This window comes from Anomaloglossus baeobatrachus, chromosome 3, assembly GCF_048569485.1.
Source record: "Anomaloglossus baeobatrachus isolate aAnoBae1 chromosome 3, aAnoBae1.hap1, whole genome shotgun sequence".
Taxonomy (NCBI): domain Eukaryota; kingdom Metazoa; phylum Chordata; class Amphibia; order Anura; family Aromobatidae; genus Anomaloglossus; species Anomaloglossus baeobatrachus.
The window spans coordinates 569,639,727-569,775,286 of record NC_134355.1 but is presented as its reverse complement, the minus strand read 5'-3'; the positions used below and the strand labels follow the sequence as shown (position 1 = coordinate 569,775,286).

The 135,560-nt window shown below is 49.6% G+C and overlaps 1 protein-coding gene across 1 annotated transcript; it reads right to left on the bottom strand.

Moving 5' to 3' along the window:
- Positions 1–42,599: 42,599 nt before the first annotated feature.
- Positions 42,600–113,444, bottom strand: RBP1 (retinol binding protein 1). Its single transcript, XM_075338677.1, has 4 exons — positions 113,269–113,444; positions 80,033–80,211; positions 60,228–60,329; positions 42,600–42,830 (listed from the first exon to the last, which is right to left on the bottom strand). The coding sequence occupies exons 1-4, from the start codon at positions 113,339–113,341 to the stop codon at positions 42,774–42,776; spliced, it is 411 nt and encodes a 136-aa protein (XP_075194792.1). The 5' UTR covers positions 113,342–113,444; the 3' UTR covers positions 42,600–42,773.
- Between the last annotated feature and the right edge of the window lie 22,116 nt (positions 113,445–135,560).

Sequence of the window (135,560 nt, the reverse complement as noted above, 5' to 3'; positions counted from 1 at the left end):
GTATTGGTATTAATCTGGCACCTGGTGCTAATTTCCTTTATGATCTGACAAACATTTTATAACTGGCAGCCTAACTTTCCAGTTTGCACTGACTTTGCAAAAATGGTGAGCCATTCTAAAGTGACTGAAACCCTCCGGCAGCAGGTTGTCCAGATGAAGGCCAAAGAGGTGAAGGTGACCCTATCAGCCATAGCAAGAGAAGTTGGTCCTTCCAAGATTGTGATTTTGAGATTTTTGCATCTTTACAACATCACAAACTGTTTCAAGTCACACAAGAAGGCTGGTTGCCCTCGAAAGACATATACAAAAGAGGACAGGATAATGTGGAGAATCTCTATGTGTAATCGTTTAAAAAACACTGCAGTTGGAATTGCTCTCCAGTTCAGCACTGAACAGGGTAAGGATTTGTCTTGTCATACAGTGTCATGACGTTTAAGAGCATTTGGACTGAAAGCCCACTCTGCAGTGACCAAACCTCTCATTAACACAAAGAATCAAAAGGCTAGACTCACCTTTGGTGAGGAGCATGTTGTGTGGACAGAGGAAAAGTGGTCCACAGTTTAATGATGACAGCAAGTTTAATTTATTTGGTTCTAATGGGAAACATTATGTCCGTTGACAAACTGGAAAAAGACTGAACCCAAAGTGTGTTAAAAAGTTAGTGCAAGTTGGTGAAGGAAGGGTCATGGTTTGGGGAATATTTTTGGCAGCAGGAGTTGGACCGGTCATACAACTACATGGCAAAGTGAGTGCAAGTGTGTATCAGAACCTTTTTCAACAACACGTGGCTCCTTATTTGCATTCATCACTCAATCAGCCAGCAATTTTCATGTAGGACAATGCTCCTGTCACACAGAAAAATTAGTAAAGCAGTTCTATGAAACAGAAAACATTGAAACAATGAAGTCGCCAGTAGAGTTGAGCGCGGTTCGTGGTTCGTGGTTCTCCAGTTCTAGGCTCGAGTGATTTTTGGGCTGTTCGAGATCGAACTAGAACTCGAGCTTTTTGCTAAAAGCTCGATAGTTCTAGATACGTTAGAGAACGGTTCTAGCAGCAAAAAGCAGGGCTTTTTACAGCTACAGTGTGCAGGAGCCATCGCTGGCAGCCTGCCACAAGCTGGTAACCAAGATAAACATCGGGTATCCAAGCAAAGCGCTTTGGTTAGTAACCCGATGTTTATCTTAGTTACGTGCAGGAAGCCCACACTTTCCCGCTCAGCTCGCTCCACCCCCTCCTGCCCGCGGCATGTACACATACATACACATACACAAACACACACACACACACACACATCCACCCCCCCCCCCCCCCGCCCGCCCGCCCGCCCGCCCGCTCGCTCGCTCGCTCGCTCGGCTTACCTGCGGTGATGAAGTCCCACCATCCCGACCTCAGCGCTGTCACTGTCCTCCATGGCCGCCGCTTGTCACATCACCTATCGCTTCCGACCCGAGACTGACACTGGCGGTGACGTCACGGACCTCTCGCGATACTTGATGTGAAGGCGCCGGTCATTGACCTCAGTGACAGGGGCTGTCAGTGTGCTGGAGATCAGCGCAGGTAATGTACCTCACTGACAGCAGCACTTGTCACCCCCCCTGCAGTGACCTGGGCTGACCCATTGATGTTAGCTCAGGTCACTGCACTGCTCTCCCAGCCAATGGGGAACATCCTGCTCTTCATTGACTGGGACAGTGTGCATCGTCATGGCAACCCCTTGGATTACACCAGACCTGGATTTGTTTTTCAATCTAATAAATTGGTTAAAGAGGGAATGTTTTGGGGAGTGTTTTTTCAAATAAAAATGTGTTTGTCGTCTATTTTTTTTTTATTACTGACTGGGTTGGTGATGTCGGGTATCTGATAGACGCCTGACCTCACCAACCCCAGGGCTTGATGCCAGGTGACATTACACATCTGGTATTAACCCCAAATATTACCCCGTTTGCCACCGCACCAGGGCGCGGGATGAGCTGGGGCGAAGCACCAGGATTGGCGCATCTAATGGAAGCGCCACTTCTGGGGCGGCTGCGGCCTGCTATTTTTAGGCTGGGGAGATTCCAATAACCATGGACCTCCCTAGTCTGAGAATATCAGGCCCCAGCTGTCTGCTTTACCTTGGCTGGTGATCCAATTTTGGGGGACCCCTACGTGTTTTTTTTTTAAATTATTTATTTAATTTAAAATAACAGCGTGGGGTGCCCTCAGTTTTGGATTACCAGCCAAGGTGAGGTTGCCAGCTGTGGTCTGCAGGCTGCAGCCGTCTGCTTTACCCTAGCTGGCTACAAAACTAGGGGGAACCCTATGTCATTTTTTTTTCATTTTTTTGGCTAAATACAAAGCTAAGCACCCCTTAGTGCCACATGAAAGGTACCAAAGGGTGTTCCACTTTTTCTCCATTTTTTTCTCCACTTTCTCTCCACTTTTTCTCCACTTTTTCTCCATTTTTTTCTCCACTTATTCTCCACTTTTTCTCCTCTTATTCTCCACTTTTTCTCCACTTTTTCTCCACTTTTTCTCCTCTTATTCTCCACTTTTTCTCCACTTTTTCTCCACTTTTTCTCCATTTTTTTCTCCACTTTCTCCACTTTTTCTCCACTTTTTTCTCCACTTTTTCTCCTCTTATGCTCCACTTTTTCTCCTCTTAATCTCCACTTTTTCTCCACTTTTTCTCCACTTTTTCTCCACTTTTTTCTCCACTTTTTCTCCTCTTATGCTCCACTTTTTCTCCACTTTTTCTCCACTTTTTCTCCACTTTTTCTCCACTTTTTCTCCTCTTAATCTCCACTTTTTCTCCTCTTATGCTCCACTTTTTCTCCACTTTTTCTCCACTTTTTCTCCACTTTTTTCTCCACTTTTTCTCCTCTTATGCTCCACTTTTTCTCCACTTTTTCTCCACTTTTTCTCCACTTTTTTCCACGTTTTCTCCACGTTTTCTCCACTTTTTTCTCCACTTTTTCTCCTCTTATGCTCCACTTTTTCTCCACTTTTTCTCCACTTTTTCTCCTCTTAATCTCCACTTTTTCTCCACTTTTTCTCCACTTTTTCTCCACTTTTTCTCCACTTTTTCTCCACTTTTTTCTCCACTTTTTCTCCACTTTTTCTCCTCTTATGCTCCACTTTTTCTCCACTTTTTCTCCACTTTTTCTCCTCTTATGCTCCACTTTTTCTCCACTTTTTCTCCACTTTTTCTCCTCTTATGCTCCACTTTTTCTCCACTTTTTCTCCACTTTTTTCTCCACTTTTTCTCCTCTTATGCTCCACTTTTTCTCCACTTTTTCTCCACTTTTTCTCCACTTTTTCTCCTCTTATGCTCCACTTTTTCTCCACTTTTTCTCCACTTTTTCTCCATTTTTTTCTCCACTTATTCTCCACTTTTTCTCCTCTTATTCTCCACTTTTTCTCCACTTTTTCTCCTCTTATTCTCCACTTTTTCTCCACTTTTTCTCCACTTTTTCTCCATTTTTTTCTCCACTTTCTCCACTTTTTCTCCACTTTTTTCTCCACTTTTTCTCCTCTTATGCTCCACTTTTTCTCCTCTTAATCTCCACTTTTTCTCCACTTTTTCTCCACTTTTTCTCCACTTTTTTTCTCCACTTTTTCTCCTCTTATGCTCCACTTTTTCTCCACTTTTTCTCCACTTTTTCTCCACTTTTTCTCCTCTTAATCTCCACTTTTTCTCCTCTTATGCTCCACTTTTTCTCCACTTTTTCTCCACGTTTTCTCCACTTTTTTCTCCACTTTTTCTCCTCTTATGCTCCACTTTTTCTCCACTTTTTCTCCACTTTTTCTCCACTTTTTCTCCACGTTTTCTCCACGTTTTCTCCACTTTTTTCTCCACTTTTTCTCCTCTTATGCTCCACTTTTTCTCCACTTTTTCTCCACTTTTTCTCCTCTTAATCTCCACTTTTTCTCCACTTTTTCTCCACTTTTTCTCCACTTTTTCTCCACTTTTTTCTCCACTTTTTCTCCACTTTTTCTCCTCTTATGCTCCACTTTTTCTCCACTTTTTCTCCACTTTTTCTCCACGTTTTCTCCACGTTTTCTCCACTTTTTTCTCCACTTTTTCTCCTCTTATGCTCCACTTTTTCTCCACTTTTTCTCCACTTTTTCTCCTCTTAATCTCCACTTTTTCTCCACTTTTTCTCCACTTTTTTCTCCACTTTTTCTCCACTTTTTCTCCTCTTATGCTCCACTTTTTCTCCACTTTTTCTCCACTTTTTCTCCACTTTTTCTCCTCTTATGCTCCACTTTTTCTCCACTTTTTCTCCTCTTATGCTCCACTTTTTCTCCACTTTTTCGCCACTTTTTTCTCCACTTTTTCTCCTCTTATGCTCCACTTTTTCTCCACTTTTTCTCCACTTTTTCTCCTCTTATGCTCCACTTTTTCTCCACTTTTTCTCCACTTTTTCTCCATTTTTTTCTCCACTTATTCTCCACTTTTTCTCCTCTTATTCTCCACTTTTTCTCCACTTTTTCTCCACTTTTTCTCCTCTTATTCTCCACTTTTTCTCCACTTTTTCTCCACTTTTTCTCCATTTTTTTCTCCACTTTCTCCACTTTTTCTCCACTTTTTTCTCCACTTTTTCTCCTCTTATGCTCCACTTTTTCTCCTCTTAATCTCCACTTTTTCTCCACTTTTTCTCCACTTTTTCTCCACTTTTTTCTCCACTTTTTCTCCTCTTATGCTCCACTTTTTCTCCACTTTTTCTCCACTTTTTCTCCACTTTTTCTCCTCTTAATCTCCACTTTTTCTCCACTTTTTCTCCACTTTTTCTCCACTTTTTCTCCACTTTTTCTCCTCTTATGCTCCACTTTTTCTCCACTTTTTCTCCTCTTAATCTCCACTTTTTCTCCACTTTTTTCTCCACTTTTTCTCCACTTTTTCTCCTCTTATGCTCCACTTTTTCTCCACTTTTTCTCCTCTTATGCTCCACTTTTTCTCCACTTTTTCTCCACTTTTTTCTCCACTTTTTCTCCTCTTATGCTCCACTTTTTCTCCACTTTTTCTCCACTTTTTCTCCACTTTTTCTCCACTTATGCTCCACTTTTTCTCCACTTTTTCTCCACTTTTTTCTCCACTTTTTCTCCTCTTAATCTCCACTTTTTCTCCACTTTTTCTCCACTTTTTCTCCACTTTTTCTCCACTTTTTTCTCCACTTTTTCTCCACTTTTTCTCCTCTTATGTTCCACTTATTCTCCACTTTTTCTCCACTTTTTCTCTACTTTTTCTATGGTCGGTCTACCCATTAGCTCTGCCATGCATAGTGTAGCTCTACACCTACTGCACATGTTACTTTATGATTGACATCTCTTTCGTACCAGAGCTGTCTAAGTCTACTCTGACCCCATATTTGTCATTACTATATTGTCCTTGTACTGTATTATGACATTTGTATCATGTGTTTCATTTCTTGCTGTGTTGCAATTTTTTTGCTGCATCCCAATTGTACCTCTACATTGTTCGAGTTTATGTTATTGTTCTCTCACTCTTATGTGATACTGATTATTGTCATTTTTCATGATTACATGCAGATAAGTCCAATCTGACGAAGGCTCAGGCCGAAACGTCATTTGTAACTTGTTTTGGACAAAAACATATATGCTTATGAAAAAAAAATTTTCTTAATACGGACCAATAAAGAGTGATTTTGCATTACTATCCGTTGTGACTTACTGACTTAGTCTGGGAGATATAGAGTGCCGAGGTTACTCACTAATTTTATCTATTATTACCTCTGAGCACCTATATACCAGTGAGCAGAGCTTCCTCTACAGTAGTTCTCCTGATTAGGCATGCCCTTACCTCATGAGCAGGGCATTGCAGCTTTGGTAGCAACCATTACGACATGGACTCTGCTGCTGTGGACCCGGGGAGAGTGAGTGCAGATTCATTGCACCCACACTCCTCACATGAAGGGTCCGCACTCCTAGAAAATGGGGGATACGTTCCCTGAGTGTCTCCCCCCCATATTCTAGACGGTCCAGAGTCGTCGTGGGACCCCTTTATTTTTTTTCTTACAATAAATTGGTGAAAGAGGAAATGTTTTGGGGACTGTTTTTTCAAATAAATTTCTTTTGTCGATTTTTTGTTTTTGTTAGTACTGACAGTTTATGATGTTGGGTATCTAATAGACGCCATGACATCACAAACTGCTGGGCTTGATCTCAGGTGACTTTACAGCTAGTATCAACCCGATTTATTACCCCGTTTGCCACTGCACCAGGGCACGGGATGAGCTGGGGTGAAGCGCCAGGATTGGCGCATCTAGTGGATGCGCCACGTCTGGGGTGCCTGCGGCCTGCTATTTTTAGGCTGTGAAGGCCCAATAACTATGGACCTTCCCACCCTGAGAATACCAGACCACAGCTGTCCGCTTTACCTTGGCTGGTGATCCAATTTGGGGGGTCCCCTACTTTTATTGTGTAATTATTAATATTTATAAAATAATTATAAAAAAGAACCTGAGGGGACCTCCACATTGGATCCCCAACCACGGTAAAGCTGCCAGCTGTGGTTTTCAGGCTACAGCCGTCTGCTTTACCCTAGCTGGCTATCAAAAATGGGGGGACCCAACGTAATTTTTTTTTTTTAACTATTTTTTAAATAGAAAAAATTAATGGGCTTCCCTGTATTTTGATTGCCAACCAAGGTAACGGCAGGCAGATGGGGGTGGCAACCCATAGCTGTCTGCTTTATCTGCGCTGAGAATCAAAAATACCGCGGAGCGCTACGTCATTTTTTTAAAGATTTATTTTTACAGCACTGTGATGTCCAGCAATCAAAATACAGGGAAGCCCATTTTATTTTTAGTTATTTAAATAAATAATTAAAAAAAATATATGTTAGCTCCCACTGCATTTTTTGTATTGCTAGCTAAGGGTAATCCAAGCAGCTACTGGCTGCTAACCCCCACTGCTTGGTGTTACCTTCACTGGCAATGGAAAATCCAGGGAAGCATTTTTTTTTTTTTTTGCCAAAAAGCTACAAAAAAAGGACGTGAGCTTCGCCATATTTTTGTATGCTAGCCAGGTATAGCAGGCAGGTGCTGGAAGAGTTGGATACAGCGCCAGAAGATGGCGCTTCTATGAAAATGCCATTTTCTGAGGTGGCTGCAGACTGCAATTCGCAGCAGTGGGGCCCAGAAAGCTCAGGCCAACCGGTGGTGCGGATTCCAATCCCAGCTGCCTAGTTGTACCTGGCTGGACACAAAAATGGGGCAAAGCCTACGTCATTTGTTTTCTAATTATTTCATGAAATTCATGAAATAATAAAAAAAGGGCTTCCCTTTATTTTTGGTTCCCAGCCGGGTACAAATAGGCAACTGGGGGTTGGGGGCAGCCGTACCTGCCTGCTGTACCTGGCTAGCATACAAAAATATGGCGAAGCCACATAATTTTTTCAGGGGGCAAAAAACTTCTGCATACAGTCCTGGATGGAGTATGCTGAGCCTTGTAGTTCTGCAGCTGCTGTCTGTCTGTATGGAGAAGAGCAGACAGCAGCTGCAGAACTACAAGGCTCAGCATACTCCATCCAGGACTGTATGCAGAAGTTTTTTGCCCACCAAAAAAATGACGTGGGCTTCGCCATATTTTTGTATGCTAGCCAGGTACAGCTGGCAGCCACGGGCTGCCTCCAACCCCCAGTTGCCTATTTGTACCCGGCTGGGAACCAAAAATATAGGGAAGCCCGTTTTTTTTAATTATTTCACTTATTTCATGAAATAATTAAAAAACAAATGACGTGGGCTTCGCCCTATTTTTGTGTCCAGCCGGGTACAACTAGGCAGCTGGGGATTGGAATCCGCAGCACAGGTTAGCCCGAGGTTTGTGGGCGCCTCTGCTGCGGATTTCAGTCCGCAGCCGTCCCAGAAAATGGCGCTCTCATAGAAGCGCCATCATCTGGCGCTGTATCCAACTCTTCCAACAGCCCTGGAGCCGGGTGGCTTGTTGGGTAATCATGAGTTAATACTGGCTTTGTTTTACCAGCCAGTATTAAGCCAGAGATTCTTAATGTCAGGCACGTTTGACCCGGCCATTAAGAATCTCCAATAAAGGGTTAAAAAAAGACACCACACAGAGAAAAAATACTTTAATAGAAATAAATACACAGACACATTAGAGACTCCATCTTTATTACCCCTGTCAGCCCTCCACGATCCTGCTCTTCTGTCTTCTTTCTTTCTAGTGTAGTAGTAGTGACGATTGTAGTGAGGGGCATCACTTGGGGCTGGGGAACCTCCATCCTAACTACAATGCTCACTACAATCGGGAAGCAGCGTGCAGCCTTCACTCCGTGAGTGATCACTGCTGGCTGCTAGCGGTAACGCTGACAGACGCGTTACCATAGCAACGGTGCTCCCGGAGCCGCGGTTAGCGGTGACGTCACCGCTAACTGCGTTGCTATGGCAACGGTGATCTCCGTTAATGACCGGCTGTGTCAGCCGGTCCCTAACGGAACGGGGAGTCGACCGTGTGCTAGAGCATGTCGCCGGTACACGGCGATACACATATGTGCACCGTGTACCGGAGAGATGCACTCGCAGGTCCTACATGACGTGTCATAGTCATGTGACCAGTCTGTAGCCAATGAGATAATAGCCACGTGACTGGTCACATGGCTATTTTGACGTCACGATAGGTCCTGCTTCTCTGCTGGCAGTGCAGGTCACCGGGAGGATTCAGCGATCATCGGATGGAATAGCGGCAGGAGACAGAGTGCAGAAGGGATCGCGAGGACCGGTAAGTGTTATGGCAATGTTTATTAACTGTTTGTGTACATTTATAATGCATTTTTATGTGTTTGTGATTGCCTCCCATTATAGCCTATACGTTCGAGTTCGGTTCGTCGAACGTTCGACGAACCGAACTCGAACGGGACCCCCGTTCGGCGAACCGGCCTCGAGCCGAACCGGGACCGGTTCGCTCATCTCTAGTCGCCAGTCAGAGTCCTGATCCAAAGTCAATAGAAAACTTCTGGAAAATCCTTGGTGACAAACTTATGGCCAAGAAAACCACAACAGTCAAAGAACTATGGAAGAGACTGGAAGAAGAGTGGACCAAATCACACCAGAGCAGTGTGAGAGACTAGTGATGTCCTGTGGCCATAGATTTGCTGAAGTCATTCAAAGCCAAGGCCTGTACATGTCCTGCTGATTGGTGACTGTTGTTACATTCAGAAAATTTACTTATAATCTTTCTCTGTGCTACAGTTATTGCTGTTCTCTAATTATGATCATCACATTTTAAAAATAAAGGTTTTATGTTGATAAACTTTGGATGTTTTGCAAAATACTGTGCCAGTACTAGTGCCATGGTGTACCCCTTACAAAAAAACCTTCAAATGTTGATCAATGTAGATTACATTATTTCTGAAAAAAGCAAGTGATCATACATTGTTCTCTAATTTTGATCTCCAGTGTATGTGTGTGTGTGTGTGTGTGTATATACACAGTATATATATCCAGTATATATATTCATATATGTACAGCTCTGGCAAAAAAATTCAGTTTTTCCGATTTTCTCTTTATAGGTATATTTTTGAGTGAAATGTAAATTGTTCTTTTATCCTACAAACTACTGACAACATGTCTCCGAATTTCCAAGCAATAAATTTTGTATTTATTTTCTGAACATGAGAAATGGTCAAAATAACAAAAAAATACATTGCTTTCAGACCTCAAATAATGCAAATAAAACAAATTCATAATCATTTAGAAACAACAATACTAATGTTCAGAAATCAATATTTTGTGGAATAACCATGATTTTTAATCACAGCTTTCATGCGTCTTGGCATGCTTTCCACCAGTCTGTCACACTGCTCTTGGGTGACCTTATGCCACTCCTGGTGCAAAAATTCAGGCAGTTCTTCTTTGTTTGATGACTTGTGACTATCCATCTTTCTCTTGATTACATTCCAGAGGTTTTCATTGAGGTTCAGGTCTGGAGATTTGGCTGGTCATGACAGGGTTTTGATGTGGTGGTCTTTCATCCACACATTGATTGACCTAGCTGTGTGGCATGGCGCATTGTCCTGCTGAAAAAAACAGCCCTCAGAGTTGGGGAACATTGCCTGAGCAGAAGGAAGCAACTGTTTTTCCAGGATAACCTTGTGTGCGGCTTGATTCATATGTCCTTCGCAAAGTTTAATCTGCCCAATTGCAGCCTTGCTGAAGCATCCCCAGATCATCACTGATCCTCCACCAAATTTCACAGTGGGTGCAAGACAATGTGGCTTGTATGCCTCTCCAGGTCTCCGTCTAACCATTAGATGACCAGGAGTTGGGCAAAGCTGAAAATTAGACTCATCAGAGAAATTACCTTGCTCCAGTCCTTTATGGTCCAATCCTTATGGTCTTTGGCAAACTTCAGCCTTGCTCTCCTTTGCATCTCATTGATGAAAGGCTTTTTTCTAGCTTTACATGACTTGAGCCCTGCCTCTAGGAGCCTGTTACTAATTGTTCTTGCCGTGCACTTCACCCCAGCTGCTATTTGTCATTCCTTTTGTAGGTCACTTGATGTCATCCTGCGGGTTCTGAATGACAATCGAATAAGATGATGGTCATCCCGGTCAGTGGAGAGTCACCTTCGCCCTCTGCCGGTCTGGCTGGAATTCAACTGACACTGGAATGGAATGGCTGTCAGACATGTAGAGAAGCTGAGTTTTATAAAAATGTGCAGTGGTCTCAATTTTTGCTAAAGCTGTATGTATGTATGTATGTATGTATGTATGTATGTATATATATATATATATATATATATATATATATATATACACACACAGCACAGACCAAAAGTTTGGACACACCTTCTCATCTCTAGAACAACTATTAAGAGGAGACTTTGTGCAGCAGGCCTTCATGGTAAAATAGCTGCTAGGAAACCACTGCTAAGGACAGGCAACAAGCAGAAGAGACTTGTTTGGGCTAAAGAACACAAGGAATGGACATTAGACCAGTGAAAATCTGTGCTTTGGTCTGATGAGTCCAAATTTGAGATCTTTGGATCCAACCACCGTGTCTTTGTAGAAAAGGTGAACGGATGGACTCTACATGCCTGGTTTCCACCGTGAAGCATGGAGGAGGAGGTGTGATGGTGTGGGGGTGCTTTGCTGGTGACACTGTTGGGGATTTATTTAAAATTGAAACCAGCATGCCTACCACAGCATCTTGCAGCGGCATGCTATTCCATCCGGTTTGCGTTTAGTTGGACCATCATTTATTTTTCAACAGGACAATGACCGCAAACACACCTCCAGGCTGTGTAAGGGCTATTTGACTTAACTCCTGTCACATTAAGCGACTTACCAGCGTTCCCGAAAACGATGTGACCTGATAAGGATCGCTGGTAAGTCACTGGGAGGTCGCTGGTGAGATGTCGCACAGTCAGATCTTACCAACGACTCAGTAACGATACAGGTCGCAGTAGCGACCTGTATAACGATCTCTGCTGTCATTGGGACCCTGTCACACAGTGTCAAACATAGCGATGCGTCCTGCCCAGCAGGACATTGCCTTTGAAGAAAATGGTCCAGGACATTCAGCAACGACTGGCGACCTCAGAGCAGGGGCCAGGTCATTGCTGGATGTCACACACAGCGACAGCGCTAGCAAGATCACTGTTGTGTCACCAAAACCGTGACTCAGCAGCGATGTCGCTAGCCCTGGTGCCAGGCTGGAAACTCCCTACATGGCTCTAAAGCGAGAGTTGCTCTATCGGGTTGATACAATCCGGGGGGAAATAGTGGAACAGTTGGTGGTCCCTCAGCCGTACCGCCGTCAGACCTTGGAATTGGCTCATAACCACCTAATGAGTGGGCACCTAGGTGAAGAGAAAACGCGGGAACGCATGTTTCAGCGGTTTTACTGGCCAGGGGTCGGCGCAGAAATTAAGAGGTTCTGTGAGTCCTGCCCAGTTTGTCAGTTGACCGCACCAACGCACCGTTTCCATAGTCCTCTGATACCTTTACCCATTATAGAGGTGCCTTTTGAGCGGATTGCTATGGATCTGATCGGACCCATTGTAAAATCAGCCCGTGGTCACCAGCACATCCTGGTAGTGATGGATTACGCGACACGTTATCCGGAGGCCATTCCACTACGTCACACCTCGGTGAGGCTTATTGCTCGGGAGTTGTTTGCCATGTTCTGTCGCGTGGGGTTACCCAAAGAAATCCTGACCGATCAGGGCACTCCCTTTATGTCTAAAATTACAAAGGAACTGTGCAAACTCCTCCAGATCAAGCAGCTACGCACGTCGGTGTACCATCCCCAGACTGATGGTCTAGTGGAACGTTTTAATAAAACTCTGAAGGCTATGTTAAAAAAGGTGGTCTCCAAAGAGGGGAAAGATTGGGACATGTTATTGCCCTATTTAATGTTCGCTATCCGCGAGGTCCCACAATCTTCTACCGGGTTCTCGCCATTTGAGTTACTGTATGGCAGACATCCGCGGGGACTGCTGGATATAGTTAAGGAAACTTGGGAACAGGAGCCCACCCCTCACAAAAGCACAGTGGAATACGTTATGGGTATGCAGGATCGTATCACGGCAATAATGCCCATTGTTAAAGAGCATTTGCTGGATGCTCAGGCAGCCCAAAGTACTCAGTATAATAGAAAGGCCTCCATCAGGTCTTTTAAACCGGGAGATCGTGTCTTAGTCCTAATACCTACTGCAGAAAGTAAGTTCTTAGCCAAATGGCAAGGTCCCTATGAGATCCGGGAGAAAGTGGGGGAAGTAAACTGTAAAGTGTATCAGCCAGGTAGAAGAAAACCAGAGCAAATCTACCATGTAAACCTGCTGAAGGCGTGGAAAGACAGGGAATGTATGGTGGCTGACATAACGTTGGACCTAACCTTTTCAAGTGCCTTGACAACAACAAAGGAGGAGTCCCCTGATGATGAATTGGGAGTAAGGATAGGGGATTCTCTCTCAAAACAGCAGAGACGGGAGTCTCGGAGGTTAGTGCAGCGGAATACGGATGTGTTCTCAAGCCTACCCGGCCGAACAACCGTAATCCACCATGATATTGTCACCGAGCCTCAAGTAAGGGTACGCCTGAGGCCATACCGGGTACCAGAGGCTCGTAGGCAAGCCATTGCGGAGGAGGTAAAAAAGATGCTCCAACTAGGGGTTATTGAAAAATCTACGAGCGAATGGGCCAGTCCCATTGTGCTGATCCCGAAACCAGACGGTTCTTTAAGATTCTGTAATGACTTCCGAAAGTTAAATGAGGTATCAAAGTTTGATATGTATCCCATGCCCAGGGTCGACGAGCTGATAGAGAGACTGGGACGGGCCCAGTACTTCACGACTCTCGATCTCACTAAAGGTTACTGGCAGGTGCCGCTGACAGAGACGGCAAAAGAAAAGACCGCTTTTGTCACGCCAGGGGGGCTCTATCACTATGTCGTCTTGCCATTTGGTTTACATGGGGCTCCGGCCACGTTTCAGAGATTAATGGACATAGTGTTAGAACCCCATCAACCATATGCCTCCGCATATTTGGATGACATCATCATCTATAGCAGTGACTGGAGCACCCACTTATCTCAGGTACAAGCGGTAGTGGATTCGCTCAGAGCGGCTGGTCTGACGGCGAATCCAAGCAAATGTGCTATGGGTCTCAAAGAAGCCCGTTACTTGGGGTATGTGATAGGCCAAGGGGTTATCAAGCCACAAGTAAACAAAATCGAAGCCATTCAAAACTGGCCTCGTTCCCTTACCACAAAACAGGTAAGAGCCTTTCTGGGTATAATGGGGTATTACCGACGATTCATACCCAATTTTGCTGGACGGTCGGCGCCTTTGTCCGATCTTTTAAAAGGGAAGAAGTCGGTCATGGTCCACTGGAATACACAAGCAGAGGAAGCCTTTCAGGTGCTAAAGGTAGTCCTCTGTGGTCAGCCTGTCCTTGTCAACCCTGACTTTCAAAAGGAGTTTATAGTACAGGCAGATGCCTCTGAGGTGGGTCTGGGTGCGGTTCTGTCCCAGGAGGTAGATGGAGAAGAGCACCCGGTCACCTATTTGAGTAGAAAACTCACCCTGGCAGAGAAGAACTATAGCATAGTGGAGAAGGAGTGCCTGGCCATAAAATGGGCTCTGGAATCCCTACGCTACTACCTGCTGGGGCGACACTTTCGCCTGGTGACAGACCACTCCCCTTTGGTCTGGATGAGGAATGCTAAGGAGAGAAATGCTAGAGTCACCAGGTGGTTTCTCTCCTTGCAGAACTTTCACTTTTCTGTGGAACACCGGGCTGGTAGGTTGCAGGGCAATGCGGATGCCCTGTCCAGAGGTCCCTGTATGTTGGCAAAAGTTCAACCCCGCCCGTTTGAACTGAGGGGGGAGATATGTGAGGCAGTGACAGGGGTAATATTTGAAGACCGCTATGTGTCCCCCAGAATGTGTCTGGAAACCCTCTGAGGTTGCTATAGCTATTACTGGGAGCATAGCACAAAGGGTAACAGGGAGACAGATCCCTCCTCCCAGTCCAGGTTTTGTAGCAATCCTCATGTCTGGCATTTTCATTTAAAATCATGCAGAGCACAGCAGGGGGTGTCTCAGTTGAGAGCCAGGCTTGGTGAAGCTAACACATGCGGTGTGAGCTGGGCTGGCTCTGTGTGGAGTGAACACAGGCCAAGAGTGTCAGCCTAGGAGAACCTTATACAGATCCCTGCGGTTATCGGGGTCCTAAGGTAACAAGACTTTTTGATGCAAAGAATTTGTCTATATGCACCGGCTATGATCCGGAAGAGACTTTGACAGTGGGAAACTGGATCTATTTATGCTGCAACAATAAATAGACTGTTGGTGTGAACACGCTGCTGCCTCACTGCCTCACGTTTTTGCCCAAACAACGCTGCTACCTCACAATATATATATATAACATAGTGCCATCTCTTGTTATGTACATTACTGTACTTTACGTATCGGACTCTCTTGTTATTTTTGCTATTTATTTTGTCCTGTCTTTCCTTCATAGTGTCCTCTCTTGTTAGATATAAAATGAAGTAACTGCTGATGGAACATAGTAAAGCTTCTTTTCTGATGGAGGAGCTGATGGACTGGTCTTCTAGACAGCAGTTATTTCATATCTAACAAGAGAAGATTATATAACAAAGATAGGGTGCTGTGAATAACAAAAATACCGAGAATATGCTTATAAGAGACGGTACTACACATAACAATTGAGGACACTATATAATAAAGGACAGCTCATAAGGGACAATATTATACGTAATAAAAGAGGAAACTATGTAATTAAAAACAGCGCTTTACATATTGAGAACAATAATACAGGACTGTGCTATACATGTTAAGGCTACATTCCCATATCCGTGTGCTGTGTCGATGTACTGCCTGATCTTTTTCTCGGACAACACACAGACCCATTGAGTATATCCTATTCCTCATAATTTGATCAGAACAGCACTAATATATTATATATATATATATATATATATATATATATATATATATATATATATAAATGTGGCGCCCCTGACCTGGTCAGGCACCACTGAGTACTGCACCCATGCTGGGGACAGTACAATACAGGTAATCCAGAAGGCTGACAGGGGTGTGGTACACAGGCGCATAGTAATCAGCTCTCACACATGTACCCATGAGAGGACCCCTGGGGATCCCAGGAGGGGGAAAAGCCTTGACCTTCACTGGAATAGTGGAGGGGGCCAAAAGCCTCCATCTCCTCTCAAGGGGTGTGGTAAGAGAATCTGGTTGCTAGGTGGCGTAGGCAAGAACAGGAGAGGAGGGGCAGTGAGTCAGTTAGAGCAGAACTCCATAGGGCTCAGTGAGGAGCAGACCTGTGGGGCTGTTGCTGTCTAACAGCGCCCGCGCAGTGGCTACTGACGGGGGAGAACGGTCAACTAGGAGTGCTACCCGAAATCCATCTTCAGCTAAAGAGAGGGCACGGAGTGGGAAGTAAGGAGACTGCTAGAGAGTACCAGGCCCAAACGGGCGGCAGATCCCGAAGCGGAGATAGATCCAGCTTTCTTTTGCTAAACCTGCCGGTGTGGGGCTCTCAAAGCCCACGCCACAACACCACAAAAGCCGCAGCCACGTAGCCACAGTTAGGGCCCATAGCTCACAGGAGGCAAGAAGCTGGAGTGATCTGGCCCAGGCGACAAGCAAACGGCAAACGAAGGGGAGTGAGGCTTCAGCAACTTCCCTGGGTGACCCCCATAGGGACTAAAAGTCGGGGTCACCCCAAACCACCAAGGGCTAAGGAAGGCGAGTTAGTAGTCACCCTCACAAGTCAGCCTGAAGGACACCTGGTTCCCGCCTGGTTCATCCCAGCTACGCCCGGGTTACTCACCCTGCCACCTGAAGTGAGTAAAAACCCTGAAAGACATTCTGCGTGTGTGGAGTTATTCTGCGCCTTGTGGTACTACGCACCTACATCGGGCCCTGGGGCTTGCCTCACTCTCAGGAGGCTATTCCAACTAACTGCACATACCATCAGCCCCAGGCGACCCTCAACCTGCAGTGGCGGTCCCTACTGGCCGCAATACTGAGAGTGGCGTCACGACAAGAAGAAGATCTCCTACCTGTGACCAGATCCAGCTACGTGGAGTCCCTGAAGGTAATGCACCGACACATCACTGGTGGGGCTTCACATCTGGCGTCACGAACAGGATAAGGACTAGACCTGTTCAGACAGGTGACCATGTGCCTGGGCGGTCCGCTTGAAAAATTGGAAGCGCCGCCATATTGCCACCATGAAAAGCGCGCTGAAAAACAACAGCAGCCCGCGCTGGGAGAAGTTACCGCCCACGAAGAGGTGTGGCTACCCAGAGATCCCCTGCAGAGTTCTGACCTTGCCAGCTATGAGAGTGGAAGCGTCCAGAGACGTCGGGACAGAAAGGGAGCCAGAAGCCTGCTGCTGGGAGAGGAGCTGCTGAAAGAGGCAGAGCGGAAACTGAACAGCTTGCTATTAGAGGCAACGGCGAGTCCACTGCTGGGAAATCGTGCAGAAGACGGCGCAGAAGAAATGGCGTCTGACCGCAGAAACCCAGAACCGGGCTCCGCTGCCTGGTGGTATCGGGAGCTGGCCCAGTTCTGCGACCGACTGGAGACCCGGGTCGTGGAGCAGATCCGAGAAGAACGCATGGAACTTCTGGAGATGGCTGCCGCGGTTCAGGCCTATGAGAGGGGAACCGCACGACGAGTGCCAGACCGGACGGCGACGACTCAGACCCCGATGCTGCCACCGATGGGTGAGTCCAGTATTACCCCTGCCGGCCCGGATGCCCCGACCCCTGCTGCCACGCTCGCGGTCCCTGAAGAGGCGCCCGGCGCGGCGACGCTGAGCCAGGCCGCAGCCACGCCAGGTGCGGCCCGCCAAGCCCCGGCCGCCGCAGCGATGCCCTGCTCGGCCCGCCAAGCCCCGGCCGCCGCAGCGATGCCCTGCTCGGCCCGCCAAGGCCCGGCCGCCGCAGCGATGCCCTGCTCGGCCCGCCAAGCCCCGGCCGCCGCAGCGATGCCCTGCTCGGCCCGCCAAGCCTCGGCCGCCGCAGCGATGCCCTGCTCGGCCCACCAAGACCCGGTCCCTGCAGCGACGCCCAGCCCAGCCTGCACCGATTCCATCGCGACAGCGACGCCGATCCAGGCCGCCGCCAAACAGGGCGCGGCCCGCCAAGACCAGGCCGCCGCCATGCCGGGCGCGGCCCGCCAAGACCAGGCCGCCGCCAAACAGGGCGCGGCCCGCCAAGACCAGGCCGCCGCCATGCCGGGCGCGGCCCGCCAAGACCAGGCCGCCGCCAAACAGGGCGCGGCCCGCCAAGACCAGGCCGCCGCCATGCCGAGCGCGGCCCGCCAAGACCAGGCCGACACCATGCCAGGCGCGGCCCGCCAAGAGATTGCATCACCATTTACCCCGGCCTGCAAGGCCAGAGCAGACACCGCTCCCCAGTCTAAGGAAGTCCCTGCTAGGAAGTCCCTGATAGGAGAGGACCCCGCATACTGGCAGCTGAAGGCTGACATGGAGGCCAAGTTTCCACAATGGTTGGTGGACCGGTACATGCTCCCTCCGCATACCCCCAAGAGGATTCCAGCAACCCCTGCAGCAACCACGCCAAAGAGTCCCCCGCCTGGGCCTGCTGAAGAAAGCCCATCCCCAGCACTGCCACCAAAGGAGTGCCAAGAAGAACTAAGGGGGAGAGGAGGCCAGGAAGCTGAGGAGCTGACTCCGGAGCCACCAGCAGTGGATCCATACTCAGAGCCGGAGATGTTGCCATATTCCCGTTGGGACGAGGAAGACGTAACACCATGTCCTACAGAAAAAGAAACAGATACAGAGAAAGAAACAGATACAGAAGATACAGAGGAAAGAAAAGAAAAGGAACCCATTGATGACCAAGATGGAGAAACCAACAGGTGCCGCAGCCCTACAGGCCCAAGCCCTGGTGAAGAGGAATCTGCCTAAGTTTAAGTAAAGTACAGCAAGTTTTGACCAGTTTGGAAAGTTTGTTTTGCAACGTTTTAAAGTTCAAGAATGTGCCCACAAAAACTATTGTGAGAAATAAACCTTAAGGCTATGAACTGGCTATAGCCACAAACTCTCGCAGTGTAAATAGTTACACCAGAGGGCACCACCACCACCAGAGTCAGCCTGTTTAGGGGCTTGGCTCGTCTGCAACCAGGAGGAGCCCGTCCGTATATAGGGCCTTGGCTCACCTGCGACCAGAGAGCATGCCTGTTTATGGGGCCTGGCTCTCCACCACAAAGAGGGTACCTGGTCAGCACCAACTGTGGAGGCCGCCTCTGCATCCTGCCAGAAGAGGCTGAAGGCGCGGATCCACCAGGCCAGGTATACCCTGAAACCACCAGCCCATGTAAGCCGCCTCTACATCCTGCCAGAAGTGGCTGAAGCCGCGGCCAACGTGAGAGGGTTTTGGGTGGGTTAACGGACTTGTGGGTGGAGGGTGGTGATGTATGGTACCTGGTGCTTTTAAAAATGTTTTACATGTTTTAATGTTTTATGCATTTTAAAATGTTGTCTTGCAGCCCGAGGACGTGCTGGTGATAACTAAGGGGGAATGTGGCGCCCCTGACCTGGTCAGGCACCACTGAGTACTGCACCCATGCTGGGGACAGTACAATACAGGTAATCCAGAAGGCTGACAGGGGTGTGGTACACAGGCGCATAGTAATCAGCTCTCACACATGTACCCATGAGAGGACCCCTGGGGATCCCAGGAGGGGGAAAAGCCTTGACCTTCACTGGAATAGTGGAGGGGGCCAAAAGCCTCCATCTCCTCTCAAGGGGTGTGGTAAGAGAATCTGGTTGCTAGGTGGCGTAGGCAAGAACAGGAGAGGAGGGGCAGTGAGTCAGTTAGAGCAGAACTCCATAGGGCTCAGTGAGGAGCAGACCTGTGGGGCTGTTGCTGTCTAACAGCGCCCGCGCAGTGGCTACTGACGGGGGAGAACGGTCAACTAGGAGTGCTACCCGAAATCCATCTTCAGCTAAAGAGAGGGCACGGAGTGGGAAGTAAGGAGACTGCTAGAGAGTACCAGGCCCAAACGGGCGGCAGATCCCGAAGCAGAGATAGATCCAGCTTTCTTTTGCTAAACCTGCCGGTGTGGGGCTCTCAAAGCCCACGCCACAACACCACAAAAGCCGCAGCCACGTAGCCACAGTTAGGGCCCATAGCTCACAGGAGGCAAGAAGCTGGAGTGATCTGGCCCAGGCGACAAGCAAACGGCAAACGAAGGGGAGTGAGGCTTCAGCAACTTCCCTGGGTGACCCCCATAGGGACTAAAAGTCGGGGTCACCCCAAACCACCAAGGGCTAAGGAAGGCGAGTTAGTAGTCACCCTCACAAGTCAGCCTGAAGGACACCTGGTTCCCGCCTGGTTCATCCCAGCTACGCCCGGGTTACTCACCCTGCCACCTGAAGTGAGTAAAAACCCTGAAAGACATTCTGCGTGTGTGGAGTTATTCTGCGCCTTGTGGTACTACGCACCTACATCGGGCCCTGGGGCTTGCCTCACTCTCAGGAGGCTATTCCAACTAACTGCACATACCATCAGCCCCAGGCGACCCTCAACCTGCAGTGGCGGTCCCTACTGGCCGCAATACTGAGAGTGGCGTCACGACAAGAAGAAGATCTCCTACCTGTGACCAGATCCAGCTACGTGGAGTCCCTGAAGGTAATGCACCGACACATCACTGGTGGGGCTTCACATATACAGTGCCTACAAGTAGTATTCAACCCCCTGCAGATTTAGCAGGTTTACACATTCGGAATGAACTTGGCATTGTGACATTTGGACTGTAGATCAGCCTGGAAGTGTGAAATGCACTGCAGCAAAAAAGAATGTTATTTATTTATTTATTTTTTTTTAAATTGTGAAAAGTTTATTCAGAGGGTCATTTATTATTCAACCCCTCAAACCACAAGAATTCTCTTTTTGGTTCCCCTAAAGTATTAAGAAGTATTTCAGGCACAAAGAACAATGAGCTTCACATGTTTGGATTAATTATCTCTTTTTCCAGCCTTTTCTGACTAATTAAGACCCTCCCCAAACTTGTGAACAGCACTCATACTTGGTCAACATGGGAAAGACAAAGGAGCATTCCAAGGCCATCAGAGACAAGATCGTGGAGGGTCACAAGGCTGGCAAGGGGTACAAAACCCTTTCCAAGGAGTTGGGCCTACCTGTCTCCACTGTTGGGAGCATCATCCGGAAGTGGAAGGCTTATGGAACTACTGTTAGCCTTCCACGGCCTGGACAGCCTTTGAACGTTTCCACCCGTGCCGAGGCCAGGCTTGTCCGAAGAGTCAAGGCTAACCCAAGGACAACAAGGAAGGAGCTCCGGGAAGATCTCATGGCAGTGGGGACATTGGTTTCAGTCAATACCATAAGTAACGTACTCCACCGCAATGGTCTCCGTTCCAGACGAGCCCGTAAGGTACCTTTACTTTCAAAGCGTCATGTCACGGCTCGTCTACAGTTTGCTCATGATCACATGGAGGACTCTGAGACAGACTGGTTCAAGGTTCTCTGGTCTGATGAGACCAAGATCGAGATCTTTGGTGCCAACCACACACGTAACGTTTGGAGACTGGATGGCACTGCATACGACCCCAAGAATACCATCCCTACAGTCAAGCATGGTGGTGGCAGCATCATGCTGTGGGGCTGTTTCTCAGCCAAGGGGCCTGGCCATCTGGTCCGCATCCATGGGAAGATGGATAGCACGGCCTATCTGGATATTTTGGCCAAGAACCTCCGCTCCTCCATCAAGGATCTTAAGATGGGTCGTCATGTCATCTTCCAACAAGAAAATGACCCAAAGCACACAGCCAAGAAAACCAAGGCCTGGTTCAAGAGGGAAAAAATCAAGGTGTTGCAGTGGCCTAGTCAGTCTCCTGACCTTAACCCAATTGAAAACTTGTGGAAGGAGCTCAAGATTAAAGTCCACATGAGACACCCAAAGAACCTAGATAACTTGGAGAAGATCTGCATGGAGGAGTGGGCCAAGATAACTCCAGAGACCTGTGCCGGCCTGATCAGGTCTTATAAATGACGATTATTAGCTGTAATTGCAAACAAGGGTTATTCCACAAAATATTAAACCTAGGGGTTGAATAATAATTGACCCACACTTTTATGTTGAAAATTTATTAAAATTTAACTGAGCAACATAACTTGTTGGTTTGTAAGATTTATGCATCTGTTAATAAATCCTGCTCTTGTTTGAAGTTTGCAGGCTCTAACTTATTTGCATCTTATCAAACCTGCTAAATCTGCAGGGGGTTGAATACTACTTGTAGGCACTGTATATACACACAGTATATTCCTGATCTAAGTCCCATCGTATTAACCTGCCTATACGTGGAGGTTAGCAACCTAGAGGTAAAGCTATGCAATAATGGCGCCCTCGTTCATTGTCGTCTACACCTAGGGATGCCCTAAACTAATCATAAATAATAATTTTTGTGTCTGTAGCATTGACATGTTCCACATCCCCTTACAATCCAGAGGGGACATATACAGACAATATAAGACATTCTAGTGTAACACATAATTTACCACATTGAGAGGGTCCTGCTCGCAAGCTTACAATTTATCAGGAAATTGGGGAGAGGTAAATAGTTGAAAGTGCTTATCATGTAAAGTCCAACCATCAATATAATAGAGTATTCGAATAATGTTGTATGATCCGGTCACCAACCAGTATGTGCACAAGTACTGATACCGAGTGCCATTATGTGTAAACAGAGGATATAAGTGACCAGATTCTGAGGAATATTTAGATAGGGCAAAAAGGGAATAGTTAGATTAGTGAGATGAGGTGATAGGCCAGTCTAAAGAAATTCATTTTTGGGGAACGCTTAAAACTGGGAATACTGGAAATTAAATGAATTGTCCTGGGTAGTGCATTCCAGTAAAGTGGCACAACACTAGTGAAGTCTTGTAGATGGGGGTGGGAGAGTTGGATTATTGAGGATGTTAGTCTTTGGTCGATCAATATCAAAAAACTGACCTGCACCGTCAAGAAAAAGACAAGTGTGGACAGGTGCAAGCCGAGACAACTAATCAATATAACCAAAAAATTAAACTGCGTCCTGAGATGCTATAATACAGTATGTAAACATTGAATATATGAAATTTGAATTGCATTACTGCTATAGAAGCTATGTTAAAAAAGTAGGTAATTAGGCCACGAATTAGCCAATTTATTTGAGCCCAACAGTCAGCTACAAGGCGTACCCCTTTGTTGGGACCCTAACCTTATATACCTCTCTTGGACTGAAAGGCTACAATTTTAATGACAAGCAGGATCCAGCTCTAATCAAAAACCCCCTAAGCTGATGGGAGGAGTGTTCAGTCACAAAAAGTATACTACAATTATCAAAAACGTCTTAGGTCATTAGTGAAATTGGGAGCATAGGTAGGGTGATAGAGAAGAAGGAGGAGATGTAGGGCGGCGCAGAACTTTAGAGAGCTTTGTGTGTGCAAAATGTAAGTTTATTTTGAAGTGTGTAGTGCATAGACAACCAGTGCAATGACTGGCACAGGGTGCAAGCATCAGTGTAGCAGCAGGACAGGAATATGATACTGGCTGATGCATTCAAGGTGGATTGGAGAAGGGAGCATTTAGAAAGAGGGAGACAGATTAGTAGAGAGTTGTAATAGTTTAGATGAGAATCAGAGTTTTTACAGAATCAAGGGTATGAAAATAATTCTAGAGATGTTTTTGAGTTGCAGGTGACATGGGCAAGTGATCTGATAGAGGGAGTGAAGGAAAAGTCTGAGTTAAATGTAAACTCAAGACAGCAGGAATGCTGTTTGGTGATTATGGTAGAACTGTAGAGGGGAGCCGGGTGATGGCCGGCAGGGCTCTACTCTACTTTATTACACTGAACTTATGTATGTTTTCTGCACCCAGCTGGGGGGTGTGATACTTACTTGGCTCTTCTGGGGTGTGTCTGACACCCCACTGCTGGAAACCCTTATCGTGAAACACAATAATACAGCACAATACTCAGTAGAGGTGGGGACAACTTGACCACTTCCTACAGAACCACACACAGAAATGGCAATATTTTCCGAAACACAAGGAGTTAAGTTTTTGTGAAGTCCAGTTTTTGATAGAGGGAGGACATGATGTTAGAGACAGTGGACAGATAATCCCTGGTATTTTGTAGTAAAGCAGGGGTGATGTCAGGAGAAGATGTGTAAAATTGGGTGTCATTATTATAGAGATGGTACTGCAACCAAAATCTTCAGATAACCTGTCCAAAAGAGGCAGTGTCTAAGGAGAAGAGGAGGGAGCCTATGACTGAACCTTGAGGAATATCGACAGTAAGAGGAAAAGGTGGAGAAGATGAGCTTGTCCAAAAGAGGCAGTGTCTAAGGAAAAGAGGGAGCCTAGGACTAAACCTTGAGGAACCTAGACAGTAAGAGGAAGAGGTGGGGAAGATGAGCCAGCAATTGATAAATTAAAGTAGTGGTTTGAAAGGTAGGAGGAGACTCACGAGAGAATGATGTCCTTGAGCTCGATAGAGCGGAGCATAGTGAGGGGCAGCTGGTGATCCACATTATCGAATGCTGCTGAGATTCAGGAAAATCAGCAGGGATCAGTGATCATTAGATTTAACTGTTAGTAGATTTTTAGAGACTTTATTAAGGGCAGTTTCAGTAGAGTGTAAGGAGCGGAAACCGGATTCTAAAGTTGGGGTCACACTAAACGACAGCGACAACGACGTCGCTGTTACGTCACCATTTTCTGTGACGTAGCAGCGACCTTGTAAGTCGCTGTTATGATCGCTGCTTAGCTGTCAAACATAGCAGCCGAAGCAGCGATCATAACGACACGCGTCGCTGTGCTGCAACATGTGCAGAGAGCAGGGAGCCGCGCACACTGAGCACTGGCTCCCTGCTCCCCTAGCTACAGTACACATCGGGTTAATTACACGATGTGTCCTGCAGCTACATGTGCACAGTGCAGAGAGCAGGGAGCTGCGCACACTGCTTAGCGCTGGCTCCTTGCTCTCCTAGCTACAGTACACATCGGGTTAATTACATGATGTGTACTGCAGCTACATGTGCAGAGAGCAGGAGCCGGCGCTGGCAGCGTGAGAGCGGCGGAGGCTGGTAACGAAGTTAAATATCGGGTAACCACCTTGGTTACCCGATGTTTACCTTGGTTACAGCTTACCGCAGCTGCCAGATGCCGGCTCCTGCTCCCTGCTCGCTTCATTTCGTCGCTCTCTCGCTGTCACACATAGCGATCTGTGCGTCACAGCGGGAGAGCGACGACCAAAAAACGAAGCTGGACATTTAACAACAAGCGGCGACCTCACAGCAGGGGCCAGCTCGTTGCTGGATGTCACACACAGCGACGGGACAGAAAATGGTGACGTAGCAGCGACGTCGTTGTCGTTGTCGCTGTGTGTGACACCACCTTTAGGGTCAAGGAGATAATTACCTCGGAGATAGAGGATTAGATTGGAGTGGACCAGGAGTTCCAGGAATTTAGACATAAGGAAGAGATTAGAGACAGGTTTGCAGACAGCAGCATAGTTCTGGTCAGAGATGTTTATTTAGTAATGGATTAATGAAGGAAAATAATGTTTGAAAAAGGAGGGAAAGATTATGGAAGAAAGACAGACGTTAGGTAGTGACAGCTGTGGTGAGTGACTGGAGGCAGTGAGAGGGAATAAGGTCACTGGAGATGGTAGTAGGGCAAGAGGAAACAAGGAGTCGGGTAACCTCTTCTTCTGTGGCTGGTTCATAGACAGAAAGTAAACCTGGTGATGTGCGGGAGGAAAGAGGATAACTAATATTGGGAGAAAATTTCCTGTTGGATATGGTCAATTATTTATTTAAAGCATCACTCCAGATCGTTAGCACGAAGGTTGGTGATAGGGGCCTGTACGTTAGGACTGGAGGGAGTGAAAAGTGTCATATAGTCATTCAGGATTTTGGATAGATATGTATAAAAGGGAATGTCAGCAAGTTTTTGGTATGTAACGGAGAGCAGCATAATGTGGCTGTTGAGACCCTGATTACAGGGATGTGTTACTTATTAGACTATGTGCTATAGTTTCAATACAATCAGGGTTTTATCAGCAGGACATTATCATTATATTACTAGGTCTTATGTGCCATGCCAGACCAGCTAATATATGTAACCCCACCTCATCACTGATTGGCAATTTGCTTACAATGTACAGTGTACAAAGAAAGCTGCCAGTCAGTGGTGTGAGCAAAGTTCATTCTGACCACTGCTACATCTTCAACACAGAAAACATGGATTCTAGCAAAACTGCACCACGCAGCCTAATAAGTGCTACACCCCTGGAATCAGGGTCTCTGTCTCCACATTATGCAACTATCAGATTCCTTAGCAAAAAACAGCTGATAGATTCCCTTTACTTCTTCACAACCTTGAATGTACCCATCCATCCTGGCTGGAAATAAGTTCCCAACCAAAGACGTATAGGTACGTCCTGGCGATCACAGTTGTCCAGGAGTTGTCTGATGTGATCGCCGCCGGGGACCCAGATTTCTCGACGGCCAAGCCCCGGCTCACAGCCAGGGACTGTCCCCACTCATATTTATCTGGTGCTCTTCACTGAGTGCTTACACCGGGGACTACATGTAAATTTTGGAAAAATGTGATTCAGACAAAATTCGCAATGAAAAAATTCACTGTCAGGAGGCAGAGAGAGTCACTTTGCACTCCTGTCTGGCCTGTGAGCCCGCGGTGTCATCTCTTTATGCCTTTTCTTTTGGCATGTACAAAAGTACGGTCATCAACAGCTTACATCACCTTTGATAAGACAGACACCGCTGAAAAGAGGCCAAACGGAGACTGGAGTAACTCTGCTGCCTCAGTAGTGAATTAATTCATCTGGGGATTCACCTAAATCACGTATATTGGAAATGTGGATGGAAACCCTGATGTAAGTTCCAAGCACAGAACACGGGATAAATGTGAACTGATCCAAAATGTTATGTACCCTAAATTACCACCGAATAGCATTTAACTCAACCCACAAAAAGAAAAGTATCCATTCAGGTTCATCATCTGTTAACAATAATGTAGGGGGCTTGCACGTTACTAGTAGCACAAAGGCTCTGAAAAAGCACTATGACTCCCCCTCTCAAAAAGAACACCAGCAGAACCTGCACTGCCGAATCCAAATGCTCCTTCCCTTCTGAGCCCCACAATGTGCCTAGACCACAGTTAACATCCATGTTTGGTATTATTGTAGTGAGGAGAGTCCACTTAACATAAGGAGTGCAGGTTTCTAGACGCACGAGTGGAGCAAAATGTTCGGGCACTACAATGTACTGGGCACAACAAGGGTTTATTTGAAATTTTCAGTTTTTCTGTTTCTGCAACATTCATTGCATTTGACTCCCTGGGTGTTTTCCAGAGGCTAAATCGTCACTACACATAGATGAATTCCCAGAGGGGTGTAATTTCCTAAATGTGGTCACTTGGCTTTCTGTTGTTCTGGCACTTAGGGAATCTACAAATGGAGTCCACAAACTGCTCTAGGAAAATCTGTGCTCCAAAAATCAAATGACGCACGCGCCTTCGCTCCCAAGCTCTGCGGTGCGGCCAAACTGTACTGTACAATCACATGTGAACTATTGCCACATTCAGGAGAAATTGGGTTACATATTATGGGATCTTTTTTACCTATTCCCCTTGTAAAAATTAGAGATCTGGGGTTAAAACAACATTCTAGTGGAAAAAGTTAATTAAGTTTTCTTCACCACCCAATAGTATAAAATTTTGTGACACACCTGTAATGTCAATCTGTTCACTGCACCCCTGGGTAAATTCATTGAGGGGTGCAGTTTTTAAAATGGGGTCACTTGTGAGGGGAGTTTCTGCTGTTATTGTACCTCAGGGGCTATGCCAATATGACATGGCACCCACAAACCATTCCTACTAAATCTGAACTCAAATATGGGTTCCTTTTGTTCTTCACTTTGTACTGTACCTCAAAAGTAGTTTTTGACCACATATGGGGTTTTGGTGTACTCAGGATAAATTGTACAACAAATTGTAAGGTCCAGTATCTCCTGTCACCCTAGTGAATTTTAAAAAATTGTGGTTAAAGCAGCATTGTTGTGGTTAAAACATGATTCCAGACAATATTGCGTTCAAAAACTCACTCCTTCCCTTCTGAGCGCTGCCGTGCGGCCAAACAGTTGATTTTTGCCACATATGAGGTATCGGCGAACTCATAAAAAATTGCACAACAATTTGTATGGTGCATTTTCTTCTTTTGTTACCCTTGTGAAAATAAAAGATTTGGGGCTAAAGCAAAACTTTTGTGGTAAATATACCGTATATTTTGTTATTTTCATGGCTCAAACTTATAAACTTTTGTGAAGCACCTGGGACCCCACATCTAGATAAATTCTTTGCGGGGTCTAATTTACAAAATGTGGTCATTTGTGGGGGAGCTCCACTGTTAGGCGCATTGGGCTCTCCAAACACAACATGGAGTTCGCTATCTATTCTATACAAATTTGCGCTCCAAAATACAAATGGCACTCCTTCCCTTCCGAGCCTTGCTGTGCTCCCAAACAGTACATTTCCACCACATATGAGGTATCAGAGAATTCAGTAAAATTGCTCAACAAAATTGTATGGTGCATTTTCTCTTGTTACACTTGCACAAATGCAAAATTTGGGGCTAAAATAACATTTTTGTGGGAAAAAGAAAAATTTTAATTTTTTTCTTCCATATTGCTTTAGTTCCTGGGAAACATCTAAAGGGTTAATTAATTCTTGGATGTGGTTTTGAGAAGTTTGACGGGCACAGTTTTTAGAATGGTGTATCTATTGGGTATTTTCTATCACCTAGACCTCTCAAAATAACTTCAAATGTGATGTGGTCTCTAAAAAAAGGTTTTGTAAATCTTCGTTGGAAAAATGAGAAATTTATAATAAACTTTGAACCCTTCTTACTTCTTAATAATGAAAAAAGATTTAAAAAATTGTGCTCATGAAAAGTAGACATGTGGAAATGTTATTTAATAACTATTTTGTGTGACATAACTCTCTAGATTAAGGGCATAAAAATTAAAAGTTTGAAAATTACGACATTTTCAAAATTTTTGCCAAAGAATATTTTGTGGTAAATTTACCACTAACATAAAGTTAATATGTCTCGAAAAACCGAAATCTCTAACTCATTGGGATCCGTAGAAACGTTTTAGAGTTATTACATCGTCATAAAGTGACACTGGTCAGAAATGGAAAAAATTGCCTGGTCATGAAGGTGAAAATGGGCTGGGAGGGGTGAAGGGGTTATTAAAAAATAACAATAATAAATAATAATAATAATAATAATAATAATAATAATAATAATCTTATTTAAATAGCATCAACATATTCCACTTTACAATTTAGCGGGTTCTTGTACAGACAGTAAAGAAACTACAAAGTAACACATACTGTAGATCAACAGTTACAGGAGGAGTGAGGTCTCTGCTCGTAAGTTTACAACTGTAAGGAATTAGGGGAGACACAATAGGTAAAAAGTACTGGTCAGGTGTGGTCCAGCCATTATTATAATAGGGGTTTTCATATAAATCTGTACGAACCGGTCATCAGCCAGGATCTGTCTATGTAGTTTCCAAATACTGTTGTGTGCATAAACCTATAATGGATGACATTTTCCACCAAAATGGATTTTCTCAAGAGACATTTTACCCATCTAGAGAACCACTGTAGAAAATGCGTTTTCAGTGTGTGCCAGGGCTACCGCTGTCTGTGCAGAGTTGTTCTATGTGCAGGAGGTGCAGCTTCATCTAGGGCACTTTCTAGTGTTTTATTATGATATTTCAGAGTTCAGGCGGAACATGACAGGGAGAAAATTGGGGCCAATAATGTCTGCAAATTCTTCACGAGTTTTTGCGTATTGATGGCACATATATTCCTATAGTGTGGTAAGTAGGGTGTCCCGAGTGGCAGAGAATGAAAGAAGGTTGTGGTCAGAGAGCAGGAGAGAGTAGTAGGATCATAGGATCATGAACTGAGCAGAGCCGGGAGAAGATCAGGTAGTGTGTATTCCCCTCTTCACGAGTAGTAAAGTTAGTAAACTGTTAAAGGGAAGAGGAGGTTAGAGACAGAAGATGAGTGCCAGATGGTGAGAGCTGATCATTATTGATGGGCGAGGACTAAGATGCTCGAATGCTCGTTACTTGATTCAAGCCAGTCGCAAGTAATTTGCATTATGGAAACTCAGTTGATTGGCCTGTTTGGGTCTGCGACCACATACAGTCAGCCATAAACAGAGCATTTCCAGTGGGAAGGAGGGTTTCTTTTGTCACACTACATCAGAGAAGGTTATTTTATCTCCAAGGAGAGCCATTCAGAGATTGTGAATGGCTCTTCCTGAGGTGCCTACTCCTGCAGTGAAGTAATCCAGTGCTTTGTGCTCATTGTATCACAGATGACACATCTGAGCCACCAGTGATACTCAGCCAAGCAACGCGCGTACCCTGATGCTCGACTGAGTACTAAGCAGTGTGGAGCATGTTTGTCTATCACTACTGATCTTCAATGGAAATGGTAAATATAGAGTTGAGCGGATCGGCTATAATCCGGGTCCGATGGATCCGAATCGGGTTGCCGGCGAATTCCGGATCCGATCCGGAATCCGCGGCTATGTAGAGAAAGAGAGAGAGAAAGAGAGAGAGAAAAAGAGAGAGAAAGAGAGAGAGATGGGAAAAAAAAACAAAAAAGCAACAAAAAAAAAAAAAAAAAACGGATCCGGATTGTGCACCCCGAATCCCGGGTGGTGGTCTGACTCGGATCGGAACCTCGAACCGTGCGGATTCGGATTTTTCAGATCCGGGTCCACTCAACACTAGTTAAATATCCTATAAGATGAAAATGGGAATAGCAGAGGCTAGAAAGTGTGTAAGCCAGGTGTGAAAGAGGTCCAGGAACTGGTGTTATTGGCCTGGAGGGTGCTACACAACGGTCATCCGCAGAGAGGAGGGCCGGAAAAGTGTGGACCTCAAAAGAAGGGAAGATGCGTGAGGGTGTTCCTTCAGGTGCATACACCGGTACATTGTGAACAAAAGACTAGATATAAGATACAGCATTCACCTCAATGTACTGTATATAAATCACCTGTAATTAAACAAAATTATATACATTGGAGATATGTCCTCTAGGCAGCCCATCAATGATACCAGACAATTGGTAATCAAATAAGTAAATGATAGTTATTTTCAGTGCTGCTCACACCCCCATAACAGTCTATAACCACCATATAATTCACTTTGGATTATAAAAATGTGTTCCCCATAATTACAGATACACATATGTTGCCTTAATGCGTTTTCCCTCCAGATGTCGCTTTGTCAGGAGGCTAAAGGAAGGAAGAGTCACATTCCAAGTGATTTCCAGGTGACAGCATGGAGGCTAATTTATACCCATCACCCGATTTCTGCAAAGATGACCTTAAAAGGTCTGTGGTGATGATGTCAGAGGAGTTTGATGGGTTATGCGAGAAACCTGGCATGGGCTAAGGCTCGTAAGGCAGCCATAGGAGAAGTGAGCCAGGCTAGACTCTTGTGCCGGGGCAGGTAACAGTATGCTGTAATATCTGAAATACTTTAGGAAAGTCGTTGACTTTTAGATGTTTGCTTTTCAAGCAGTCAATATGACTTCTGCAACCTGCGGCACACCAGCTTCAGAGACCCACGACCAGACCACCAAACTGATTTATCTTATCAAGTGTACAAGCAAGAAAATTTACTTATAAAATTACTGACATGCCCACGGGGTCTGGGGTCACCCGTTACCGGGCCGCAGTTCTTCTCCTGGGTCGCGGCGGTGGCCTTGCCTGGTTCCGTGACCCCGGCGGTGTCAATAAAGTTGGGGATGAGGATGATGGGAGTAGTTGTTCGTGACGTCACCAGTGGTGTGCGACCAATATTAGCCGACACTGCGGAATTCCTTCTCTGGGGCGGATGATAATGCAGCTCGGATGGTACAGCTCTCCACAGGCAGAGCTCAGGCCCCAGGGAGGATGATGGTGGTAGTGTACCGCCCCACGGGCTCGGCTGCGACCGCCAAGCAGCTCGGATCCGTGCTCGTATGGTGGGTGGCTCAAGCTCCTCACATCGCTCTGCAAGGGGGTTGGCGCTACACGCAGGGAATGCGGTGGGGAGTTCCACGGCCGGGCCGCAGGGGTTTGGAAGGGATGTAAGTTTGTGACGCCACCCACGGGTTGTGGTGAATGGATGGACACCACCGCTGCCGTTAACTAGGCCTCCCGGGGACGGTGTTGCGCAGCTTGGTGTTGACCCCTCCGTGGGTAGGGGAGTGATGGTCCCATGGGCCCGAGGGAGGTGCTGAGGCGTGGGGACAGGTGCGTGCTGGATGCTGGTGCGGTGCGCGACCTGAAGGCACTGGTGTACTCACTATGACACAATACACAGGAGTCTCTGGTAAACCAAACGGGATGATGAACGGGGCCCGCAGCCGGCTGCAGCTTCTCCCTTAACATGTTGGTGGTTTCCGCCTTTCTCCTGTACCTCTTTGTGTGAATGTTTGACTCCTATGCCTAAGCAACGGTAGTCCACTCCCTGGCTTGCTGGGTGTCGGAAGAGCCCTGTTTGCCCGCAGATGATGGCCCCTTAGGTCTCTATGCCTTTTTTGGTGGCGTTAACCTGTATAGTTGGGCTGTTGTCTTCTAACGGGTCTTGTGTGGGAAAGGTCCTTAAGTCCAGTCCTCAATCAGTTAATTTGACTCGGCCCTGTCAGTTCGGGGCTTCGTACTGGGTCTGAGTACCCCTCCTGGTGCTCCGGTTTCCAAATCTGTTCCCCGGTTCAGTACCGGCGGGCCACCTCCCGACCCCGGTCCCTACGGTTCCACCGGCTGTAATCCCAGCTCCTGCAGGCGGCCACCACCGTCTGCCTCCTTGCCACTGCTGCGCTGGCTAAACCCAGGACCTTTATCCTCAAGCGACTCTTGACTAAGACCCAGTCGGGGTCGAAACGTCGGAATGACTTCACAGTCGCCTCAATAAATTTGAAACATTTTTTGCATCACAATCTAGGAGTGCAGTGAATTTATTTATTATCCTTGCTAGAGGTGACTGGGCTCCAACCCAGACACCTGAGTAGACTATTGGCAGGCCTGGTCACAGGTCTGCCTTTGAACTCGATCTCTCTCCTTCACTGTCAAGACTAGACTACTACACACTGAACTAGTGTCTTTTTCCCACCTCCAGGCCTATGAACTCCTCGGTGGGAGGAGCCAACCGCATTGCTTCGCCCCCCCTGGTGTGGACATCAAACCTGGAGCGTGGTGACAAGGTTTTGAAGTTTGGCTACTGTCACCTTTTTAGGGAGGGGGTGTGTGTGCATGGGACTACCTGACTAGTCCAGGGCGTCACAGTAGTAGTCGCCTATGGCGGAAAGGCGCAAGATTGCAAGCGCCAGCAGAGATGGGACGACACAGAGGGTGCAGTTCAAGTTCTTTTACCCACTAGAAACACAGTGCCGTTGGAGTGCCGGGATATGCTGTGATGGGCCTCAGCCGATCCCGGATACTTCGGAGGCCAAGGCCGGTGTTTCCTTCTGTGCGTCACCTTTCAACTGTTTCCCTCCACCCCTGTGAGGTAAATCCGGAGATATGACGATAAATCATGACATTCAAGTCATGTCAGGAAGCCCCCTCCTGGTGTCACTACCCCCTTCCCTTCACACAACTGGTTTAGCAACAAATCCATGGCCATGTCCTGTGATATGGAAATTAGGTGGCTTTAGGACAATGGATACAGGATGACTCCCTGCCGTCACCCTGTAGTAGGAGCTGCTAGCTAGTTAGCAAGGCTATGGACATAGCCAGACAGAACGACTCCAGTAAAAAATGGTTCATATCTCGCAAGCCATATTTCCGATAAATATGGCAACCATAAAAATGGTGTCTCCGCATGTGGACGATGCCGGCACCCCCTTTTTATGGGAACAGGACATTGGGAAATGCCCCAGGCGTGATATCAGCCAATGGGGAACTGGCAGACAGGTCATGAGTCCCCTCGTTCTGTAGCTAAATTCATAACTGTCACAATGAGAGCATTGGCGTCTGCCTACGACGCTCCCAGGCAAAGTTATAGCCAAAATCCCCTTTGCTGGATAATTCTGATCCATGCAGGGGGAGTGGCAGTGCTTCCCTGTGAGGTCACTAAGGTAGGAGGGGACCTGGATCTGCCCAGGTTGATAACCCTACTTCGGCCATTTTCCAGCGTTCTTCTGCTCGGGGGCCTGGTTGGGACAGACCTGTGAGAGAGTTCCTGGAAACCTGGTCTACAGCGCCCCCCTGTGGCCAGACGCACAAGGTAACTGATTGAATTGCATACCTGTTGTAAACCATGCTTTATCTGTAACTGTACTCTGACATATGTATATTCTGTAGATTCCCTATTGTATATATTGTAGTTCTAGTGTGCTTTAGGCGATTAAATTATATAATTAATCTTGAGCTGTTCTGTTATCTCGATCTTGAATCCCACGTCTGTGTGTTCGGCTAATAGTTACCGTGAAGCGGTTGGTGGCAGCGAGTTGTGCCAAGGATTATTGTGGGGAGGCCAGTGAGATTCGGGGAGAGTTTATATATTCCGCCCGCGGAGGTCGGGGGAATATATACCCTTCTCTCGCCGGGGGCCCTTCAATAATCGGCATAAGTAGTATAGCGGCCTCCTTGCTTATTGTCGGGCAATTCCATAATTGGCCTGACTATAAGAGGGGCGCTAGAGAGCGCGTCACGTGCTCTGTCTGTCGGTCGGGAGGTATAAAGTAGGGGTGACCCCCACTTGTTACCCCCCGATTGTGACGTACTGGTAGCCAGCGCGGGGGATTTCTGAGTGACCCCCCGGTGGTTTGTGACATATTGGTGGCATAGCGGTGGGATCGAGATAATAGTGTGTGTGAGTGTGAGACCCATACTCCCAGACACTAAAGACTGCCTGCAGCAGCTGTGGCTGCTGGGGTCTTCAGACTAGCTCAACACTAGAGTGTCAGAGTGCAGATACTGTAAGGTGTGTGGAGGCATCAGGTGTCAGTTCTGTGTCAGTGACCAAAGTCTGCAACAATGGCTGATAGCACCAGGAGCAAAGCCAAAGGAATGGCCGATGCTCAGGCCAGAGACGATGAGGAGGTTGTCCACGAGCCCTCCAGGAGCTCGACGCCAGAAAACAGCTCTGCAGAGGACATTGCACAACCGGGCACTGCTGGACAAGATGAGGAGCAGCTCGCCCAAGGTTCCTCAACGAGCCAGATGCCAGCCCTCCGCTCTGCAATGGACAGTGAAGCACCAGGCTCCGCAGCGGGCCGCAGATCACCACGTGCCATTCCACCGAGCCTGGGAGGCTCGGATAGCCTTCTTCAAATGGCTATGGCCCTTCTCCAGGCTGGAGACCGGGATACCTACGAGATACTCATGGCAGAGCGCAGGGCAGAGCGGCAGGCAGCGCGTGAAGAGCGCCAGGCAGAGCGTGACTACCAGCTGCAGCTAGCTCAGCTCCGGCCCTCATCAGCCACACGTGACCTTCAAGACACCAAACTTCCAAAGGTCCGTGTTGAGGACTTCCCAGTGCTGGAGAAGGATGGAGACTTGGACTCTTTCTTGACTGCTTTTGAGCGGACTTGCTTGCAGCACCATCTGAACAAGGACCAGTGGGCCAAATACCTGACCCCCCGTTTAAGGGGTAAGGCCCTGGATATCCTTGGGGACTTGCCTGCTGAGGCAGATCAGGGCTACGACACCATCAAGCGGGCCCTGATCCAACAGTACAACCTCACCCCGGAGTCCTACCGCAAGAAGTTCCGGACGCTGCAGAAGGGACCAAAGGACTCCTGGGCTGACCACCGGCGGGCACTTGCCCGAGCTGCCGACCACTGGACCCAAGGCCTGCAGCTTTCCACCGGACCGGAGATCCTGGACTTGTTCATCACGGAGCAACTCTTGTGGAACTGCCCTGAGGATCTCCGCCAGTTCATCCGAGACCAGAAGCCAAAGGGATCCACGGCTACAGCTGCCCTGGCAGATGACTACACCAACAATCGGGCTCCTGAAGCCAGGAGAGCAGCCACCAGCAGCACCTGGAGAGGGGGTAAGATGAACTCTGCGACTGCCCCACCTGCCCCTAGACTGCAGGGGGTGTCCCCCTCAACTCCCCTCTCCAGGCCCGTGGCAGAACCAAGACGGTGCCACCAGTGCAACCTACCTGGACACTTCAAGGCCATGTGCCCTCAGCGTCCCAAGGCCCCGGCTCCGTCCCCGTCCCAAGGGCCGCCCAAGGTGTATTGTGTGGGTGGGGGTGGTGGTAGGTCCCTGGACAGCTTCCAACCTGTCACCGTCGGCCGGTCTGTGACCATAGGACTGCGAGACAGCGCCTCGGAGGTGACTCTGGTGCGGCCTGAGATGGTGTCCCCCCAAGACTTGATCCCTGGAAAAACCCTCGCTGTCTCCGGGATTGGAGGCATTGACCCGGCGCTGCCTGTTGCTGACATTTATGTGGACTGGGGCGCAGGGCGAGGGGTGAGGGAGGTGGGGGTAACTGATCGGATCCCTGCAAACGTGCTACTTGGGACAGATTTGGGGCAAATAACCTCCCAGTTTGGCCCCGCCCCAAAGGCTGAACCTTCAGCCAGTACTGACATGACTCCTGACAATGTTAATGTGTTATCTATGAATGATGTAAGGGAGGAGGGAGTGAACTCCGATATTTCTGCTTGCACAGACACCATAGACACACACGCAGCTGCAGCTGTGACAGGAGGGGAGGGGGTCAGAGACAGGTGTGACAATGCCTCTACAAGTAACCAGCCTGTGAGCTGGGATCTGTTGCCCTCTGCAGGGATAAGCAGAGAGCAGGGTGCTGCAGGGGGAGGACCAGTGTGTGGGGTGGGGGCTACCACAGCAAATGTGGGGTCCCCAGAGATTTCACAGCGGGGTTCTGTTGCTGCAGGGGGGGAACAGGCAGGTGAGATTGGGGCCGGTCCAGGAGCGGAAGTGCTCCCAGGTAAGATCTCGGTGCAGGGTTCCCCCACAACCGGGGTGTCAGGAAGCCAGGTAGGTCTGCCTGAACCGGCGACTTGGTCAGGAACGGAGGAGGAGCAGGCACGACCCACGGTCGCAGCGGCTGTGGCCGCTGTCACCCGCAGTGGGAGTGCTGGAAGCCAAGGGGCCTCCCGGAGGTCCGATAGCTCTTCCCCTTCTGACCAAGTGGCAGCCGAGTCAGGTGGAGGCCAGGACACAGGTCCCGGGGTACTGACCGAAGATGTGACAGTCTCGTCGATTCTGGCCACATCTGGTCAGGGGTTTCAGGCAGCGTTAGAAGCTGACGACAGCCTGAAAGCTCTAAAGGAGCAGGCGGCACAGCCTCCCTCGGACTCGGACCCGGAGCGAGTGGTCTGGGACCAAGGACGGCTGTACCGGGCCACGGTCCAGCAGGGTTCACCGGAGGCGTGGCCCAGGGACCGACAGTTGGTGGTACCCTATCCGTTCCGGACGGAGTTGTTGCGGATCGCACATGAGATTCCGATGGCCGGACACCTAGGGATCGCTAAGACCAAGGCCAGGTTAAACCAGCATTTCTACTGGCCAAAAATGGGGGCCGATGTGGCTGCCTACTGCCGTTCGTGTGAAACCTGTCAGAGAGTGGGGAAGGCGGGGCCACGCCCCAAAGCCCCACTGGTATCTCTGCCAATCATCGATGAGCCTTTCAGGAGGGTGGCTGTGGATCTGGTCGGCCCGCTGGCCATCCCCAGCAGCTCCGGGAAACGCTTCATACTGACGGTAGTGGACTATGCCACCCGGTACCCAGAAGCAGTGGCCTTGTCGTCCATTCGGGCTGACAAGGTGGCCACCGCATTGCTGGAGATTTTCTCCCGAGTGGGTTTTCCCCAGGAAATGCTCACCGACCGGGGGACCCAATTCATGTCCCAGCTGATGGAGACCCTCTGTAAGCAAGTCCAGGTGCGACATCTGGTGGCCAGCCCGTACCATCCACAGACTAATGGCCTGTGCGAGCGGTTCAATGGCACCTTAAAGCAGATGCTTAAGATGTTGGTCGACTCCCATGGGCGTGACTGGGAGCGGTATCTCCCACACCTGTTATTTGCTTACCGGGAGGTTCCACAGGCCTCAACAGGATTCTCACCGTTTGAGCTCCTGTACGGGCGACGTGTGCGGGGCCCCCTGGCTCTGGTGAAAGAGGCTTGGGAAGGGGATTTGGCCACCCCTGGAGTGTCGGTTATCGAGTATGTCATGCGCTTCCGGGACAAAATGCAGGCCTTGACGCAACTGGTACACGACAATATGGCTCAAGCCCAGGCCGATCAGAAGCGTTGGTACGACCAGAACGCTTGTGAGAGGACCTACCAAGTGGGTCAAGAGGTGTGGGTACTGGTCCCCGTACCACAGGACAAGCTTCAGGCAGCCTGGGAAGGCCCATACCTCGTGTACCAGCAGCTCAACCCTGTGACGTACCTGGTCACCCTGGACCCTGCCCGTGGAAGGCGGAAGCCCTTCCATGTGAACATGATGAAGGCACATCATGAGCGGGAGGCATGTGCGCTCCCCGTGTGCAACCTGCCCGAGGAGGGAGAAGCGGAAACCCTCTTGGATATGCTAGCCCAGGTTAGGGCAGGCGGATCCATTGAGGATGTGGAGGTTGGCCACCAGCTCTTGGAGGACCAACGGTCCCAGCTGTGGGCCACCCTACACCCCTTCCGGGGGTTGTTTACCAACCAGCCCGGAAGGACTGACTTGGCTGTCCATCACGTGGACACTGGGGATCATCCCCCGATCCGGCGTTCAGCATATCGGGTCTCCCTGGAGGTGCAGCAACACATGCGCCAGGAGATTGACGAGATGCTGGAGCTGGGGGTGATCCAGGCATCCAACAGCGCTTGGGCCTCGCCTGTAGTCCTCGTCCCTAAGAAGGACCGAACCACTCGGTTCTGCGTGGACTACAGGGGGCTCAATGCGGTCACGGTCGCCGATGCGTACCCAATGCCACGCATCGATGACCTGCTCGATCAGTTGGCCGGGGCTCAGTACCTGACCATCATGGATCTGAGCCGGGGATATTGGCAGATCCCCCTGACTCACAAGGCCAGGGAACGCTCTGCCTTTATTACCCCATTTGGACTGTACGAGTCCACGGTGATGCCATTCGGGATGAGGAATGCCCCTGCCACTTTCCAGCGGATGGTCAACACCCTGCTCAAGGGACTTGAAGGGTACGCGGCCGCGTACCTGGATGACATTGCCGTCTTCAGTCCCACCTGGGAGGACCACCTAGAGCATCTAGCACAGGTGCTCAGGCGGATCCACCGGGCAGGTTTGACCATCAAGCCGGGAAAGTGTCAGCTGGCCATGAGCGAGGTCCAGTACCTCGGTCACCGGGTAGGTGGGAGAACACTGAAGCCCGAGCCTGAGAAAGTGGAGGCCATCGCATCCTGGCCTACCCCCAGGACCAAGAAGCAGGTGATGTCCTTCTTGGGGACCGCTGGGTACTATAGGAGGTTTGTTCCATGCTATAGTAGCCTGGCAAAGCCCTTGACGGACCTCACCAAGAAGAAGCTGCCCTCTGCAGTCGATTGGACAATGGACTGCGAGACAGCCTTCCGGGCCCTAAAGGACGCCCTGTCCAGCCCGCCCGTGCTACAGGCAGCCGACTTCACGCGGCCGTTTGTAGTACAGACCGACGCCCGTGACTTCGGCCTCGGTGCGGTGCTCAGCCAGGTGGACTCTGCGAGCCAAGAGCACCCAGTCTTGTACCTGAGCAGGAAGCTGTTACCAAGGGAAGTTGCCTATTCCACGATGGAGAAGGAGTGCCTGGCCATAGTGTGGGCCCTGCAGCGTCTGCAACCCTATCTATACGGGCGCCCCTTCATCGTGGAGACGGACCACAATCCCCTCAGCTGGTTGCACACCGTCTCTGGGACGAATGGGCGATTGTTGCGATGGAGCCTTGCGCTCCAGCAATACAACTTCACCATTCGCCACAAAAGGGGCCGTGACCACGGTAACGCAGACGGGCTGTCCCGACAAGGAGAGGTCGCGGACGGGCGCACGGGGGAACACCGGAGTGTGCTGCCCCCTAGCGCCCTCAAAAGGGGGGAGGTGTGAGGTAAATCCGGAGATATGACGATAAATCATGACATTCAAGTCATGTCAGGAAGCCCCCTCCTGGTGTCACTACCCCCTTCCCTTCACACAACTGGTTTAGCAACAAATCCATGGCCATGTCCTGTGATATGGAAATTAGGTGGCTTTAGGACAATGGATACAGGATGACTCCCTGCCGTCACCCTGTAGTAGGAGCTGCTAGCTAGTTAGCAAGGCTATGGACATAGCCAGACAGAACGACTCCAGTAAAAAATGGTTCATATCTCGCAAGCCATATTTCCGATAAATATGGCAACCATAAAAATGGTGTCTCCGCATGTGGACGATGCCGGCACCCCCTTTTTATGGGAACAGGACATTGGGAAATGCCCCAGGCGTGATATCAGCCAATGGGGAACTGGCAGACAGGTCATGAGTCCCCTCGTTCTGTAGCTAAATTCATAACTGTCACAATGAGAGCATTGGCGTCTGCCTACGACGCTCCCAGGCAAAGTTATAGCCAAAATCCCCTTTGCTGGATAATTCTGATCCATGCAGGGGGAGTGGCAGTGCTTCCCTGTGAGGTCACTAAGGTAGGAGGGGACCTGGATCTGCCCAGGTTGATAACCCTACTTCGGCCATTTTCCAGCGTTCTTCTGCTCGGGGGCCTGGTTGGGACAGACCTGTGAGAGAGTTCCTGGAAACCTGGTCTACAGCGCCCCCCTGTGGCCAGACGCACAAGGTAACTGATTGAATTGCATACCTGTTGTAAACCATGCTTTATCTGTAACTGTACTCTGACATATGTATATTCTGTAGATTCCCTATTGTATATATTGTAGTTCTAGTGTGCTTTAGGCGATTAAATTATATAATTAATCTTGAGCTGTTCTGTTATCTCGATCTTGAATCCCACGTCTGTGTGTTCGGCTAATAGTTACCGTGAAGCGGTTGGTGGCAGCGAGTTGTGCCAAGGATTATTGTGGGGAGGCCAGTGAGATTCGGGGAGAGTTTATATATTCCGCCCGCGGAGGTCGGGGGAATATATACCCTTCTCTCGCCGGGGGCCCTTCAATAATCGGCATAAGTAGTATAGCGGCCTCCTTGCTTATTGTCGGGCAATTCCATAATTGGCCTGACTATAAGAGGGGCGCTAGAGAGCGCGTCACGTGCTCTGTCTGTCGGTCGGGAGGTATAAAGTAGGGGTGACCCCCACTTGTTACCCCCCGATTGTGACGTACTGGTAGCCAGCGCGGGGGATTTCTGAGTGACCCCCCCGGTGGTTTGTGACAACCCCCAGCTCCTGGGCAGTAGAACGGGTCACGGGTGCCACGGGTGAACATGAGAACTGGGGTCTGAGTCTGCATGGTATATGGAGCAATAATGTGCATAGGTGATGAATGCTACACAATTTTACAAAATGAAAGTAGTGGTATCGTACCATTTTTTATAGCGATATGATTTGACAGTCAAGCGAAATCCAGTGCCCATTAATTGCAAATGTCCCCTTTGCTTTTGTTTTGTCATATGTCCCCCAAAGCTTTTCATCCATTGTCACTCACCATGCAGAATGATGCAGATTGAGATTGGTGCTTACGTAGAAGACAAAGTGGATCGAAACAGATATGTGCCCAAACGCATGTAAATGGTTAAAACTTTGCGTTTTCCCAAACATTCCATGTAAATATAAATTTATCCATTCAGATACGTTGTAGTACAGTACAAACTATGTCAAGTAAACCCCAAAATGGGTGTGAAATAGCCCTTCAGCTGGTCACACTGCATTTCTGGTGTACATTTGCGGTGAGGGGGATGGGGGAGTTCCCCTATGAATCCCCCTGTAAACAAGATTCAAATGCAGCACTGAAAGGGCCATAGACTGCAATGAGTTAAAATGGCCTTTTCTTCCTGAAAAATGTATGTCTGTCCAAACAAGTACAAAGTAACAAATAGGAGATAGTTGCACTCAGTAGTGCTAACACATGTGGAACAATGAATATGGGATTATAGACATATTATTAATAATAATAATTTTATTCATTTATATAGCGCTATTAGTTCCACAGCGCTTTACATACATTGGCTACACTGTCCCCATTGGGGCTCACAATCTAGAGTCCCTATCTGTATGTCTGTGGAGTGTGGGAGAAAAGCGGAGAATCCGGAGGAAACCAACGCAAACACGGGGAGAACATACAAACTCCTTGCAGATGTTGTCCTGGGTGGGATTTGAACCCAGGACCTCAGCGCTGCAAGGCTGCAGTGCTAACCACTGAGCAACGGTGCCGCCCATGCATGCAATACTGCTATGAAAAACAAGCAAAAATTGACATGCTTAGCACACAAAATTGGCCAGATTTTATGTGAGCCCAATAGAGAGGTCACCTTACTGCTCGCTGTTGGGCTCACATAAATCTGGCCATTTTTGTGTGCTAATTATCTAAATTTTGACATGTTTTTCATAGCAGTAATGCATGTTTATATTCCTATATTTATTGTTCCACATATCTTAGCATTGCAAGTGCAACTGTCACCTTTTTGTTACTATGTTTCATTTTCAGTTTGCAGCTGTTCACATTAGAAATATAGGCTGTGCCATCAGTCTTTCTCAAACAAGAACAGGAGCATGGTAATCTAGGTTTCTGTGCTTGGCTAAACCAATACGCATTGCAGTCTATGGCTCCATCGAGCATTTGTCTGAAATTTACGGGGTATTCAAGTGGAACCCACAAACACTACGGAATACGGGTGAACACATCCCTAGGAATAAGCTCTACGAGGGTTGTCATTACCTTCCCTGGTTATCGCTGGTGGAAAGCGAGAGCTGCGTTGTGAGTTCAGTAGAAAGGAAGCTATTCAGCTTTAGAAGAGATATCATGGCGGAGATACTGTATTTTTAGGTTTTCCTATACATGTAGAAGACAAGTCATTTAATGACAGTGACAAAATCTAAAATCAGGTTAAGGTTTTATTAAAGTACCTAACATCACATTATAAAAGAAAATCACAGAAAATCTGAGCCTAAAATAATAACATGGTATAAAGGACCAGTATCGCTGGGGGGATGGTTAGAAGAAGCTTTCTAAGGTTTTTCTAGGATAGCGGCTGTTTCTCAGAGTCGGCATCACTGATGAACCTTCTTGAACACTTGTTTGCAGGCTATATCTCCAACACGCATCTCCTGGGAGAAAATAAATAAAAAAAACAGGTGTAAAAATCAGGACAAGAAATGAAATTAATCTGTTGCGCTCTGGACTAGCCAGGTCGTCACAGGTAACACTCACACACCCCCACTAGACAGTAACATTAGCCAAACACAAAATCCTTGTTGCCTCCCTCCAGGGTCTGATGTCCACACCAGGTGGGGCGGAGCCAAGCGGTTGGCCCCACCCACCGAGGAGTTCTCAGGCCTGGAGGCGGGAAAAGTGACAGTGGAGTTCAGGAGTTCAGTGGAGGAGGTTGAAGTGAAGAGTGTCTGGGTTTGGGGCCCAGGCACTGACAACAAGGTTGGCAGACGGTGGTGGCCGTCTGCAGGAGTGGTGAATCAACGCGGAACCGTAGGTCCGGGGATGGGCGACGGCCCGCCGGTACAGACCGGGGAGCGAAGTGAAGCCAGCACACACAGGCAGGGCCATCGGACCCCGACTAGGCTTGGAGTCGCCGTCAACAGTCAAATCCGAGTGTGACAGGAACCCCAGGGGTTTCCTAACAGCCAAAGACCCAATAGAAGGCAACCACCCACACCGTGAGGGTATACAGCTACCGCCTAAGGCTAGAGACCCAAGGGCCAGCGCCTGCGGGCAAACAGGCTCCTCCGGCATCCATACACCGGGGAACGGACTACCGTTGGGGATCCACCATAGTCAAACAAGTACACAAAAGGTGCAGGGAAAAACAGCCGCCATCACCTGTCCGGGGAGAGACACTGCAGCCGGCTGCGGGACCCGTCCTTCCAGCCGTTTGGTTTACCGAGGACTTTGTACCTTTCTTGCTGAGTGAGTACACCCGTGCCATCCGGCACCGCGCCGCGCTGTCCCTGCAACCCTGCTCCTCACAACCCTGCCTCCCTGTCACATCATCGTGCCCCGGGACCACCAACCCCTACCCACGGAGGGGGAAAACAACATCCCAGCTGCTCCTTACCATCGCTCCCGGGATCCCCGTCACCAGCAGCGGTTGTGCCCATCTTCACCACGACCTGTGGGTGGCGTCACGGACTAAATTTCCCAAATCAACCACCCCTTTCACTCACGGGCGAGGAGCGCCGCTTGAGTCCCCGGATCCGGCCCACCGCTCGAGCAGCCATCGCAGCAGCGCCGGACGCGAGCGTAGCGCAGGGGCGTCCTCCCCGCCCGCGACATAAGCGACATAGAAATATAGTATAGTTCTATAGTTAAGTGGAGGTATTTGCTAATATTCATATTATTACATCTACTACATATTAGGACAGGATCTTGGAGATGGGAATAACCCTTTAAGCAGATCTGTCACCACTCTACAGTTTTCTATTTAAGAGTTTTTAGAATAGGGGCACACCCATGGTCCTATTCGTTAAAATTGGCAAAAAATAAACATTGCAGTTGGCTAATCAGAGAATACCTATATTTTACGAGTCTGGTGTATTTTTTTTTTTTGGGGAGGCCGGGGTGCTGCCCTCTCCACTGCATGTTGATAGATGGTGATCTGCTGTATTTTTGCATGCAGAGCAATCCATCAATCGCTGTAGAGAGACATTCATGAAATGCTCTTGTGGCGCCCTGGACAAGCCAGGTCGTCACAGGTACTGCAACAACATACCCCACACCCCGAAATAGGCACACCAGTCACACACAAATCCTTGTTGCCTCCCTCCAGGGGCTGATGTCCACACCAGGTGGGGTGGAGCCAGGCAATTGGCCCCACCCACTGAGGAGTTCACAGTCCTGGAGGCGGGAAAGGAAGTCAGTGGAGTTAGGGAGAGTGAAGGAGTAGGAGTAAAGAAGCAAGTGAGGAGAGCAAACTGACCGTGTCCGGGTACGTGGCCCGGGCACCGAGAGCAAGGTTGGCAGACGGTGGTGGCCGTCTGCAGGAGAGGCCGATCGACGCGGAACCGTAGGACCGGGGACGGGCGGTGGCCCGCCGGTACCGAACCGGGGAGCGAAGAGAAGCCAGCACAAACCGGCAGGGCCTACGGACCCCGACCAGGCTTGGAGTCGCCGTTAAACCGGTCAAATCCGTTAGCGACCGGAACCTCCAGGGTTTCCTAGCAGCAAAGACCCGACTGAAGGCAACCGTCCAAACCGAGAAGGGGAAACACAACTACCGCCACAGTTAGAATTCCCAGGGCCAGAGCCTGTGGGCAAAATCCAAGCTGGGGAGCGGGTTACTGGTGGGAAGCCATCGGGACCGAAGATACACAACAGGTGCAGGGAAAGGCAGCCACCACCAACCTACCGGGAGTAACCACAGCAGCCGGCTGCGGGACCCGTCCATCCAGCCGTTTGTTTTACCGGAGACTCTGTATCCATCATTGGCTGAGTGAGTACCACCGTGCTGTCCGGCACCGCGCTGCCCCCGCACCATTCCAACCCTGCCTCCCCGTGCCACCTCACCAGGCCCCGGGACCACCAAACCCCCTACCCACGGAGGGGAGAGAAACATCTCGGCTGCTCCTTGTCATCACTCCCGGGATCCCCGTCCAGAGCAGCGGTGGTGTCCCAACCTCACCACAAACCGTGGGTGGCGTCATGGACCAACTCCCCAAACCCAAACCACCCCCTTTTCACTAATGGGCGAGGAGCGCCGCTCGAGTCCCCAGATCCGGCCCACCGCTTGAGCCACCGAGCAGCAGCAGCAGCAGCGCCGGACCCGAGCTCCAGCGAGAGCGCAGCGGCAACGGCTCCCTCCCTGCCTGCGACACTCTGCTCATGAATACAGCGTATTTTCTTGCCTATGATGACTCCTTAGCACCACTTCCTCCACCCTCACACCCTCTTATATGGATGCTCCTGGGAGCAGTGGTATGGATTTTACATCTTGGCCAAACTCTGCTGTATTTTTCCCACATTATAGAGAGAGTTTAAAGGTTTTTTTCCCACTAAATCTGTGTATATTGCATTGTGTGTGTTAATATACTCAGCCACTGAAACCTTCTTTGGGATCCAGCACTGCTTCGCTCCTCTTCTAAGTGACGTAACCGCTCTTCAGATTTTGCGGCCCACACTGCGCTCTGTGTGACCTGGAAGCGGCTTTTACAATGTAAGGGTCAAGGGTCTGTGTGCACTGGGAAAATGTGTTTCTTAAAAGTGAAATACGCACCCTCTGGGAGAATTCGTCACCTGCGGCAAAAAAAATTGCACCAAAAACGCACCCAAAATCCGCATGCAGATTTACCGCGGTTTGTTGCGGTTTTTCCGCGAGTTGGTCCCTGCGGTTTTTAACCATTATTTAATGGCAAAACCGCGGAAAAGAGGTGACATGCTACTTCTTTTTTTGCTGCAGAAATTTTGCACTTGTTTACACATAACCTGTGTGATCTTTCCTGCATGCAGCTCAGTCCAAACCATTTGTGTGTCTTGCCCAGTTTTTTCTTATGTGGAATTTCTCATTGTCCTGCATATATTATTTATTCTTTATATACTGTATCTGTACATGCACTTTTCAGGATGATTTGGGACATTTTCTTTTAATGCCATATCCCTCTTTTTCTTATCCTCATGCATGATTGCACTTTATGATATTGCTGAATAAAGAAGTGTTTATTGAGAATTAACTCTTTGTCCTCTTGTTTCTTTATCATTATCTGACTTGCTGGTAATCTGGTTGGGTGATATCCCCCATCCCTGTTACAAATGTATTATATTTTAATGGAATTTAGGTATATAAGATTACGGTATCTCAGCACAGGAACCTTTTTATTAAAACCCATTTAATTGTAGAAATTACTATTTCAAGATCTATTGATTAAAATCAACTATGAAATTAACTTTGTGCATTGAAAAACCCATTTAAGTGCGGTGATGTCACTGAGAAGTGGAATGGAACAGCTCTGGATCCTGGAGGAGACGGCGGTAGGTGATTATATCACACACACACACTGAGGGGCACGGCAGCCAAATTTGAGATGCTGCCCCCTGACTGCTGGCCCCCTATGATAGGTTTTTGGAGGCCCCTCCCCCTGGAAAGACACTGTTCAGCTGCTCCCGCTTCCTGTGGTATGAATGGCTCTTGGCCCCACCTTCTGGATATAGGTCACCGCGCTGCCCAGCTTCCGGTCTCTCTGTTCCAGGACCCGGACCTGTTTCCCGCCCTGCCTCCCATTTCCCAAAACCCCGTGGTGTTGGCCAGTAATGTCTAAGTTGAAAGCTGCGACCAAAATTTATGCCAAAAGGAAAAGAGGAGAGAGTGTTTTTTCCCCATGCCTCTCCAAAAATTGAATAAGTGAAATAAAGCAATTTAACTTATAAAGAACGGTGTGGTTTCTTTCTAGAGGGGGAAAGTGGTGTTTGGGTCCTGGCAGTCACACACACACACACACACACACACACACACACACACACACACACACACACACACACACACACACACACACACACACACACACACACACACACACACGTTTATGGAAAAAAAGGTCATGGGAGGCTTCTTTAACATAGTGCCTCTCATTAGGCACGACCTGTTTACCGCTGTTAGGGATCCTATGGCCAGTTCTCCACTTTTTTAGGCAAGGAGTCCAATCTCTCCATAACTTCCTTTGCTTCTGAAGCAACAGAAAATTTGACTTTACTGTCAGTAAATGACTTTCTCATTATCAAAGGCTGCTGCTTGCCTTCCTCCACATGAAACACAGATGACTTCCAGAATTTATTTTTAAATTTAAACTTTGTATTTTTTAAAAAGAATCTTTCAACTAAAAGAATGGACCGCCTGGACTGAAAGGAATGACTCATTCTACCACTTCTCCCTCTGAATACTCAGGCAAATACACACTTATTTTTGCTGCAGGGATCTATGTGGTTTTGTTCAAAAATTCAAAAGACGAGGGAAACATGAAAGAAGATAGCTTGGAATAGAAGCTGCATGGACGGTTCAGCGGAGAGGTGGGGAGAATAGCGTCTTTGTGTGTAAAGCGAGTTGGTTGAACATTGCTCATGTCCAATCAAATGCATTCATCTAGAGGGTTTAACTTTTGTCAAATGTGAAAAAGAGGACTTAAATCATTCCCAAATGGGTCATTTACTTCCATATAAGATATAAATAGAAGCAAAATAAAAAGTATTTATACACAAAGGATGACTAAATGGAACTATCTGCTGCAATCAGAAAAGAAATGTATGGGTGTTACACACAGCGACGACGACAACGACGTCGCTGCTACGTCACCATTTTCTGTGACGTTGCAGCGACGTCCCGTCGCTGTCGCTATGTGTGACATCCAGCAATGACCTGGCCCCTGCTGTGAGGTCGCCGGTCGTTGCTGAATGTCCAGCTTCATTTTTTGGTCGTCGCTCTCCCGCTGTGACGCACACATTGCTGTGTGTGACAGCGAGAGAGCGACGAAATGAAGCGAGCAGGGAGCAGGAGCCGGCGTCTGGCAGCTGCGGTAAGCTGTAACTACGGTAAACATCGGGTAACCAAGGGAAGACCTTTCCCTGGTTACCTGATATTTAACTTCGTTACCAACATCCGCCGCTCTCGCTGCCAGTGCCGGCTCCTGCTGTCTGCACATGTAGCTGCAGTACACATCGGGTAATTAACCCGATGTGTATTGTAGCCATTAGTGCAGGGAGCCAGCGCTAAGCAGTGTGCGCGGCTCCCTGCTCTCTGCACATGTAGCACAGCGACGCGTGTCGTTATGATCGCTGCTGCTTCTGCTGTGTTTGACAGCTAAGCAGCGATCATAACTGCGACTTACAAGATCGCTGTGTGGCACCCTGGACAAGCCAGGGGCCACAGAGAACACCAACACACCCCACACTCCCAGCAGGCACACCGAAGTCAAAACACAAAACCCTTGTTGCCTTCCTCCAGGGGCTGATGTCCACACCAGGGGGTGGGCCAGGCGGTTGGTCCTGCCCGCCGAGGAGTTCACAGTCCTGGAGGCGGGAAAACAGACAGATTAGTTCAGGAGTTACAGGAGTTAGGAAGTAAAGTAGCAGTCGAGCAATCTGAAGTGAGTCCGGGTGTGTGGTCCGGACGGAGCAGCAAGGTTGGCAGACGGTGGTGACCGTCTGCAGGAGTGATCGATTGCAGTCTACTGTAAGGACCGTGGATGGGCGGTGGCCCGGCGGTACCGGACCGGTACACAAAGAGAAGTCAGCACCATCTGGCAGGGGCTTACGGACCCCGGCAAGGCTAGGAGTCGCCGTGAATTTGCCAATTTCGTTAGTGAAGGGAACCTCCTGGGTTTCCCAACAGCCAAGTCCCGACAGAAGGCAACAGACCAACCAAGTGAGGGAGACACCGCCACTGCCAAGGCAACCGTTTCTCAGGGCCAGCGCCTGCGGGCAAAAGGGGCTCCTCTGGCCTATATCCAAGCCGGGGAGCGGGTTACCGGTGGGAACCCATTGGAACCATCTACCGTATTTAGGTGCAGGGAAAGGCAGTCACCATCAACCTGCCGGGAGCAGAAACCACCGCAGCAGTCAGTGGGACCAGTCCATCCAGCCGTATGTTTTACCGAGAACTGTGTCTTCATCATTGGCTGAGTGAGTACCACCGTGCCGTGCGGCACAGCGCTGCCCCTGCGACCCTGCACCTCACTGGGATCCGGCCCACCGCTCGAGCCACCACCGAGCAGCAGCAGCCGCTGCAGCAGCGGCGGCCGGACCCGAGCAGTGGGAGAGCGCAGCGTCCCCTCCTCCGCCCGCGACAACTTGGCTGGCGTCACGAACAGGATCCTACCGTTCTACCGAACCGTACCGTTACGTACCGAAATGGCGACTGGTCGCATGTGAGCGCGGCTATAAAAGCAGGGACGCCAGGACCCTGCGGCCATCTTGTTCCTGCGAGAGGCCACCAGCAAGATGTTTATGCCATCCCGTAGCACCGTAGCCCCCTCACCTGGAACCGCGGCGTGGGTGGAGATCCGGACCGCGCAGCTCCAACAACGGCTGCAGGTCAAAATGCAGCTCCTCTTGGAGGAGTGGGAGACCGACATGGCGGAGGTCATAGCGACTGTGCGGAGACGCGAGGAGGAAGTTGCGGAAGGGAGGGTGAGTGACCCATGCCCCGATACCCCTAGTGGGTCGGTCATCGCGGCTGCGGGACCCGGTCTGAACCCCCTCGCCCTACTGCCTCCCTCGCCACCCGTCCCGGCTGCCGTGACCCCGCCACTAGGCCCGCTACCCCCGCAGCCGGTAGCGATACCCCGCCTGTTCGCCCAGGCGGACCGACCTGTAGCCGGAGCCCGTAGCCGACCGGAGGTGCTACCGTGGAAAGCCCCGAAGCCTGAACCGGATGCACCCCCCGAGAGATTCCCCGAGCCGGAGCAGACAGACCGCTCCGTGCCGAAGGCCCAGCGGAGGAAAGCCCCTGTGCCCATCCCCCACACCTCGGCTGAGGTTGCGCCGGGTTGCCGCTGCAAGGCGGCGTCCAAGGCCAAGTCACCGCGGGACCTTCCGCTCAGATCACCAGCAGTGGGCAGTGTCCAAAAGGTCTCGCGGGGCCCGACCCGTGCGCCGGAGCTCGCAGCAGCACCATACTGGGATAGGGAGCCGGTACCGTTGGGCTCAGAAATCGAGGAAAGGGAAAGGAAGAAGGCGGAGTTGGTGGCCCGTGCAATCCGGGAGAAGGAGAGCCTCCGCCAAGTGACCTTCCGTGTCCGGGGCCCCCTTGTATGAAGGGCAGGTGAGGCGGTTTTATGTCCGCCGGGGCTATGGCTTCATATACGAACCGGGCTTGGAGGCCGAGGTATTCATAGCCCGGCGGGATGTTAATGCCCACCTGCCGGAGAAGCACCCAGACCGTAACCTGATGCCGGGCGACCTGGTGCAGTACACCCGGCACTGTGGGGAGAGGGGGTGGTTTGCGCTGGATGCCAAGCTGAGGGGCAGCCAAGAGGCCCGGGTGTCCGCCGCGTCCCCTCCCCCAGCAGACACCGAAGAATCGGAGTGATGGCAGCGGAATGCCGTTGTCACCGTCCCCGTTGGGACCACGAACATTGTGTGTTAAAAATGCAGTTTGAAAAGTTTGAAAATGAATGATAAGTGAATGATACCGTGGAAAAGTCACCTGATTGAAGCCTTGATTTGCAACCTTGATTTGAAACCGGTCGTTGCCGGCAACTGGTCCCCGTTGGGACCCCCTTCACCATTTTGCATAAGGGACTCCTTATGAACAAGCCCGAGAACTAGGAGGGCAACCACAAACTTGTGGCATGTAAATAAAATATGTTTTATGGCTTCTACCGTGACCGCCTCCAGAGAGGCAGATTGGAGGAAGGGCCCGCAGTGGAGCAGGCTGGGGCCCAGCCACCACCGGAACCGGTGGCGATCCTCTGGGGGTTTCAGGGGTTCCCCATGGACGTGGGTCCCCTGACAAGGACAGAACCCACTCGGGCAACTTGTGCAGGACTGGGGTCAAGGGGTGCTGCCTGTTTGCTTAGGGGCAGCAGCAGGGCCAGGTTGCTTGGGTGGGAGAGAGCGGAAGCCGTAACATTTAAGTAAGAGTACCTCCCGATGTGGGAAGAAGTTATTATAATTGTAATGTGTGTTACCGTTTTTTGTTTTTTATATTTTTCAGTTGGTGAAAATAAAACCGGTGATGGACGGGCAGCCCGCGGACGGTCTGCATTTAACTAAGGGGGAATGTGGCACCCTGGACAAGCCAGGGGCCACAGAGAACAACACCAACACACCCCACACTCCCAGCAGGCACACCGAAGTCAAAACACAAAACCCTTGTTGCCTTCCTCCAGGGGCTGATGTCCACACCAGGGGGTGGGCCAGGCGGTTGGTCCCGCCCACCGAGGAGTTCACAGTCCTGGAGGCGGGAAAACAGACAGATTAGTTCAGGAGTTACAGGAGTGAGGAAGTAAAGTAGCAGTCGAGCAATCTGAAGTGATTCCGGGTGTGTGGCCCGGACGGAGCAGCAAGGTTGGCAGACGGTGGTGACCGTCTGCAGGAGTGACCGATTGGAGTCTACCGTAAGGACCGTGGACGGGCGGTGGCCTGGCGGTACCGGACCGGTACACAAAGAGAAGTCAGCACCATCTGGCAGGGGCTTACGGACCCCGGCAAGGCTAGGAGTCGCCGTGAATTTGCCAAATTCGTTAGTGAAGGGAACCTCCTGGGTTTCCCAACAGCCAAGTCCCGACAGAAGACAACAGACCAACCAAGTGAGGGAGACACCGCCACCGCCAAGGCAACCGTTTCTCAGGGCCAGCACCTGCGGGCAAAAGGGGCTCCTCCGGCCTATATCCAAGCCGGGGAGCGGGTTACCGGTGGGAACCCATTGGAACCATCTACCGTATTTAGGTGCAGGGAAAGGCAGTCACCATCAACCTGCCGGGAGCAGAAACCACCGCAGCCGTCAGTGGGACCTGTGCATCCAGCCGTGTGTTTTACCGAGAACTGTGTCTTCATCATTGGCTGAGTGAGTACCACCGTGCCGTGCGGCACAGCGCTGCCCCTGCGACCCTGCAGCTCACCAGGCCCTGTAACCCGCCTGTCATCCATCCTTTCCCCATCACCGGGCCCCGGGACAACCAACCCCCTACCCACGGAGGGAAGGACTAACAACAAAGCTGCTCCCTGTCACCGCTCCCGGGATCCCCGTTCAGAGCAGCGGTGGTGTCACCAATATCACCACAACCTTGGGTGGCGTCACGGACAATAATCACAAACCCCCCAATCAAAAAAATCCCCTTTTCACTCACGGGCGAGGAACGCCGCTCGAGTCCCCGGGATCCGGCCCACCGCTCGAGCCACCACCGAGCAGCAGCAGCCGCAGCAGCAGCGGGGGCCGGACCCGAGCAGTGGGAGAGCGCAGCGTCCCCTCCTCCGCCCGCGATAGCTGTTGCGTCACAGAAAATGGTGACGTAACAGCGACGTCATTGTCGCTATGTGTGAACCCAGCTTATCAGTTTAAAGAGATTGGCCATTACTTTTACAGAGGTGGCCTATCCTTAGGATTGGTCATCAACGTCTGATTGGCAGGGGTATGGGGTGTCGGACCCCAGCCAATCAGCTGCTCTCGCTACTGGGAAATGCTCAGTTCTAGAGGTACCCCAACTTCTTACCGGGTACTTAACTAGATGCACAGTGCACAGTACCTGGCCATGGCCACTAGCAGTTCAGGGATCCACAGAGCGAGCACGGGGCTGTGGAGGGATCCGCAGAGCGAGCACGGGGCTGCGGAGGGATCCGCAGAGCGAGCACGGGGCTGCGGAGGGATCCGCAGAGCGAGCACGGGGCTGCGGAGGGATCCGCAGAGCGAGCACGGGGCTGCGGAGGGATCCGCAGAGCGAGCACGGGGCTGCGGAGGGATCCGCAGAGCGAGCACGGGGCTGCGGAGGGATCCGCAGAGCGAGCACGGGGCTGCGGAGGGATCCGCAGAGCGAGCACGGGACTGCGGAGGGATCCGCAGAGCGAGCACGGAGCTACGCAGGGATCCGCAAAGCGAGCACGGGGCTGCGGAGGGATCCGCAGAACGAGCCCGGCGCTGCGGAGGGATCCGCAGAGGGAGCACGGGGCTGCAGAGGGATCCGCAGAGCGAGCACGGGGCTGCAGAGGGATCCGCAGAGCGAGCACGGGGCTGCGGAGGGATCCGCAGAGCGAGCACGGGGCTGCGGAGGGATCCGCAGAGCGAGCACGGGGCTGCGGAGGGATCCGCAGAGCGAGCACGGGGCTGCGGAGGGATCCGCAGAGCGAGCACGGGGCTGCGGAGGGATCCGCAGAGCGAGCACGGGGCTGCGGAGGGATCCGCAGAGCGAGCACGGGACTGCGGAGGGATCCGCAGAGCGAGCACGGAGCTACGCAGGGATCCGCAAAGCGAGCACGGGGCTGCGGAGGGATCCGCAGAACGAGCCCGGCGCTGCGGAGGGATCCGCAGAGGGAGCACGGGGCTGCAGAGGGATCCGCAGAGCGAGCACGGGGCTGCAGAGGGATCCGCAGAGCGAGCACGGGGCTGCGGAGGGATCCGCAGAGCGAGCACGGGGCTGCAGAGGGATCCGCAGAGCGAGCACGGGGCTGCAGAGGGATCCGCAGAGCGAGCATGGGGCTGCGGAGGGATCCGCAGAGCGAGCACGGGGCTCCGGAGGGATCCGCAGAGAGTTTATGTGCCTGTACACTAGGGCTCTTTTCGATCTGTGATTTTCATGTGCGAGTGCAATCTGATCAAATCGGATTGCACTCGCACCAGTATTAATCAATGATGCAGTCTCATTTGTCCTGTTTTTTTTCTCCACACCAATCGTTCTCTCGGTACAATCGCATAATGGCATACGCATGTCATACGGATCATTGGTGTTAAAAATCTACAGACTTGCATAGCACTCACATGGCACTCGCATGACTCTCACATGTCATACGGATGCTAGGTGAGAAAAACAAAACACACACCATACGCATGACACTCACCCTACTTTACTGGGCGAGTATCGCAGTGTTTATTTAATCGCAGATGGAAAAGAGCCCCTATTCTCTGAGTGGTAATGTAGGAGCCGAGCACTTTTGCCTGCTAAGCTGCTGTGTCTTGTGCAGTTTTTTAAGTGATCATTGGGGGTCACAGGACCTGGATCCCACCAATCTACAGCACATAGAGGATGGCTAACATTGTAAATTATATCTATGCTTTTGAACTAGCTTTTAGGAAAATAAAAAAATAAAAAAAAAAATCTACGTAAAACCAAAACTCCAGTATTGTAGATTTGGGATAATTTCTAAGGTGTAATACACCAGTGCCATTTCCATTGAATACTGGATTAAAAAGAGCGACATTAAAAATTTCTAAACATTTTTTGTATACCGCACCTGTGAGGAATATTGTGAGGAATAGGACAGTCATACCTGTCAGTCAGCTGTCACTTTTAATTTACACACATCCTGACCCCTGCAGCAAGAAGGAATCCCCCAGATCTGGTCACCAAATGGCAGGGTGACAAAAGTTAATCAAAAATCAGGAAGAGTTCCTGAGTAGAACCAGGCTTTCTGCTGTCAAGGGTAACTCAGAAAGGAAGATGGGCGAGCAACTACAAGTTTTACAAGCAGCTTCAACCAGGATTGTTAAGACTTTGAGGTTCTTGTGTGAGAGCTATAATATTGGAGCGTGTGTAGCACCCACAGATAGGACAGACATTTTCCCTAAATTGCGGTACATGTGTAGCAGCCGATAATAACTGGCCGTAGCAAACAATAGGCACCCTGTGTTTCATATTCATAGATTGATAAAATCATAACTAGAAATATGGCCATATCTTCTATGTGGGACACTCAGGGGCGGAGATATGAGGAAAACTGCCAAATCATAATTTTCTGGAAACTGAAGACGCATCCCATGTCCAGGCCTGTCTTAGGTCACAAGGTGGGATGAGACATGGAAGGTACATACAGTCAGGGCCAGAAATATTTGGACAGTGACACAAGTTTTGTTATTTTAGCTGTTTACAAAAACATGTTCAGAAATACAATTATATATATAATATGGGCTGAAAGTGCACACTCCCAGCTGCAATATGAGAGTTTTCACATCCAAATCGGAGAAAGGGTTTAGGAATCATAGCTCTGTAATGCATAGCCTCCTCTTTTTCAAGGGACCAAAAGTAATTGGACAAGGGACTCTAAGGGCTGCAATTAACTCTGAAGGCGTCTCCCTCGTTAACCTGTAATCAATGAAGTAGTTAAAAGGTCTGGGGTTGATTACAGGTGTGTGGTTTTGCATTTGGAAGCTGTTGCTGTGACCAGACAACATGCGGTCTAAGGAACTCTCAATTGAGGTGAAGCAGAACATCCTGAGGCTGAAAAAAAAGAAAAAATCCATCAGAGAGATAGCAGACATGCTTGGAGTAGCAAAATCAACAGTCGGGTACATTCTGAGAAAAAAGGAATTGACTGGTGAGCTTGGGAACTCAAAAAGGCCTGGGCGTCCACGGATGACTACAGTGGTGGATGATCGCCACATACTTTCTTTGGTGAAGAAGAACCCGTTCACAACATCAACTGAAGTCCAGAACACTCTCAGTGAAGTAGGTGTATCTGTCTCTAAGTCAACAGTAAAGAGAAGACTCCATGAAAGTAAATACAAAAGGGTTCACATCTAGATGCAAACCATTTATCAATTCCAAAAATAGACAGGCCAGAGTTAAATTTTCTGAAAAACACCTCATGAAGCCAGCTCAGTTCTGGAAAAGTATTCTATGGACAGATGAGACAAAGATCAACCTGTACCAGAATGATGGGAAGAAAAAAGTTTGGAGAAGAAAGGGAACGGCACATGATCCAAGGCACACCACATCCTCTGTAAAACATGGTGGAGGCAACGTGATGGCATGGGCATGCATGGCTTTCAATGGCAGTGGGTCACTTGTGTTTATTGATGACATAACAGCAGACAAGAGTAGCCGGATGAATTCTGAAGTGTACAGGGATATACTTTCAGCCCAGATTCAGCCAAATGCCGCAAAGTTGATCGGACGGCGCTTCATAGTACAGATGGACAATGACCCCAAGCATACAGCCAAAGCTACCCAGGAGTTCATGAGTGCAAAAAAGTGGAACATTCTGCAATGGCCAAGTCAATCACCAGATCTTATCCCAATTGAGCATGCATTTCACTTGCTCAAATCCAGACTTAAGACGGAAAGACCCACAAACAAGCAAGACCTGAAGGCTGCGGCTGTAAAGGCCTGGCAAAGCATTAAGAAGGAGGAAACCCAGCGTTTGGTGATGTCCATGGGTTCCAGACTTAAGGCAGTGATTGCCTCCAAAGGATTCGCAACAAAATATTGAAAATAAAAATATTTTGTTTGGGTTTGGTTTATTTGTCCAATTACTTTTGACCTCCTAAAATGTGGAGTGTTTGTAAAGAAATGTGTACAATTCCTACAATTTCTATCAGATATTTTTGTTCAAACCTTCAAATTGAACGTTACAATCTGCACTTGAATTCTGTTGTAGAGGTTTCATTTCAAATCCAATGTGGTGGCATGCAGAGCCCAACTCGCGAAAATTGTGTCACTGTCCAAATATTTATGGACCTAACTGTATGTTCATAAAAATCAGAGCGGACTATTGTGAGTGTCTTTTCTCTGGGAGATTGCATCTTGTCACGTGTGGAAAAGTCCCAAGAAAACCAGTGACACCACAGAGCCTCCCTTGGGCCTAGCCATAAACCAACAAGGTAACTGATCCATCTGTGTATCTATAACTATATTTCTAACATAACTGTAAATCCTATCTTGTATAAAGTGTATTATATAGTGTGCCCTTAAGGTGATTATATATAATTTAATCTTGGGCTGTTTCTTTTATCTCGATACCCGAACCCCATGTCCGTGAGCACATTAAACGATACCTGGACTGTGTTCTGGTCCTATATAGTTCTGCTAACGGACCAGGCCTATATCTAACGAGGAACTGGTGACAGACTTGTGGCGCCCTGGACTAGCCAGGTCGTCACAGGTACTACAACACAACACCCCCCACCCCGAGATAGGCACATCAGTCAGACACAAATCCTTGTTGCCTCCCTCCAGGGGCTGATGTCCACACCAGGTGGGGTGGAGCCAGGCGGTTGGCCCCACCCACTGAGGAGTTCACAGTCCTGGAGGCGGGAAAGGAAGTCAGAGTAGTGAGAAGTGAGAGAGGAGTGAGGAGTGAAGTTAAGCTCGGGCAGAGCTCGAGTGAAGTTGGAGTTGAGTTAGGGAAGTGGTAGTAGAGGAGCAAAACTGACCGTGTCCGGGTACGTGGCACGGGCACCGAGAGCAAGGTTAGCCGACGGTGGTGGCCGTCTGCAGGAGAGGCAGATCGACGTGGAACCGTAGGACCGGGGACGGGCGGCGGCCCGCCGGTACCGAACCGGGGAGTGAAGTGAAGCCAGCACAAACCGGCAGGGCATGCGGACCCCGACCAGGCTTGGAGTCGCCGTTAAACAGGTCAAATCCGTTAGTGACCGGAACCCCAGGGGTTTCCAAACAGCCAAGACCAGATTGAAGGCAACCGTTCAAACAGCAAAAAGGGAAATACAGCTACCGCCACAGCTAGAGTTCCCAGGGCCAGAGCCTGCTGGCAAAAGGGCTCCTCCGGCATATATCCACGCTGGGGAGCGAGTTACCGGCGGGAAGCCATCGGGACCGAACACACACAAAAGGTGCAGGGAAAGGCAGCCACCACTAACCGTCCGGGAGAAGCCACAGCAGCCGGCTGCGGGACCCGTCCATCCAGCTGTTTTACCAGAGACTGTGCCTCCATTTGTGGCCGAGTGAGTACTACCGTGGCAACTGGCATCGCGCTGTGCAGTCCAAGCGACCCTGCACCTTGCGAGCCCTGCTTCCCCGTCACCTCAACCGGGCCCCGGGACCACCAACCCCCTACCCACGGAGGGGGAAAACATCTCAGCTGCTCCCTAACAACGCTCCCGGGATTCCAGTCACCAGCAGCGGTGGTGCCCACCTTCACCACAAACCGTGGGTGTCGTCACGGACCAAATCCCCAAACCAAACCACCCCTTTCACTCACGGGCGAGGAGCGCCGCTCGAGTCCCCGGATCCGGCCCACCACTCGAGCCACCGAGCAGCAGCGCCGGACCCGAGCGCCAGCGAGAGCGCAGCAGCGACGGCTCCCTCCCCGCCCGCGACAGACTACAGTACTGAACTGGAGTTCTGTTTCACTGGGGCTAGTGAATAGGATCTGTTGGGGTTGTGAGAGCTGGTTGCTGGGCCAGAGTTTGCTCGGCCTGCCCTGTCTCCCTCACTGTGCCTCCCTGTGCCCGCGTGGATAGGAGGTGCAAGTGTTCTTCTATGACAAGCGGACCTTACATACCCCTTGGGGGCGCGGAACATCGCTGAAGTGACAAGGTTGTATCACGTGGCTCTGATGTATTAGACATGTCAGGGTGGGGTTGTGAGGTGTGGTTTTGTCACAGATTGACAGGACTACAACCGAGCGCAGGGATCTTGAGTGACCCCCCGGCCCGGTTTGTGACAGCACTCATGCAAATGTAGGCTACTTGTGTAGTCTGTTCCTGTCGTCACATTGTCTAGTCTAAAGTTTTACTGTGGCGCCCTGGACAAGCCAGGGGCCACAGGTAACAACACACACACACACACACACACACACACACACACCCCCTCAGCAGTTCACAGCAGTCATGCCCAGTGAGACCTGATTTCTTCCTCGGGTTCAGACAGACACACCAGGTGGGCGGAGTCAGGCAGATGGGCACGCCCACCGAGGAGTTTAGCTGAGGCAGGAAACAAGCCCAGACAAGTCCAGGCAGAGGAAGAGAGAGGAGGTCTGCAGAGAGGCAGGCGCAGACTGGGGCCTAGGTTGGAGCCTAGGGCCCTCGTGTAGCAGTCAGGCAGATGGTAGTGGCCGTCTGCAGGGGCCGGGAAGACAGTCTGGTGGAACCGTAGGTAGCTGGGGCTGGGCGGTGGCCCACCGGTACTGAACCGGGGAGCCAGCTGGAAACCGGAGCGCAGGAGGAGCGTACGGAAGGTGCAGGAAAGGACTTACATTACCAACCTGGGGTCAGGGGAAAAACACCACAGCCGTTTGTGGGACCCGTTCATCCAGCCGTTTGTTTCATCAGAGACTCCGTGTGTGTTACTGGCTGAGAGTGAGTACCACCGTGCCGTGCGGCACAGCGCTGCCCCCGCGACCCTGCACCTGGCCAGGCCCCGTAATCCGCCTGCAATCCATCCCTACCCCATCACCGGGCCTCGGAACAACCAATTTCCCTACCCACGGAGAGGAGGACTAACATCCAAGCTGCTCCCTGTCATCGCTCCCGGGATCCCCGTCCAGAGCAGCGGTGGTGTCACCAATCTCACCACAACCGTGGGTGGCGTCACGGACAATAACCAAATCCCCACAATCCAATCCCCACCCTTTTCACTCACGGGCGAGGAGCGCCGCTCGAGTCCCCGGGATCCGGCCCACCGCTCGAGCCAGCACCGAGCAGCAGCGGCCGGACCCGAGCAGTGGGAGAGCGCAGCGTCCCCTCCTCCGCCCGCGACACTACTATCTGACACTAACACTAACAAATGTGTGTTTACAAAAAGTAGAGGGAAAAGTACCGTATTCTGTGTGATCAGAATACTCGGGGTTGTTTGTAGTCTGTAACCATAAATACATATAGGACAGTTTAGGAGCTGTGGAAATAAACTGGTGAACATCTGTACTCATTTACAGGTTTGCTTCATCCATTATCTTAAATATATTGAAGCAATTGAGTTTAGATACAAAATCAGATGTACCTTTCAACAAAAAAACCACCAAAACCTTAAGTGTAGAGTTGTTACTGGATGGTTCACGTCATGTCATCAGTATATGCAATAGAAATCAGGGCTTTATAGACGCGGGCTTGAAAAATCAACCTACAGTATATGGTTATGCTGTTATTACATGAATAATTAATAATAAAGAAGAAGGGTCCGTACCAGGTGTAATTCATCTCCTTCCACCCATTGTGTCCAGCCACGTCCTTCCTTTTCTCCTTTCTGTACACATACCAGCTTGTCTCCTTCCCAATTGATTGTTGTCTAAAGAAAATAGATATTATAAAAAATAAGTCATATACCTGTGTAGAAGTATACAGCCTAAATCATAATAAGACGACCATTCTGTAAGGAACAAGGCTTTATGTGCTGCCAGTATCGCTCCCCTGATGTCATCCAATACTTTACTGCTCTATCGTCGAGGACTCGTATACTTGGATTGAAAGCAAACGTGCCGCTGCATAATTCATACATGATGACGGCAGACACAAAGCACAGAGAGCAATCATGCTCTATAGATATTGGCCTGATCCAACCAGTATAAAAAGTTCTTGCCATATGAAAATTAAAATACAGTTGTCTTCTTGCATCAGAGGAGCCATAGGACCTCATCACTTACAAGTGTGAACGCAACCTCTACACCAATCTATTTCTGTTAATCGGATGATCATTACATCTATGGCCCAGTACAACCAGAAAGACTGCAGAATTGACTATTCATACGGTGTTAGATTATTATTACAACATATGCAAAGTACAGACTACAAACAGCACAACTACCGTAGTCTCAGGCAGAAACAGGGATACCAGCGACAACTGCTAAAGGCTATATGATAAAGGGGTCCGGCGTGTAATATTGATGATCTATCTTTCAGATAGGTCATCAATATTTGACTAGTGGAGGTCCAACATCCGGGCCCCCTTCGATCAGCTGCCATTGGCTCCTATTCTCTTCAACAGGACCTGATCTACAGTGCCTGGCAGCGGCCAGAATACAGTCAACACAGCTGTGATGTCCACTAATAAGATATGATCTACAAGGAGGGGTGGTGGGGGGGGGGGGATCATGTATTCGACTAAAACAACTCTGATATTCTACTGAAAGGTCATCAATATGAGATGCCCAGACACCTTCATTGTTTAATCATAACAAAATCAAAAACAATATACGGATAATCAATATAATCATTAACAAAAATCATGACAATATCCTAATATTGAATTCATTTGTGGTCTCAGCACAATAAAGCAGCATTTAACACAGTTTATGTATGGTTCTAAGTGTACCCACAAGTGTGGTCAACAGACTCCTATGGTGTTGCGTTGCGAACTTCTGCAACATATCAATTTCCTCTTGTGGTGGATTTTCTGTACCTTGAGTACCAAATCACATGTGATCCACTTATCATAGACTTCAATGAAAATCTCATGCAGCTGTGACTTGTTTGGGATTTGGTCTTTTTTTGTTTTTTTTTCTGTTTTACAGTAAAATAACAGCTGTAAAATATATTATGCGGCAGCTCAGTGTGTACTGGGCAGTGTGGTTGGTCATACTGGTACACTTACTATGGCGCCTGCTGGCGGGTAAGAGTTTTTTCTTCACTTCCGCACTTTAGTACAAATGAGGGCTGCCTCAGTAGTTTATATACTGCTATGTATAGGATTTGTTATTTGGTTACATTCTGCGGGGTCATTTAATGAAATGTGTATAGTCTTCCTCACAATCATATCCCTGGTTCCTTGAACATATTTAGAAGGCCGGGGGTCACACGAATGTACAAATTGAACGAATGCAATGTGAGAAAACCTCATGTTGCACTCAGACCAATGTTAGTAAATGTTGAAGACCAGATCTTGGAGTTTTTTCTCATCTCTAATCGGAGAAAAGAATAGCAGCATGCTGCAATTGGCAGAATGCCTTCGCTCATGGGCACCTGTACCGCCCCCCCCCCCGTGCCAGCGGCCGAGCTGCTCTGATCCGGAGCCGCGGTAGCTCGAGGGGGTCTCCGGGTCCAGGGGGGTCCACGCAGACACTCGAATTAAAAAGGGGGGGGGGAATATGTACAGGGGGTATGTTGGAAAGTTCGTGACGCCACCCACGAAGCGTGGGAATGTGAGGGACCACCGCTGCCGTTGACGATGTTGTGGCAGCCTGATGTTTAACCCCTCCGTGGGTAGGGGGTTTGTGTCCCAGGGCCCGCTGATGATGGGAAGGTGTTTGGGTGCCATGGGGGGGATAGGAACAGGGGTTTCCAATGTACTCACTCAGTCCACAAATTAACCACACCGACAGCTTGTAAACCAGAATTCTGAGCACCACTGCAGCCTGCGGGGAGCACGCCTGGATCCGTGCCCTTGGTGTTGCAGTTGGTCTGTGGCCCTGTCCTTGGCACTTCAAACTCAATTGGACCCGTTGGTATGAAACTATGAAACTCTCCGGGTCCCGCTCACCCGTATGGCTAACGGAGTGAGCTTGCTCTCAGGGTTCACACGTAGGATTTGTTTGGACTGTAGTGGGAAAGTCCTATCCCATCGGTGCGCTAGTACCTCGATTTTGGAGCGGGTTGGGATGACACTTGAAGTCTTCACCCCCGTTGTACCTGGCCCCTGCCCGATGATAGCTCAAGGCCGCCGGCTGCCCTCCTCGGCAGTCCGTGCCCCTTGACACTGTCCTCTGCGACCGGAGTCCAGCTCCTACCAGGTCCAGACCAACTTCTGCCACCTAGTACACAGGAGCTCTCCTCCGTGGCCTCTCCTCACGAGAGCCACTTCACCTCCTCTCTCCTCAACTCTCCACTCTCAACTCTCACTGTCCTTACTTTCTCCTCACCAACCCCCCATGTGGGCGGCCCTATTCCCTTCAGGCCCCCCAATGGTGTGTCTGGTAGGTTCAAGTGGGAAGTGTTCCAAGGATTTTGATTGGCTAAGCTGTTAGCAACACCAAAGGACCAGGATCCGTAACCAAGGAGGGTGGATACTGTGCCGAAGGGCAGATTGCACAATATCTTGCAATGACCTGATAGGCCAGGGCATCACTTTCCCCCTTGGTTAAACGTAGCTCATCCGCGAGCTACAAGATGACAGAGGTTTATTTTGTTTTGCTGAAACTGGAAAAGGAAAAAATAGAAATGAACACACTTATTTAACGGGTCCATCCCACACAGTGGAGGCAATGCACTTAACGTTACTAAATTTTTAGACTAAGAGTTTGTCGCCCAACGGTGAGACGCTACCGTTTTTTGTGGTAAAGGAGGCTCAATCTACTCCTTTGCAGCCCCTTCCTGCGACTGTCTAGTCCCCACGTCCCGGATCCCAATAACCCGCCACCCAAACAACCTGTTCCCCCTGGAAACCTAAAATGGGTCCATGACCGGGTTAAGGTCCCGGGTGTTGTACCTTTGACGACTCTGGTTGGCACAGGAGGTGCAACTATTTTACAAGACACAAGTTTGTGTTGGTCACACCAGTCCTGTGACCGTGGTCCATTTTTACTTAAGACATATATATCAAACTGAGCGGAGTCCATGTACCGGTGTACACATTTTTGACAATTTTCGAGAAAATCTGGTAACTTTCACTCTTTTCATTAAAACTGGCTGATTGTTATTTTCCATATAGAAAATGTTAGCAAAACTGTGGAAAATAATAAACGAAACACCGATACCGAACATTCTATGGCATCGCAACTGTTAGTACTGTAACATTCAACACTTATTCACGCTCACTGGGAGGCAGGTAGTCAACAGCGGCGGCTGGTACTACTCGCTCGTCGACCATGGCGAGCCGCTTCACATCTAAGGCGTACCAGCCATGTTCACCCCAACGACGGGTGTAGCTGACTACTTCTCCGGCCTCCAGGTTACAGCCTGGGTGGCCACTGGGGAGATGCTGCTCGATATTCTGGCAGGTGACAAACACTTCCTCTGGGAGGTTCGCCTCCAGCAGAAAACCCCATCCTTTCTCGGGCTCAAACCGCCTGACGTACCCACTGCGCTGCGGCCCACGGACACGGTAAGTGGCCTTCCTCAGGTACTCTTTTTCCTTCCAGGTTTGGGCCAGCATCTCCTGCCATTGTCGCTCTTGCGTGGTCATTACTGACATCTGTTGCTGGTGTGGTTGTCGTTCCCAGTAGGGGGCATCAGCGTCCGGCCTCAGCTCCCTATCTGGCTCTGGCTTGACATGAACTCTGGCGGCCCCAACAGCCGTCGGGATGCCACGCGGTAACGGAACAGGCAGACATCTTGATTCCGCTCCCGCTGGTGTAGACTGATGAACAGACTGCTCTGCAGCCGGGGTTGCAGGGCCTGGGTGCTCCGCCTCTGAGGACGGGCCCGGAGATGCGGCCGGGTCTGGTCTGGCCGGTGTCTGCGGGACCGCTGCCGTGGCTGGAATGAGGGCCTTGCTCTGGATCTCTGCAGCTGGAGACTCTGGTAAACATACTGAAGGTTCCGCTGCCGGGGTTGGTGGGGGAAGCTCGGCGTCCACCGAGGACAGGGTATTCGGCTGTGTAGCGCTCACTGCGAGCGGGGACGGTCCGGATCCCTCAGCCGCTGTGGCCGGATTTGGGCAATCGATAGGGACTGGGTAACCGCTTACTCTCTCTTCACGTGGGTTTTCAATCTCACGGCCTCGCACCGCCATCAACAGGCTCCTCATCTCTTCCCTCCAGTGGTTCAGAATGAAGAGGAATTGCATCCACATCCTCCAGCACAGTTGCTCTGTTTCCTCCTCTATCCATGCCGCAGTCCCGGGGACAGCACGCTCTGGGGACCAGTCTCGCTCCGCCATCTTGCCACTGCGTCTTCTAGGAATGTTGTGACAGAGTCCTGGCATCCCTGCTCCACTTCCGCTAGTAACACATTCTGGCCCACCTCCTCAGTCTTTTCGCAGCACTCTCTAACTGACAGTGGCCCTCTGGGGACTTCCGGTTCCGGCCTCTTCAGGAAGACTAGGGGCGGGGCTTAATCTTCGCGCACTTTCTCGGAGAAGACTGGGTTTTGGTGCGAAAAAATGGCAGAAAATGGGGGAATTGGCAGGAAACAGAATTTTGACTCGCGGTCTTCGGCTTTCAAGGCACACGTCACCCAGGTTAGTGGGTGCTGCTCGTATCCTGTTCGTGATGCCAGGTTTTTCGAGGTGTACCAACCCTGTGCCAGCGGCCGAGCCGCTCGGATCCGGAGCCGCGGTTGCTCGAGGGGTCTCCGGGTCCAGTGGGGTTCGCGCGGACACTCGAATTAAAAAGGGGGGAATATGTACAGGGGGTTTGTTGGAAAGTTCGTGACGCCACCCACGGTGCGTGGTAATGTGAGGGCCCACCGCTGCCATTGGGGAGCTCGGTGACGATGTTGTGGCAGCCTGATGTTTAACCCCTCTGTGGGTAGGGGGTTTGTGTCCCAGGGCCCGCTGATGATGGGAAGGTGTTTGGGTGCCGTGGGGGGAATAGGAACAGGGGTTTCCAATGTACTCACTCAGTCCACAAATTAACCACACCGACAGCTTGTAAACCAGAATTCTGAGCACCACTGCAGCCTGCGGGGAGCACGCCTGGATCCGTGCCCTTGGTGTTGCGGTTGGTCTGTGGCCCTGTCCTTGGCATTTCAAACTCAATTGGACCCATTGGTATGAAACTCTCCGGGTCCCGCTCACCCATATGGCTAACTGAGTGCGCTTGCTCTCAGGGTTCACGCGTAGGATTTCTTTGGATTGTTGTGGGAAAGTCCTATCCCATTGGTGCGCTAATACCCCGTTTTTGGAGCGGGTTGGGGGATGACACTTGAAGTCTTCACCCCCGTCGGATAAATTACCGGAACGCATGAAGCTATTTTCCGGCCTGGGGTCCACGTACCCCGGCGTGCCCTGGCCTCTGCCCGGTGATAGCTCAAGGCCGCCGGCTGCCCTCCTCGGCAGTCCGTGCCCCTTGACACTGTCCCCTGCGAGCGGGTTCCAGCTCCTACCAGGCCCAGACCAACGTCTGCCACCTAGTACACAGGAGCTCTCCTCCGTGGCCTCTCCTCACGAGAGCCACTTCACCTCCTCTCCTCAACTCTCCACTCTCAACTCTCACTGTCCTTACTTTCTCCTCACCAACCCTCCATGTGGGTGGCCCTATTCCCTTCAGGCCCCCCAATGGTGTGTCTGGTAAGTTCAAGTGGGAAGTGTTCCCAGGATTTTGATTGGCTAAGCTGTTAGCAACACCAAAGGACCAGGATCCGTAACTAAGGAGGGTGGATACTGTTCAGAAGGGCAGATTGCACAATATCCTGCGACGACCTGATAGGCCAGGGCGTCACACACCCATACAAGTCTATGGGTGCATGTGAAACATTGGACTGCACTGGGATGACATCAGTCCGATATACGCAGAGACAGGCAATGGAGAAGATGAAGAGATTAATCTTTCCATCTTCTCTGCACTTGGGATCCCATTCTCCCATGTGAAAGAATGAATTCACAGTGAGTGATATTCGGTCATGCACGCAGCAGAGTTTGATTCGAGTGTCATTAGCTCATCATATCCGATGCTATATGGTCATCTTACCCCGGCCTTACTTTAAACACAAAATTTCCAAAAGACGTGTATTAACATAGAAGCTGGGTGTGGACAGTCTCCAAAACTACCAGCTACTTACAAGACCACTCCATAGAGCATGTAAACCAGAGAAACAAGGAGTTTGAAGGTCAATTAAAAGTACAATGTTTCTTAGAACAATAGTAAAATTGAATGAGGACATTAAAAAAACATAAAAACACAATACATAAAAGTACCGTATATGGTGGAAAGAGCACCCAGGTAACAGACCATAAAGAGACAGTTTACTAAAAGGAAGACTCGAATCCCTTATACATAGTCATGCCTTTAATAGGAAAACAGTACATATACAACAAAGGGAGATCAGAATCACATACCGAAGTCCTAAGTGCTTAAAGATATAGAGCACCAAAGGTGCTCTAAGAGTTCTCCAAATATAGATTTCGACGTACGTTTCACGTTGTCATTTGCTTAATCTTTATTTTTTTTTTTATATAGCGCTAACATATTCCGCAGCGCTTTACATACATCAGGAACACTGTCCCCATTGGGGCTCAAAATCTAAATTCCCTTATTGTATGTTTTTTTGGAGTGTGGGAGGAAACCGGAGTACTCGGAGGAAACCCACGCAAACACAGGGAGAACATACAAACTCCTTGCAGTTCATCAATCATGAGGAAAGTCATGATTAAGCAAATGACTGAACGCGAAATGTACGTCGAGGTCAGAGGTTTATATTTGGAGAACTCTTAGGGCGGCTTTGCACGTTGCGACATTGCACGTGCGATGTCGATGGGGTCAAATCGAAAGTGACGCACATCCGGCGTCGCAGTCGATATCGCAACGTGTAAATCCTTTTTGATACGATGAACGAGCGCAAAAGCGTAGTTATCGTATCATCGCTGCAGCCTCCGACATTTCCATAATGCCGATGCAGCGACAGGTGCGATGTTGTTCCTCGCTCCTGCGGCAGCACACATCGCTGTGTGTAAAGCCGCAGGAGCGAGGAATATCACCTTACCTGCCTCCCGGCTGCAATAAGAAGAACGGAGGTGGGCGGGATGTTTACATCCTGCTCCTCTCCGACCCTCCACTTCAATTGGCCGCCTGCCGTGTGACGTCGCTGTGACGCCGCACGACCCGCCCCCTTAGGAAGGAGGCAGGTCGCCGGCCAGAGGGACATCGCACGGCAGGTATGTGCGTGTGAAACTGCCGTAGCGATAATAATCGCTACGGCAGCTTTCACTAGATATTGCACGTGCGACGGGGGCGGGACTATCGCTGCAGCATCGGTAACACATTGTTACCAATGTCACAGCGTGCAAAGCCCGCCTTAGAGTACCTTTGGTTCCACCCTGAGGTTAATCTTTTATACCTTTAAAGTACTTTAGGTATGTGATTCTGAACTCCCTTTGTTGTATATGTACTATTTCCCTTGTAAAAGCATGGCTATGTATGAGGGATTCAGATCTTCCTTTTTGTAAACTTTCTCTTTATAGTCTGTTACCTGGGTGCTCTTCCCACCATATACTTTTATGTATTGTCTTTTTATGTTTTATAATGTCCTCATTCAATTTTACTATTGTTCTAATAAACATTGTACTTTTAATTGACCTTCAAACTCCTTATTTCTCTGGTTTACCTGGCCTTACTTTGTGCATTTATTTAAAATCTGTTTTGAAACGGCAAAAAACTCTTAACTGTAGCTTATATTCATTCATAGCTTACGGTATATTCATTTTTGTCTGGAGTACTATAACTCTCTTCTGATCAGTCCTCATTTAACCAAATTTTCTCTTCTCCAATCCGCCCCAGAATGTGGCAGCCAGGATTGTATTTTGTATATTTTTTGTAGCTACACTGATGCCTCCACCTTATGTCAGTCATTGCACTGGTTACCCATCTGGTACAGAATTTAATATTAACTCATCTCACACACACAAAGCTCTCTACCATTCTGCGCTACCACACATCTCCTCCCTCATATCTCCTACCTGTGCTTTCTGTTCTGCAATGAATACTTACACGTCCTGTAATAAGACTAACATGCTCTGTAATCCGAACCTCCCACCTCTGTCTGCAAGACTTCTCTTGTGCTGCGCCAGGTTTCTGGAATGTACTACCCAGGTCGATCCAAGTAATACCTAGCCCTCACAATTTTAAGCATACTTTGAAAACACATCTCTTTAGACAAGCCTTACTTCACTAATCTACCTCTCTCCTGACCCTCCTTTCTTATTTTTCCTCAGAATCAGTTTCCTCCTCTTCATCAGTCTGAACATCTTCCATGCCCCCGATAGCATGCAGCTTTATAGAAACAACCATCATTTATTATGATGATGGCTGGACAGGCACTTTGACCTATTATGTCCTGTCTATTTCCTTACAAATTGTAAGCCGGACCCTTACTCCTCGTGTAACTTTTGAACTAGGTGTAATTTTACATGGTCTTTTCATGTTCCCTCTCAATTGTAAAAGGTTGGTGTCATACAAAGTATAATTATTAAGTAACCAGCATATTGCTGTGGTCTCTGGACAGATCTGCTTTCTGGTAAGATCTTACACAGCTCGATTAAGAATTATCGCAGCATTGTAATTAACCTTGTCCTTTCCCCTCCGGTGTACGTGGAGTAACCTTTGGACCATTAACTTAAGTACTAAAATATCCTGAAGTAAATCCCTGGCAAGTCTTCTGTGAGTATTCACCATACTGCCACAAGTACATTTACATTAGGGAGGGGAGTGTCTCAAATTAATAGTCATATAGAAGAGCTAAACTTGTCATTAACTGTGTAACCAAACCCAAGAACATAAAGTAGCAGAGAATATTACAATGGATCTAGTGTAGGTAAATCCTTTCTGAGCTAAACTGCTTGGACTACATTTGTGGCCCTGTTCTTATAGTGGGGAAATCTACAAGCATGTGTAAAGTCCAGACTTGTGCCCCTGTGTATGTCACCCACAGGACACCATGCAAATGAGATGCCTACTGTATGTGATATTCAGGGGCGGGTGGGCGGGCATATAATCAGTGCAACCTATGAGGCCACACAGGGGCCCCAAGAAGTAAAAAGGGCCCATTTTCATCTCCCAAGCAGGTAGAATTGTGCATTATGATGAGCTGGTGGCCTGGGATAGACCCATATACTGCTCTTACACAGGAGCCTCTTCTGCCCGTGGTGATATTAGATCACTCGAGCACGCCTTTGTACTACCAAGACATCCTGCAAAATAGAGTGCCGCATGTCAGTGCATACCATTGAATGAATGTCAAAAAGATATATATAAAAAAAAATAAGAAAATATATTATACTAGAAGGTGGCCCGATTCTACGCATCGGGTATTCTAGAATTTACGTATTGTGTAGTTCATGTATGATTTTTGTTCTATATTATATATATATATATATATATATATATATATATATATATATATATATATATATATATATATATATATATGCTGTTGTGTGTAGTTACCAAGTGTTTGTGTAGGCGCTGTACATGTTCTGGGTGTTGTCTGGGTGTGACGGGGGGGTGAGAGCGGTGTTGTATGTGTGTTGCGTTGTTTGTGGAGCGCTGTGTGTCTGTAGCGTTGTGTGTGTGTTGCGCGGTTTGTGTGTGTGTGGTGTGTTTTGGGGGGAGGTATGTTTTGTGCAATGTGTGTGTTGTGCGGTATGTGCGTATATTTGTGTGTGCCGTGGTGTTTGTGTGTTGGGTGTTGTGTGTGTGCAGCGTTGTCTGTGTGTGTGGGTGTCTGTGTAGGGCAGTTGTTTGTGGTTCCCAGTGTGTGTGTGTGTGGTATGTTGTGCAGTGCGCGCGCGTGTGTGTGTGTGTGTGTGTGTGTGTGTGTGTGTGCATGTGCATCAGCCTCTCTTCCCTCAGCCTACCTCTCCTAGCCTCCCTCCTCCCAGCCTCCCTCAGCATCAGCCTCCCTCTCCCAGCCTCCCCAAGCATCAGCCTCCACCAGCATCAGCCTCCACCAGCATCAGCCTCTCTCCTTCCAGCCTCCCCCAGCATCAGCCTCCGCCAGCATCAGCCTCTCTCCTTCCAGCCTCCTCCAGCATCAGCCTCCCTCTCCAAGCCTTCCCCAGGATCAGCCTCTCTCCTCCCAGCCTCCGTCCTCCCAGCCTTCCCCAGCATCAGCTTTCCCCTCCCAGCCTCCCTCAGCATCAGCCTTCCCCAGCATCAGCCTCTCTCCTCCCAGCCTCAGCCTCTCTCCTTCCAGCCTCCCCCAGCATCAGCCTCTCTCCTTCCAGCCTCCCTCAGCATCAGCCTCCCCTTCCCAGCCTTCCCCAGGATCAGCCTCTCTCCTCCCAGCCTCCTTCCTCCCAGCCTCCCCCTCCCAGCCTCCCTCAGCATCAGCCTTCCGCTCCCAGTCTCCCCCAGCATCAGCCTCCCCAAGCATCAGCCTCCACCAGCATCAGCCTCTCTCCTTCCAGCCTCCCCCAGCATCAGCCTCTCTCCTTCCAGCCTCCCTCAGCATCAGCCTCCCGTTCCCAGCCTTCCCCAGGATCAGCCTCTCTCCTCCCAGCCTCCTTCCTCCCAGCCTCCCCCTCCCAGCCTCCCTCAGCATCAGCCTTCCCCTCCCAGTCTCCCCCAGCATCAGCCTCCCCAAGCATCAGCCTCCACCAGCATTAGCCTCTCTCCTTCCAGCCTCCCCCAACATCAGCCTCCCCAAGCATCAGCCTCCACCAGCATCAGCCTCCCTCGTCCCAGCTTCCCCCAGCATCAGCCTCCCCCTCCCAGCCTCAGCCTCTCTCCTCCCAGCATCAGCCTCTCTCATCCCAGCATCAGCCTCTCTCCTCCCAGCATCAGCCTCTCTCCTCCCAGCATCAGCCTCTCCTCTCTGTCCCCAGCATCAGCCTCTCTCCTCCCAGCCTTCCCCAGCATCAGCCTCTCTCCTCCCAGCCTCCCCCAGCATCAGCCTCTCTCCTCCCAGCCTCCCCCAGCATCAGCCTCCCCCAGCATCAGCCTCTATTCTTCCAGCCTCCCCCAGCATCAGCCTCTCTCCTTCCAGCCTCCCCCAGCATCAGCCTCCCTCTCCCAGCCTTCCCCAGGATCAGCCTCTCTCCTCCCAGCCTCCGTCCTCCCAGCCTTCCCCAGCATCAGCTTTCCCCTCCCAGCCTCCCTCAGCATCAGCCTTCCCCAGCATCAGCCTCCCTCCTCCCAGCCTCAGCCTCTCTCCTTCCAGCCTCCCCCAGCATCAGCCTCTCTCCTTCCAGCCTCCCTCAGCATCAGCCTCCCCTTCCCAGCCTTCCCCAGGATCAGCCTCTCTCCTCCCAGCCTCCTTCCTCCCAGCCTCCCCCTCCCAGCCTCCTTCAGCATCAGCCTTCCCCTCCCAGTCTCCCCCAGCATCAGCCTCCCCCTCCCAGCCTTCCCCATGATCAGCCTCTCTGCTCCCAGCCTCCTCCAGCACGCCGTGCTCCTCTGCCGACACTCACACACCCGATCGCATCCACTCACACACACCCGATCGCATCCACTCACACACACCCGATCGCATCCACTCACACACACCCGATCGCATACACTCACACACACCCGATCGCATACACTCACACACACAGACACTGACGATATCGCACATACGCGCTCACACTCACAACATCCGGAGATACCACATGCCTCTGGCCATGTGATCCTCCGTCAGGTCCTGGAAGGTCACAACAGCACAGTATCGAGGCCGAGAAGCAAGCGATATCGCCGGATGCTGTGAGTGTGTGGATGCGATGTGAGGTATGTGTGAGGTGTGTGTGAGGTGTGTGTGAGAGTGAGTGTGATCTGATGTGTGTGTATGTTTGTGTGTGTGCTGTTATGAGTGTGCGTGTGGATCTTCCGCCGCAGCAGGACCTTGATGCGCTTGTAACCATGCGAGCATGGTTACCAACGTATCCACACCACTCCCGTGCGAGCGGGGGCCGGGGGGGTAGTGGGGGTGGTGGGGGTGGGGGGGGGTGTACAGTACTCACCTCGGTGACAGCCGTGTCAGTTCGGGGAATGCGCGGGGGGAGGGAGGGGGCGGGGCCAGAGCTAGCGTGCATTGCGTGAGGGGGGCGTGGCGTGGCCGAATTGCCAATGCCTGCAGGGTGCCGGGGCGAGAGGCCAATCTGTGGGGGGGGCGGAGCCTGGGCGAGCGGCTGGCCAATCCGTGTGGGGGCGCAGCCTGGGCGAGCGGCCAATCGGTGTGGGGGGGCGGGGCCATGGCGAGCCCAGCGGCCAATCAGCTTTGTGTCACCGTAAGGACACAATTTTGGAGCATGACAGACAGACAGACAGACAGACAGAATAAGGCAATTATATATATATATATATATATACACACATACATATATATACATACATATATATACATACATATATATATATATACACACACACACACACACACACACACACACACACACACACACACACACAGTCATATGAAAACGTTTGGGCACCCCTATTAATGTTAACTTTTTTTCTTTATAACAATTTGGGTTTTTGCAACAGCTATTTCAGTTTCATATATCTAATAACTGATGGACTTAGTAATATTTCTGGATTGAAATGAGGTTTATTGTACTAACAGAAAATGTGCAATCCGCATTTAAACAAAATTTGACCGGTGCAAAGGTATGGGCACCCTTATCAATTTCTTGATTTGAACACTCCTAACTACTTTTTACTGACTTACTAAACCACTAAATTGGTTTTGGAACCTCATTGAGCTTTGAACTTCATAGGCAGGTGTATCCAATTATGAGAAAAGGTATTTAAGATGGCCACTTGCAAGTTGTTCTCCTATTTGAATCTCCTATGAAGAGTGGCATCATGGGCTCCTCAAAACAACTCTCAAATGATCTGAAAACAAAGATTATTCAACATAGTTGTTCAGGTGAAGGATACAAAAAGTTCTCTCAGAGATTTAAACTGTCAGTTTCCACTGTGAGGAACATAGTAAGGAAATGGAAGAACACAGGTACAGTTTTTGTTAAGCCCAGAAGTGGCAGGCCAAGAAAAATATCAGAAAGGCACAGAAGAAGAATGGTGAGAACAGTCAAGAATAATCCACAGACCACCTCCAAAGACCTGCAGCATCATCTTGCTGCAGATGGTGTCAATGTGCATCGGTCAACAATACAGCGCACTTTGCACAAGGAGAAGCTGTATGGGAGAGTGATGCGAAAGAAGCAGTTTCTGCAAGCATGCCACAAACAGAGTCACCTGAGGTATGTAAAAGCACATTTGGACAAGCCAGTTACATTTTGGAAGAAGGTCCTGTGGACTGATGAAACAAAGATTGAGTTGTTTGGTCATACAAAAAGGCGTTATGCATGGAGGCAAAAAAACATGGCATTTCAAGAAAAGCACTTGATACCCACAGTAAAATTTGGTGGAGGTTCCATCATGCTTTGGGGCTGTGTGGCCAATGCCTGCACCGGGAATCTTGTTAAAGTTGAGGGTGGCATGGATTCAACTCAGTATCAGCAGATTCTCGACAATAATGTGCTAGATTCAGTGACAAAGTTGAAGTTACGCAGGGGATGGATATTTCAGCAAGACAATGATCCAAAACACCACTCCAAATCTACTCAGGCATTCATTCAGAGGAACAATTACAATGTTCTGGAATGGCCATCCCAGTCCCCAGACCTGAATATCATTGAAAATCTGTGGGATGATTTGAAGCGTGCTGTCCATGCTCGGCGACCATCAAACTTAACTGAACTGGAATTGTTTTCTAAACATGGATGGTCAAATATACCTTCATCCAGGAACCAGGAACTCATTAAAAGCTACAGGAAGCGACTAGAGGCTGTTATTTTTTGCAAAAGGAAGATCTACAAAATATTAATGTCACTTTTATGTTGAGGTGCCTGTACTTTTGCACCGGTCAAATTTTGTTTAAATGCGGATTGCACATTTTCTGTTAGTACAATAAACCTCATTTCAATCCAGAAATATTACTCAGTCCATCAGTTATTAGATATATGAAACTGAAATAGCTGTTGCAAAAACCCAAATTGTTATAAAGAAAAAAGGTTAACATTAATAGGGGTGCCCAAACGTTTTCATATGACATATATACACATATATACACACACACACCCCAGACCAAAAGTTTGGACACACCACATTCAAAGCGTTTTCTTTATTTTCCGGACTCTGAAAATTGTAGATTCACATTGAAGGCATCAAAACTATGAATTAAAACATGTGGAATGAAATACTTAAAAAAGTGGGAAATAACTGATAATATGTCATGTACTCTAGGTTTTACAAGGTAGCCACCTTTTGCTTTCATTACTATTTTGCACACTCTTGGCATTCTTTTGATGAGCTTCAAGAGGTAGTCACCAGAAATGGTTTTCCAACAGTCTTGAAGGAGTTCCCAGAGATGCTTAGCACTTGTTGGCCCTTTTGTCTTTACTCTGCGGTCCAGCTCACCCCAAACCATCCCGATTGGGTTCAGGTCTGGTGACTGTGGAGGCCAGGTCATCTGGTGTAGCACCCAATCACTCTCCTTCTTAGTCAAATAGCCCTTACACAGCCTGGAGGTGTGTTTGGGGTCAATGTCCTGTTGAAAAATAAATTATGGTCCAAATAAATGCAAACCGGATGGAATAGCACACCGCTGCAAGATGCTGTGGTAGGCATGCTGGTTCTGTATGCCTTCAATTTTGAATAAATCTCCAACAGTGTCACCAGGAAAGCACCCCCACACCATCACACCTCCTCCTCCATGCTTCACGGTGGGAACCAGCCATGTAGAGTCCATCCATTCATCTTTTCTACAAAGACACGGTGGTTGGATCCAAAGATCTCAAATTTGGACTCATCAGACCAAAGCACAGATTCCCACTTGTCTAATGTCCATTCCTTGTGCTCTTTAGCCCAAACAAGTGTCTTCTGCTTGTTGCCTGTCCTTAGCAGTGGTTTCCTAGCAGCTATTTTACCATGAAGGCCTGCTGCACAAAGTCTCCGCTTAACAGTTGTTCTAGAGATGAGAAGGTGTGTCCAAACTTTTGGTCTGTACTAATATATATATATATATATATATACACACACACATACACACACACACACACACACACATATACACACACACATATGTATGTGTGTCTCTATCCATCTATCTGTCTATGTCTATATAACTGGGGTCCTGTGTATACATTCGGTTTGTCCAGGATTTATTCAACCCCTTCTTAAATGCTTTAGTTTGCCAAGAAAATAACATAACACTAAACTTATACTCTGCTCCCACACTAGGCCTGTTCCAGCAATGTCAGCTTCAGGTTTCCTGGCTCTTGCACGTCATTGAGCGCTGCTGCTTATTAGCAGCTGCTGATTGGCTTAAGTGTCAAGATGACATAACAAGTTTCATAGAATCATAGAGTGGCAGAGTTGGAAGAGACCTCAAGGTCCATTGGATCCAACCCCTGTTCAGTGCAGGTTTTCCTAAATCATCCCAGCTATATGTTTATCCAGTTTCCCCTTGAAGATTTCCATTGATGGAGAGCCCACTACCTCATGTGGTAGCCTGTTACACTCCCTGACTGCCCTCACTGTCAGAAAGTTTTTCCTAATGTCTAATCTGAATCTTCTTCCTTTTAGTTTCATCCCATTGCTTCTTCTACGTCCTTGTGCTAATGAGAATAGGGTGGTTCCCTTTACACTATGACTTCCTTTCAGATATTTGTAGACCGCTATTTAGTCTCCTCTCAGCCTTCTCTTTTGCAAACTAAACATTCCTAGTTCAGCCAGTCTTCATATGACAAGGTTTGCAGACCTTCTACCATCTTGGTTGCTCTTCTCTGGACTTGTTCCAATAAAATTGTGCAAGTGCTTGGAGATCCAGGTCTCACATTACTAGAACAGCGTTGGTTTCAGAAGTATCAGATTTGGTCTATATTATGCAGGATTTAAGAAGCTGTTCCCCAAGTAGTGCAACGCCTTTAACGCAGCTTAAAGGTTTATTCATTAGAATAGAACTAATTTCCACGTCCTGGCAGGTATGTGTATACGTGACATCACAGATACTGAGCGGCACCGGATTAACCCTTCACCGGGCATGAAAAGACCAAGGGAGAGAACAGGCACCAAGCTTTTCTGTCCCACGTGGCAGAACAAGACCCATCTCAACAGTTATTGGGCTCAGTTTGATTATTACAATGGCTCCTCTATCTTCTAACTATCGAATAAATATTGATTGAACGATTAGTTTCAAAATTAAAGTGTAATTGAAATATTAGAGGACAGAAAGCATAGAATTTTAGCATGATTTTCATCAAGGTACATTATCAAATCATCCCCATGTTGAAATCCACTTTTGACATAGTAGTGTTAAAAAAACCAAAAAATAAAATAACAAAAATATATACACACACCCTTTTTACGTTGCAGAATATATACTGTAAAGATTACAATTTTTTTTTAAATTGGAGTTTGTAAAAAGATACTATTGCTATAGCATCCGCCAAAAGATAGTCAGCATGACTTTCCATTAAGAGAGAAAACGTGACCTGAGGTGAACAAACTAAGGAGGAAATGTGTGTTTGCACCAGCGGAGTGGGAGGCAGGACCCGGTACACCATGTAGAGGACATCCAGATGTTCTGATCTCACTCGGCAGTAATGTCATGCTTTATATATCCTCTTATCGTTGGGAATGACTGCCGACCCCACAGTAATGACTAAGAGGACATAATGACCCCGCAACATCTTTCTGCAGCATTCAGTTACTATAGTAGTCAATTACTATAATTACACAACCTCAAAATGACCTCCCATAGTTTACAGAATATCTATATTCACAAAAAAAAAAATTAATTAAGGTCAAGGACCGCGAGTAAAGTATTGCTCAGGTTTTCCTCCTCCTCTGTAGAGAACATGCATACATCTAGTATTTGCAGCAGATTTTTCTGCTGTGAAAAACCAGAGGAGCTGAAAGAAATACTGCATAAAACATGTCCATTTTTAATGTTTTTTTCCCCTAATTTATTTGAATGGTTGAAAAACGCTGTAAGAATTAACATGCTGCAGATGAGAAAAAACACTTTTAAGGTTACAAGGAAAAAAATAAAGCAGCAGGTTCATAAAATTTCAGTTATTGCATTTACCTTGCTGGTGTGGAAAGATTGCCGGGGTAGGGTTAGGGGAGGGGGATGTGTGTCGCCCAGGGCTATGGGGTACTCTGTCCCGGGAGGTGTATTGCTGGGGAGATATCACTGGGTAGCCGTTGAGCGGTTCCATGACCCTGGGGTAAAAGGGGTATATTTACAGGGGAGATTAGGTAAAAGTTTATATTGTGACACCACTTGCGGGTTGCGGCTATTTAATGGAGCCGCCGCTGCACAGTTCTCACTACTGGGGCTGGTGTTGTTGGCAGCCAGGATGTTAGGCCCTCCGCAAGTAGGGTCAAGCCCCAGGGGATAGATGATGTTGATGGGCGCAGAAAGAAGGTACGCCACATAATGAGTTGCAGTTTAACTGGTTGCTTTACTCACAGTAAGATGGAAACTGGTAACCCGAGGAAGGCTGGTCTTGACCGCTAGTCCCCTTAGTCCCAGTGTCAGTGTAGTGACCTGGTGGCTTCTTTCCCCTGAACCTGTCTATGGTTGGTGGGTCCCCGTGGCTTGGAGAGTTTGGAGGTCCCTTCCTGGTAGCCTCTCAACTGCAGTACGTATGACAGTAGCGTGAACCCTTTGGAGTCGGTTTCTCTGGTCCGGTTCCTGGTTCCCTCAGTGTGCAGATGTTATCATGTCTGCCTGCAGCGTTTGCCTGACCTAGGATTCTGTACCCCGTTGGTGATATGTTCCGGGAGTACTCCTCCGGAAACCACACACCTGGGCCCTAAGGTCACCGTTACACTCCTGACACTTCCCAACACTCTCTCGCTGTCACCGACTAACTGACTGTCTCTCCACTGTCTGCCCCCTCCCACCTTGTCGTCTAGTAGACTGGATCGGCTCCACCCCTAGGTGGCCATCCATTAGGTCCAACGCTGGTCTGTCACCAGTCTTTGGGGAAATAGGGGAACAACAGGGATTAACTGGAATGTTTTGTTGTTTCCGGCACTGGTCTTCTGGGTCCCTGGGGGTAGGCCCTGCATCCTGGTGAGGATGCAGTACCTTGTAGCTCCCTGATGGCTTCAGGGGCTCTACAGATGCAACTTGTGAACAAGCTCCTATGTTCATCTTTTTCTTAAAGAAAAAATATTAAAGGGAATCTGTCACCAGATGTGGTGACTATAAGCTGCGGCCACCACCAGTGAGCTCTTATATACAGCATTCCAGAATACTGTATATAAGATCCCAGACCGCTCTGTATAATGTAAAAATCACTTTTATAATACTCAGCTAGGGGCGGTCTGGTCCGATGGGTGTCGCTGCTCTCAAGTCCGACACCTCTTCTATGCCGTGATCACCGTCTTCCTTCTACCCAGCCTAGCATGGATGAGGTGTCCTACATCAACCACGAAGGCATCGTTTGCCTGCACAGGTGCACTTTAAAGCGTACTTTGATTTTGACTTCTCAGGGCAGATCAGGATACTGTAATGCGAAGGAGCAAGGAAAGGTTAACCATGCATGAACAACAACAATAATTTGATCAAAGTGTGCCTGCGCAGGCCCACAATGTCGGCCTGTGTGGATGATGTTAGCCCAGTATGAATGATGTATCCAAGTAGAAAAAGCATGGTGATCACGGCATCGAGGAGGCGTCGGACCAGAGAGCAGCAGCACTCATCGGACCGGACCGCCCCCAAGGTGAGTAGTATAAAATTGTTTTTTACGTTATACAGAGCAGCCTGCGCACTATATACAGCAATCTAGAATGCTGTATACAAGAGCTCACTGGTGGTGGCCGCTGCTTATATAGTCACCAAATCTGGTGACAGGTTCCCATTAATGGGAGATAACATTGGCTTCTGCTGTTTTCAGTAGCTGGATTTTAAAATATCAAATGTTTTTTTTATTCACCCAAGTATATAAAATGGTATATACTGTATATATTTATTAAGTAAATCCTAAAATACATACAGAAATATTTCACCACCTAAAAACCAACCATTCGTCAGTCCATATTCTGCTATATGTAAAATCTGTAACTTTATTTCTCTCAATTACCACTTTTATCTGCCATGCATATGGATTAAGTCATGGCTTTGGCATCCTCAAGGTAGAAGGTTTGGAAGGATATAGCGGCACTAATTCCACCATGTCCCATATACTTTTGTATTCATTCTACAAGCAGAGCCCATACCGTGACACGCTGTTTACAGTGTGTAGGATAGAGCTACATGTGAAAGGACAGCTCTTGTGCAATGGTGCAAAGTTCATGAAATCGCCTTCCAGCAGAGGTGGTAGGGACTAGTACACTAAGGGAATACAGAACTAATCTCAATAAGGCGCCTATTGTTATAGAAATGGGCTAATCTGGCCTTAATTCTTACCATGCATTTGCGATCATCTACTCCAGACAAATCCTCTTCAAACTCCTTTCCCACATCAAACTCCATGATGTAGTTTCTAAAAGTGCTCAGCGTTTTAATGACCATGTGCTCCCCGTTCTGAATAATATCTTTGTCTGGTTTCAGCAGAGTGGCGATTTTCCTGATGGCGACATTGACGTCTACATAGGGAAGAAAAGAGGAGAGGTTTAGTGTGGAGAATCCTTCAAACCTAAAGAGATTGCTCTAATTGCTCCGAGGATCGTCTTTCTTTCATTAACGTATATCTGGCACAAATGAACTCTGACAGTGAAATATCCAAAACTTACATTAGGATAGGAAGAAAAAAAAAAAAAAAAAAAAAAAAAAAAGACTAGGGCCCAATACTGCTAAATTTTACTTACTTTATTATGGTCTCTACAGCAGATCTGGGCAAAATGTGCCCCTCTGGATGTTCCTGTCTTGTCCATAGACCAAGGCAGCCAAAGGGCCGGAAGCAGTGGTATCCTGCACAACGAGGCCGCCCCCTGCCTGGCGTCTGTATTCTCAGGATTCAAAAATCAGTGAATTCAATGATCAAACAATGAGCGGTCAGTGGTGACCGTCTGCAGTGGAGGCCGATTGGATTCTGCCGTAAGGACAGTGGACGGGTGGTGACCCGGTGGTACCGGACCGGCATACAAAGAGAAGCCAGCACCATTGGCAGGGGCATTTCGGATCCCGGCAAGGCTTGGAGTCGTCGTGAATTTGCCAAATCCGTTAGTGAAGGGGACCTCCGGGTTTCCAAACAGCCAAGTCCCGATAGAAGGTAACCATCCAACCGTGAAGGGGAGACACCGCCACCGCCAAGGGCAACCGTTTCCCAGGGCCAGCGCCTGCGGGCAAAAGGGGCTCCTCCGGCCTACATCCAAGTCAGGGGAGCGGGTTACCGGTGGGAACCCATCGCTACCAACATTAAACTTAGGTGCAGGGAGAGACAGTCATCACCAACCTCCAGGGAAGAAGCAACCGCAGCCGTCTGGGGGACCCGTCCATCCAGCCGTGTGTTTTACCAAGAACTGTGTCATCGTCTCAGGCTGAGTGAGTACCTCCGTGCCGTACGGCACAGCGCTGCCCCTGCACCTCATCAAGCCCCGCAACCCGCCTGCTGTCTTCCCTACCTACCCCATCACTGGGCCCCGGGACAACCAACCCCCTACCCACGGAGGGGAGAAATAACAACAAAGCTGCTCCCTGTCACCGCTCCCGGGATCCCCGTCCAGAGCAGCGGTGGTGTCCACACAATCACCACAACCGTGGGTGGCGTCACGGACAATAAAACCCCAAAACCATTCCCCTTTTCACTCACGGGCGAGGAGCGCCGCTCGAGTCCCCGGGATCCGGCCAATCGCTCGAGCCACCGAGCAGCAGCGGCCGCAGCAGCAGCGGCAGCCGGACCCGAGAAGTGGGAGAGCGCAGCGTCCCCTCCTCCGCCCGCGACAAATGCATCTGAAAGCGCAGCAGGCGCAATGACGTCTCTACACTGTGTCTGCTGTGGGGGCCGCAGTACAATGCACAGAACAGAGTGGGGGGGGGAAGAGGGGGAAAACAGGGTTAGGCGAGTCGCTTTATTCTGACAGTACAGTGGGAAACCGTAAGGCTATTATACTGCGCGGGGGGTCTGCTTCAGGGCGTCATACGGCACGGGGATCTGCGCCAGAGCATCATACGGCGCGGGGATCTGCGCCAGGGCGTCATACTGTGTGGGGGAATTTTAGGGACATTATACTGTGTTGGGAGCGGTTAATCAAGATACAATGGCTGAATAACAGCAGTATGATTTGCTGTTTATAAATTATCATTATAGAAAAGCAATAAATTACATGGTTTTGATTTGTTGGTACTGATAGGACTTCTTGTAACGTATTCGTATCGTAACAGTGAGTCAATATACTTAATCTGTTCAATATTAGGTGATAAAAATGAATATATAATAATATTGAGCAGAATTAAGTTTGGCAGGTTTTTTCGGTCATTCACAACAATCAGGTGCTCTCATGTAGCCACCTGGGAAAATGAATGGCCCACCCCCTGCCCTACTGGGTTATAGTGAAAATATATCAATATTTTGAGTGATCGAGTAGCGCTATTGACTAGTCGTACAGGCGGGTCCCCAACGTCTTCTCCCTGCCCGCTGATAGTGACTGACAAGCCTCTGCCTGTATGTGCATATTGGCAAAGGCTTGTCAGTCACTGTCAGCTGGCGTGGAGAGCCACAGTCTGCGACCCAACCTAAGTTACACAGGGAACTACAACTCCCCCAGCTCCTCACTCTCTGAGGGATACTACTGATCTGACTTCCTCCCTCCCACCAGTCTGCCTGACCCCTAGGCGGGTGGCACTTTTCCAGCTAGATCACCCACTGGTGTACCTGACAGGGTGTCGTGTGAGGTGTGGTTAGGATTTGAGTGCTGATGGAAGCAATACCAGTGTGTAGGAACCCAGAACCATGGAGGGTGGGTACTGCACCATAAGAGACAGGGGTGCTGTTCCCTGTGACACCCTGATAGAGTCAGGGGCATCACAAGAGAGGTGATAACTTATCGATGGAGGGAATCGCACTGCTGGGACAAGCACGGATTGGAAGAAAACAGGGCTTATTGGACTGAAGCTCCATCCATTGTCTAGGACACGCGTTGGCCAGAAGCAGTGGAGCGTTGTACTCTGCTTTCTCCGTCTCTTCCATAGACAATGAATGGCAAACCTGGAGCATGAGCACCTCCAAGCCTTTCATGGCAGGACTCAGTAGAAATAATTCATGATTTGTATTTGTTCACATGGATTAATATTATAATAAATGGTATAAATGCCATCCTCAGTTTTGGATTGTATTGAATAAATGGTGCGGATTATACCATGACCGGCCTAGACCGATGCTGATATGGCATGGTTTGTGTACCGCCCTGAGAGGGGCTCGGCTGCTCCCCTGGCCGGGCCGAGCCGCTCGAGGTCCGGGCTCGGGTTGTCGGTGGCTCGAGCGCCTCCGGACCGGGGGCCACATCACTCTGTTAAGGGGAGGCAGTGGGGTGGTGGTGTGGGACGAGGTCCGCAGCCGGGGGCAGCTTTGTCGTTGGAGGGGTCGTGACGCCACCCACGGGTCGTGGTGACGGGATGCACCACCGCTGCGGCTGGAGTGAAGGGGGCTCCCGGGATCGGTGTTGAAGGCGCAGCCTGGATGTTAGCCCCTCCGTGGGTAGGGGCGGTGTGTCCCGGGGCCCGGCGATGATGTTGTCGGGGTGCAAGGTGCCATACTGTGGTGTGGTGTTGTGCCCGGATGGCACTAGTGTACTCACTATTAATTCACACTCAGAGTCACTGGTAAACAAAAGTTGTCCTGTCAGATGTTTGGCCCTTGGCGGTGGCTCTCACCCGGTATCGGTGGGCTGCTGCCTTCTTTCGGGATTTTGGGTGAGGATGAACCCGTGAGGTCCAGACTGCAATCAGTTAATTTGCCTACACTCAGTGGCTTCTAAGCTAGGACGGGGTCTGAGTACACGGTTTCTGGTGCTCCGGTACACGGTTGACTCCCTGGTTCAGGGTCGGCGGGCTCCAACCCTGGCCCGGTCCCTACGGTTCCGCCGGTTGCTATACCGGCACTGCTGCAGGCGGCCACCACCGTCTGCCTGCCTGACGTTATGGGGATCCCAGGCTCCAACCCAGGTCCCTGACAGCTCTGCTCCTCACACCTCCTGTCACTGTCACTCTCTGACTAGACTGTTTGTATTTCCTACCTCAGGACAGTAGTCTCCTCGGTGGGCGTGTCTTTCCGCCTGACTCTGCCCACCTGGTGTGCCCTACTGGCCCTGAGGGAGGCATCAGGTCTCCCTTTCGGGTGACGGGTGTGTCCTCACAAGGGATGGGGGTGTGTGTGTTGTTACCTGTGACCCCTGGGGTCCAGGGCGCCACATTTGCACAGCTAGTCTCCTCTTGCAGGGATGTCTTACCACATGTTGCTTTGTCACAGACAAACATGGCTGCTTTTATTATTTTTTCTTAAAACTGTCAGAAGTTGTGTGTTGTATGTCGGCTAGCCCATTCACCTCAATGGAAACCAGCTGCAATACGAAGTAGAACACAAACGTGCCACGCTATTGGTGCAAACAATCAGACGTTTTTTTTAATTCTGCAAATCACTAATTTTCCATAACTTCTGACATGCCATAATAAACTCAATCGCTGAGACCCCACTGATTGCTGAAGGAGGGGCTGTAATAAAAAATAAGACGCCAAAGTGCTGGTTACAAACATGGAGCACGTGTGACCCGGCTCTGAGTTACTGTAACTTATCCAAGCACATGAGATTAATCCCGGTATTACCAGGATGATTACCGTAGTCCCTAGAAACACCGCTGTATTATTCACAGTATTTAGTGCGTTACAAAACTGTACTTTCCTACTGGATTTACCCTCATAAAATCACAGTAATGTCTGCAAAGAATTGTACATCTGTCCATGAAGTGCTACAGCCATAGAGCAGAGCGTGAGAGCCAGACACGAGCGTCTCCACGGTTCAGCCAGCTGCTCTCTCCGGACTCCTCCATACACAGGAGGACACGCTCTGCTGAGATTTATTAATTTATTTTACTCAGTTATTTATCATTTTACAGATATGATCAACACTGTCCCCATTGGGGCTCACAATCTACATTCCCTATCTGTATGTCTTTGGAGTGTGGGAGAAAAGCGGAGAATCCGGAGGAAACCCACACAAACACGGGGGAAAACATACAAATCCTTGCAGATGGTGTCCTGGGTGGGATTTAAACCCAGGACCCCAGCGCTGTAAGACTGCGGAGCTAACTAGTGATGGGTGAATATTAAAATATTCATACCAAATGCCTAGTAATATTCCAATATTCGTCACAAATAACAATCCCAATGCAAGTTAATGGGGAACCAGAGTATTTTTTGGGGAAATCTTCAAGAATAATGCTCAGGTTCCCCATTGACTTGCATTAGGTTTGTTCTTCGTGACGAATACTGGAATAGTACTAGGTATTTGGCACAAATAATCTGAATAGTTACATAAGTGAAAGGAGAAAAGGATTCCCAGCACATCCTCTGGATTAAAAGGTAATTTTCTTTATTCCAAGTTACATTAAAACATGGCGTGAGGTCATCGACCACTCCTGGCCCTTATACGCTTCGGGCGCATGAATGCGCCTTTAGTCATAGGAAATCAATGTGAAATACAAATGAGTATTTAAAGAGGTGAACAGCCAATCGAGTACTATCATAAAAAATATAAATAAATAAATCTAAAAAGGAAAACAACCTTTCAAAATGTAATTAAATGTATGCATATTTTCATTGAAACACATGTAGACACTTTCTCAAACATATTCTGAGTAAGAGTTTATCTGTTTATATGGACCAATTCAGTAAATATAATATACAGTGGAACCTTGGTTTACGAGAACAGTCCGTTCTAGAAATGGGCTTGTAAACCAAGTTACCCGTCCAGCAAAGCAAGGTTTCCTATAGCATAGGATATAATGGAAGCTCAGACAATTCATTCCACAACTTGTGCAATGTCACATCCTGGTCCCCTATTGTGCCATTCCACACACGCACAAATTATGCTCACCTTACCCTCCGTTCCCTTGCTGGCCTCCTGATTCTTGTAGTCCACAGGTATGTGTATCCGGCAACCATCGCGACAATGCAGGAGCTTCCGCTGTCAGCATCAATGTCATACGCAGGAGCTGCTTGCCTCTGATTGGTCAGTGCGCTGCCTTTGAGTAGCGTCTGATAGCGGAAGTTCCTCCATCATCGCAATGGTTACCTGATACACATACTGTACATGCGGACTACAAGAACCATGAGGCCGACGATGGAACGGAAGGTAAGGTGAGCATAATATGTGTGTGTGCGCGTGTTTGTGTGGACTGCAAGAGCAGGTCAGAGCGCGGTGAAAGTAGGGTACCGGAAGTGTGTGCGGGGAGTATTTGCTCGTACAGCAAAGATAGCTCATAAACAGAGTTACAAATTTATAGCAAGCTTTGCTCGCATAGTGAAATACTCGCAAACCAAGTTACTCGTAAACCGAGGTTCCACTGCAGGTCATTTCTATAGTTCATAACTTTGGGATATTTAGTTTTTAGAGTGAGGATCCAATATGCCTCCCTTAAGGGCACATTACACGCTACGATATATCTAACGATATGTCGTCGGGGTCACGTCGGTAGTGACACACATCCGGCATCGTTTGACATATCGTAGCGTGTGACAGCTACGAGCGAGTGTGATCGTGCAAAAATACTCACCTTATCGTTGATCTTTGACACGTCGCTCATTTTCTAAAAATCGAACGTCCTTCTGCGCGCCGGTTGTTCATTGTTCCCGAGGCAGCACACATCGCTCCGTGTGACACCCCGGGAGCGATGAACTGCAGCTTACCTGCGTCCCGCCGGCAATGCGGAAGGAAAGAGGTGGGCGGGATGTTTACGTCATCTCCGCCCCTCTGCTTCTATTGGCCGGCCGCTGTGTGACGTCGCTGTGACGCCGAACGTCCCTCCCCCTTCAGGAAGAGGATGTTCGCCGGCCATAGCGAGGTCGTTTGGAAGGTAAGTACATGTAACGGGGGGTTACGACTTTGTGCGACACGGGCAACAAATTGCCCGTACCGCACAAATGATGGGTGCGGATCGCACGAGAAATTGCAGTGTGTAAAGCAGTCTTAAAGGCGAGGCATTTTTACCATTTACCCCCTCCTTTAGGACAATTAACCCTGGGGGTCCTGATTCACCACTGACAAAGATTTGAATAGAATTTGTTTGATTTTATTAAATTGTTCAGAATAGGCTGTGGAAAAAAATTGACTATTTTCAGATTTATTACTTAAAATCCTGTTTTATTTTTGTTGTGATCTGTCCTACCATATAGAACTGAAATTTTTCCTTTTTGCCTGACTACCTCCCCACTATGGAGTAATATATTTTTGCCATAGCCCTGACTCTCCAATCTTTTTTTATTTTTCCACTCTCTTGGTCAAACAGCTCATCACTTGAGCATATTCATCTCACCTGCAGCAATTCAATATAGGGTATAGAATCAAAAGTATGTCATGGGTGATTGCTGCCGGAGAGATGGATTGCATTACCTGCCAACTCTTGTCTATAGGGTACGCTCACATGAGTATGAATCGGACGAGTGCAATGCGAGAAAATCGTACATTGCACTCGAACCAATGTTAGTCAATGAGAAGAGCACATGGTCAGCTTTATTCTCATCCAGATTCTGGATGAGAGAAAAGTTGCAGAATGGTGTGACTTTTACATATGTGGCGCCCCTGAGGCTTCCGTCGCCACAGGAACATTGCACCCCATGCAGCAGTGTGATGTCCCATTCTGGGTAAGGAAAGGAGTGAACGCCGGTACTCAGGCAAATCTACACTACACCCATTGTTAGGTACACACTGGGACCAGGGACAGTGGCAGCAACCCTCTCATGCTGCATGCTGGGAGGGGCCGTAAGACCCGTCCCTGCTCCTATAGGGTAGATCGTAGCAACTGGGGAGGCGGGAGGAGCCACCCTGCCCCCTCTTTATGTGTTACCGGGCCACGGGACTGGAATGTAGTCCCCAGTGAATGTGTTTGTGTGATGTGTCCTGTGTTACAAGGCCACTGGACTTAGTGGCTAGTTTTGCCTCCCCCCCCCCTTTAAAGTTGAAAAGACGTTTTGGGCCACTGGACTATGTGTGGTCAGAAGATCGTAATGTAATTAGTTGCACCTGTTGTGCCCCCTACCAGAATTATGGTAGAAGTGCCAAACCGTGCAATGGACTGGAAGTGCACACTTAGAGTTTTCTTTATAAGAATGTTTGCAACGTAAAAGTATCTGTGCCTCCCATAAAGGGAAAAAAAGTTTTACAGTTTTACAGTTATGCATAACAAAATTTTGCAATTCCTTCCACAATTTTCTGTTTTCAGCCCGAGGACGTGCTGGGAGTGGGGGAGTGTGGCACCCCTGAGGCTTCCGTCGCCACAGGAACATTGCACCCCATCCAGCGGTGTGATGTCCCATTCTGGGTAAGGAAAGGAGTGAACACCGGTACTCAGGCAAATCTACACTACACCCATTGTTAGGTACACACTGGGACCAGGGACAGTGGCAGCAACCCTCCCATGCTGCATGCTGGGAGGGGCCGTAAGACCCATCCCTGCTCCTATAGGGTAGATCGTAGCAACTGGGGAGGCGGGAGGAGCCACCCAAGGGAAGAAGAGGAGACAAGGAAGGTCAAGAGTAGTGAGTTGGAGGAGAGAGAGTCTGAGGGAGGCAGAGAAGGGAGCTGAGGATAGAGCTCTAGTCAGACAGGAGCAAGGAAAGAAAGAGACGCTTCCTGGTGAAGACCCTGGGACTCAGAGGGTCCAGGTGACACCAAGCAGAGAAAAGAAGGGATTCCAGGGCCGCTGCAAGGCTTACGAGCGCAGGGCCTGTTCCACAAAGCCATTCGGTGGAGGGATCAAGCTGAGCACAGGGGACGGTCCCTAGAAACCTGAGGAGGAGAAGTCATCTCCGAAAGTAAAAAACTGAGGCCCAGGGAAAGTTGCAAACTCCCCGGGCCACAGCCCACAGCAGAACCTCTAGAAAGGGGGTAAATAACCGACAGGCGAGCCCCCGGCCCGGAGGCTGTAGTGGAGACCGAGCCAGGTTCATCCAACAAGGGCAAGGCTTAAGGAGACAGCTGAAGACAGAGACACTTTAGAGGAGGGTACCGGCTTTCATTCCAAGATCTACCCAGGATCGGCGGAGGTCCCTGACAGTGGGTTCCAGCCGCCCAAAGGCACCAGTGTGCTGAAGCCCAGGAAGTGTGAGTAAAGACCTTGGAATTGCACCCTCTGGTGTTGTCTCAGTTATTGTCGCCTGCATAGTCTTCCACCACACCATAGACTCTCACGAGCACCAACTGTTGCCCCGGGGCACCGCTCCACCTGTGGGGAGCAGGACCATCCGAGCTGCCATACCACCAGCCCCGGAGGCCTCATACAGCAGCGGCGGCTTAATAGCCGCAAACCACAGGTGGCGTCACAACAAATATATACTTTACTTTAATCACCCCCAACACTGAAGCCATATTAATTGACCCCACCAGGGTACGGAGTCGGGCCCAGCCACCACTGACGTCCCCCGGACTAGTCCGGCCCGGCATCGGGTGTCCCATAGCCCTGGGGTGGGCGAGTCACATACAAGTCTGTGGGTGCAAGTGAAACATCGGACTGCACTCGGATGTTATAGTGCGATAATCGCATCAACTGACAATGGAGGAGATTTATCCCTCCCTCTCCTCTGCAGCTGAAGGATCGGGTCACAGTCGCATGACACTCAGCTCACGCTGGTAGCACAGTGGGAGCTGAGTGTCATTAGCATATCGCATTAGATGCTATACGTTTGTGTCAATCCAGCCATATAATGATGTTTCCATTGTCCCCTCAGTACTATTACCCCTTAAAAGAATGTCCAGGAAAGTAACCTGTTGACCTCATTGGCCCATGGTTAAACTTAAGTTAAACTGATTAGAATTCAACTACTTGCAGAAATCGTGAAAGTCCGACATGTTGCCTGACCACATTAAAGGCCGCTTTAAACGCTGCGATATCGTTACAGATATCGCTAACGTGCGTACCCGCCCCCATCGTTTGTGCGACACAGGCAAGTTGTTGCCCGTGGCGCACAACATCGCTAGTCCCCGTCACACTACTTACCTGCCTAGCGACGTCGCTGTGACCGGCGATCCGCCTCCTTTCTAAGGGGGCGGTCCGTTCGGCGTCACAGCGACGTCACTAAGCGGCCGCCCAATCAAAGCGGAGGGGCGGAGATGAGCGGGACGTAACATCCCGCCCACCTCCTTCCTTCCTCGTTGCTGGCGGGATGCAGGTAAGGTGAGGTTCCTTGTTCCTGCGGTGTCACACGTAGCGATATGTGCTGCCGCAGGAACGACAAGCAACATCGTTACTGCAGCAGCAACGATAATCGAGATTAGAGGGGGCATGTCACCGATGAGCGATTTTGAACGTTTTTGCGATGATTCAAAATCGCTCATAGGTGTCACACGCAACGACATCGCTAAAGCGGCCGGATGTGCGTCACAAATTCCGTGACCCCAACAAGATCGCTTTAGCGATATCGTTGCGTGTAAAGCGGCCTTAAGAGTAGGTCATCCACATATTGGCCGTTCCACATGATACTGTCGAAAAATGGCTTAGTTTGACTAAAGATGGCAACTTCCTCCCACCCTGCCATATACAGTGTGTCCACCCATATCCTGTCCACTGCCATTAACTTGAGAACGGCGGCAGCTATAGGCATAGAAGTGGTGTCTAGGTATAGTAAATTAGCCATGCGCTATGCAATGAAACTACCTATAGCGCCACCTGGTGGAAAACAACGGAGTTAGCATTTTTATCTCGAAAACATAATGAGAGAGGAAAAAAAGTGAATTACAAAGTAGTAGGGCATCATCAATTCAATACGAATCGACACCTTGCATACAAAAATGCTATGATTAGAATGTGTAAAACTCACAAGGCTGCGGACGTGAAGAGATACCTTATGGAATGGAGACCTTCCTACAAGTCATTGGGTATGGTGGCTGCCGTTCTCAGGTTAATGGCAGTGGACAGGATATGGGTGGACACACTGTATAATATGGCTAACGTTGGACTGAATTTTGCCCCCATAGGGGCTCCTATCTAAGGCAAAAATTGGGGATATTCCAACACCAATAGAATAAAGTTATTCAATTCTGTAGTATATGTGGCGCCCCTGACCTGGTCAGGCACCACTGAGTACTGCACCCATGCTGGGGACAGTACAATACAGGTAATCCAGAAGGCTGACCGGGGTGTGGAACACAGGCGCATAGTGATCAGGTCTCACACATGTACCCATGAGAGGACCCCTGGGGGTCCCAGGAGGGGGCAAAGCCTATACCTCCACTGGAATAGTGGCAGGGGGTCAAAAGCCTCCATCTCCTCTCAAGGGGTGTGGTGGAGAGTCTGGTTGCTAGGTGGCGTAGGCAAGAACAGGAGAGGAGGAGCAGTGAGTCAGTTAGAGGAGAACTCCAGAGGGCTCAGTGAGGAGCAGACCTGTGGGGTTGATGCTGTCTAACAGCGCCCGCGCAGTGGCTACTGACGGGGGAGAACGGTCAACTAGGAGTGCTACCTGAAAGCCAGCTTCAGCTAGAGAGAAAGCACGGAGTGGGAAGTAAGGAGACTGCTAGAGAGCACCAGGCCCAACCGGGCGGCAGATCCCGAAGCGAAGATAGATCCAGCTTTCTTCTGCTAAACCTGCCGGTGTGGGGCTCTCAAAGCCCACACCACAACACCACAAAAGCCGCAGCCACGTAACCGCAGTGAGGGCCCATAGGTCACAGGAGGCAAGCAGCTGGAGTGGCCTGGTCCGGGGAACAAGCAAACGGCAAACAAAAGGGGGAGAGAGGCTGCAGCATCTTCCCTGGGTGACCCCCATAGGGACTCAAAGTCGGGGTCACCCCAAACCACCAAGGGCTAAGGAAGGCGAGTCAGTAGTCACCCTCATAAAGTCAGCCTGAAGGATACCTGGTTCCCATCTGGTTCATCCCAGCTACGCCCGGGCTACTCACCCTGCCATCAAATGTGAGTAAAGCCCTTGAAAGACAGTTCTGCCTGTGTGAGTCATTCTGCGACTTGTGGTACTACAAACCTACACAGGGCCCTGGGGCTTGCCTCACTCTCAGGAGGCTACTACATCCGACTGCACCCACCATCAGCCCCAGGCGTCCCCTAACCTGCAGTGGCGGTCCCCACTGACCGCAATACTGAGAGTGGCGTCACGATCAAAACCGAAGATTCCCTACCTGTGACCAGCACCAGCTACGTGGAGTCCCTGAAGGTATGCACCGATACAACACCTGAGGGGCTTCACATCTGGCGTCACGAACAGGATAAGGACTAGACCTGTTTAGACAGGTGACCATGTGCCTGGGCGGTCCGCTTGGAAAATTGGAAGCGCCGCCATATTGCCACCATGAAAAGCGCGCTGAAAAACAACAGCAGCCCGCGCTGGAAGAAGTTACCGCCCACGAAGAGGTGTGGCTACCCAGAGATCCCCTGGAGAGTTCTGAGCTTGCCAGCGAAGAGAGCGGAAGCGTCCGGAGACGGCGGAGCAGAAGAGAAGCCAGCAGCTTGCTAATGAAGATGGCGTCTGAGAGCAGAGATCCAGAGCCAGGCTCCGCTGCCTGGTGGTGTCGGGAGCTTGCCGAGTTCTGCGATCAACTAGAAGCCAGGGTCGGAAGGCTGATCAGAGAGGGACGCGAGGAGTTCCTATGGATGACCGCGGCGGTTCGGGCCTACGAGGAGAGAGCCGCGCACCGAGTGCCAGATCGGGCGGTGACAACTCAGACCCCGATGCTGCCAACGATGGGTGAGTCGAGTGATGCCCCGGCTAGCGCAAGTGCCCCGACCCCTACTGCCACGCCCGCGGTCCCTGAAGAGGCGCCCGGCGCGGCGACGCTGAACCAGGCCGCAGCCACGCCAGGTGCGGCCCGCCAAGCCCCGGCCGCCGCAGCGATGCCCTGCTCGGCCCGCCAAGCCCCGGCCGCCGCAACGATGCCCTGCTCGGCCCGCCAAGCCCAGGCCGCCGCAGCGATGCCCTGCTCGGCCCGCCAAGCCCCGGCCGCCGCAGCGATGCCCTGCTCGGCCCACCAAGACCCGGTCCCTGCAGCGATGCCCAGCCCAGCCTGCACAGACCCAATCGCAGCTGCGACGCCGATCCAGGCCGCCGCCATACAGGGCGCGGCCCGCCAAGACCAGGCCGCCGCCATGCCAGGCGCGGCCCGCCAAGACCAGGCCGCCGCCATGCCAGGCGCGGCCCGCCAAGACAAGGCTGACGTACCATTTACCCCGGCCTGCAAGGCCAGAGCAGACAAGGCTCCCCAGGTTCAGGAAGTCCCTGCTAGGCAATCCCTGGTAGGTGAGGACTCCGCATACTGGCAGCTAAAAGCCGACCTGGAAGCTAAGTTCCCACGGGAGATGGTGGAGCGGTACATGCTCCCTCCGCACACCCCAAAGAGTATCCCGACAGCTCCTGCAGCAACCACGGCAAAGAGTTCCCCACCTGGGCCGGCAGAAAGAAGTCCATCCCCAGCACTGCTACCCAAGGAGTGCCAGGAAGAACTAAGGGGGGGAGGAGGCCAGGAGGTTGAGGGGCTGACTCCAGAGCCATACCCAGAGCCAGAGATGCTGCCTTATTCTCGCTGGGATGAGGAAGACCTGACACCATCTGCAGAAGAAGAACTGCCCAAAAGCCTTACCTGGGAGTTTGTGAGCTGCACCCTACAGAATCCAGCCCGTAAGACACACCGCAACAGAACGCAACTATCCCCTGCACCGTCATCTCCAGAGCAGAGAGAAGTCACCGCCAGAGACCTGCAAGAAAAACGAGCCCTGAGAAGGTCCAAAGCCCAGGCCAGAGGACCCCTTTTCAGAGGAGTAGTGGAGGATTTTAATCTGAGAAGTGGATATGGATTCATCGTAGCACCTGGTATCAAAGAAGGGATATTTGTCAACAGAAGAGATGTGAGAGCTCATCTGCCTAGAGGACACCCTGGCAGAAATCTAAAGATGGGAGATTCAGTCCAGTTTACTATGCATCAAGGCGAAAGAGGATTGTATGCCCTGGACGTAACACAAAGTCCTAAAGAAAGAGAAGGAAGACAAAGCAGAGAAAAAGAACCTACGGATGAGACGACCACAGACGACGATAGAGAGCAGGAAAGCAGCAGGTGCCACCGCCATACAGGCTCAAGCCCTGGTAAAGAGGAGTAAAGTAAAGTAAAGAAAGAAGTTACCAGATGAAGTTTTGAAAAGTTTTGGTTTGCAACGTTCTCAAGTTCAAGTATGTGCCCACAAAAACTATTGTGAGAAAACCATAAACCTTAAGGCTATGAACTGGCTATAGCCACAAACTCTCGCAGTGTAAATAGTTACACCAAAAGGGCACCACCACCACCGGAGTCAGCCTGTTTAGGGGCTTGGCTCGTCTGCAACCAGGAGGAGCCCGTCCGTATATAGGGCCTTGGCTCACCTGCGACCAGAGAGCATGCCTGTTTATGGGGCCTGGCTCTCCACCACAAAGAGGGTACCTGGTCAGCACCAACTGTGGAGGCCGCCTCTGCATCCTGCCAGAAGAGGCTGAAGGCGCGGATCCACCAGGCCAGGTATACCCTGAAGACCACCAGACCATGAAAGCCGCCTCTACATCCTGCCAGAAGTGGCTGAAGGCGCGGCCAACGTGAGAGGGTTTTGGGTGGGTTAACGGACTTGTGGGTGGAGGGTGGTGATGTATGGTACCTGGTGCTTTTAAAAATGTTTTACATGTTATAATGTTTTATGCATTTCAAAATGTTGTCTTGCAGCCCGAGGACGTGCTGGTGATAACTAAGGGGGAATGTGGCGCCCCTGACCTGGTCAGGCACCACTGAGTACTGCACCCATGCTGGGGACAGTACAATACAGGTAATCCAGAAGGCTGACCGGGGTGTGGAACACAGGCGCATAGTGATCAGGTCTCACACATGTACCCATGAGAGGACCCCTGGGGGTCCCAGGAGGGGGCAAAGCCTATACCTCCACTGGAATAGTGGCAGGGGGTCAAAAGCCTCCATCTCCTCTCAAGGGGTGTGGTGGAGAGTCTGGTTGCTAGGTGGCGTAGGCAAGAACAGGAGAGGAGGAGCAGTGAGTCAGTTAGAGGAGAACTCCAGAGGGCTCAGTGAGGAGCAGACCTGTGGGGTTGATGCTGTCTAACAGCGCCCGCGCAGTGGCTACTGACGGGGGAGAACGGTCAACTAGGAGTGCTACCTGAAAGCCAGCTTCAGCTAGAGAGAAAGCACGGAGTGGGAAGTAAGGAGACTGCTAGAGAGCACCAGGCCCAACCGGGCGGCAGATCCCGAAGCGAAGATAGATCCAGCTTTCTTCTGCTAAACCTGCCGGTGTGGGGCTCTCAAAGCCCACACCACAACACCACAAAAGCCGCAGCCACGTAACCGCAGTGAGGGCCCATAGGTCACAGGAGGCAAGCAGCTGGAGTGGCCTGGTCCGGGGAACAAGCAAACGGCAAACAAAAGGGGGAGAGAGGCTGCAGCATCTTCCCTGGGTGACCCCCATAGGGACTCAAAGTCGGGGTCACCCCAAACCACCAAGGGCTAAGGAAGGCGAGTCAGTAGTCACCCTCATAAAGTCAGCCTGAAGGATACCTGGTTCCCATCTGGTTCATCCCAGCTACGCCCGGGCTACTCACCCTGCCATCAAATGTGAGTAAAGCCCTTGAAAGACAGTTCTGCCTGTGTGAGTCATTCTGCGACTTGTGGTACTACAAACCTACACAGGGCCCTGGGGCTTGCCTCACTCTCAGGAGGCTACTACATCCGACTGCACCCACCATCAGCCCCAGGCGTCCCCTAACCTGCAGTGGCGGTCCCCACTGACCGCAATACTGAGAGTGGCGTCACGATCAAAACCGAAGATTCCCTACCTGTGACCAGCACCAGCTACGTGGAGTCCCTGAAGGTATGCACCGATACAACACCTGAGGGGCTTCACATATACCCACTATACCTCACCAGATGTTGTCTAATAGCAATTAATGCCGTCTCATGGGGTATGGCAGAATAAAAAAGTTCTACATCAAATATTAGGAATTTGTAGTTGTCTTTCCATTCAAAATCCGAATAGTTAGTATTCGCTCATCACTAGTGGTAACCCCTAAACCACCTTCAGCCGACATTACTTCTATAAACTCAAATTATTAGCCCTGTATGTTGAGTAAAACTATGACTCCAGGACATACAACTCTGAATAGGATTAGGGAGGAGAAAAGAACAAAAAAACCCCATTCATGTTTGGAGAGCTAACAAAATGCAACTGTAATAACCTAAAGAACAGGAGATAATAGATAACTGCTCGGGTCATGCCCCGGACTCCAGTGGTGATCTTCACCTTTCTTAACATGCACATGACCTTAAAAAAAAAATAAAATTCTTCATTGTTTAGTAAAGTGTTCATTATCGGCACTAAATTGAAAGATGCCAATTCCTTAAGATATTGTTGTTGTGTGGCAGGGGTTATATCCGACTGAAAGAAGTCACTGCTATTGGGCACAGTGTTACTAAGAAGGGGTGAAGGGGTGCACTTTATTTGCACAATGAATGGGGTGGGGGGGGGGGGGTTATGTGTCAAAGAAGTAACATCTCCATTACAGAAAAAAAAATGAGCTCAAGCCCTGTCTGGCATTCAGTTGGTACCGATAAGATTCTATGGAGGGGGAGGAGCTAGAGGCAGAGCCCCACCCCAGCTGCATAGTCTTATCAGTAGCAACTGTCATTTATATTTCAGTGATGGTAAAGTCTTACACAGGTTTGCTACAACTGTATCAGTATACAAAAAATGATCCTATATGAAGCACTACATTATTTCCTATTGGTGAATAGAAACAGATTATAAAATTAGTCAAAGAGTTAAGAAATAAAGACGTTTTAGCTTTTAATGTACAGCTTTGTCAGTAAGACAGGACACTGTCACATTATTGCAGAATGTGAATAGGATTCTATAAAATCCTATTCACCTCATTGGCAATATGGCATCATGCCACACTGTGGACATAGTTTTACAATTGTCGGATGTCCGGGAGGGTTATCTAGGATCAGGCATGCTGGATTTACTCATATCTGATCCTTTGTTTCCTGATGTAATGAGATTATGCCCTTCTCCCTATTCAAATAATCATGCACACTCAGCTAATCCTGGTGTGCTTACTAACGGAGAAGCTGGGCATGATAGATGCCAGCCAAAAGTGCACTTGGCCAGCCAACATCTATTGTGCTTGACCAGCAATAAACTGTGGATGCCCAAACTTTTAGTAGTGCATCAGCCATTTTAAAGGCATCTCTAAACTCCTGCAACGCTTGGTCCACGCTCATCTATTCCACCATTTCTCAGATAATTCTCTTCTTGACGCTTTACAATCCGGTTTCATCTTCTTAAGCCCCGTCACACTAAGCAACATCGCTAGCAACATCGCTGGTAACGAACAACTTTTGTGACGTTGCTAGCGATGTTGCTGTGTGTGACATCCAGCAACAACCTGGCCCCTGCTGTGAGGTCGTTGGTTGTTGCTGAATGTCCTGGGCCATTTTTTAGTTGTTGCTGTCCCGCTGTGAAGCACAGATCGCTGTGTGTGACAGCGAGACAGCAACAACTAATGTGCAGTGAGCAGGGAGCCAGCTTCTGCGGAGGCTGGTAACCAATGTAAACATCGGGTAACCAAGAAGCCCTGTCCTTGGTTACCCGATATTTACCTTTGATACCAGCCTCCCCTGCTCTCACTGCCTGTGCTGCCGGCTCCTGCTCTGTGCACATGTAGCTGCAGCACACATCAGGCAATTAACCCGATGTGTGCTGTAACTAGGAGAGCAAGGAGCCAGCGCTAAGCAGTGTGCGCTGCTCCCTGCTCTGTGCACATTTAGCTGCAGCACACATCAGGCAATTAACCCGATGTGTGCTGTAACTAGGAGAGCAAGGAGCCAGCGCTCAGTGTGCGCTGCTCCCTGCTCTGTGCACATTTAGCTGCAGCACACATCGGGTTAATTAACCTGATGTGTGCTGTAACTAGGAGACTGGGGGCTGGTCACTGTTTGCTGGTGAGCTCACCAGCAACTCGTGTAGCCACGCTCCAGCGATCCCTGCCAGGTCAGGTTGCTGGTGGGATCGCTGGAGCGTCGCAGTGTGACAGCTCACCAGCAACCTCCTAGCAACTTACCAGCTCTACTGAAACTTCACTTATTAAAGTCTCAAATGATCTATCAACAGCTGAATCTAATGATCACTACACCCTGCTGATTCTCCTGGATATTTCTGCAGCATTTGACAGTGGATCACCGTTATCTCTTGGTTTCCTCCTATCTCTGTAATAACTGCTCCTTCACTGTATCTTTTGCCACCTCTTCCTTCCCTTTCCTTTTGGGGTTCCTCAAGACTCAGTCCTAGGTTCCCTCCTATTCTCTGTATACACTGCTCCTATTGTCTCTCTCTCTCGCTCTCTCTGGATTCCGCACCCCATTGACATATATGGGCCCGGATTCCGGATCGGATCCGGACTTCTTTGTCAACCCGCCGCTGATCCGCCGGACCCGGATTATTGGCAGTCCGCTCAACTCTACTAATGACACCAAATTATATACCGCTGCTACTTACATCAGCCTCAGCTTAATACAAAATACCAGTGATTGTCTGGTGTTTCTGACATCATGTCCTCCCTCTAAGGCCGGAGTCACACTTGTGATTGACTTGCATGAGTCTTGCATCGTATTACACGGCATGGCTACATACTCTCTGGCCAGGAGTGTCTCAGCTGCATAGAAAAACATGAAGCTGACCTGCTCCTATCCAGAGAGCAGCTGCCGTGTCGGGTGATGCACTGCGAGACTTGCGCTGGTCAATTGCAAGTGTGACTCCGGCCTAACTGAAACAATGTCTCCAAAACCGAAAATCTTGCATTTCCACCTCTCTACTAACTTATGCATACCAGATATTGCAATTGTCAAGAGTGTTACAACCATAAAGGGGGCTTTACACACAGTGATATCGCTAGCGAGCGTACCCGCCCCCGTCGTTTGTGCGTTACGGGCAAATTGCTGCCCGTAGCGCACAATATCGTTAGGACCCATCACACGGACTTACCTACCTAGCAACGACGCTGTGGCCGGCGAACCGTCTCCTTTCTAAGGGGGCGGTTCGTGCGGCGTCACTAAGCGGCCGTCCAATAGAACCGGAGATGAGCGGCCGTAACATCCCGCCCACCTCCTTCCTTCCTCATTGCCTGCGGCCACAGATAAGCTGTAGTTCGTCGTTCCTGAGGTGTCACATGTAGCGATGTGTGCTGCCTCGGGAACGACAAACATGCGTCCTCAACAATCAGCGATTTTTTGAAAATGAACGACGTGTCAACGATGGACGATTTGGTGAGTATTTTCCATCGTCAACGACCGCTCGTTGGTGTCACACGCAATGACGTCGCTAACGATGCTGGATGTGCGTCACGGAATCCGTGACCCCGGCGATATCTCGTTAGATACGTCGTTGCGTATAACGGGGCCTTAACTCTCACTCAGCATGCTCGTTTTGGGGTCATATTTGACACAGAACTCTCCTTTATTCCATATAGCCAATCACTCACTCGCTCATGTCACCTGAGTCTTAAAAACATCTTCAGAATCCAACCTTTAATCACCTTTCAAACAGCAAAATCTCTTAAGGGTACTTTACACGCTGCGATATCAGTACCGATATCGCTAGCGAGCATACCCGCCCCCGTCGGTTATGCGTCATGGGCAAATCGCTGCCCGTGGCGCAGAACATCGCTAACACCCATCACACGGCCTTAACTTCCCTGCGACGTCCCTCTGGCCGGCAAACTGCCTCCTTTCTAAGGGGGCGGTTCGTGCGGCGTCACAGCGACGTCACACGACAGCCATCCAATAGCAGAGGAGGGGCGGAGATGAGCAGCTGGAACATGCCGCCCACCTCCCTCCTTGCCGGGGGACGGAGGTAAGGAGATGTTCGTCGCTCCTGCGGTGTCACACATAGCGATGTGTGGTGCCGCAGGATCGACGAACAACATCGCTACTGACCAGACAACGATATTTGGTGTTTGGACGACCTCTCCAAAACCAACGATATTTACCACTTTTGCGATCATTGAAGGTCGCTCGTACGTGTCACACGCTGCGATGTCGCTAACGACGCCGGATGTGCATCACACACACCATGCCCCCGACGATAAATCGTTAGCGATGTCGCAGCGTGTAAAGTACCCTTTACTGTCGCTCTTATTCATTCTCGTCTCAACTACTTCAACTCTCTCTACTGATCGGTCTACCTCTAATCAAACTTTCTCTTGTCCAATCCATCTTGAAAGCAGCAGTCGGAGTCACATTCCTGGGCAGCCACTTCACCGATGCCTCCACCTTGTGCCAGTCATTATACTGGTTACCCATTAGTTTCAAAATTCAATACAAACTTATTTCTCTCACCCACAATGCTCTCAATAGTTCTGCACAACCATATACCTCCTCTCTCATCTCTGTCACCCTAACCATACTCTCCGTTCTGCAGCTGATCTGAGACCAACATTCTCTTTAATACAAACCTCCTACCTCTGCTTCCAAAACTTCTCTTGTGCTGCGCCAGTTTTCTGAAATGCACTACACCAGATAATCTGACTAGTACCTAGCCCCTACATTTTAAAGTATGCTTTAAAAGCACATCTTTTCAGTCAGGCCGGTTACGTCACTTCACTAATCTAATGGTTTCTTGTTGTCGCTGTCTAAATTTTCTTTACAATCGGCTCCCTCTTATGTATCTGTCTCCACGTCCTCCATGCACCCAATAGCACTTGGTATCTGTACTTAGACAGATCTTGGCTGATGACCGGATCATGCAGCTTAATTGAAATGTTCTATTAATTATAATGATGGCCGGATTTGACATGACAAGAACGTTCTACCTATTGTTTCCCCCCCATTTCCTTATAGATGACAAGCTTGTGAGTAGTACCCTCACTCCTCCTGTATCTGTGTTACTTTGTAGTGTCTTTATTGTGTGTACATGTCCCTGCTAAATTGTAAAAGCGCTTCGGAATATGTTTGCGCTATTTAAAATTTTTGTTATTTATACGTAAATGAAAGTTGTACAGAAGTCACATGACTGGGAAGGTCATGTGATGAAAAACCGCAATTAGACGCTATTTTACTACACCTGTCTCAACCCGATCATGGTATCTGATCAGCAGTCAGCACGTTATAGGGTTGGAGGAGCTGAGCAGATCCGTATTTTGATAGCCATGTCTATTTGCACAATTATATAGGAAAAGCTGTCAATCACTTGAAAGGACCGCCCACTGGTTTAGTAAACCCAGAATGAGCAGGGTTTATAATGAATAAAGTAGAAATTATATACATTTGTGGGAATAGATTCAGCAAAGCGTGTGTTTTATATTGAACATAGCCCCGTCAGTCCAATTAGTACTTTGCATGTTAAAATGCTTGCTATTTGTATGCTAAGAGTTCAGGGGGTGGTCTTAATTAGCGCTTGTATGCACACGTGGGGCCTAAATCAAAGCTTTTATGGCAGTGTTTTGTAGTAAACAGTTTCGAAAAGTCGCAAAATTTTTGTGCAACTTGAGACTGCATTAAAATTTTGCGACTTTTACGTTCTCACGCCATTTTTGCCCAGCTCACACTTAGTAAGTGGCCAGACGGGGGCGCTGTAACTGCCGCTTGTGAATCTCACGAGGAGCGGCGGCATTCTTTATGCCACATTCTAAGAGTATGTGCCCAGGACCAATGTTTGTAGCGTTTTTGGATGCAGCATGTTTTTGCTGCATCCAAAAAGCTGCATTGTACTATACAAGCACAGTGGATGGGATTTCTAGAAATCCCGTGCCCACTGTGCGTGTGCAGCCCGCAGCAAAAACTGACCTGCGGTGCAGCTTTCCAAGCTGCAAGCATGCCAATTCTTTGCTGCGGAGTCGCAAGCAACTTCCGTAGGGAGAATACAAGCGCGAGACTGCAGTGCCCTTAACCCTGATCGTGAGTCCTGGCAGCTGCGGTCTCCTGCGGAGGAGACTCGCGGCCCCTCAGGTCAGGATCCGCTGCGTCCAAGACGTAGTGAGTACTGATCGTGGGCATGTACCTTTACTCTAGCAGGTTCTTGAGTAGGAGTTATGGGGAGTTGTTCACAGAGGTGCACAACACTCATACAGCGTTCCTTTATTAAGAGACGTGTGCATCTTAATGAATCAGGAGCATTTTTCATCAAGACCAGCGTGAACAGCACCAGTCTTGATGAATTGGGGCCCTTTAGCTGCATTCACACATCCATTATTCTCATCTGTCTGCTATTTAAGTGCACAGCACATGGACTCACAGTATTATTGATCTGTGAAAACAAAAGTGCATTATAAAACTGCATTTTCCTACTCCAGTTACCGTTATTATAAAACCACGGTAATGTGTGCACATCATCAGGAATTTTACAGAGATTTCGGTCCATGAAGTTGTAAAGCTATAGGGCAAAGTATACTTTAAGAACCAGAGACATTATTCTCGGTATTGAAGTAAATTATTTTGCTGTGAAAAACTAGGACCCCTGGAAAACATGGCCTGGTACGAGTAAGGAGAAAATAATGTATTAACTATCCGATAAATTAAGTGTTAACAAAAAGCAAATGTATCCTAATGACCAAGAAGAAATACTAAGGCGATGCCTCACATCACCCTAAAAAAATTCTTGACTGTTCACAAGAACATTTATTAACTGCACTGAAATAGGAAGACATGAAACAATACAAGTCCTCAGCTGTCTCATGTCCCTCTAGGAAGCCTGGATGATGACCACTACGGCTACTATAAGGACATGTGCACACAGAGTTTTTCAAAGACTTTTTGAAGTGGAATCTCTCCATATCCTCAATATCACCTCCAAATCTCAAAACTCCTCGAGAACTTTGAGTTTTCGATCCAATAACTCAGCAATAAAACTCTGTGCACATAGCCTAATTGGTTCCACATTGGCTGGCATCTAAGTTTGCTAACGTCATAAAACAGCAAATTTAAAGGGCTAGGCCTCATTCAGGTGGCTGTTTTATCACATATGTTTTACATTTGTGATTTTCACAGATAGGAAATGTACACATTATGGTCTTTTCCTTAGGCAGTTTTGTCTGGGGGAAAAAAAAAAAAAAAAAAAATCAGCGGGTGCGACAGCGTCTAAAAGACTCCATGTGTGTATACAAATGAGGTTTCGAGAACACCTAGTGGAAAAAAGAAAGTACATGTCACTTCTGTGAAGAGGATATGGAATGAAACCTCTCAAAACTAGGTAAGTCCAATCATAAGACTGCAAAGGACACTTCAGGAAAAAAATATCTTCAAAAGCTCTTCAGAAAATAAAAAAAAACCTCTTCCAAAAACCTCACTAAAGAAGGAGAGTTTCTTGAAGCATTTTCTGCTTGAAGAACTTGTGGTTATTCAATGCCACAAAATCTCCATCAACACATAACAAAACGGTCTGTTTTTAGATATAAAAATGTATATGGACATGTGAGTGTAGAATACTATGGCGATAGCGCCCACTCACTGATTAGGACCGCCCACTTGGGCTCCAGAGCCCAGGCACTACAGACGACCGCCCACTGGGCTCCAGAGCCCAGGCACTACAGACGACCGCCCACTGGGCTCCAGAGCCCAGGCACTACAGACGACCGCCCACTGGGCTCCAGAGCCCAGGCACTACAGACGACCGCCCACTGGGCTCCAGAGCCCAGGCACTACAGACGACCGCCCACTGGGCTCCAGAGCCCAGGCACTACAGACGACCGCCCACTGGGCTCCTGGGCTCCAGAGCCCAGGCACTACAGACGACCGCCCACTGGGCTCCAGAGCCCAGGCACTACAGACGACCGCCCACTGGGCTCCAGAGCCCAGGCACTACAGACGACCGCCCACTGGGCTCCAGAGCCCAGGCACTACAGACGACCGCCCACTGGGCTCCAAAGCCCAGGCACTACAGACGACCGCCCACTGGGCTCCAAAGCCCAGGCACTACAGAGGACCGCCCACTGGGCTCCAAAGCCCAGGCACTACAGAGGACCGCCCACTGGGCTCCAAAGCCCAGGCACTACAGAGGACCGCCCACTGGGCTCCAAAGCCCAGGCACTAAAGAGGACCGCCCACTGGGCTCCAAAGCCCAGGCACTACAGAGGACCGCCCACTGGGCTCCAAAGCCCAGGCACTAAAGAGGACCGCCCACTGGGCTCCAAAGCCCAGGCACTACAGAGGACCGCCCACTGGGCTCCAAAGCCCAGGCACTACAGAGGACCGCCCACTGGGCTCCAAAGCCCAGGCACTACAGAGGACCGCCCACTGGGCTCCAAAGCCCAGAAACTACAGAGGACCGCCCACTGGGCTCCAAAGCCTAGAAACTAGAGAAATTTCAATGAATAAAATAGAAATGATAAAAGTTTCTGTAAAGTGATTTATTATATTAGTCTGCTCAGAGCAGGCATGTCTCTTTAAAGCAAACCTCTCACTAAGTTTTCCCCATATAAAGTATGGCCAGCATCCTTCACTCCTCTGTTACAGCCTTTTGGTATGCTGTATACATGTCCTGATCTACTCTGCAAGAAACAAAAAAAGTGCTTCTATTATACTCCCAGACGGGCAGTCCGGTCTGATAGAGGAGTCTTCCATCTTGATGTGGCGCCTACTCTCTTCTTGCGATCGCCATCATCCTTCCTTGCTTCATGTGCATGATACGTCCTATGTCATCTACAAAGTGTAGCCCATCATGCTTCTACACAGGTGCACGTGTCTCTGCCTTGCTGAGGGCAAAATAAAGTAGTGCGCATGCACGGGGAAAGGCCAAAGAGCGCCGATAACCGGTATGTGAAGCAGACACCTGCGCACTACAGTACTTTTCTCTGCCCTCGGCAGTCAGAGGAAGTGCGCCTGCACAGGAGCACGACAGGGAGGGGGACTGTGTGGATGACATAGGATGTATCATCCACATGACCCTGGAATTGTAGATTCCGGCCAATAATAATTAGGCACACACACCCCTTTTCCAATTCCCCCTTATCTGCTAATAACCACTCAGACACCAATTTATCTTTGGATAATTTTGGCCATAGCAGCCATTTATTAAACAAATACATAACATGTAAAATTTTGCATTGTGGTAAGGTCCTTGAAGCTAAAACCCTGGTGATTCCCATAACCAAGCCATATAACCAAATTGCTCCCAGCCGTTACCCACACTGGCTCAGGAGCTCCAAAGTGTAAGGGTTATTCCTTCATTAACCACCAAAAACACCCACGGGGGCCCCGACATACCCCGTCGGGATCCCCCAAAAATCACCAGGTGACCAACCATTCTGCCAATGAGGGGATCCATACCCGGATGGGTTCCCCGAACCAATTTAGAACCAACTTCAAGGACCCACCAAAAACCTGCCACCAGGCCACTACGACCCGATAAACTTCCATATCGCCTCCCACAAAACTTGCAGCCCATTGCGAACTCAAAGTCTTTAGGGAGGGCGGGTGGGACTCTCACTGGTGTCCCAGAGCGGGAAAAGTGCCGCTCCTCCCCCAGCATCACCTTTTTACTGTACCCTGACTTACTCCCCCTCCCCTACCCGTGACATCATGACCTCCACTCCAATCAGTGTCATGCTGGCCTCCACACATGCCCGGGGGGAGGGGGGGGTCAGTGCTCCGGCCATTCTTGACCCTGGAATTGTAGATTCCGGCCAATAATAATTAGGCACACACACCCCTTTTCCAATTCCCCCTTATCTGCTAATAACCACTCAGACACCAATTTATCTTTGGATAATTTTGGCCATAGCAGCCATTTATTAAACAAATACATAACATGTAAAATTTTGCATTGTGGTAAGGTCCTTGAAGCTAAAACCCTGGTGATTCCCATAACCAAGCCATATAACCAAATTGCTCCCAGCCGTTACCCACACTGGCTCAGGAGCTCCAAAGTGTAAGGGTTATTCCTTCATTAACCACCAAAAACACCCACGGGGGCCCCGACATACCCCGTCGGGATCCCCCAAAAATCACCAGGTGACCAACCATTCTGCCAATGAGGGGATCCATACCCGGATGGGTTCCCCGAACCAATTTAGAACCAACTTCAAGGACCCACCAAAAACCTGCCACAACGAGGGCACCTTGATAACCTTCAAGTGCCTGAGACCCCCCCTCAATAGCAAAGCTCGCTCAATACCTCCCTGCAATCCAAGTGCCCACAATCAATCCGTACTGCATTCAAATGCACCCCATCCGCCTACCAAAATTCGTCATCCTCTCGCTCCAGCTCAAAAAGCCGAGCTGCGACTCCCACGTTGCAGCCCCCAAATTTTTTGAGATAACCCTATTAACTTTCACCCGCACCTTATTCAGCTTCTCCACAGACCATGCTTTCCGCCCAAACCCTTCTTGGAACAATGTCCCACCACACAATTATCACGCCTGGAAAAGACACCCATAACCGCAACAAGTCATGCTTAGTATCTTTATCAAAGTCCGAGAAAGCCGCTCACCCAAATAGGTCCCTCGACGCGTAAAACCAAAATGTCAGGGGGCCTGCCCAAATGAGCATAGTTATGCACCCCCTGCAACACCGTATTCCACCCCATACCCCTGATTCCAACCCATCCGACAGGAGCCCTATCCCTCCGACAAAATTTAGCTGTCTCCTGTTCCTTCTCGTATCCGCTCTCTGTGTTCCCCAGCACACATTAGAATGGCCCAAGATCCAGACCAGGCTGGAAAAACGGGGGGGGGGGGGGGGCAGGGGGTGTCTGAAAAACAAAGCACTAACAAAATTACCAAGTAGCTCCAATACCACCCCAAAGAATGACACCCCCCCCACCCCCCCCTCCATCAGAACCAGTCTTCCGATCAATTGCCCCTGAAACATTGCGAACCCACGACTTACAACGCTGAGACTTCCATCGACCAATCTGTTTAACTGTCTTAGCAGGGAGACCACACCCAGAGGTTTCCACTGCCGTCCCAAGACGAAAAGAATGCAACGCAAACCTCGCCAACCAGACCCAATGATTTCAAACATGCCCACAAAACATTAATGAACTAATATCTGGACAAAAAGACCCGTCCTCGAGACATAACAATGGGCCATCCTGACTCGGGTGGACCTTTGCAAAGCTCAAAACGCACTGCCAATGGCACATACCTGATGCCATAACCTTCCCTAAACGAACCCGCCTGCCCCCACTTTATCCATTTTTGATTTCTGGATCCAAAATTCGATCCCCATGCTCCAAAAATAGGACGTCACTATTACCCAAGCCCCCGGGGCACGTCACCCTGGGAAATACCAATTCGCCAATACACCAAGCCCCGAAAAACCGCCAACGAAAAGCCAACCGCAACAATGATACCTTAATTCCCTACCCAAACATTCCAATAAGCTAAATCACACAGGCCGTCTACCTATGGCCCCTATGCACACCCTTCAACGCCTGAACAACCCAAAAATTTGTTCCCAATCCTGTACACCTCGCAACCAGAAACCAAATGCCAACCCTGTAATCAAATGACTCAACTTCGTGGAAGACCAACCTGTTATCGCCACTCCCCCGATTTCCCAGGAACAGTCCTAACTGGGAATCCTCATTCATCATGCCACCACCCAACCACCACTCCCAGGAACCCATGTGGCCTAATACACCGCCCACGTGGTACCAGTCAAACTGCCTGAATCCGTGGTCTTGCTGCTTGAAGACCACGCTCCAAAGCTGCGCAGGGGACTACAAGCTGCTGCCGTCCGCCACTACCGCAAAATCCCGGAAACAATCTCACTGAAACAGGAAAGGAAATCCGCTATTAGGTCCTCTATACCTGGTACCTGAGCTGCTGTGACCCGTATTAATTTCCCAACAAATAAAAACCAACCGCCGCAACACCCGAACAACTTGGGTAAAATATGCCGAGCCGTTATTAATCACTAGCACCACCCCCATATTGTCCCAGTTGAACCGGATCTACTTATTCCACAACTGGTCACTCCCCAAATGGAGTGCGACCATCATCGGAAAAAATTTCCAATAGCGACACATTCCTTGTCAACCCCTCCGCCATCCAACTTTCTGGTCCCCAATCCGCACATCACTGACCCTGAAAAAAGGCCCCGAAACCTGAGTCACCCGCAGCATCCGTAAACAATTCCAATTTGAAATTAACCACTACCTCATCCTTAAGCAACGAACCACCATTGTCCTGCTCCCCAAAAAATTCTCCCCAAACCAACAAGGCCGCTCAATGTTCCTCCGACAAACTTATGTAGGGGTGAAGAGCAAGCCCTCCAGCTGTCGCGCAAGCTAGCCGACGTGAAAACTCGGCCCATTGACCTTACCCGACACACAAAATTAAGTTTCCCCCAATAGCGATTAAACCTCCTTTAATTGTAACTTCCTCACCCGGCATGCCCTTGCTACCTCAACCTTAAGCGTGGCAACCTGTCGTCAGGAAGCCGAACCTCCCAAATCACTGAGTCAATTACAATGGCCATAAACTAAATACAGGTATTTGGCCGAACTGTTCTTCCCCAGGTGCCAAAGGCACCCCAAAGCCTCTCGCTATCCATTCCATTGCTGCTAGAATTCTTGTGCCTGTGCCGAAACAGCCAATCCCACACACCGACAATTCATCCCGGTAAGGTACCAGTGATGCCAAACCAGAAACATCACGCCCCCCCCATTCTAAAAAAGAACAAAAGGTTTCAACAAATGTGCACGATACTGCACTACCCATTGGCAAGCAGGGGTCTCCAAAACAATTTCCCTTCCAAAAACAAACTAATAACGAACACAATTTGGATGAACTGGTAAGAGCCGGACAGCTGCCTCAATATCCATCTATTGCCATCAACATACCCCTCCCACAACTCTTTACCTACTTTGTAGCCTCATCAAACGACGTATACAACACCTAACGAAGCTCAGCCAGTATACCATCATTCGCTGACCTACCCCTGGGATGAGACAAATGGTGGATTAGCCGAACTTTACCTGGCTCCTCCTTGGGCCCCCCCCCGAATGACGAAACCACAAAATAAGAAAAGGTAGGGGGGTGACTAACTGTGCCCCCCATTCTCCCCAACGCCACCTCCTTTCCTAACTTTCCACCTACCAGCGCCAAATGCTGATACACCGAGGGAGATTCCTGGTTGTCCCTGGAACTTCAAAAACAGGGGAAGGAATCCTGAAACCCTCCCCAAAACCCAACCTCAAACCTCAGCTTTGGCCCTAACAGGATCCCTATTTAAGTACGGCAGCATCGCAACTAAGCTCACCGGTGTCTGACCCTTGGACATCCCATGGGATGCTCCGTTACAATAGGTGCGGAGATGTCCAAACAACGACAAGTGTCACTGACTTGCCTTCCCCCTCATTAACTTACCAACACGAACTTGACTTCTAGGACCCTGTCTGTCCGTACTGACCACCGGCACCCCAACTTCCTGACCGGCCGGGGAACCCTGCCCCGCCCTGAAATGACTGCCCATATCTGGCTGCCGCCATCACCCGCAACCACAAGCCTATATCCTTCTGATCCCATCTTATGGATGGACGGTCGCCATCCTCTGATGACACTGCTCCTCATAACGGATCCAGGTCTACCCCCCATAAATCCTATAGGCCTCACCAATCGAGCCCATATAGCAAAACCACTGAAAACTATTCTCTGGCGCCTGTCGCCAATTACTCTTGCCCAAACTGCAACGCCTTAAACCTATTAGCATAAGTCTGAGGAATCAAGTGCCATCGCCACTTCTCCCCATCTTCCTTCTTGCTATCGTCTTTTCCCCCTTTGTCAAAATAAATTTTTGCCACCTCCTTACTCCTTTCAGTCTGAACTGCCACTAATACTGGGGAAGAGACACTCCCAACTGGACTCACTAGCCGCAATGACGGACAAATTAACCCAAGCCGCCACTGGCGCCGGGGTTTTCCTGGCCCCTAATCCGGGCCCGCAACTGGCGAACGCAACTTCAATTCTGACAACTCCCCACTCAACGCATTCCCCCTAACACCCGCTGGCACCCCCAAACCGAACCCCAGCTGACCCGTCACACCCCCTTTACTGTGTACCTAAACACCATGTGAAGACAAACAAAACATGTAATCATACTCACCAGGCTGCACAAAGGTATAACCTCGCCAGCCGGACCACCTGTATCCTGACGTCCCTCCCGCCGATCTAGCATGACTTGGCTCCTCCCATCCGACTCTGCTCCATTGCTGTTTTAGCCGCGCGGCCCGAGGCCCCGCCGGCCGCATATCCTGGACATGACGATCAGTAGCGCCGACCAACAGGGGGAGCTGCATATTATCCTCAGGGCTCTCCAAGCACGGCCCCCCCTGCTCCGCTCCATGTGGCCCCTCTCCCAGACAGGGCCTCTGTAGCCGCAGGCCCTGAATGCCAGGCCCGATGTAGTTCCGACCGCAGCCGCCTGGCTCCGCCCACCTCACAGGGATCCATCCGGGATACTATCGCTGCAGGGAGGAGAGGCTCAGGGCGCTCGGCCGGTACATCACCAGAGCGCCCCGCCGCACCGCCGACGTCACTCGCCGACAAGGCAGCAGCAGGCCCCGCCCCCAACTCCAGCGTAGGCCTGCCGACTGCCGCCGGGCCCAGCCGCCCGTCTGAATTCCTCCCAGGCCGGGGCCTGCCGGACCTCGCAGCTCGCGGCGTCCGGCCTGGAGGGTCCCCGGAGGGGGCTTCTGTGGCGACGCTGGGCCCTGGGAGTCAGGTCAGGTGACCGCCTCTCTGCCAGTCCAGACCTCCGGGGGCGCCGCTGTCGCAGGGGTGCCGTCCCTGCCCCCCCCCGGACTCCCACCGAAGATCCTAGCTATCAGGCTCTGCAGCCACCTGGGGGGATGGTCCCAGCAGCAGCTCTCAGCCGCTCCAGGAGCTGATCCCCGGCGTCCATAGCAGGTACAGGGATGGGGACTCTCACTGGTGTCCCAGAGCGGGAAAAGTGCCGCTCCTCCCCCAGCATCACCTTTTTACTGTACCCTGACTTACTCCCCCTCCCCTACCCGTGACATCATGACCTCCACTCCAATCAGTGTCATGCTGGCCTCCACACATGCCCGGGGGGAGGGGGGGGTCAGTGCTCCGGCCATTCTAGAAGCAGGGAACAAGCACAAGAGAGGAACTGGCAGATGAAGACCAGTGACGTCCATCGTATTGGACCGCCCCGTCTGGGAGTATAAAAAACCCTCTTTTGTGTGTCTTTCAGAGTAGATTGGAGACATGTATACAGTATTCCAGAATGCTGTAGTAGAGTTGTGAAAGATGCTGGCCCTACTCTATATTGGGAAAACCTGGTGACAGGTTCCCTTTAAAGGCAGAATACAGATCTCATGAATAAATTTGTAACAAAATAATGATTTGCAAAATCTGTATGAAGCCTGATGTGATTTCATGGTCATTTTACTTACAAATTAACAGCAATGAAGCCTTTTTGTTGGTTCCCTGCATCCTTCCCTTAAATATTAGGAGGAAATGTCTGGATGGTCATTATATTTACCAGCTGGGGCTAAATTATTTAAGAATTGAAGTAACATTTTTATATAAAAATATATACCGGTATTTATTTTGTGATACTTTGTAACACAGAGATACACGTGTGCAGGCATTATGGCCTGAACGCGTATGATTGATGCTTGTCTGTGTGAACAAAGACCATTTACAGGCGCCCATGGGATAAACGCTGACGATTCAAGAAGTGTTGCCATCGTATAGTTTGTATTAATGGGCCAGATACCAGTACGATGACTTGTATGATCCAGCGTTACAACTATTTATTGTACATTGTAGAGCTGGATGGTGACGTCACTAAGTGCCTTTGTGTGAGTCCCTTTGATATAATGAATAACTGACTACGCGCGATATAGCGTGCAGTACAGACGGGAAAAAAAAAAAAAAAAAAAAAAAAGAGTTTAAGAATACATTATTATAGACGTAGAGTATTATATAAATCAAAAGATCACTGAAGACATTGGAGAGTTAGTCTCTATATGGTACAGATAGATTGGTAGCAAAGCTCATCCTACAGGTATGCGGTCAGTTGGTTTACATAAGACCGCAGGTAAACTTCATGTTCTTAAGAGTTGACCATAATTTATGCTCACGAAACCCTGATTTGTTGCTTTTACTAAAAGAAACTTAGACTTAAATGCTTTTCTAACGATCTCAATAAGTTTAATCAGAATCACAGAAGTTAATTGTTATTGCAGCCATACATTGTGACTATTCTAACACCAGTTCAGTTCCAAATGTATTATGGATGGAAGTCCTAGCCCAATCTGGGGTCTAAGAAGCCAAATGGACACATTCAGAGGGATCACTGTCAGCCCAGGTGCTCACTCACCCGCTCAGACAAACGTATTATTGGTACATGTGCACACAATGCTCATGTTCACACGAGTGCAGCATGCACTTTTTTCAGCCATTTTGCCAACAAAGTGTGGTACTATCAATTGTACCTAATGGCACGTAGCACATGCACCTGTACGCATTGTGGATGAGCGCACGCAGCGGCACAAGAATGCAATCTGTAAATGCCACTGAACCAAGTCTTAGGTCTTATTCAGAAGGTCTTTTTGCCTACGAGAAAAAAAAAAAGGGCCATTTTTCTACATCGTGATTTATCAGATTTTCCTCCATTTTTCTACTATGTAAAAAAACTTAAAAAAAAAATTCTACGCTTCTGCTCCATTGAACAGAAAACATACTGCATTCGGATGGCACTCACGTACTATCCAATATTTTCATGGACACATTGAGATTTACCTGCCAACCAGATCTTCTTTTGGTGAACACTGTCTGAAAAAACACCACATGTGAACAGCCCCATAGGACTATAATAGGTGGGTGTCCGATACATGAAAAACATCGATTGAAACCGAACGTCTGAATGATCCCTAAGTTATGTCGTCATATCATTAGGATGAAGAAATAATGCCGTCCTAAGGAGATAGTTAGCTCCTTCTCTACACAGTCTCCGGTAGAGACACATGCTACCGGCTCCGTCATCACTTCTTTGTTACGACGTCTCTTTACATCTCACATGGCCACATCACATTTACCGTATTGGCTAAATAACCTAAAAGCAGATTATATGACATGCGTAAATAAAAAGAACATTCTCCAAGAAGCCCCAAGACCTTCCTAGAAGCTTGAACTAGATGGACCTAGGTCTTTTTTCAACCTAAGTAACTATGTAACAAAGATGTTCATAGAAATGTGTAGAAAAGGGAGTGAAGATCAGCAGTGCTTATCCCAGGGAAATCAGAGTGCTGTAATATGAGATCTGAGGGGGAACCAAAAGTTGGGCTTTTCGATGAAGGAAGAACATTCCTGTGTCTGTAATGAAGCCCCAATGCTGCATGAATCACGGGAAATAGAGATGAGCGGAGGATTCAGCCCTTTCACTAGCTAATGGGGTTAAACATTGATCCATAGAAAGTCAAACAAAACCTTTCATGTCTATTCTAACTGCACAGAGCTGAAGATTCTGCCAAAAACAAGACACCTGATGTCAAACCTGACTCACCAAGTGCCTTCAGATAGTCCTCAAAATTGTCATTGCTTAGCATCTTCCAGTAGCCATTGAAGTCAACGGGCATGATTGCTGGGGAATAGTGGGGTGCTTGCTGCGGAGGCTGGAGATGTAATGTGTGCTGGCTCTGGTGGCTGAGAGCTGTGGTTACTCAAATCCTGCTGTTCACTGAGCCCCTCCTAATTCTATCACAATGCAAGAAGTTACCTCCCACCCTCTGGACATCCCAATCTGCACACATGCCTGGGCTCTGCCTAGCTCGGGCGCTCACTAGCCTGTTACATGGTGTGCTTGCCCACTCCGATAGCAAGAACACTGAACATAGAAGAACATATGTAGATTGCAGAAGACTTATTTATTTTAGACCCTCTTACAATTCATTACAGCTTCCACGCTCTATTATCAGCGTCCCCCTGCTTGTACGTATTTAGTATAGCAATAATATACTGTGAGGCAGGGGCGGACATATCATTGGTGCAACCTTGGGTCCCAATAGGTAAAGAGGCCATTACCACCTCCAAAGCAGGTGGCATTGTGCGCTATGATGACCTATTGGATTATAAGGGTATGTTCACACTCGGCATCTTTTTTTATTTTCCCCATAAAGATGTCCCAAAAAAAAAAACACACCAAAAACGCACCATGGCAAAAATCCATCAAAATCGCGTCTTTGATGCGTTTCTTACCGCGGTTTGCCCAATGCATTTTTTATGATAAATCTATTGACTGGAAGAGCTCAAAAACGCTGGTAAAAACGCAAAAAGAATTGATATGCTGCATCTTCAAAAACACAGCCAACAAATGATGCCCAGTGTGGACAGCAAAAATGAAATCTCATAGACTTTGGTGGGAGAAAAAAAATGCATGTATTTTGGTGAATCTTTGTGACCTCAAAAATGCACCAAAAACGCAGTAAGGCTATGTGCGCACATTGCGTATTTGCATGCAGTTACGCTGCGATCTGCACTGCAGCGTAACTGCATGCGTCCTGCGTCCCCTGCTTAATCTATGACGATTATGCAGGAGACGTGCGCACGTGGCGTATTAGAGCGCAGCGCTTCGGCTGCTGCCCGAAGCGCGCGTTCTAAGAAGTGACATGTCACTTCTTTCCTGCGCTCTGCATGCATCCCCCGCCCTGTCTATGGGAGGGGCTGCACTCAGAGCGCATGGAATCGGCTTTTTTTTTCATTACGGACTCTTTCTGCAGCGATTTAAAGCGCACATGTGCTGTTCACAACGCTGCAGAAATTTCTGGAGGGCAGAACGCTACGTACGCACATAACCTAAAAGATGCCCTGTGTGAAAACCTAAAGGGCCCATATACTGTTTTTGCACAGGGGCCTCTTCTGCGGTGTCCACCAGTGCTATAGGCATTGCACAAAGGTTTATTCACTCTTTAGGGCAGGTGCCATTTTTTTTTAGTTTTTAATTCAATCTTTTTAGGTTGCAATATAAAAGCAATAATTTACCACAATCACAGTGTGACAATCCTTGCCATGGAACACTGTGGCCTTGCATGCGATGAGTCTTTGATGTTGCATATTTTTACTGCTTCAAAAACACAGTTCCAGTAAAATGGACAGATTTATATCTATATCAGATTTATAGATCTCCTGCCCATTGTGTCTTCTTTTCACTCAGTGTAAACTGACCTGCGGTATGTCAATTTCACTTGCGAATTTACTGAGTTTTCTGGGCACATTGTTCCCATTAAATTTCATTATATGCAGAAAATCTGCAGGTAAAAGAAGCACATGTGTATTTTTAGTGCGCTTCCACAGCGGAAACACATCAAAAGTGCATGTAAGCCGCAAATAAGTATGTCAGTAAAGTTTTGTCAAAGCCAAATACCAGTAAGTATCAAAAAACAAAGCAGCAAGATGGTGGCGCAGGACCAGAGTGGTGCTGGTAAGGGCTGAAGATGGTGGGTGGTGAGTACATACCTGACAACTGCTGAAGAGCAGAAACCGGGACAAACTACATGGCACATTCGGAGAGCACCGTGGCAAATTTTAAGCACACTGCTAGCCAGGCCCACCTCAACCCACAGCCATTGACCATTTTTTTCTACCCTGGCAGAAGGACATGTCAGAGGGGCTAAGTCAGTGAGGGACATTTAGCAGATGCCTGATACTGCAGGGCGTAGACCAGCGTCGGCCTGACTACCGGAGGAAACTCCAATAATACCAGGCCTGGCCGTGGTTATATGCAATTGTCGCGGGCGGGGAGGAGGGTGTCAGCACTGCGCTCACCCCTCTGCTCGGGTCCGGCTGCTGCTGCTCAGTGGTGGCTCGAGCGGTGGGCCGGACCCCGGGGGGTTCTCGAGCGGCGCTCCTCGCCCGTGAGTGAAAGGGGATTGGGTTTTGGGATATAGTCTATTGTCCGTGACGCCACCCACGGTTGTGGTGGTTTGTTAGCACCACCGCTGCTCGGTGTGGGGATCCCGGGAGTGATGGTGTGAAGCAGCAAGTTGTTGTGTTGCCCCTCCGTGGGTAGGGGTTGGTGATCCCGGGGCCCAGTGATGAGGTGGGAGATGCAGGGCTTGGTGGGCGCAGGGACGCGGGGGCAGCGCTGTGCCTTGCGGCACTGTGGTACTCACTCAGCCTGAGACGTTGACACAGTTCTCGGTAAAACACACGGCTGGAAAGACGGTTCCCACGGACGGCTGCACTTGCTTTCCCCAGTAGGTGACGGTGATGTCCCTTTTCCTGCACCTAATGTTGTTGATGGTCTCGATGGGTTCCCACCGGTAACCCGCTCCCCGGCTTCAAGCTGGACCGGAGGAGCTCTACTCTTTGCCCGCAGGCGCTGGCCCTTAGAAACTGGTGCCCTGGCGGTGGCGGTGTCTCTACTGTAATGGTTGGGCTGTTGCCTTCAATCGGGACTTGGTTGTTGGGGGATCGACGTCCCCTTCACTGACGGATTTGGCAAATTATGGCGACTCCTAGCCTTGCCAGGGTCCGAGAGGCCCCTGCCCTGGTGCTGACTGTCCTTTGTACACTGCTCCAGACCGCCGGGCCACCACCCGTCCGCGGTCCTTCCAGGAACTTCCAAACGGTCACCACTCCGGACAATCACCGCCGTTGCTGACCTTGCTGACTCTGTCCTGCACACAGCTGGACCAACTTCAGGCTTTTCTACTCTCACTTTTACTCCTTTTCTCCAGTTTTCTCCTTTGCTCCTCTACCACTTCACCTCCTTCCACTTCCTAACTTTTCTTGACTGTTCTACTTGTTTACTCCTCACTCAAGCCCTGCCTGGGCTCAACTGCCCGGTTTCTCCCGCCTCCAGGGCTGTGAACTCCTCGGTGGGCGGAGCCAACCGCCTGGCCCACCCCCTGGTGTGAACATCAGCCCCTGGAGGAAGGCAACAAGGATCTTGGGTTAGCTTTGATGTTCCTAACTGGAGTGTAGGGTGTGGTGGTGTGATGACCTGTGACCCCTGGCTTGCCCAGGGCGTCACATTCCCCCTTAGCAAAATGCAGACCGTCCGCGGGCTGCCCGTCCAACACCGGTTTTATTTTTCTGTAAAGGCATAAAAGGTAAACGGTAACATATTTACATTTTTAATACTTCTTCCCATAACGGGAGGCACTTTACTTAAACGTTGCAAACGGTTTACGGTTACGGTTTCCGCTCTCTCACACCCAAGCAACCTGGCCCTGTTGCTGCCCCTAAAGCCCAGGCAGCACCCCTTGACCCACAGTCCAGCACAAGTTACCCGAGCGGGATCTGTCCTTCCCCTCCAGAGGGTAGCCACCGGTCCCTGTGGTGGCTGGGCCCCAGCCGGCTCTACTGCGGGCCCTCCCTCCAACCTGCCTCTCCGGAGGCGGCAACACGGAAACGGTAACGGCAAACAACTTATTTACAAGCCACTAACGTTTGTGGTTGCCCTGCAAGTTCACGGGCTTGTCCATGGAAAGTCCTCCATGCAAACTTTTTAAACGGTCCCCACTGGGACAACGGTGCCGGCAACGGCCGGTTTTCAGAATCACTTTTAGACAATCAGATGACTTCTTCGGTATTATTTTCAGCTATCATCATTTTCAAAACTTTCCAAACTTTCAAACAGAAACTCAGTGGTGGTCCCAACGGGGACTGCTGCAGCGGGCATCCGCTGCCCTACTCCGGACTTTCAGCTTCTTCCGAGGGAGGGGGTGCGGGACTCACTCTGCTCTCCTGGCTGCCCCGCAGTTTTACATCCAGGGCAAACCACCCTCTCTCTCCACAGTGCCGGGTATACTGGACGATGTCACCCGGCATTAGGTTGCGGCCGGGATGCTCTTCAGGCAGGTGGGCATTTACATCCCGCCGGGCTACAAACACTTCGGCCTCCAGGCCCGGTTCATAGATAAACCCATAGCCCCGGCGGACATCAAACCGCCTCACCTGCCCCTCGTACAGTGGGCCCCGGACACGGAACGTGGCCTGGCGGAGATTCTCCTTCTCCCTTATCGCTCGGGCCACCAGCTCGGCCTTCTTCCTCTCCCGTTCACCGATCTCTAGGCCCAACGGTACCGGCTCCCTATCCCAATATGGCGCTGCTGCGAGCTCCGGCGCACGGGTCGGGCCCCGCGGGACATTCTGGACGTTGCCCACTGTCAGGAATCTGGGCGGCGTGTCCCGCGGTGTCTTGGCCTTGGGCGCTGCCTTACAGCAACAACCCGGCGCTACCTCAGCCGAGGTGTGGGGGGATGGGCATAGGGGCTTTCCGCTGCTGGGCCTTCGGCTCGGAGCGGGTCATCAGCTCCGGCTCGGGGGACTTTTCATGGGATGCCTCCGGTTCAGTTTTTGGGACCTTCCAGGGCAACACCTCCGGTCGACTACGGGCTCCGGCTACAGGTCGGCCCGCCTGGGCGGGGACGCTGGGTATTGCTACCGGTTGCGGTGGTAGCAGGCCTAGTGGCGGGGTCACAACCTCCGAGACGGGTGGCGAGGGAGGCAACGGGGGGAGAGGGCTTGGACCGGGTCCCGCAGCCACGATGACCGGCCCTTCCAGGGCATCGGGGCGTGGGTCACTCACCCTCCCTTCCTCCGCCTCCTCCTCGCGTCTCCGCACGGCTGCTATAACGTCCGCCATGTTGGCCTCCCACTCCTCCATGAGGAGCTGCATCTTGACCTGCAGCCGTTGGTAGAGCTGCGCGGTCCGGATCTCCACCCACGCCGCGGTTCCAGGCGCGGGGGCTACGGTGTCACGGGACGGCATCCACATGTTGCTGGCGGCTTTTCCCAGGAACAAGATGTCTGCAAAGTCCTGGCGTCCCTGCTTTTATAGCCGCTCTCACATGCAGCCAGCCGCCATCACGTCCCCCTTAGCTCTTTCCGGCCCCTCCTCTCTTGGGGTGGAGTTTTTGCCTTCGCGCCTCCACTACTCGAGAAGACGCTCGAGCGGGAACTTTTCGCGCCAAAGATGGCGACTTCCGAAATTTTTCAGCCGGATACCTCCGGCGGTTACAAGGCGCACCTCTACCCAACGGCAGAGCGGTAAGATCCTGTTCGTGACGCCAAGTTGTCGCGGGCGGGGAGGAGGGTGTCAGCACTGCGCTCACCCCTCTGCTCGGGTCCGGCTGCTGCTGCTCAGTGGTGGCTCGAGCGGTGGGCCGGACCCCAGGGGGTTCTCGAGCGGCGCTCCTCGCCCGTGAGTGAAAGGGGATTGGGTTTTGGGATATAGTCTATTGTCCGTGACGCCACCCACGGTTGTGGTGGTTTGTTAGCACCACTGCTGCTCGGTGTGGGGATCCCGGGAGTGATGGTGTGAAGCAGCAAGTTGTTGTGTTGCCCCTCCGTGGGTAGGGGTTGGTGATCCCGGGGCCCAGTGATGAGGTGGGAGATGCAGGGCTTGGTGGGCGCAGGGACGCAGGGGCAGCGCTGTGCCTTGCGGCACTGTGGTACTCACTCAGCCTGAGACGTTGACACAGTTCTCGGTAAAACACACGGCTGGAAAGACGGTTCCCACGGACGGCTGCACTTTGCTTTCCCCAGTAGGTGACGGTGATGTCCCTTTTCCTGCACCTAATGTTGTTGATGGTCTCGATGGGTTCCCACCGGTAAACCGCTCCCTGGCTTCAAGCCGGACCGGAGGAGCTCTACTCTTTGCCCGCAGGCGCTGGCCTTTAGAAACTGGTGCCCTGGCGGTGGCGGTGTCTCTACTGTAATGGTTGGGCTGTTGCCTTCAATCGGGACTTGGTTGTTGGGGGATCGACGTCCCCTTCACTGATGGATTTGGCAAATTATGGCGACTCCTAGCCTTGCCGGGGTCCGAGAGGCCCCTGCCCTGGTGCTGACTGTCCTTTGTACACTGCTCCAGACCGCCGGGCCACCACCCGTCCGCGGTCCTTCCAGGAACTTCCAAACGGTCACCCCTCCGGACAATCACCGCCGTTGCTGACCTTGCTGACTCTGTCCTGCACACAGCTGGACCAACTTCAGGCTTTTCTACTCTCACTTTTACTCCTTTTCTCCAGTTTTCTCCTTTGCTCCTCTACTACTTCACCTCCTTCCACTTCCTAACTTTTCTTGACTGTTCTACTTGTTTACTCCTCACTCAAGCCCTGCCTGGGCTCAACTGCCCGGTTTCTCCCGCCTCCAGGGCTGTGAACTCCTCGGTGGGCGGAGCCAACCGCCTGGCCCACCCCCTGGTGTGAACATCAGCCCCTGGAGGAAGGCAACAAGGATTTTGGGTTAGCTTTGATGTTCCTAACTGGGGTGTAGGGTGTGGTGGTGTGATGACCTGTGACCCCTGGCTTGCCCAGGGCGTCACATACTGAACTCTGGAGCTCTCACCTGAGCTCCGGAGTCCAGCCTGGACTGAACCGCGAGCGCCGAGTGATTGATTCCCTGGTGATTGCCGTTCAGTTCATGACAGCTGCAGAAAGGCCGGGCTGCACTCCAGAGCTGTCACCTGAGCTCCGGATTGCAGCCCTGCCTGTCTGCAGCTGTCATGAACTGAACCGTAATCGCCAGGCAATCAATCACTTGGCACTCGCGGTTCAGTCCTGCAAACCCCGAGTTCAGTCTACACTGCACTCCGGAGCTCAGGTGAGAGCTCCAGAGTTCAGTTCAGGTAACTGCGGCCAGTCCTGGTATTACTGGAGATTCCTCCGGTAACCAGTCCGACGCTGGCGTAGACCAAAATACAGGACTTCAGGAATCCGGCACAGCATCTTCATAAAAAAATCATTTTATTATTCCATTAAAACCCAATAAAACGGACAAGACGTGTTTCGGGGACACCCTTGTTTACAATCGGACGGATTGTGAACAAGGGTGTCCCCGAAAGTGTCTTGTCCGTTTTATTGGGTTTTACTGGAATAATAAAATTATTTTTTTATGAAGATGCTGTGCCGGATTCCGGAAGTTTGTGCTAACCTCTTTGGCTGGAGATTTTCCGTGCACCGTCTATAGGACTTCCAAGAGCATATGGTGAGCTGGATTTAGGAGGATTCCTCCACCTGCTTTTGTGTGCCAAATCCAGGACTGTTTGCTGCATCCAGGACAATTGGGACTAGAGATGAGTGAATTGATTTACGGGACTCAGGCCCAGAGTCCAGGTCAGTGGTAACCAGCGAATATTTTACCTTCTGGCTTCCCCGGCGGGGCTTTTGATACTCCAGGGCTGTTATGATGTGCATCATGCTCCTCTCTGGATGGGACCTATGGATTTATGTTTTGTTCATTAGTGCATTTTTATGGCAGCCAAAACCTTCTCATCTTTATGTGGCTTCACTATATGACATGTTGCTTTTTGTGCTTGTAAAGCCGTGTTCACACATTGTGTCGCGGGCGGGGAGGAGGGTGTCAGCACACCGCGCTCACCCCTTCTGCTCGGGTCCGGCAGCTGCTCAGTGGTGGCTCGAGCGGTGGGCCGGATCCCGGGGTTTCTCGAGCGACACTCCTCGCCCGTGAGTGAAAGGGGGTTGTTGGGTGTGGGGATTGTTATAGTTCGTGACGCCACCCACGGCTGTGGTGATTTCACCACCGCTGCTCAATATGGGGCTCCCGGGGATGGTGATGCGGAGCAGCCAGTTGTTGTGTTGCCCCTCCGTGGGTAGGGGTTGGTGATCCCAGGGCCCGGTGATGGGATGTAAAGTGTAGGGCCCGGTGGGCGCAGGGACACGGGGGCAGCGCTGTGCCTTGCGGCACTGTGGTACTCACTCAGCCTGAGACACGGACACAGTTTGTACGGTAAACCAAACGGCTAGTAGGACGGTCCCACAGACGGCTGCACCTGCACTCCCGGTAGGTGACGGTGATGTCCCTCTTCCTTGCACCTATGGTTGACTTGTGGTAGCGGTGGATTCCCTCCGGTTACCCGCTCCCCGACTGCAATCTGGGCCGGAGGAGCTCTACACTTTGCCCGCAGGCGCTGGCCCTGGGGAAACTGGTGCCTTGGCGGTGGCGGTGTCTCCCCTGTAATGGTTGGGCTGTTGCCGTCAATCGGGACTTGGTTGTTGGGGGATCTACGTCCCCTTCACTGACGGATTCGGCAAATTTGGCGACTCCTAGCCTTGCCGGGGTCCGAGAGGCCCCTGCCCTGGTGCTGACTGTCCTTCGGAACACTGCTCCAGACCTCCGGGCACACAGCCAACGGGGTCCTTCCAGGAACTTCCAAACGGTCCCCCTCCAGACAGTCACCGCCGTCGCTGACCTTGCTGATCTGGCCCTCCACAAAGCTGGACCCTTCAGGCTGTCTTTCTCTTCTGTCACTTCACTTGCTTTCCTCCTTTTCCACTTTTCTACTTTCACTTTCTTAACTCCTCTACTTAGCTCCTCACACTTGCCCTGCCTGGTTTTCCCCGCCTCCAGAGTTGTGAGCTCCTTGGTGGGCGGAGCCAACCGCCTGGCCCACCCCCTGGTGTGCATCATCAGACTCCTGGAGGAAGGCAACAAGGATTTGTGGTTAGCATTGATGTGCCTACCTGGAGTGTGGGGTGTGGTGGTGTTGTGACCCGTGTCCCCTGGCTTGCCCAGGGCGACACAATTGCATAAATACTGTGCTTTTTGTTTTCTGCATGTGTCTGCACCAAACTACACAAAAACAATCTTCTCTGCTTATTAATGCTTTATTATTTCCTTCAATTTGATGCATGTTTGGTGCAGATGTGAGACCACGTTTTCAAGTGGTTTGTTATAGTACAGCTTCGATGCTGCACCTAAAAAAGTAGCTGCAGTTTTTACATGCGGTTCTTTTAGGCTCCACATACACAGAAAGCACCAAAACCGCACAGTTCAGCGGTGTGAAGTTTTCATGAAATCACATCCACTTTTTTGGACAGTTAAGCAGAGCAGAATTTCTGTGCAAAAAAAGCCATCAGAAAAAAAGCAGCATTTACACTAGATGTGAACACGGACTAAATGTCCAAGCAAAGTGGATGTGATTTCATGAAATCTCCGCCCTCGGTACAGACGCTTCTGAATTATGCTAGTTTGGTGCTTTTTTTCCTCTATAAGCTTCTATGTGGAGCCTGTAAAAAAACGCAAGTAAAAAAACATCACACAAGAACACAAAGAAAAAAGGCAGATAACGTCATTTACATAATAGTTGCAAATATGGTGCAGAAAATCTGCACCATAAAAAATGCTCCAAAGGCTCATTGTGCGAACTTAGCCTTAAGGTCGGCATTCACATTAGACTTGAAGAGGCTAATTTAACATTGATGGCCGATCCTTGGGATAGGCCATCAATTTCTGATCGGCCGACACTCCCTGCCGAGTAGCTGATCTCATTTCCGGTGACAGCAGCAGGTAGCCAGAAACACTCAGTTGTGGATCTACCCCATCAACTGATAGCATCTGCGGCCGGGTCCTCCACATCCGCATCCCATTCAAATCAATAGGAGGCAGATGTGCAGTTTCCGGCCACAGCCACTATCAGAAGACTAGTTAGCTCTGGAACACCTGCTAATGCCGCCGGGAACGAGAACAGCTGATCAGCAGGGGTGCGGGGTGTTGAACCCATAGTGATCAGACATTGATGACCTATCCTAAGGATAGATGTAGAAACTTGACACTCAATATAAATGTGAATAGTGGTCTTTTATTGTGAAGAACTTGTAGGACCAGCACAAGCATAGACATTTCTATCAAAGACCTTCATCAGTGTGTGTGCAGGGGGTCCTCAGAAGGTATAGCAACTTGGCAACAGGCGTAGTCAGGTATGACGCGGTATAAACAGCAGTGGACACCGCGTCATACCTGACTACGCCAGTTGCTAAGTTGCTATATCTTCTGAGGATTCCCTGCACGACATCAGTAACATTACTTTTCCTCAGAGTCACGCACAGTGCAGCGTTACCTGTAGTAATCTGGTGATCTGACAACCCTGAACAGCGCTAATGTTACTGATCTCACTGATGTCCCTGCTCTGCATTGTCGCCGGATCTCACATAGCGCAGCGTGACCAGGAATTGCCTCTGGCGTGTCTGAATGATGCTCCCAAGAATTTGTTTGTCAGACTCGCTGAGGACTATTTTGGATCAGCTGCAGCCAACCACTGAGCTGCGCACAATTGCCAATGTAGATACCCCACACCACAATCCTGGGAGTTGGATTGGTGTGATATTCCTTTCATGAAGAGTAGACCTCATGGCATAATCCACGTGGATTAATCTATGGCTATCATTGCATCCACGACAAAAGCCGGACTCATTGCTGAAGAGAATAGATCTCCTTTTCAGCCTCCTTTGCCGTCTTGCTCCACACCATGATGGCCTCAGAGAATGGTGCCATTCTAAATCTATAAGCCTTAATATGGGCTCAGGGCCTATGCAGATATAACAGCTTCCACACTTATGTGAAGGCTTTTTATGATATTTTGGACGTGTTTATGGGAGTTTTTGGAATTCATCCAGAAGGGCATTTGTGATGGCTGACACTGATGTTGGCTGAGACAGCGTATATGGCAATCTCTGTCCTAGTTCATCCTGATAGTATTTGATAGAGATGAGGTCATGGTTCTGTCTAGACAAACTGCATTCTTTCACACTAAATTCACCTAGCCATGCGTTAATGGACATTGCCTTGTGCACTTGGTCACAGTCATTCTGGAACAGAGAAGAGCCTTCCTCGAACGGTTCCCAAAAGGTTGATAGCATAAAATTGGCCAAAATGTCTTGGTATCCTGAATTATTTGCTTTCCTTTCAATGAGAGACTCAGACCAACCCATGATTAACCCCATACTATTCTAACTTCTCCACCAAAGTTTACAGTTAGTACAAAGTAGTCAGGCAAGAAATGTCCTCCTTGCATTCACCAAACCCTAAAGGGTACTTTACACGCTGCGATGTCGCTAACAGCGCCGGATGTGCGTCACTAACGACGTGACCCTGACGATATATCGTTAGCGATGTCGCAGCGTGTAAAGCACCCTTTAGTCCACAGAACACATTTCCACTGCTCCAGAGCCTAGTAGTGGCTGCTTTTCATTACTCCATCTTACACTTGTCATTGTGCTTGCTAATGTAAGGCTTGAATGCAAATGTTCAGTTCACAGAACACATTTCCACTACTCCAGAGCCTAGTAGTGGCTGCTTTTCATTACTCCATCTTATAATTGTCATTGTGCTTGGTAATGTAAGGATTGCATGCAGGTGCTCAGTCCACAGAACACATTTCCACTACTCCAGAGCCTAGTAGTGGCTGCTTTTCATTACTCCATTTTTTATATACTAGCGCCTCAGCACTCAGTGGCACTGCTTTGTAATGTTACATGGTCTTGACCTAATGGCTGAGTTACTGTGGTTCCCAAACATTTGCACTTTTCAATAATCTTGTAAGGACAAACATCCAGCTTCATGCTGCGTGGATAAATTAGAAATGTATTGAAAGTCCATCCAATGGTAACATAAAGACATCAATGTCAATAGAAATATTAGAAAACAACTACATGTTTCGAATGATTAACATTCTTAATCATAATGATGATGACAGCACTAAGATGAGAAAAACTGATGTGTGAATGAGCCCTAATAGCAGACTGCATAGCGAGGTGCTGTATTTTATACACCTTCGGCAATGGGAGGGAATGAAAAAACTGAATTCTGTGATTAAGGCTAAGACCCCACTTTGCGTTCACCTACTTGCAGTTCTAAACGCACGTTTTGGGCTTAATTGATTTGACCAAAGTTGCCTTTTTCAGAAATTTAGCGCTGAAAACGCATGCGTATTTACCGCGTTTTAGATGCGTTTTCAGCGCTTTTTACATGCTTTTTCACCTGCGTTTTGAACATCAAGACACTGCTAAATAAAGTTTAAACATTCAAACACAATGAAATAAGAGAAAAACAAGGAACACATATAGAATTTTAGAAATAATTAAGAAAATAGAAATATTGAATAAAATTATAGCGGTAATATACTATTTATTGGAAAAATAGCAATAACATATTATTTTTCTTTAATTTAATTGTCGGACTTTGTGTGTGTGTAAAGGGACATATGAAATCATTATTTTAATGTCCAAAAATCATGCGATTAGTAGTCCAAAATGCATGTTTTCTGCACATAAAAAGCAGGTAAAACGCAGGAATTTGAAGGAATCTTGGTTTTTGCCATTTCTCATAGACTTCAATGTTAGCAAAACACACCCAAAATGGCAAAAACAATTGACATGCTGCTTCTTTGAACACATGGTTTTTGCCACAAAATATGCAAATTAAACGCAGTGTTTTAAAACGCAAAGTGCGGTCTAGAAATCCCCATTTTCCATAGACTTTGCTGTAACGCATGCTTTTTGGCATGAAAAAAGTGCTTCTCAAAACGGACCTAAAATGCACCTGAAACGCAGATGAAAATGCAAAGTGCGGTCTTAGCCTTAGATGTCTGTCCCAATACTTTAGTCCATATAGTGTACAGAAATTGTAGCGCAGAATAGTCCAGATTTCTAACAGTGGTGAATATATCAAAGGTGCAGCAGCAAATCCAGTTAGAAAATCAAAAAACATCTAAAAGTTTCCGGCATTAGTAGGCACAAGTAAAATCAATCATCATAGCTACAATAAAAAGAAGAGAGTAAAAATGTGATTCATTTGGGAGTGCCAAGGCGGAAACCAAAGCTAGCCAAGAATAACATCAATGCTCCTCTCTAAATGCTACATTAGGCTTTCTCCACACCTGTTTTTTTAAGGGTTTTTTTCTGCTTTATAAAAACACATTGATTTTTATGTGTTTTTACAATCTTTTTGCGTGGCTTATTTTATATGTGACCTGAATAACTTGTTTTTATGTTTCTTTGTTTTTTTTTCTACAGAAAAGTGTCTGGGATAGTGTATAAAAATACATAAGGCATGCTGCTTTGGGAAAAAAAACATCAACAATTTTGGGAATTAATATTTTAGTATAGACTTGTAGCCATCATCTGGCTACATCGGGGATTTTTGGCAGGAAATCTGTGTGTGGTGGTAATGCTATTTATTTTAAAGAATAACCACCATTTTATTTATTTTACTTTTCATAATCAATAGTACACCTAAAAAAGGAAATGTTGTAATATATAAGAGAAATCAACTTCTTTCTCAATTCACAATTAAAGTCTGTCTTCGGTGAATGCACACTTTCCCATTACTCAGAGGATGGCACTTGGTGCTCATAAAGTTCTACGGAGAACTGTAAGGGGTACTTTGCACACTACGACATCGCAAGCCGATGGTAGCGATGCCGAGCGTGATAGTCCCCGCCCGCGTCGCACATGCGATATCTTGTGATAGCTGCCGTAGCGAGCATTATCGCTATGGCAGCTTCACATGCACTTACCTGCCCTGCGACGTCGCTCTGTTCGGCGAACTGCCTCCTTCCTAAGGGGGAGGGTCGTGCGGCGTCACAGCGACGTCACACGGCAGGCGGCCAATAGAAGTAGGGGGGCGGAGATGAGCGGGACGTAAACATCCCACCCACCTCCTTCCTTCCTCATTGCAGCCGGGACGCTGGAAAGGTGATGTTCCTCGCTCCTGCGGCTTCATACAGAGAGGAACAACATCGTAACATCGGTCCTTCCGAAATTATGGAAATGACCGATGCTACACCGATCATACGATTTCGACGCTTTTGCGCTCGTTAATCTTAGTAAAAACGCTTTACACACTCCGATGTCGACAGCGTCGCCAGATGTGCGTCACTTTCGATTTGACCCCACCGACATCGCACCTGCGATGTCGTAGTGTGCAAAGTACCCCTAACTGTTATTCCAGAAGAACTTGCAGCAGAATGTCTTTGTCTGCCTTTAGTTGTTTCACAGCTATGGGCATGTAGGTCATCAGAAGCTGAATATAATTATACAATGAAGAGTGATGGGTGGACTCGCAGATGACAAGGGCTGGTGGACCTAACTGGATTAAAAAAAAAAAATTGGATTTGATCCCGATTATCTGGCTGGATGCTAGGCCCCATAAATGTCTATGGGGACCAGAATCTGGTGACTAAAAATAGTGGTAGAAGGGATAGGGGGCTTCGGAGAAAGCGCGGTATATTTATCGAGACTCCGGCATGGCTGTTACTGCTCCCGCGGACTCTACTTCACTTCCGGGGCCACTCATTTACCTTCATGCATATGCACTGCTTTCCCTGCCCACCAGCATCTGTGATTGGTTGCAGTAAGATGCTCCTCCAGCCTGTGTCACAGAGTGTCTGACTGCAACCACTTACAGGTGCTGTCTGCAAATCTATTGTACACTCCTAAGGTCACAGATCGAGGGCCGTGACTTGAACTGTGCACGCAACTAACCTGAGCGATGTCACCCCTCATTGCTATGGCGCAGTCTCTGCTTGAAGCTCACAGCGGGCAGTCATGTTCTAAGGTGCGGAGCTTCAGATTTAGCAGAGCTGAAAGCATCGTGGGATCTCATGTGGATTACGTCGGACCTGCAGCTGTGTTTTTGGAGCTAATAAAGTGGTCACAGGGTTTTTTTTGTATTTTATTTCAAACAAAGGATTTTTTCAGTGTTTGTGTTTATTTACTTTCTCTTACAGATTAGTGTTGGGGGTTATCTCATAGACCCTCCCAAAATTAAGAGAATACCGTGAAGAGGTTTTGGGGCTCTGTTGCATTGATCAATTCAATAGCTAAATTTATCTTTATTCATATTTCATGGCAGTAATGCAGATTCCACTCTCATTTTTTCATGTAGCTCTTGTATTTTTCAGGCCAGTATTCACACAGCAGTTTCTGCTATTACATGTATTCCCCTTGCATAGTCACTGGTGTGCATACCTTCTCTCCATATAGAGCTGCAGCATGTAGCCATATGCTTTATCTGTGTTGGTTTCATAATATGGGGCGATCATATGCCAATTTTTTAATTGATTATTACTCTACGATATAGAGCCACAGACAGAGCCTGTGATTGGAAGCGTCAGACACGCTGTCACTCAGCGTGGGGGCACATCTGACTGCAACCAATCACAGATGCCGGTGGGCGGGGAAAGCAGTGCATATACAATGAAGGATAATGAGCGGACCCTGGCCGCGAGAGCAGTTACAGCCGGACCGGAGCTTCCGTAAGCATGAAGCGCTCGCTTCATTTTTATTTTCTTTATTTTTCCTTTGTTTTTGTTTTTTTTTTTTATTTCCCGAGTTGCCGGATTCGGATCAATACCCGGAATTCCCTGAGAATTCTGGACCCAGGAACAGCACTCGGGTACATTTGAAACTGCGCAGAACCGAACTTTTATAGTCCAGTTACGCCCATCACTAACATCTGCGATCTGATATCTAATTTCAGAGACATCCACGCTTTTCTTATATGCAAATGAGCCATTACGATCTAAGGGACAGACACTGATCTCCCTGAGAATCTGCCTTCAGAACTTATTGTAGATGAAAGGGGACATTACTAGTGCGAGAAAGACTGTCAGCTATTACATGTCTCACACTGTTAACACCTCCTTTCATGTAAAATAAACTCTGGAAGCAGTATCTTATGCAGATCTGTGTTCAACCCATAGACCTTAACAGCTCATTTACATATTAAGAACATTCTGGATTTATCAGGATTTATCAGATCACAAATATCAAGGTCTCATATGATTCAGCTTCCTATGTTCTACATGCCCATATAAGAGGCTTAGGAGGGTGGATTCTACTGAAATATGTCCTTTAAAAGGAACCTGTCAGGTGCAATATGTACCCAGAACCAAGAGCAGACCTGGGTGCATATTGCTAATCTCTGCATAGCCATCCCTGTATACACTAGCATAGATAAAGAGATCTTTACAAAAAGTATTTCTAAAGATCTTCTACCGTATGCTAATGAGCGCTGGGACTAGTCCCGTGGGCGTTAGTTCCCCTGGCTAGTCGGCCTCATTAGCAAGTTAGTACACCCCTGTGGGCGTGTTAATGAATGAATGTACGTCAGAGGATGATCTCACTCACCTCTCCACTGCCATTGCGTCCGATGCTGAATTTCGGCTCAGTGCGCATGACCCCGGAGTTTCGGGTCTGTGCGCACTATGAAGGCTGGTGTACGTGTGCCGCCCCCATGTCAGCAGCCGGGCTGCTCAGATCCGGATCCGCAGTGGCTCGAGGGGTTTCCGGACCCGGGGGTCGTGTGGACACTCAAATAAAAAGGGGTGTAATATGTACAGGGAATTGTTGTAGATACTTTGTGACGGCACCCACGGTGTGTGGTAAGATGGAGTACCACCGCTGCTGTTGGGGAGCACCCGAGGGCGATAGAATGGTAGCTGGATGTTAACCCCTCTGTGGGTAGGTGTGGATGCCCTGGGGCTCAGTGCCCAGGACACGGGAGGTGATGGCTGTTGGTGGTGATGCACCGGGCTGGACCGGAGGGTATTGGCGTACTCACGATTGAATAAAGGCACACGAGTCTGCTGGTAAACCAAAATGTCAGTGGCCGGCTGCCGCTTAAGGGTGTATACGGTTCCCACACCCGGCTGGTGTACCAATGTCCCTTCCTCCGGCACTCTGTATTTTCCTTCTATTTTAGACGACTGTGACGACATGGGTTAAAGTGACCTCGTATGGAACGGGGAAGTCCACTCCCGGTTTGGTTTTGGTTGGGAGATGTGCCCGCGAAAACTTACCCTTGGGATCTCAGTGGGTTGTTGCGGATAACATATCCCCCGTGGTGGGCTGCTGTTTCGCTCTATCTGGGCTAACACTCTGGAACAACGTCTGGAACCTTGCACCCGGCCTGGTTAATTAGAGAAGGGGCTTGCAACCGTCTTCTAACTAGGGTCCAGGTACCCCGCCTGTGCATAGTTTCCGGACCGGATCTCCGCTGTCGGTACCGGCGGGCTCCAACCCTGTCCCGGTCCGCTCTGGATTTCCTGCGACCGGACTCCCATCGCCTTAGGACATGGTCCACTGCTTGCCACCTAGCCAGTAGGCCAGGGCCACTACCCTGGCTTCCCTGCCCTAGGCACAGACCTCACTTCACTTGCGCTCTGACTTGAACTTGCACTAGAGCTCAACTGCACTTAGAAACACTCTGACTGGTTCCCCCCCCGGATCCTCAAGACCCCTAGGTGGGCGCTCCCAATCCGCCTGGTCCTGCCCACTGGTATGTCCTTCCTACCCTGAGGGGGGTGGCTAGGATTTTGTGGCTTGTGGCTGATGGAACCTGGTGTAGGATGGTGCTGTGTGGGGTGTAGTGTTCTTCTGTGACCACCTGGCGGCGCCAGGGCGTCACATTCGCATCCTGGCTTCAAACTGAAGTAGTGTGCATGACCGAAGGTTCGAGGTCATGCACATTGAGCCGAAATCCAGCGATGGCGGCGGAGAGGTGAGTGAGATCATCCTCTAGCGCTGCGCATCCATTAGCATGTTAGCATACCCACAGGGGCGTACTAACATACTAATGGGGCCAACTAGCCAGGAAAGTAACGCCCAGGGAACTAGTCCCCGCACTTATTAGCATACGATAAAAGATATTTAGAAATACTTTTTCTAAAGACCCCTTTATCTATGCTAGTGTATATGTGTTGCCCAGGGAATGGGGTACTCGGTACCGGGCGGTTTACTACTGGGGAATGTCACTTTGGTGGTAGCCGTTGCCCGGTCCCGTGCCCTGGGGTCTTTTTAATGGGGTGTATTTACAGGGAGGAATAAATGTGTGATGCCACCTGCGGGTTGCGGGTAATGTTGTGGAACCGCCGCTGCTGAAGTGGGTTCTCCCAGGGCTGGTGATAATGGCAGCTGTGGTGGTAGGCCCTCCGCAGGTAGGGCTGAGCCTGGGAGATGTGTGATGGAGTAATAAGGGAGACCACACCGTGGATTGTAAACAAAAGTCTCTACTCACTTGAGCCCTTAGACGGCTGGTTCAGGTCCCTGTACCTCCAGTGCCAGTTGATGACCCGGTTGCTCTGTCCCTGGCACTCTCAGTGTGGTTGGGATCCCGAAGCCTGGAACTTTGGGGGTCCCCCAGCTGTGATGCAGCGGTCTGTCCATTTGGCTGGCAGTGTGGACCCTGTGGGGAGGTATGTGTCCGAATCCCAATCCTTGCTTTACTGCTGATGCCCCCGGATCTGTAGGTCAGTGAGGCCCGTGAAGGACCCTCACCGTGCAAGTAATTGCCAGACCGTCTGAAACTGTCACCTGACCTAGGGCCCTGTGCCCCATGCGTGTCCGCTTCCAGTGGTGCGCCCTCGTACCATCCCTGGTGACTTCACTCCGTTCCAGAGGTACTTGTTTGCCTCTATTCTGGCAACCTCACTCCTGTGCCACCGGGTCACTGTTACACAACCCAACTCTAAGGCACGTATGTGCACTTCACTGTGCACCGCTCAACTCTCTAGACTCCTCTGACTGCCGTCCCCTCCCACCAGGCTGTCTAGTTCCCTGGTCAGGCTCTGCCCTCTAGGTGGCCCTCCCCTTGTCTGACTAGGCAGTGCCCCCTGGTGTGGAGTGGTAACTAGGATTTTGGTGTGTGTAGGTGTTTCTGGCACTGGTGTTCCAGGTATCAGGTGGTAGGTCCTGCATCCCCTTGAGGATGTAGTTCCCTGTAGTGCCCAGAGGGTCTCAGGGACGGTTAGGCCGGGATTAGCAATATGCACCCAGAACTGCTTGTGGTTCTGGGTGCAAATTACACCTGACAGGTTACCTTTAAAGTAAAACAATTACATCAGAAAAATATATTGCAAAGTGTGTCATACGCAGCAGGGCTGATGACACCAATAGTATGTAATTTATTTATGCTTTTACCAGCTTCACTGAATCGATAAGTTTTTCCTTTATTTGCCAGTCTTCCTCCCTGTGAATATGTGTGTTCTATTAGTTGCCTGACCTATGGCCATAAAATCCTCTAATGCAAGTGACATTTGTATGACCCCACCATCACTGAGCAGCACTGTGTGTTACTCGTGGTGTGTAAGATATTGGTTCTCTATATCCTCACCAATGTCAGATCGCAATGATTCATTACGCTATTCAGAACAGAAAAAAATAATCACGTTCTCAATGAAGGACATCTTTACAAAGAGGCCTACATTTTTATCTTCTTTACCACACATCTATATCCCCAGAGTAGTTCTTCAAACTATAGGTTTAATAGTAAACCATAAATTACCTATAGACATCTACATCCTGATACATGTGACGCCACTGTATGCTCCATATGCAGCTGGGCCACATAGTTCTAGATTCAGTATATTCACTACAGTACATTCATACAGTGTGCCCAAATGTAGTAATAGTGTAGGGTTCTTTATATTCCACTGACACTAGGCCCACCAGGGATGATGTGACAGAAGGATGCGTTCAGCATTATGTCATTATAGATATTGGTCACTCTTGATAAGGGTCTAGTTGTCCATAGCAACCAATGAGAGCTCAGCTTTCACTTTACCTCAGAGTCAGAGTGCACTTTACCTCTGAAAGCTGCACTCTGGTTGCTATAGACAACCAGAATGATCTTACTGGGAGGCAATTCTCATAAATATGGCCCAAGTTACTTACTTCTGCAGTGGCTATAGGCAACCAGAATAATCTTACTGGGAAGCAATTCTCATAAATGAGGCCCCAGTTACTTCTGCTGTGGCTAACCTTTTTTTTTTCTTTAAAAAAAAAGACCCTGTGGTCAGTCAAATGGTTATAGCCCGGCTTTGGCCAATCGAATGGTTAGATCCTGGCTTTGGCCAATAAAATGGTTTGATCCCATCTTTGGATAGAAGGACTCGTCAGCATTATATAGTGGATGTGTGACGCCCTGGACTAGCCAGGGGGTCACAGATAGGCCCTTGCACAACACCTGCCCCCCCCAAAAAGGTTACACCAGTCACTAAAAACCCTGAGTCACCCCTATCTGTTCCAGATGTCCACACGCGGGGGCGGGGTCAGGCAGTTGGCTACGCCCACCGAGGAGGATTGAAGGGCAGGGGCAGGGAAAAACAAACAGATCGTGTTAGGCTACTTTCACACATCCGGCTTGAGCTCTGCGGCTCAATCCGGCTGTGCAAGCTATGCAACGGATGCGGTGAAAACACCGCATCCTTTGCATAAGTTTTTCCTTTGCGGCCAGTCCGGTTTTTGCCGCTTGCGGCATGCTACTGAGCATGCGCAGTGGCAAAAACCGCATGCGGTGGCCGGATGCGGTTATTGCCGCATCGCGCCGCATCCGGCCGCCATAGACATGCATTGAAAAATGCGCCGCATCGGCCGAATGCGGTGCGATGCGGTTTTTTTTTGCCGCACGAAAAAACGTGCCAGGCAACGTTCCATCCGGCCGCCGCATCGGCTAAATCTGACGCATGCGGCAAAAACCGGACGGAACGCAAGGCCATGCGGCACAATTCGGCACTAATTAAAGTCTATGCAGGAAAATCGCAACCGGCAGCAAAAAAAAAACGGTTGCGATTTTCCTGCAAAGTGCCGGATTGTGCCGCATAGCAAAAACCGGAGGTGTGAAAGCAGCCTTAGGGAGAGGAAAGGAGAGGAGGTAGCAGTGTGAGCTGTGGAGTAAATCTGTCAGGGCCTAGGTGGGAGCCTAGGAACCCTGTGGCCAGGAGACAGACGGTGGTGGCCGTCTGCAGGAGGCCGGGAGTAGAACCGGCAGAACTGTCAAGGCACCGGGGCAGGGTAGTAGCCCGCCGGCACCGAATCGGGGAGTCAAACCGAAACCGGAGCACCAGAGAAGGGAACTCAGACCCCGTACAAGGCCCAGAAGCAACTGGACCGGGTCAAATCAACTGATTGCGGCCTGGACTTTAAGTCCATTCCCACCCAAAGTCCCGATAGATGGCAACAGCCCACTGAGGGGGATAGGAAGACACCGCCCAGGCACCAAGATCCCACGGGCCAGTGCCTGCGGGCAAGAGGGCTCCTCCGGAACCTACAAGTCGGGGAGCGGACTACCGTTGTTCAGACATAAGTAGTCATACAGTCTAGGAGGTGCAGGGAAAAGACGTCACCACCAACCCGAGTAAGGGGAACCACGCAGCCAGCTGCGGGCACTGACCACCATCCCATTTTTGGTTTACCAGTGACTCAAGTGTGTTTTCTTTGAGTGAGTACACCAGTGCCATCAGGCACAGCGCCGCACTATGCCGCATTGCCCTGCATCCCTCCGGCAGCTCTATCATCACCCCAGTGGGCCCCGGGACCCACACCCCCTACCCACGGAGGGGTCAACACCTAGCTGTGCCACAACACCGCCACCCGGGAGCCCCCACCATCACCAGCAGTGGTGGTGCCAACAATCACCATGACCCGTGGGTGGCGTCACGAACAATCTCCATAGCGGCCCCCGCCGCGCACCCACCCAATCACCAAAACAAACCCCCTTTCCAGAGCGACGTGACCCCCGGGTCCGGGGACGCTCGAGCCACCGACACACACCCAAGCCCGGACCCGAGAGGCTCGGCGGCAGCAGCCGAGCGCGGGGCGGTACAGATGCTCACATGGTAGGCGCATTGGGTCAACTAGACAAATCCATTGTCACTCACTTGGGTAGGAAAACTTTCTTCAGCTTCCACGCTATGAAGAGTTATAACACTGATCATCTAAGATTTTGTTAAATGAGGACTGTTGGTTGTTCTTAAAGCATTGTTCTGTGCTGATTCCGAATCCTCAATCAGAATTTTCCTACCGGGCACCAATTTTCCATAATTTTGTGTTTTCCAATAAATGTACCCTACATTGCTTGCCATCTATAAATAACTTTTGCTTTTTAGGTGCTGGATTGTTATAAATTTGCACAGTTCTTATGAAGTCGGTTTGTTAATAAACTGAGCTCCAGGTTTTTCCAAGGCTGACATCTTAGAGATTTGCACGCTTTGAGGTTTTCACAGGTTACATACAAAAAAAGCTTCATTATCTCATTGTCCTTTGTGAATCTCAG

Bases quoted from the DNA above. Each gene is read 5' to 3' on its own strand.
- RBP1 (XM_075338677.1), bottom strand. From the start codon at position 113,341: ATGCCCGTTGACTTCAATGGCTACTGGAAGATGCTAAGCAATGACAAT. The intron at 60,330-80,032 runs GTAAGAATTAAG...TATTTTCTTTAG, and splicing joins TAGATGATCGCAAATGCATG to ACAACAATCAATTGGGAAGG. The intron at 42,831-60,227 runs GTACGGACCCTT...ATTTTCTCCCAG, and splicing joins AAGGAGATGAATTACACCTG to GAGATGCGTGTTGGAGATAT.